Source organism: Cololabis saira, chromosome 23, assembly GCF_033807715.1.
Source record: "Cololabis saira isolate AMF1-May2022 chromosome 23, fColSai1.1, whole genome shotgun sequence".
Classification (NCBI taxonomy): Eukaryota; Metazoa; Chordata; class Actinopteri; order Beloniformes; family Belonidae; genus Cololabis; species Cololabis saira.
Genome location: NC_084609.1, coordinates 10,164,417 through 10,306,951, shown reverse-complemented (window position 1 = coordinate 10,306,951; position 142,535 = coordinate 10,164,417). Strand labels below are relative to the sequence as shown.

At 39.5% G+C, this 142,535-nt stretch overlaps 9 protein-coding genes and 1 long non-coding RNA gene across 11 annotated transcripts in view; 6 read left to right on the top strand and 4 right to left on the bottom strand.

The window, feature by feature from the left end:
- lhfpl3 (LHFPL tetraspan subfamily member 3) overlaps positions 1-23,928 on the bottom strand; it is a 51,693-nt gene extending 27,765 nt beyond the window's left edge. Inside the window, exons 1-2 of the mRNA XM_061715313.1 lie at positions 23,621-23,928; positions 22,491-22,991 (exon numbers count right to left, since the gene is read on the bottom strand). Coding sequence (XP_061571297.1) covers positions 22,491-22,932 — 442 coding nt within the window. The 5' untranslated portion in view covers positions 22,933-22,991; positions 23,621-23,928. The remainder of the gene's footprint in view (positions 1-22,490; positions 22,992-23,620) is intronic.
- Positions 23,929-28,475: 4,547 nt separating this feature from the next.
- On the top strand, positions 28,476-41,065 carry orc5 (origin recognition complex, subunit 5). The gene is made up of 14 exons (XM_061714385.1): positions 28,476-28,805; positions 32,146-32,238; positions 33,356-33,541; positions 33,817-33,891; positions 35,184-35,295; positions 35,537-35,667; positions 35,751-35,799; positions 37,072-37,162; positions 37,251-37,306; positions 37,421-37,533; positions 38,414-38,461; positions 38,568-38,678; positions 40,537-40,649; positions 40,784-41,065. The coding sequence occupies exons 1-14, from the start codon at positions 28,692-28,694 to the stop codon at positions 40,827-40,829; spliced, it is 1,338 nt and encodes a 445-aa protein (XP_061570369.1). The 5' UTR covers positions 28,476-28,691; the 3' UTR covers positions 40,830-41,065.
- A 490-nt stretch (positions 41,066-41,555) lies between these two features.
- On the bottom strand, positions 41,556-45,519 carry guca1aa (guanylate cyclase activator 1Aa). Its single transcript, XM_061714221.1, has 4 exons — positions 45,210-45,519; positions 43,602-43,751; positions 43,435-43,528; positions 41,556-42,506 (listed from the first exon to the last, which is right to left on the bottom strand). The coding sequence occupies exons 1-4, from the start codon at positions 45,405-45,407 to the stop codon at positions 42,379-42,381; spliced, it is 570 nt and encodes a 189-aa protein (XP_061570205.1). The 5' UTR covers positions 45,408-45,519; the 3' UTR covers positions 41,556-42,378.
- Positions 45,520-49,658: 4,139 nt separating this feature from the next.
- golgb1 (golgin B1) lies at positions 49,659-81,167 on the top strand. Its single transcript, XM_061714814.1, has 20 exons — positions 49,659-49,759; positions 52,718-52,796; positions 53,987-54,178; positions 54,273-54,386; positions 55,822-55,986; positions 56,089-56,211; positions 57,386-57,499; positions 58,906-59,605; positions 59,695-59,771; positions 60,883-60,940; positions 63,072-68,010; positions 69,415-69,826; positions 70,789-71,022; positions 72,238-73,062; positions 75,229-75,422; positions 75,532-75,691; positions 77,211-77,311; positions 78,781-78,852; positions 78,959-79,046; positions 79,130-81,167. Exons 2-20 carry the CDS (start codon positions 52,728-52,730, stop codon positions 79,265-79,267), a joined length of 8,775 nt encoding a protein of 2,924 aa, XP_061570798.1. The 5' UTR covers positions 49,659-49,759; positions 52,718-52,727; the 3' UTR covers positions 79,268-81,167.
- A 1,290-nt stretch (positions 81,168-82,457) lies between these two features.
- Positions 82,458-93,503, top strand: hcls1 (hematopoietic cell-specific Lyn substrate 1). Its single transcript, XM_061714815.1, has 16 exons — positions 82,458-82,592; positions 83,252-83,335; positions 83,413-83,486; positions 87,275-87,398; positions 87,500-87,610; positions 87,781-87,835; positions 90,196-90,306; positions 90,383-90,493; positions 90,572-90,682; positions 90,762-90,817; positions 92,024-92,093; positions 92,204-92,352; positions 92,442-92,657; positions 92,774-92,936; positions 93,017-93,085; positions 93,174-93,503. Exons 2-16 carry the CDS (start codon positions 83,252-83,254, stop codon positions 93,305-93,307), a joined length of 1,638 nt encoding a protein of 545 aa, XP_061570799.1. The 5' UTR covers positions 82,458-82,592; the 3' UTR covers positions 93,308-93,503.
- Positions 93,504-93,649: 146 nt separating this feature from the next.
- On the bottom strand, positions 93,650-95,455 carry llph (LLP homolog, long-term synaptic facilitation factor). Its single transcript, XM_061714823.1, has 3 exons — positions 95,378-95,455; positions 94,524-94,746; positions 93,650-94,360 (listed from the first exon to the last, which is right to left on the bottom strand). Exons 2-3 carry the CDS (start codon positions 94,732-94,734, stop codon positions 94,197-94,199), a joined length of 375 nt encoding a protein of 124 aa, XP_061570807.1. The 5' UTR covers positions 94,735-94,746; positions 95,378-95,455; the 3' UTR covers positions 93,650-94,196.
- A 114-nt stretch (positions 95,456-95,569) lies between these two features.
- LOC133424307 (peroxisome assembly protein 26-like) lies at positions 95,570-102,983 on the top strand. Its single transcript, XM_061714818.1, has 5 exons — positions 95,570-95,943; positions 98,977-99,117; positions 99,952-100,268; positions 100,360-100,500; positions 100,599-102,983. The coding sequence occupies exons 1-5, from the start codon at positions 95,738-95,740 to the stop codon at positions 100,694-100,696; spliced, it is 903 nt and encodes a 300-aa protein (XP_061570802.1). The 5' UTR covers positions 95,570-95,737; the 3' UTR covers positions 100,697-102,983.
- A 303-nt stretch (positions 102,984-103,286) lies between these two features.
- LOC133424313 (uncharacterized) lies at positions 103,287-104,817 on the bottom strand. Its single transcript, XR_009770861.1, has 4 exons — positions 104,603-104,817; positions 104,049-104,142; positions 103,871-103,958; positions 103,287-103,669 (listed from the first exon to the last, which is right to left on the bottom strand). It is a non-coding gene; the product is annotated as an uncharacterized LOC133424313 (long non-coding RNA).
- Positions 104,818-105,573: 756 nt separating this feature from the next.
- On the top strand, positions 105,574-111,602 carry LOC133424305 (ubl carboxyl-terminal hydrolase 18-like). Of its 2 annotated transcripts, none has more exons than XM_061714816.1 (10): positions 105,574-105,817; positions 107,182-107,278; positions 107,527-107,669; positions 107,739-107,818; positions 107,904-108,038; positions 108,158-108,253; positions 108,332-108,493; positions 108,574-108,705; positions 109,976-110,022; positions 111,044-111,602. In XM_061714816.1, exons 1-10 carry the CDS (start codon positions 105,754-105,756, stop codon positions 111,114-111,116), a joined length of 1,029 nt encoding a protein of 342 aa, XP_061570800.1. In that variant the 5' UTR covers positions 105,574-105,753; the 3' UTR covers positions 111,117-111,602. The 2 variants fall into 2 exon arrangements, with proteins under 2 accessions (XP_061570800.1, XP_061570801.1); XM_061714817.1 differs by having other exon boundaries at positions 107,157-107,278.
- A 29,595-nt stretch (positions 111,603-141,197) lies between these two features.
- LOC133424308 (G1/S-specific cyclin-D2-like) overlaps positions 141,198-142,535 on the top strand; it is a 16,293-nt gene continuing 14,955 nt past the window's right edge. Inside the window, exons 1-2 of the mRNA XM_061714819.1 lie at positions 141,198-141,573; positions 142,527-142,535. The exon at positions 142,527-142,535 is cut by the window's right edge and continues 207 nt beyond it. Coding sequence (XP_061570803.1) covers positions 141,379-141,573; positions 142,527-142,535 — 204 coding nt within the window. The 5' untranslated portion in view covers positions 141,198-141,378. The remainder of the gene's footprint in view (positions 141,574-142,526) is intronic.

The following is a 142,535-nucleotide window of genomic DNA, read 5'->3' as shown; positions in this document are numbered from 1 at the left end:
TCATGACTGCAGGTCTAAAAATCTGCAACAAATGAGATGCACTCGGTCTACTCCGTGGCCTTCATTCATCTCTAAAACTGCACTGATTTATTCATTTGAAAAAGTTGGTAATGTTTGCATAATTCATGTTGAAAATGAAATGTTAAATGCAGTGGCATCAACAGCTGCTAGCTGATTCTAATTGGCTGCAATGTCCCAGAACATCTCAGCTGCGAACCTGTGAGCTCAGATTGAAAGGCCCTGAGCATCAAGAAGCCACAAAGGTCGTGTGACTGTATATTTGGAATACTGTTGGTTCTGGGCCTTGTTCGCCGCGGTTAAACCTGTCACATTCAATCAAAGCAGAACAAGCCTCAAAGCTCAGTCTTGTTTTGGGGAATCTTTTTTCTAAAAGTTTTCCAGTCGTCTGGGGTTGTGATGAACAACAAGGTGGTGATTGTTTCAAGATTAAGTCTGTGAAAGTATGTAGGTCTCTAAGCTTGTAGATGAGCAGGGACAGCAGGACATGCCCGTTAAGCTGCCTCTGTGCTCCTCTCCTCCTCCTCCTCCTCCTCCATCTCCATTCCAGTTACACTAATTACATTACTCCTGGGGAGATGGGATAATCATATCTTAATGAGGCATAGAGAATTCAGAGCTGAGCTTTACAAGAGTCTCCAGCGGAGTTGATGAACCTTTGCTGATTTCCAGAACATTTTGGATTTGCTTATATTGCGTTCTGGAAACGTATCTGTTATACAATAAAACTACGACGGAGTATTAGGGCCAAACTAAGACAAAAAAAAAGGGAAATTTCGAGAATAAAGTCATAACGTTGCGAGAATAAAGTCGTAACATTACGAGAATAACGTCGTAATTTATGAGAATAAAGTCGTAATATTACGGGAATAAAGTCGTAACATTACGAGAATAACGTCGTAATTTATGAGAATAAAGTCGTAATATTACGAGAATAAAGTCGTAATATTACAAGAATAAAGTCGTAACATTACGAGAATAACGTCGTAATTTATGAGAATAAAGTCGTAATATTACGAGAATAAAGTCGTAACATTACGAGAATAAAGTCATAATTTATGAGAATAAAGTCGTAATATTACGAGAATAAAGTCGTAATATTACGAGAATAAAGTCATAATTTATGAGAATAAAGTCGTAATATTACAAGAATAAAGTGTTAATTTATGAGAACTCTAACAGGAAGAGTGTGTTAAAATCTTGAATATTGAGCATCTTGTGAAGTTATATTTATATATTTATAATATATTTAATATTGCGACTTTATTCTCGTAATATGACGACTTTATTCTCGTAATATTACGACTTTATTCTCAAAATATTACGACTTTATTCTTGTAATTTTTACGACTTTATTCTCATATTATTATGACTTTATTTTCGTAATTTCCTTTTTTTGTTTTTTTTCTTAGTTTGACCCTAATACTCCGTCGTATAAAACACAGTCATTTCTGGAGCGTTAAAAAGAGCCAAACGTTCGCATCATAATTCTGTCTGATATTTACTGGAAGTGGACATGCAGACGGAGCTGCAGTCAGATATTGGGAGTTATGTCCATATCGGTATGATATTTTGGCAGCTGCGACAGAGGCCTGAGGAAACTCGGCCTTCCCGCATCCATTCTTCAAACTGGTTTGACTGGAAAAGGATTTTTCAATTACTTAACAAGAAGAACTGAGCTGCGACATTCGGTTCAGTCTGACTTTGATTGACTGAGTGGACTTACTCCCGAGCTGCCAAGATGATGTGATGGATGGATTTAAGGCAAACACAAATTACCGTGTGTGGACGAGGCGGAGTATGATTAAAATTCTCAAATGTGGTTTGCTTTGTAAATATGGATAAATATGAATCATTCTCTCTGCATTCCAGAGATGGAAAGCAATTACCATGATAGCCTTTAAAATGCTCAACACACCGACATTCTCAAATCTGACAAAGTGGATTTTTAAAAGCGATTCTGAAGGAGAGGAAAAGAAGAATGGCCGAGCCTTTGCCTTTGCTCCGGGTGAGTTCCTGCTCCTTCAGATCATCACTTTTGCCTCTGGGAGATTTGCTATGATCCCTCTTGCAGCGGGCAGAAGGCAGGATGTTTAGTGACGCATCCTTGCACATAGAGTTGGAGGATACAGATTGAAAATATATTTTTTAAACAACACTGTTGTCTGCTACTCACACTTGGCTGGTCAGAAAGACACACACCTGCCCTTCGACTAGGGATGGGCGGTATGGACTAAAACATTTATCACGATAATTCCTGGCATTTATCCCGATAAGATAAAAATGATGATAAAAAAATACCAATTCAACTCCACCTTTTTAACTATAAATCTATCTCGCTCTCAGATCCGCCATGTTTGTTACACAAAAACGTCATCAATGGGAATTTATCTTTCTTTCTTTCTTTCTTTCTTTCTTTCTTTCTTTTCTTTCTTTCTTTCTTTCTTTCTTTCTTCTCTTTCTTTCTTTCTTTCTTTCTTTCTTTCTTTCTTTCTTTCTTTCTTTCTTTCTTTCTTTTTTTCAGGCTCATTTCCTTCTTCCTTCTTCCTTCCTTCCTTCCTTCCTTCCTTCCTTCTTCCTTCCTTCCTTCCTTCCTTCCTTCCTTCCTTCCGTCCTTCCTTCCTTCCTTCCTTCTTTTTTCCCTTCTTTCCTTCTTTCCTCTGCTCTCTCCTTCCTTCCTTCCTCTTTTCTCCCTTCCTTCCTTCTTTCCTTGTTTTCTCCCCTTTCCCTTCCTTCCTTCCTTCCCTCCTTCCTTCCCTCCTTCCTTTCCCTCCTTCCCTCCTTCCTCCTTCCTTCCTTCCTTCCTTCCTTCCTTCCTTCCTTCCTCCTTCCTTCCTTCCTTCCTTCCTTCCTTCCTTCCTTCCTCCACATACGTTCTGCGTCGATTTAACGCAGAACCATAAATCCGACTTTACACAAAAACGTCATCAGCGGGAATTTATTGTTTTTTATTGTGAGATGACAAATTCTTATCGTGGGGAATTTTTTTTGACGGTATATCGTGAACGGTAAAATATCGCCCATTCCTACCTTTGACCTTCTCACACACACGCGCACACACGCACGCACATATACCATTTTCTTTCGGCACTCCTCTTCACTTCATTCCATTCATCACCGTTATTTGCCTCCAAATCCTCCTCTGTTAACTCCCCTGCTGCAGGGAACCAGCACCTGATTAGGACTGTTATGAAGCCCTGTAACTTCAATTTATCCACATTCTGCAGGATTCTGGAGATGGCTCGTTATTGTGCCATCATCTCGGCCAGCAGCTTTTCCTGTCTGGTAATGGGTCATGATCCCGTCATAATTCCAACAATTTAAAGGACGAAGCAGCTCTGGGAAATGCCCGCGGACTTCCAAAACCTCACTATTTCCTTCTCTATAATTAACAAATCATTAATGATTTCAAAAATAAAGAAAATAATTGACGGCTCTTCAAGGATTGTGCTGTTCTATGCAAACAAAAATAATTAAAAATAAATAAAAAGTGTGTAATTAGAGGTTTTTCAGTGTAGCAGCAATTGTGGAGCATGCTTGTGACACGTATGCACAGCGTGGGCATAAATCCGCTTACTAGTTCAATAGTTTTATTTATAGTAAGAAAATACACAGATCATAAATAAAAGTGGGAATTAAAAAACAAAAAAACAAAAACCTAATAGCTGCCTGAGAATCTTTACTATTATTATTAGGATTTATTGTGGTATTTTTTAAGGGATTCTTTAGATTTTTTCCACAACTGAACTGAACAATTTAATAGCTTTCTGGAGTAGGAAACTACATAATGCCATCATTTTCAGAATTTGTTCAAACCTTAGAGTCACTTATGTGAAATGTGCCACAGAAATTTCACAGTGAATTACTAAAACTGTATTTTCTGTCAAAAAAGTTACTTTTTCCTTCAGGTTGCAGCCAACATTTTAACCAGCAAACTTTAGATATGAGCTGGATAATGACAAACTTTCTGAAAGTAGACTTGGATTAATGGTATTGATAGCTGAACTTGAGCTGCAAAATGTAACAAAGACGTTTCTCGTGCCCTCAGTTTTCTGTTCTTAGTGTTTAAGGGAATAAAGATAAATACCTACACCAAATAACAGATAAATAAGTGGTTTGTGGTAGCTTCAAATTAAATTTTTGTCAAGCCCTTGGTGGGTGATTTACGGAAGAGTATTAGGGCCAGGCAGGAGAAAAAAATAAAAATAATATTGGAGAGGAGGAAGATTTTTTTTCATTATGCACTTCGAGAAAAAAGTCGAAATGTCGAGAAAAAAAGTCGAAATGTCGAGATTAATGTTATGTTGAAGTACAATTTCGAGAAAAAAGTCAAAATGTCCAGAAAAAGTCGAAATGTCCAAAAAATAAGTCAAAATTTCGTGAATAAAGTTGAAATGTTGAGAAAAAAAGGCGAAATTTTGACTTTTTTCTCGAAATTGTATTTCAACATTATTCTTGACATTTCGACTTTTTTCTCGACATTTTGACTTTTTTTCTCGAAACTGTATTTCAACATTAATCTCTACATTTCGACTTTTTTCTCGACATTTCGACTTTTTTCTCGAAGTGCACATAAAATAAAATCTTCCCCTCTCAAATATTTTTTCTCCTGCTGGCCCTAATACTCTACCATAGTGATTGCATCGTTTTTGCAATGCTATTAACTATTTGCTACAAAGCCATTTTCTTCGTGACTAAACTACAATAGATCAGCTGTCTCAAGTCTGTCGCATCCATCTGGGAGGGATTTTACAAAGTTTTAAAGTTGTTATAGCTCTCTTTCGTTAGATTAATGTATTTCTTTTTCCTGGGAAGTGGGGCATGTTATACCTAAAATAATAAATCCCCAATTTAAACATCTTTAGTGATCACAACCAGTATACAACACAATCTAATTTACCTGCTTAAATCAAAGTGGGCCTCAGCTATTGTATTATGTTCTGTTTTTATTTTCCAAAGTGGATAAACAGCCGGATCATTGCTCTCCATTTCTCGAGCAACTTTGTGAAGTATAATTACAGTCTCAGAGCCTTTTGGAGACAGAGGTGTTGGCTGTCATTGTCATCTGGCTGGCATCCCTGGCGGTGTCTCCTTCTCCTCCCGTCTCACATCATCTTCATCCCTCTGCTCATTCCATGCCCTAACTACTCTGCAATCTAAACTGTCAGTCACAGTTAGGGCTTAGACACCTCCCGATTCCCCGATCAGACACACCACAGTGGCTTCACCTCAGACGGGCTGCACTCACTCCTGCAGCTCCGTCTGTCCATCACACCTCCGCTAATTGTTAAAGGCAAACTCATCATCACCTCAGGACCACAACTTTATTCATCAACATGCTGAAGAAAATGGCTCAAAATAGTGCGACCTTCACCGTGCTGGTGCCATTCATATTATAGCCTCTTTTTTCATTCTACCATGTTGTCTGCGATTGTCTTGACCTGCTGTAAAGATGTGCAGCGGTGTTTTTTAGCAACAGTGATGATGGTTTGTGAGAAATTAGTGGACTAAAAAATGTATCACGATCATTTTTGGCATTTATCACGGTAACAATAAAAATTACCTTAAAAAAATACCAATTCAACTCCACCTTTGTAACTATAAATCTATCACCACATTTCAGGCTCATTTCTTTCTTTCTTTCTTTCTTTCTTTCTTTCTTTCTTTCTTTCTTTCTTTCTTTCTTTCTTTCTTTCTTTCTTTCTTTCTTTCTTTCTTTCTTTCTTTCTTTCTTTCTTTCTTTCTTTCTTTCTTTCTTTCTTTCTTTCTTTCTTTCTTTCTTTCTGGCTCATATTTTTCTTTCTTTCTTTCTGGCTCATATTTTTCTTTCTTTCTTTCTTTCTGGCTCATATTTTTCTTTCTTTCTTTCTTTCTTTCTTTCTTTCTTTCTTTCTTTCTTTCTTTCTTTCTTTCTTTCTTTCTGGCTCATATTTTTCTTTCTTTCTTTCTTTCTGGCTCATATTTTTTCTTTCTTTCTTTCTTTCTTTCTTTCTTTCTTTCTTTCTTTCTGGCTCATATTTTTCTTTCTTTCTTTCTTTCTTTCTGGCTCATATTTTTCTTTCTTTCTTTCTGGCTCATTTCCTTCCTTCCTTCCTTCCTTCCTTCTTTCCTTCCTTCCTTCCTTCCTTCCTTCCTTCCTTCCTTCCTTCCTTCCTTCCTTCCTTCCTTCCTTCCTTCCTTCCTTCCTTCCTTCCTTCCTTCCTTCCTTCCTTCCTTCCTCTGCGTCGATTTAACACAGAACCATAAATCAGCTTCACACAAAAACGTCATCAACAGGAATTTATCGTTTTTACCGCGAGATGACAAATTCTTACCGTGGGGAATTTTTTTGACGGTATATCGTGAACGTTAAAATATCGCCCATTCCTACAGTAAAGCACACAAAAGTACTGCAATAACAAACAAGAAGTCAACTAATAATAGCGGTTCATGCTTTTATCAAGTTTAACTCCAAACAAACTAAGAGCCTTTAAAATCCTTACCACAGAAGTCACAATACTCCTGCATGTCGTCACCATTTCTGGCTGCTGCAGGAAATGAACATTTAGCTGCAAGTGCAGCTTTTTAGACATAATTTTTAATATCACCTTTTCATTTGACCACACTCCCATAAAACTGCTCCTCTGTGACGACTCAACATCGTCTCATCTGCTACATTGTGCTCACATTTATTCACAGGGTGACAGCGTATTGAGTGGAGCGCTGATTATCAGTGGGGGAGATGCAGTGTTTTTTTGATGAATTTATTTTAGGTTATGCAGATTTCATTTCATGAAGCGCTAAAGTCTTGTCATAAGTGCCATTTAATGAGTTCATTTCTTATCCTTGTCCTCTTTACAACTCATCCATTGAAGGATGAATGATTAACTGTATAGACCAAAATGAATACCCGGGTATATTTTTAGGCTGAATGTCGATAAACAATGTAAACCAGTATTCTGCATGACAATTGGGATGAATGGTGAGTTTTTCACACCCCCAACCCCTGATTTGTAGGCTTTAACACTTCAAATTTCCCATTTCTGCTCACAAAAGATGTCCAAATAAATGTAAACAACGGCAGCAATAAGCCTTTGTGTCAAACTTCTTAATTTAAGGGACTTTTTTAAACCAAACTCCATGAGTAGAACGACAGCTCCTCTGAACATTTTCAACCCTGAAGATCCTCTAACTCATGTGTACAAAGAGTTTCTGTGCTTAGCAGAGAAGGAAAGAGTCAAAAATCCAGGAAAATAATATTTTTTGTGTGGTTCTTTATGACTGTGTCTGTTTTACCAAAGGCTGGGATGTTTTCCCAAACTTTTTAATGCCAAACATCAAAGTGATTTGGACTTGTGCAACGTTCCTTTCACAAGTGTTTCATTAAAAGTGGTGAGAGATTTGTTCCCCCGTAGTTATTTTTGTGTCCATTAGCACAAAAAGCTGGGAAAAAAAAACTATTTGTGCAGACACGACTATATTTAATAGTTGTGACTATCTCACATTTGGGTGTGAGACGGCATTAGCAGTTTTCACAGACCTAGAAAAGAAGTGTCGACGTCTTGGCTGACTATAAAAAGCCCTCCGAGTGTCTGTAACCACGGGCTGAACACATTTCTCTGACGGCCCATCTGAATGTGCACAAAGTTGCATTAAAACACCAACGTGGTGCGTCTCCAAACATTCAGTTTGTTTTGTTAACTGCTGCTGCAGAATTTGACATAAAATACCTCTCAGCTGTGAATAATACATGTCGTGTTTTGTGCACTTTGTTTTTAGTGAGAACATTTTTCTTCTGCACATCGAATCAGCGAGGGGGAAAACAGTCTCTGCAGCTTCTGTGGTAACATTTCGGGTGAGTAGATGACCCTTTAGTGTGCTACATGACACATTAGTGTTTACACTGTTAGAAGATGCCCCGTGTATTTCAACCCCCCTCCACCTTTGCTATGAGTAATTGGATCAAGAAATTTATAAAAGTGGGCTAAGGCTTTAAGAGCTAAGCTACACTTTGGCTAAACTCACTCGCTGAATTGATTTTGAAGGATATAAAGTATGAAATGGTGGTAAACCTGCAGAACACTGTAGCACTGCAAAAGCCTCCCGTCTCAGCGTTCGCCTTCTGCCCCCCAGGACTCTACTTGCTGCTTTCGGTGTCGAAACGGGGAGGACATTGCCTTCTTTGCTCATGCAACCAAATTCAAACACTTTATAGCTTAGGCCAGAGGTGCTCACAATGTGGCGGAGCCAAGGAAAACTCGCCTACACTCGCTGGCCTTCACTGACGCCGTCCTTGAGGCTTATTTGTTTAGAAATGATGAACAATTTTCATTTTTTACATTCTCTGGGTCTGGTGGCCTTGATTGAAAGAGATGTGATGTGGGCAGAGAGCGAGGGGGGAAAGACCGGCCTCCAAGGGCTGCACTCTGGGGGTCACATCAGACTGTTTTTAAAATGTTTTTGCAGCGTTTTTTGTTTCGATATTTTCATTATCACATGTTTGTTTAAAGTTGCAGAAGAAAAGCGCTATGCAATAAATCTGCTTAACCTCCATGATAATATTATATTTGACTTATCCTGAACTTTCCTGAATGGCGGTCGTGATTAGTGCTCTCCTGTTTCTTGAACTGTGACTCATTTGTAAATCACCTGCACTCCCGCTGTGTGAAGCCTCTTTAACCCTTGTGCTGTCTTCGGGTCAAGGGAGGGTGAAGGGGGAAAAGATGGAAGGAAGGAAAGAAGGAAGTAAGGAAGAAAGGAGAAAAGAAGGAAAGAAGGAAGGAAGTAGGAAAGGGAGTAAGGAAGGGAGAAAAGATGGAAGGGAGCAAAGAAGGAAGTAAGGAAGAAAGTAGGAAAGGGAGTAAGGAAGGGAGAAAAGATGGAAGGGAGGAAAGAAGGGAGAAAAGATGGAAGGGAGCAAAGAAGGGAGAAAAGATGGAAGGAAGGGAGAAAGGACAAAAGAAGGAAAAAAGGAAGGAAGTAGGAAAGGGAGTAAGGATGGGAGAAAAGATGGAAGGAAGGAAAGAAGGAAGTAAGGAAGAAAGGAGAAAAGAAGGAAAGAAGGAAGGAAGTAGGAAAGGGAGTAAGGAAGGGAGAAAAGATGTAAGGGAGAAAAGATGGAAGGAAGGAAAGAAGGAAGTAAGGAAGAAAGGAGAAAAGAAGGAAAGAAGGAAGGAAGTAGGAAAGGGAGTAAGGAAGGGAGAAAAGATGTAAGGGAGAAAAGATGGAAGGAAGGGAGAAAGGACAAAAGAAGGAAAAAAGGAAGGAAGTAGGAAAGGGAGTAAGGATGGGAGAAAAGATGGAAGGGAGGAAAGAAGGAAGTAAGGAAGGAAAGAGAAAGGAAGGAAAGAAGTAGGAAAGGCAGCAAGGAAGGGAGAAAAGATGGAAGGGAGGAAAGGAAGGGAGGGAGGAAAGAAGGGGGAAAGGAAGGAAAGGGAGAAAAGGAAAGAAGGGAGGGAGGAAGGAATGGAGAAAAGGAAAGAAAGAAGGGAGGGAAGAAGGAAGGAATGGAGAAAATAAGGAAGGAAGGAAAAGCAAAGAAGGTAATAAAGGAACGAATGACGGAAGGGAGGTAGGAAGAAAAAGGAGTAAAGGAGGGTAAAAAAGGAGGAAAAGAGGAAGGGAAGAAGGAAGGAGAGAGCATGGCAGGAGGAAAGAAGGATAGAAGAATTGGGTCATTTTGACCCAAAGACATCACAAGGGTTAACCTTGTCTCAGTTCTTTAAAACGCTTTACACTATTTCTCATTCACTCATTCACGCTTCTTCTTTTATAAAAGCACTCTGGATAAAGGATGTTGTTGGTGTCAGATAACTGTCAAAGAGACTATACTATAAATGCAGCAGCGTCACCACCAACAAATACAGGCTTCATTTGTGCTGCTGTCCCTTTAAGATCCTCATCAGCTGAAGGGGGTGATCCACTTTCTTAATCCAGGAGCTCAGATTTAGTTTGGAGTTGAGATCCTCCGTGACTGCAATTTTTAGCTGACTGGGCTGGCTTTTAATTTGACTGGTTCACTTGTTGCCTTTTTATTAATGCTGCATTAGTGTCTTTTTGGACTCCGTAAAAACTCTCTGAGCTTAAGGGGGAGCGATATTTCTCGTCTGGGTGGCAGCTGCAGGGCAGGCGGGCCAGGGGAAGCAGCGGAGCAGGCGATGAGTGGGCAGAAGGGAGGGTTTCATCTCCACAATCAGGTGAACGTCTTAGTCAGTGGTGGCCATTTCACTGTTTGCGTCTCGTGTGGGGTCATGTTACATCACCGTAAATCCTCTCTGTCTTCCTGTAACTCATTAGACCCGTGAGAGGATAAAGATTGTCCTGATGTCATTAGCCCTCAGCTGTAATCTTGAACTCTCAACTGCAATGCAAATGCACGAAGCTTACATCATTACTTTTATTTTTTTTAATTGTTTTATCAAAGATTATTTGTTATATTTATTTATGCATCCATTCATTCCTTTATTTGTTGGGGGTAAAGTGGTTTCCTGTCCCCAAAATGTTGATCAATAATATGAAAACATGACCAGCTGGGAAGCTAGTCATACATGTGGAAGTTGTGCCCTTGGCCGAGTATATCGTTGGATATTTTAATAATTGCAGGGCGGGCAAAGTTTTTTTTTCCCGCTTAATAAAAAGGTTAATGTAACTTTTGACCAGGGTACAAAGCAAATTTTTGAATTGTGTTTTACAAAAATATACGATCAGCAGGATAAAGAACCAGCCATCTCCATCGTATCTACAGGACTGTCTCAGAAAATTAGAATATTGTGATAAAGTTCTTTATTTTCTGTAATGCAATTAAAAAAACAAAAATGTCATACATTCTGGATTCATTACAAATCAACTGAAATATTGCAAGCCTTTTATTATTTTAATATTGCTGATTATGGTTTACAGTTTAAGATTAAGATTCCCAGAATATTCAAATTTTTTGAGATAGGATATTTGAGTTTTCTTAAACTGTAAACCATGATCAGCAATATTAAAATAATAAAAGGCTTGCAATATTTCAGTTGATTTGTAATGAATCCAGAATGTATGACATTTTTGTTTTTGTAATTGCATTACAGAAAATCACAATATTCAAATTTTCTGAGACAGTCCTGTACAGCTGCGACGTTCAAAATAACAACCACATAGTCCACGTGCAATAATAAAAAATTATCCGTGCAGGACGAAAGTGTTGAACCTGCTCCATATAGGAGCAACAGTTCATGAACATTTCTTTATTTCTATTTTGGTACATTTCATCTTTTTGATTTGTTTTTTTTCAGATTGCACCAAAGGCCAAAAAAGATGCAGCACTTTATTGTATCTTCACACACACTTGATCTGCTCAGGAAAGGTTTGCTCTCTCACCAGTAAACTACACGTACACCTGCTTAGGAATGACATGATATTACGTTTTTAAAGTGAAACAAATTGAAGGATTCGGCTGTTCTGAGTTCCAGTAGAACGTCGCTACACGACGACATGTTGATTTGCTTTTCATCAAACGTGTTTCTCTGCATTATGGCTCGACATCTCTCCTTTAGTCTTCATTCAGTCTCCATCCAAAGAACATTGTTCCAGAAATCTGGTGGTTTATGTGGAGGCAGCTACATAAACATAAAGCTATGTCTCCTGGAAGCCTTTCCCAACTGTTCTTGTACTGTTTAACATGCTTACTGGAGCATGTGCAGCTTGAGATGTTCCCTCTCCCTCCCTCTCTCTTAAACATGCTGGGAAGGCCACTCCTGGGAAGAACTGTCTAAATGTTTTACATTTATGAATAATCTTTTTTACTATTGAAGAATAGACTCCGGGTTGTTTCGACAGCTTTCACCTCTCTTCATTCCTGATGTCTTTCCTCCATGGTATTATGTTAACACATCCCTCATACCTTCCAGAGTTTATACTTTTATAGATCTGTTTGCACTCAATTCTTTTTTATAAAATCTCATAATTGTCCAGTCCATTGTTTTATTTGTTTTGTGAACATAAACATAAATCCACTAGTTTGAATAGTCTCAGTTACATATAACGTGATAATGATGCTGTTTGATAACTTGATAATGTTTTGAATTCATAATGATGTGAATTTATATAGTTATTCTCATGATTATAAAGCTTTTTGCTTAATTTCAAGTTGTTTCATGAACACAAAATGAGGTGTTGCTTGCAGAAGCTGTCCTAAGTTTTGCTTATGATTTGAAGAAAAATCAATAACTAATTTGAGCGGCCTATGCCAGGGACGGGAGCACAAAAGCTTCAAAAAGATGTGGTATTTAGTCATTTATCCATTTGATTACCATGGCTCCCTTTTGGCTTTTGTATGCACACAAAATACAATAACAACATTTCTGTTTCATCCTTTCCCTCTTTTCTTTTTGCTCTACTCGGGATGAGTCTTATTACCCATTCTTCTCCTCTGCTGATAACAGTCTCTGCACATCTGTCCCCCTCTTTTCCCTGACACAATGAGACGGCGACGAGCAGCACGACCAAGCCCCTCTTGACATCTCTCTGAATCGGTTTCATTTGAATACCACACAGGAGCATGGGCGTGATAGCAGCAGTTATCCAGGCAGTGCTTCAGACTGCATTAGCACGCATCTAACATACACACGATACACACACCGCTTCTTCCTGTCACTCACAGAGAAACACTAACACATGACTGGTAGGGATGGGCGGTATGGACTAAAAAATGTATCACGATAATTTCAGGCATTTATCCCGATAACGATAAAAATGACGATAAAAAAAATACCAATTCAACCCCACCTCCACTAAATGCTACTAAACTACACCAATTAAATGAGTCCACCTGTACTGCAAAACTGGAATGACTCAGATCCGACTTTCTCTCTTTCTGGCTCATTTCTTTCTCTCTTTCTGGCTCATTTTTCCTTCCTTCCTTCCTTCCTTCCTTCCTTCCTTCCTTCCTTCCTTCCTTCCTTCCTTCCTTCCTTCCTTCCTTCCTTCCTTCCTTCCTTCCTTCCTTCCTTCCTTCCTTCCTTCCTTCCTTCCTTCCTTCCTTCCTTCCTTCCTTACTTCCTTCCTTTCTTTCTGGCTCATTTCTTCCTTCCTTCCTTCCTTCCTTTCTTCCTTTCTTCCTTTCTTCCTTTCTTTCTGGCTCATTTTTCCTTCCTTCCTTCCTTCCTTCCTTCCTTCCTTCCTTCCTTCCTTCCTTCCTTCCTTCCTTCCTTCCTTCCTTCCTTCCTTCCTTACTTCCTTCCTTTCTTTCTGGCTCATTTCTTCCTTCCTTCCTTTCTTCCTTTCTTCCTTTCTTTCTGGCTCATTTTTCCTTTCTTCCTTTCTTTCTGGCTCATTTTTCCTTCCTTCCTTCCTTCCTTCCTTCCTTCCTTCCTTCCTTCCTTCCTTCCTTCCTTCCTTCCTTCCTTCCTTCCTTCCTTCCTTCCTTCCTTCCTTCCCGTTGTGCATCGATTTAACGCAGAACCATAAATCAGCTTTACACAAAAACATCATCAACAGGAATGTATGGTTTTTACCGTGAGATGACAAATTCTTGCCGTGGGGAATTTTTTTGACGGTATATCGTGAACGGTAAAATATCACCCATTCCTAATGACTGGATAGTTCATGCCATCAAAACAGACACTAGAAAACAAAAGAAGGCAGCTGTTCAACCAAAAACATTTTTCCTTGTATTCATGTTCTCTGTGGGATCCAGATGGCCATCAGGGCTCGGGAGGCGGCCCAGGTTCCTCAGCCCCGTGTCAGCGCTGTCTGCCTGCTGATCCACTCTGAGCATGCCCACATCATCCTATTTTCAGTATTGATGGCCTTTTTATGACGAGAAGGATTTAGATATTGGAACTAATGGGTTTATTTATTACAAAGAAATGAATTTTCACTCCTTTGTATATGATTTTGTCCCTGTGGCGTGTTGAACATCCACACATCTCTAGAGGGCCGATCCCCCCAAAAAACACTCCTTTATTTTTGATGATGATCGTAGAACAAACTCAGCTGTGAGATTCTCGTAATTCTTGTGCCCTGTTAGGTTTGTTGGCAAGCGTGCATCATTAGATGAGTTTTTGAAACAGAAATGTGGCAGCTTGCAAAATAAATGAGGCTCCATCCCTTGTGGACGGATGCACGGCGAACACAGAGCTAAATGTTTTTAAGTAGCGGGGAATGGCTGTAAGAGCCGCAGTGGCCGCGCACTTGTCACAAATGTTGAGGAAGTTCAGCGGCTGCTCCAGTTACTTTGAAATAACATTTTACTCTTCTTTAAACACTTCAGCTTCTCGGCTACGCAGGAAATGTCTGCACAAAGTTAAAAGCACGACACACACCACCAGCCAGCAGCTACAAAAAGCCTCTGATGATCTTGCGTTAAAACCATGGACAGTATTTACCCAGAGCCTGTTTGTATCACTTATTTCAGTCTTAGCTGCTGCTTTGAGGTTTCTGACTATGTGAAGCTGAAATGAACGAATTACAAAACTTTAAAGATCGCAATCAGAGCGGTTTGCTGCTAACTTTCACTCTTTTTTTTAAATTCTTGATTTAATATCCATCTCTAACATGTCAAGTTAATGTTAATACAGTCATTAGTTTTAACAAATCAAAACAACAGTTCCTTAAGGCCTCTTCCAGAAGAAATAAAGCAGCTTATTTATTCCACTGAGCTTCTTATGTTATGATCTGACAATAACTACTCTGGATTTTCTCTAATTTGCCAAGAGAAATGGCAAACTCGTCTGCTATTTGCATAATCTCAGCAAGCTTAAATGTTACATGATATAAATAAATTACATACTGCGCCTTTTGGAGTGAATAAAACATGTGCCTACAATTTTAATAAGCAAAACTCTTAATTGTTAGTAAACCAGAGAACAACTAACAGAACAGTGTGCCATCGGTTACCCCGGTGATTAGAAGGGGTTTATTATCTTTATATTATATTCCTCTGAACTTTAATTTAGTGCAGTCTCATACATTTTGTTATTATCTATCAAGGATTTAAAGATTGGATGCTAATCTCTGCTTGGTATATAAATATAGGATGTCAAAATATGATTTATCAGCTGCTGGAGAGCCAGCGGTCGACCTTATTAATGGGCTTTTACTGGTCAATTGACAACAGAGAGTGATAAACAGACGGTTCAGAGTAAAAAAAAAAAAAGACAGGAGGGAGATGTTAGAAAAATTACCCTTCGTCTGACCAGGATGTTGAGATGTTTGGAATAAACCAGCAAACCAGACTCCCATGTCACAGATGCAAAGACTGTATCATCACAGAGATGTTCTTGATATGTAGAGCTGTTTCTAAAATACCATCCTCACCAGAAACCAATCAAACATAATCAAACATTCTGGACGACCCATAATTGTAGAAAGATCTCTGAGCGGCATGCACGGCCTCCCCAGAGCATCACAAATGATTTCTAACAGGGAGGATTTTCTCACAATCACGATGGGATTTCAGTCTGCTGGCACAGAAAAAAGTAGCTCGGTATTGCCTATTTTAGTTGCCTGGAGATCTTTAAAGGGCTTCTTTGAGCAAATGACACACTGGAGGTAAAGTGATGGGAGAAAGAAACAGCTTAAAGGCAGACTGGGGGGATTTTCAGAAGCTTACAAATCACCAAATCACAAGAGCTGCAAGAGGGAGCTAAAACGGGACAGTTGAGTCATACGGTTAAACAATGAGTTTAAATTAGTGATCCAAGTGATGCTCCAGATTCAGGTGATATTTAGCTCCAAGGTATGTAGTTAAGTAGATTAAGCCAACATTTACTCATCTCATGAAAGCCCCTAGTAAAATCAGTAAAAAAAGAGCCCTTCATGGAGCTAATAATACAATATTGTACTTGAAGTTTTGGGAAACATATGTCAATTGATCCGTAAAATATTAATGCACAATCATTTTGCTATTCTTAAATGCCAAACCAAGATTTACTGCATGGTTTGATGGCTTTTTGGAAATGCAAAACTGTATTCTAACATTTTTTAGACCACACAATAACTCAGCTGTAAAAACTGATCATTAGTTGGAGCCCTCCACATGCTTTTTTCATTTAAAATCTGAGAACCTTTTCCATTGACGTGGTGGGAAAACTGAAGGGAGCCAACATGTGAGTCAGAGGAATGAAAAGCAGCTTTGATCTGTGACTAAAATACTGCAGTGATACAAACTGCTGCTCATTAGGACTGGCTTGTGTTCATCATTGTGCTTTCTCCCTGAGACAATCCAGCTCCGCTGCATCATCTTTTACACATTCAGGACACTTTTGTGAAACCCGCAGCAGGGCAGGAGCTGGTCAGTGGCGCCGCTAACCTTTTTCTAATCATACATCCATTTCCTTTACCCCTGCTGTTAAAGTTCAGGGTTACAGGGGGCAGATCCTGACTGTTATCAGCCGAGAGGCAAAATACGCCACAGACAAATCACTGGCCCATCACTGTAGTTGAATTATTCTGCAGTCCAGTGGTCAGCGGAGTTACAGGGGCATACCTGTATCCTAAAGGTGTGCTTTTGTACACAAACACAGACCAGCATTCTCTCTACTAATGTGATTTATCAGTGCTGACATTACATTTCCATCTGAGTGCAACCTGTGTTTTGCTGCAGGCGTCTATGAAGATGCTCATTATGATGCCGTGGGATTATTCACGCATACAAGTTTCTCTCCGCCAGAGATTGTGCTGGAAATCTTTTTTTCTGTGGGAAAGTGCATTTGAAACAAGATTGAATGCGTTGTTTTGTGGATTAAATTAAAGTTTCTGCATTTACATAGTTGTTAGTTGGTATCTATTAATAATGATTTTTATTTCCGCATCTGCTTGGCATTTTTAAGATTTCCATTAACCTTCCACCAAATGGGCCGCATCTCTGCAATGTTTCTTCTTATTTTATCAACTACTTAGTCTGCCTCCACAATACAAGCCATCAGGAGAAATCGTCACATGTCCAAGGACACTTGGACGGGGGAAATCCAGGAATCGCACATCAATCTTCCACCTGGCAGATGACGTCTATAACTCCTCTGCAACAGCCAAAGAAATGTGTACTTTATGCTAATGATCTTTCCTGAGTGTGATCTCATTCAAATGCACACGTTTGCATGTGACAATCACAAGTCTTGCAGATTTGAAGTACAAAATGATCAAAAGACGATGAAAGAGAACATGCCGATTACGCACATCAAAGTATTTACAGTTCTTTGGGGGGGCCTGTCGTCCTACGTGAAGAAGTTGGATCCAGAGGAAACTGTGTGATTTTGTGTAAATTAGAGTTTCATTAAACTTGGGCTCCAAGTTTGAAAATCAAAGGAGAAATATCTGTGTGGAGTTAAAGAGAAGTACGTTTAACCAGCCTGTCCAGCCGCCCTACATGCTGGAGGCTCCCACGACCTGAACCAACCGTCACAAGTCCAGTTCAGAGACTCTCAGCTATGAAGTTATAGCTTATAAAACTAAATATCACTCCATATTACCGAGGATAAAAACCAGAGCCTGCCATTTATAGTATACCTTAACAGTGTGCAGCATTTTTTTACTTTGACACATTTTTCTGTTTTACTCAGCAGCTGTGCAGAGGTGATAGTACTGGGTATGCAGCATTGGGAAGTAATTAGTGACATAAAACACAAAATGTTCTACAAAATAAATGTCACAGACATAACTGTAACACGGTAACTATGGTAACAGTCGTGGACAGAAAAATATAAAACCAACTTAGAGTTTTCCCATTGATCAAAATGTTGATGATTTCAGTTGTAAAAAAAGAAATACTTGGACTTGTGTACTTGGTAGTTGATACCTGGGAAGTTTGACTCGGAAAGCACTTTGGAGGACAAGAGGACGCAGTTTGGTCTTTCTGATAATGGAAAAGCATAGTAACTGATGACATCACAGCTCAGCGAGTGGTCCCTCGTACCTTCAAAAATGTCAGGCCCCGTTTACACGGAGCAAAAACGGAGGTGTTTTCATGCGTTTTGGCCGTTCGTTTACACGAAAACGGAGCTCAAAGTCTCCAAAAACGATAATTTCTGAAAACTCCGGCCAAAGTGGAGATTTTCAAAAACTCTGTTTTCACGTTTGCGTCTAAACAGAGGAAAAAGGAGGAAAACGAAGATTTAGGCTTCAGAACGTCACATTATGCAACAGAAACGTCACCAGCGTCATGAGTGCGACCTGTGTTTACAAGCCACCATCAATATTTTCTTGTATTTTACCTGTTTTATATTCTAAAGTCACACTTAAAAGTAACTCCACTTCTCTGTCACTCCAAACGAAAGACTCTCGTTCCGTCTTGGAAGTAAAGTCTGAATTATGGTCCCGCGTTAAATCGACGCAGAGCCTACGGCGTAGGGTACGCGGCGATGCGCGCCGTACGGTGCGCGTCGCCGCGTACCCTACGCCGTAGGCTCTGCGTTGGAGTAACGCGGAACCATAAATCCGCCTTAACTGGAAGTTACACGTGTCATTTGTTGATGTTTTTTCCAAGATTCTGATTGGCTGGCATGACGTTAACAGCATATTTATGCGGATCAGTGTAAACGAAGAGATTTTGAAAACGATCTTGTGTAAACGATGGAATTTTTCAAAACGTAGAGGGGGAAATATCCATTTTTGTAAATACCCGGCTATGTGTAAACGGGGCCTAAGTCACAAGAACTACGTTGCATGAAAACAATTTAAAAGTACTTTCTGTCACAACAACAGTAGCATGTTGAAGTAGAGTTCTCCTCCACTATTAGTGCTGCTCATTGATTGGAAATGCATTCTGGGATACCTTACTGTCTCAAGTTTACACGAGTTTCCAGGGATTTTGACTATAAAGCTGAAAATTAGTAGCAGCAGTTTGACAGGAGACGAATGTCCACAGAAAGACCGTGTGAATATTTTCTACGGTGGCCGACAAGGGCCAAACGCACTGCAACGGCCTAATGCGTTTCAGTTAAGGAAAACGTCTTCAAATACAGAAACGATTCAAATTCACAAACTCAAAACGAGGTACAAAAAGAGGAACGTGGTGCAATTGAAAAAATGTGCTGCAAAAAACAAAGACAAATGCAGCTTCATCAAATGTGCTGCAAATAGAGAAATGATGCAAAGCACAAAACGATATAAAACAAGAAACCATTTTCAAAAGAAAAACGCTTCATAACCGGTTTCCAAACCTGCAGGGGGCGCTCTCAGTGTAACAGCTCAATGGACAGACACACGGGATGAGAGAGAGACCGTAATTTTCAGTAAGAAACTGATGTTCTGTCGTGAATAAAGCATCGGTTCTGTTTGTTTATCATTTTGCTGTGCAGGAATAGCATCCTAACAGCCAAACAATGCAGCAAGTGATAAACTTGTAGAGTTTATTGTCAGTGGTTGACATTTCCCCCAGTTTGTGTTTCTGTTTTGCCCCGCCTGTCTTCCATCTGCCCTGATTGTTCACACCTGTATCTCGTTACCCCCTTGTGTATATCTTTTCTTGTCTTTCCCTTGCTCCTGGTGGTTCCGTACTGTTTCCTTCCTCCATGTGTCCTGCCAAGTTTTCGTTTTTTTCTCTAGTGTTTTTTGTTAATCCTGCTCTGCAGCGTTTTTGGTTCTTGCCTTTTTTTAAATAAACCCTGTTTTTGCTAAACTCCTGCTTCTCGCTCTCCTGCATCTGGGTCCTCATCCAACCACTCCGTGACATTTATCAAAGTTGGACATTGATTTGGGAGGGGGTCAATGGAGATTGACTCAAGTTTGGACCCAGCCCCAAGTGGTCAGTCGAGGAACTGCAATGAAACCCATTATAGCCCATTGGACGTGAGTCATCGAGAGAGTCTTAAAAGTACAGGGAGATGTCCCTCCTTTGATAACATGTGGTATTTGGCATTTGGATTTATTTATCAATTACGTCTCTTAAGTGAATTTGCAGCTCCTCTCTAATGCGTATTATCGTCTATATAAACCCAAGCCTGTGGTGCCCGTGACCGCCTGATTACAGCTCCCCTCATGACTACAACTCTGCACAACAAAGGCTTTCAGAAGTTAATATTCAGAGATCTACAGCCCAGGGATGAAAAGTTTTATCAATGAACTGCAACTTACATAACTCTTTACATTTTACCATTCAGCTAATTATCACATTACAGTTCAAAAGACACTTTCACAGAGCAACAGCTTTGCATGTGCCTGTGTGTGTTTGCTCTTTTATTTGTATTAATTTGCTGTGGAAATGTTTGAAAATGATTTATTGCTATTTCAAATATTCTTGGGAGACTTATCTTGTGTAAAATGTTTGCAAATGAAAAAGAATTGAGGAGTTAAATTGTGAAAAAGCAGATCACTTACCTTCTGAGTGAGAGTATAGTGAAATATTAGAATTGACTCTCCTTTTTTTGGCTTATATGTAAAATCAAATAGAGGGAAGCCGAGAGGATATCAGCTTTTGGTGTTAAACTGTCTTTGTTTAAACCAATGTGAGCTGATACTGATCCGCTCTTATAGGATTTTCACATTTTATGAAATGAAAATCCCTGAGTAGCCCCTCTGATTCGAGGGATTTAGTGGCATTCTGATGGCGAGACGTTCACAATCAAAGTTAAAATGTCTACTATTTAATATTAATCCCCCCTCTCTTTCTGAAGGCTGTTGACACAGTGGGAATAAGTCTTGTAAGGATATCAGCTGCTGCAGAAATGCTTTGCAACAGCATTTCACAGGACATTACATTGAGCTCAGTGTGCCATGAATAGTCGCAGAAATGTCAAAAAACATTTACTGCAATTAATGTTCTGATTGGAGAAATTAAAAGATTAGCTTTCACAATGAAAAAGAAGTAAATAAAAGCAGAGTTAAGATATTATTCCTGTAAAACTCCACTAAACTTGCACACCTCTTCTGGAACTGTACAAAAATTAAGATACACTGGCAAAATGTAAATTTAGTAGTAAAAAATATTCTGGGATATGAAATCCCAAATACTTGCCCAGTGATGTATCTTGGGAATATTGGAAAGGTTGTAACGAGAGAAGATCTGACTAAAGTGTTACTCGCAGCAAGTAAAAAAGCAGTCACAAGAAACTGGCTCAATGTAAATGTCTCGAAACAGGAACAGTGGTTGGAAATTGTCCAGGAAATTTGTGTTATGGAAAAATTGACATATCTTTTAAGGATCAAAGAGAATGTATTTGAAAAGAACTGGGAAAAATTGAATACTTACATGAGACGTGACACCAAGTGAACAAATGCCGAATGGAACAGTGGACTGAATAGAGGATCATCTCCAGACAGTTTGTTAATGTTATTATTGCTATTCTAATCTGTAACTTGTTAGTGTTTTGTTTATTTACTATTTATTTTAAAAGGAGACTGAAGCAGGCTGTGGTTCAGAAGGAAGTTATGATCGGTTCTAGGTATACATTGTGATTATGTTGCAAATTATATTATAAATTTAATAGTAATATGGAGTGCAACTGCTGATTTGAAAGAGCTGCAACTATAAGCTATTGTTGAAAAGCTGCTGGATGTTTGGATGGTTCCTATGTAAAACCTTGTGGTTTTGTTGTTGCAACTATTTTTGTTCATAAGTGGATACAGATCTGGTGATAGTAGCAAATATTGTTACTTAAGATGTTGATGTTTTTGGTTGGTGATTTAATCTTTTTTGTTTTTGTTTTAACTTATTTTAGGAATTCTGGTGAATGTTTTCACCCTTTTTGGTTTGTGATTATCGTAATCTTTTGTATGTCTTTGTGTGGACCCCAGGAAGAATAGCCTTCACGTGGTGAAGACTAATGGGGATCCTTCAGAGCGCTGGAGAGCTCCTTCAGCGACAGGCTCCTTCACCCTAGGTGTGTGAAGGAACGCTACAGAAGGTCCTTCCTCCCTGCAGCTGTGAGACTACACAACCAGCACTGCTCACAGTAGACCACATACAACCTGACAATAAATGTACATAAGGGAAATAATGTGCAATACCTTTCACTCACTGCAACGTGCAATTATGTAAATATCCATCTGTAAATATCCGTCTGTTATCTTTTTTATATAGTATTTCTTATTATTTATCGTTCTTCTTCTTCTTCTTCTTCTTATTATTATTATTGTATACCAGTTTACTGTTTATAGTGTTTATAGTGTGTTATTATTATTACTGTGTTATTACTTTTCTATTGATGCCTCTTGTTTTTGCACTATCCCCTTTGCTGCTGTAAACTGCAAATTTCCCCTCTGTGGGACTATTAAAGGTTTATCTTATCTTATCAAATAAAAAAATGTACATGTGAAAACATAATAAAAATTTAAGTTATAAAAAAAAACTCCAATTAACTTTAGTTTTGGGAGTTTATGAGATGAAAATGTGCAGATTTTTAGAGTGCATATCCTGTTGCAACAGGAAAACAACCATGGTTGTTTTTTTTTTTACACCAAATGTCATATATGTCCATAATCTAATGGTTTCAGATCCAATGAATCCTACAGCACTCATTTAAAGTGAAGTCCCCCAGCCCTGCATGGATGAACTTCCACCTGTAGTCTCCTACCTGCAGCCAGCTGCATCCAGCCGCAGATCTTGTACACGGTGCCGGTGCTGCAGAAGAAGAAGAGCGCGAAGCATCCGATGCAGGTGAGGACCAGCAGCATGGACATGCCGATGAAGAAGGACGCAGCCTTGAAGGCTCCGGAGGGGATGCTGCTGAACTCGGTGAAGCTGCCCTTGCAGGTCAGGTCCCGGGACAGCCCGTTGCCGATGCAGTAGTGGAAGAGCCCGAAGTAGCCCGCCTGCGGGCTGTCCACGCCGTCCCCGATCCAATAGGGCTGGATGAAGCACACCACGTTGACGATGGCGAAGAGGATGGTGAAGATCGCCCACAGCACGCCGATGGCGCGGGAGTTGCGCACGTAGTTGGTCTGGTAGATCTTGGCCGCCTCGGAGGCTGGCAGCATGGTGGTGGTGGTCGTGGTGGTGGGGGCCCCGGGGACCATATCCTCCGGTCAGGGCCGTCAATTGGGTATGGCAAGGTATGGCAGCCGCCACACTTTGGCTTCAGGGGGAAATGTAAATGTTTGTTTTTTTAAATACATTTATGGAATTACTCTGTGTCCATTTGTATTGATTATTCTATTACATAATACTTATAGAATAACTACAAATGCAAATCAGAACAACATGATCGATTTCTCTAGTTATTATACACTTCAAAAACTCAAAATATTAACAAGAATATTTGTCTTAGGTTTCTAGTTAAAATGTCTAATTTTTAGTAAAAAAAAAAAATCTCATTACATTTAAGACAAGACTCAAAAAACAACCATTTTCACCTGTTTCAAGTAGATTTTCACTTAAAATAAGTGGAAAAATCTGCCAGTGGAACAAGATTTTTTTGCTTGTAATGAGAAGATAAATCTTGTCCCACTGGCAGATTTTTCTACTTATTTCAAGTGAAAATGGTCAAATAAGTTATTTTTCTGGTGATGAATCTTGTTTTAAGTGTAATCATATTTTTTGACTAAAAATGAGACATTTTAACTAGAAAGAAGACAAATATTCCTGGTAAGATCTTGAGTTTTTGCAGTGAGCGAGACTGCATTTGAAAAAATTCCAATTTTCTTAACCACACAGATAAACTACTGTACATAGCAGACTTCTGTGATGAATATTTGCTGGCCATACCTTAGCTTCGACTGAATTGACGCCACTGCCTCCGGTGCTGGTTCCAAAGGGATGCGTTTTCCTGCCTCTCAAGTCACAGTTGTGGACGCAGCATCACTTACACGCTCGCATCCGCCGCGGCGAGGTCGCTTTCATTCATCAGAATAAAGGAGCGTCTGCAGATCCTCTTATTATGCTGGACATTTTTTTATTCCCCGTTTGCATTCACATTCAGCCATCTGAAATGTCTCAGCATCGATCTGCCCCCAGCTCTGGGGAGGAGGTGTGTGAGAGAGAGATCCTGCTGCTGAAATGCCCCGACCGTCGCCGACAGAGCCGCATCCGCAGCTCAGATCCGATTGAATTAAGCCTGGTTTATGGTTCTGCGTTAGATCGACGGCGTAGGTGTACGGCGACGACGCTCAGCGTACGGTGCGCAGCTCTGCGTTGGTGTAACGCGGGACCATAAATCAGCCTTTAGAAGTGGAGGGAGCCGCGGATATTACAGGGCCAGCCCACATCCCTTAATCCCATCCTGACGTATCATTCCAGCAGCACCGCGCCAAATCCCCAGCACACGCATGGATTTGAAATAAAGCAAATGCCCAGGGGTGCAGATCCGATGTCAGGATTGGGGGGGACACCAACGTGATTTTAATTTTTAATTTTTTGCCAATATGTACGACGGAGTATTAGGGCCAAACTAAGACAAAAAAAAATGGAAATTACGAGAATAAAGTCATGATAATATGAGAATAAAGTCGTAAAATTACGAGAATAAAGTCGTAATATTTTGAGAATAAAGTCGTAATATTTTGAGGATAAAGTCGTAATATTTTGAGGATAAAGTCGTAATATTTAGAGAATAAAATCGTAATATTTAGAGAATAAAGTCGTAATATTTTGAGAATAAAGTCGTAATATTAAATATATTATAAATATATAAATATAACTTCACAAGATGCTCAATATTCCTCATTTTTAACACAGGGAGAAGACCTTCCTGTTAGAGTTCTCATAAATTATATTCTCATAATATTACGACTTTATTCTCGCATCATTACGACTTTATTCTCGTATTCTCGTAATATTACGACTTCATTCTCATAATATTATGACTTTATTCTCATTATATTATGACTTTATTCTCGTAATTTCCTAATTTTTTTTGTCTTAGTTTGGCCCTAATACTCTCTAATACCATGCCATAAATTGGTAAAGGCTCGCCAAAAAATACTGCACAGGGAATCATTTATTGTGCTTACCTTTCTTGTTTATTTGTCAAAGCCAACAGTGTGTGTCACTGCTTACTTAACTGTTATATTCGTAAATCATAATTTTAAGGGTTTTGGGCATGTAGTGTCTACTCATCTCAAATTCTTCTCCCCATCTTCCTTTTATCCTATGGGACTACTTTATGCACGATCAATTGATACATGGATGAAATATGGAGCCCTAAACAAGTTGTTTAAACTAACTGATCATGTTTTAACACAGTTATGGTGGTAAACAGTTCTAAAAAAAAAAAGGACCCATTGCTTTCATTCTGTACACCTCAAAACGCACCGTGGATGTATTATTGTTTTAGAAATATATTTTTAATAAATATTCTACATATTCAACCTTTAAGTCTGAAAATAAATTTTTTCAATTTTGAATAATTTAGGGTATTTTTATTGGGGGGGACAATTCATGTTTTTCAGAAATTGGGGGGGACATGTCCCCCCCGTCCCCCCTGGGATCTGCACCCATGCAAATGCCTCTTAATTTAATTGTGTGTTTGTTTGTTTGTTTGTTTATTTCGGTCATTTCCAAAATAAGAATTCAAATACAAAAGAAATCAGAATCATGTTTATTTGGCCAAGTCAGGTCAGACAAGACAGGGAATTTAACGCGGTTATTTTTTGCTCACTGTACAGTAAAGAGGCAAATGACAGATCTTATTAACATATATACAGTTTTTTTTTTTAAGTGAAAGGTGCAGCAGTATGAGGTAGACATGGTTATTGAAAGGTGCATTGTTGCAGCTTATTGTGGTTATTATTATTATTGAACAGTGATTGATTACTCTGAGACTCTATGAGTTATGAGAGTTCATCAGACCAACAGCTTGGCGGAAGATACTGTCTCTGAGTCTGGAGGTTTTGGCGTAATGCTTCTGTTGTCATGCAGCAGTTGCAACAATTTTTGAGTGATGCTTGTTTGAACTTTTGCTTTTTACAGTTTTTTTTTAAATATTTTTCAGTGGCTCGCCAGAGGAATGAGGGGAATTATGTAGAAAGGATGTTAAAATTTGCACTTTAATGGCACTGAAATGCTCCAGTTTAGTCATGGTATGAAATTGTTACCATGTGCGAGTAATCAGAATCAGAATCAGGTTTATTGGCCAAGTCAGGTCAAACAAGACAGGGAATTTGACATGGTTATTTTCGCTCACTATACAGTAAATTGACCAATGACAGCTCTTATATACTGTACAATTTTAAAAAGAAGTGAAAGGTGCAGCAGTATGAAGTAGACATGGTTATTGAAAGGTGCATTGTTACAGCATATGATTGTGGTTATTATTATTATTATTATTATTATTATTATTGCAAAGTGATTGATTACTCTGAGACTATAAGTGATGAGAGTTCATCAGAGCAACAGCTTGGGGGAAGAAACTGTCTCTGTGTCTGGAGGTTTTGGTGTACAGTGCTCTGTAGCTATATATATATAATTTACACAAAACTACATTTTGGGAAGTATTGTTTAAAATGAGGCAGCATAAATGTGACAAAAAATATATAGTGTATAAATGTGATGCTTTTGTTACAATTAATCTGACTTATATGTGAATTTCTCTAAGTTAACTTCACCTTGACAATGTGCCACAGAGGATAAAGCAGGTATGGATGTATGGATGGATCAGAATCGGAATCAGAATCAGGCTTATTGGCCAAGTGGTCAAACAAGACAGGGAATTTGACTTGGTTATTTTCGCAGACTGTACAGTAAATAGACAAATGTGGGATTTTCTCACCGCCAACAAATAAACATGAAGTTAGTGCTAATATTGCATCAGACCAAAATATATAAACAAAATAAGACCGAAAAGGTGTAGGCTGAAGCTTAGTTTATTACCCTTTTAGAATCAATTTCTGTCAGCTCCTACATTTACCGATACAAAGCAGTAAATCAATTAAAAGAAAAAAATTCATATACTTTTTGTATATTGAACACATTCAATATACTGCTTAGACCTATTATCTATTTAAGTTCTGACACTTACATAAACACTCATACAATATGATCCTACTTAATGAGCATCTTGTTCTTCAATATTTGTTTGAATATTTGGTTTGTACTGCACTCTTTAATTTCCATTTCCAAAACATTCCACAGATTAACCCCATAAACTCAAACACATCTATGTTTGACATCCGTTCTGTTCGTTGTTTTTGTGAACATACAGCTTCCTCTCAGTTCATATAACCTTTGTCTTTGCTGAAACAGCTTCTGGATACAGTGTGGCAACAGATTATTATAAGCCTTGTACATCAACAGTGATATGTTGAAATCAACTAGTTCATTAAATTAGAGCACCTGACAATTAATAAATAATGTATTTGTTGGTTCACTATAATCAGCTCTGTTGATAACTAATTGTCAGGAGATCTCCGATTTCTCTTTGGGCTCTGTGAGGAAATGAACCTCGACTGTCACATCTGTAGGGCTATAAAGTGTGTTGTTTAGAGTTGTAGGATACAACACATTGTAAAGATGCGGGATCCTTGTTTCACCAGTGAGCCCCCTCAACAACTTTGTTTTTTTTTTTTTTGTGCTCAAACAGCACAACAAAGAGTCTGAGATGTTTTTGAGGTTTCTAAACTCACCAAGTATCAATCTGATTGGAACAGATGGAAAACAATCCCAACCTCAGACTCCAACCTGGAGCTTGCAGGACCTAAAAGGATGTTCTTTGTCCAGAACCTGCTTAAGATAATGAATATGTCATCAAAAGATAATTACATTTTGTAGACTCGATTATTATGGGGAAAAATTAAGACACACTTGTATTTGATACATAGTTTAATTGGTTTTAGGGAAGTTATTTACAGCCACTTCAGGCTATCTCAAAGTTTTTATGGTATATTTTTTTATCTTTACTATTAATTATTACAAGCTCAAGTTTTTTGTTCTCAGACTATCTGAGTTTATATGCCTGGTGTGTTTTTATGTGATCTCCTTTGCTGCAAAACCACCTCTGGGCACACTAATAATAAATAAAGTTGAAATTTAAGCTGAAGTAAAGTAAATAAAAGGCATCTCATAAGAAGCAGAACAGCATTATGAGCACTATGAGAAAATAACAGTGGTATAATCACACTGGTTTTGAAAGTAATTATTAAGATAATCGTTTATGCCTGGGATTGCGTTTTGCATCTAAAATAACCCAGCAGGCACCATACTCGATGTGTGCTAAAGTTTAATTGTATGAGATTTGGAAATGCTCATAAACATAGCATTTATCAACCACAAGATACGTTTTGATTTACATCTAGTAGGAAATGGGGCACATTTATAACCCTAATACAAAATATAAAACGTGATTTATATATTATTATTATTATTATTATTATTATTATTATTATTATTATTATTATTATTATTATTATTATTATTATTATTATTATTATTATTATTATTATTATATATTATATATTGTATATATACATATTATATATTATATATATATATATTACCGGTACTCATATTTCACGTCTCCCGCAGTCTTTTGGTGTTCTGGCTAACTAAACTACATTTCCCAGAAAGCCCCGCTCAACTGTGATTGGCTGGCACAGAACGAGAGTTTATGACGTAGCCGACGGGGCGCGGGAAACTCCAGTCCAGTCTTGTCGGCTCCTCGCGTTTCTAACGTTCTCCTTTTTCGCCGCATTTAAACTATTTTACTCATATTTTCAACCATGGATTTCTCCACAACAGAACGCCGTCTTCAAAGTGGATAGTTATTTGCGATTATCGGTAGTTTAGCTCGCTTTTTATCTCAATAGTCAGTGTTTCCAGCGTGTTTGGGATTGAGAAGATCAGCATGGCAGGGACGTTACAGCACCCGGGATACTCGGAGGGGAGTCTGCGGAGAGCCTGCGAGCAGCTGCCCTGCAGGGAGCTGCAGGCCGGGTCACTGCTGGCGCTCATGGGGCAGGTAGGAACACGTGGGTCATTTAACAATAATAATAACAGAGGTGTCAAAAGTATTCACATTCATTACTCTGGTAGAAGTATAGATACTAGAGTTTAAAAATACTCCTGTAGAAGTTGAAGTATCAACTCAAGTTTTTTACTCAAGTAAAAGTATAAAAGTACTGGTTTCAAAACTACTTAAAGTATAAAAGTAAAAGTAATGTAAGGGGGAAAAAGCCATTGAAAATGAATGCATCTTAGTATAATGCAAATATATTAAAGAAGCATATATGTGTACTATTGAGCATTAACATGTGTTTCAGAGAGCAGGAGATATGATGACTAGTTGCCTATAAGTATTGTAATGGTGCAAAAAGTCAAGGCATGTTATCATTTATCCTAACCTTTATTGGAATGTACATCTAAGTTTAGTTGCAGGAATCTGAGGGAACGGATGTAAGAACAAAACTGGACAAGAACATCTGAAACAACCACAACCAAATTCACTCTATCCGGATGGAGCAATTTAACTGGATAGTTTTTGTTTAAAGGCCGAAATGAAATAGAGTAACGAGGCTGTTTTTAAAATGTAAGGAGTAAAAAGTACAGATAATTGTGTGAAAATGTAAGGAGTAAAAGTAAAAAGTTGTCTGAAAAAGAATTACTCCAGTGAAGTATAGATAACCAAAATTTCTACTTAAGTAAGGTAACGAAGTATTTGTACTTCCTTACTTGACACCTCTGATAATAATCAGTACTCGAGTTATAAACAAAAATCAGGGGGGATGGTGGATTTTATCATATGGGGACAGATAATTTGTGCTGATTACAAATAATATAATATATTACAAATAATAGCAGTGACCAAAACACCTGCAGAAATACTGCAGGAATGACATAGCAGCAGTTAAATGCAGCCTTCTGTAAGCTTTAAATATCCACTGGGCTTACATCAAATACATCAAACACAACAATAAAAAACAGTTTTCTGAACTTATCAATATGACTCTGTCCTTCACAGGATAAGTAACATGGATCACTGCAAACACTCAAAATCTTAACAAGAATATTTGTCTTATTTCTAGTTAAAATGTCTCATTTTAGTAAAAATAAATCTCATTACACTTAAAACAAGACTCATCACTGGAAAAAACAACAATTTTCACCTGTTTCAAGTAGATTTTCACTTGAAATAAGTAGAAAAATCTGCCAGTGGAACAAGATTTTTTTGCTTGTAATAAGAAGATAAATCTTGTCCCACTGGCAGATTTTCCTACTTATTTCAAGTGAAAATGTACTTGAAACAGGTGAAAATTGTCAAATAAGTTATTTTTCTGGTGTTATTTTTCTGGTGATGACTCTAAATGTTGAAATAGCAGTAAAACCACATTGATTGATGAAATGACATAAGGGATGGAAAGGGGGGATGGCAGTTTTACAGGGGGGATGATTTGGACCGTTTTTATTTCAGGGGGGATGCCATCCCCCCTCATCCCCCCTCAACTCCAGTACTGATAATAATAATAATCTATTTTATTTATAGAGCGCTTTTCTCAAATCGCTTAAAGACGCTTAAAGAGTTTAGTTGTTAGTTTAAGGTCTTAGTTTGGTTTCCAGAAGACTGTGAACACTTTCCAACACCCACCTCACATATATGCAACAATCTTTAAAAGGACCCAGGTTAATAGTAATAGTCCATGGGCCAGACCAGATATCGGCACCACTCAAGGTGACCAAACTTACTTATGATTTTTGAAAAGATCCATGTCTGTAGATGATATTTTGGTATGATAACCTTCCTGAGTGGCAGCTGTATCATAGTTATCAGCTCATGAAGTTCAGAAAATTACATTTTAGATGCTGGTGCATATCCTGGTTTAGACTCATGTACAGGAAATCTGTCAATGTTTCACAATATTGTCTTTGGTATCATTTTAAAGGGGACCTTTGAAGCATTCATTCATTCATTCAAAGCTAAGATGTGAATCTTTCTGACCAACATAGAGGTCACTGCAGCTCTTTAAACTATAAACAACACACATTTTTACACAAATCTTTTATCCCTGTGTCAACTAGGAACAACAGAGACACAAAATACAAAAACTGGAATACTCACAGGACCATAAGGATTCAGGAAATGTATAATATACTCCTACTATATCATTGTTGCAGGTCACTGTGAGCCTTAAACTAGAAGAGCATCATTAGGCTCATATGAAACTATAACAGCCACTAGGCTAACGTCACAAACTGGTCTTTATCATGCAAATACACGACATAAAGGACACCACAATGAGATAAGGAACCAGTTTAGTTTTATAAACAACATTATAAACATAACAATATTGTAGACAAAATTAACATCGTTATTAATGGGTTATTAATATGTCAAGATCAGATTATAGTTGGGCTACCAAGTTCTGTGTGTACTTAAGATAGTGTCAAGAAGGTTAACCAAGTACAGAATCATCACATAATGTCACTCAATCTATGATACAGCTGCCACTCAGGAAGGGTTATCATACCGAAATATCATATACAGACAGATATTTTCAAAAATCATAAGTAAGTTTTGTCACCTTGAGTGGTACTGACAAGTGAAATTTTGGGCTCTGGCCCCTGGACTATATGTGATGAAAGTTGCTTTCCAGTTGAATAGCCTGCCTATAAATTTATCAAATTCAAAGTAATATTAAAATTAAGATTAAATTGGTAAATTTAAAAAAGTTTTGTTACTGGATAGACAATCCTTTCACAGATGCCTAGAAACCAGTGAAGTCAACCTGGAAGCACAAATAATTGCATTTTCATGGCTGAGCATCATGGATTTGCTCCCCAAGCAAGTTCTTATAATGTAGTGAAAATTCAATCTTACTCTCTGGTGTGAAATTGATGGCATTATTTTCCTGTTTCAGTAGAAATGACTGATATTCTTTTGCATGTAACTGTTCAACTCTTCACTGGGTGGGGTCAGTCAGTGTACAATAACTGTGCAATATTACACAACACTTTTTCTATTCATATAATTCTTTTTATGGCACTGCACTTTTTATTTTTATATTTGTTTTTACCTTTTATTTCTATTTTTATCTTTATTTTTACATGTTTTTATCTTATCTTTATATGGGTGTTTGATTTGTAAATGACAGTGCTGTGTGTGTGAGATGGAGATGTCAGTTTCCCCGAGGGAACCTCCCAAAGGGATTAATAAAGTAATCTGAATATCTCAAGATGATCACTTATTGCTTAAACGTACTGAATTAAAATAAGATTTAAGCCATCGATGTTCATGTTGAGGTATATCCACTGGGAACTTCTCTGGTGGTCCTGTTGACACAAATATATGTGTTTTGTTTCTGCAGCCGGAGCAGTGCTGCTACCCGTCAATCTTCATATACGGTCACCGCGCCTCGGGGAAGAGCCATGTGATAAATGTATTAATGAAGGAGCTGGAGGTGAGACGTTACCTGTGCAGTACATTTGAAGTGTTTTTTAGTTGTGGTGTTGTTTTCTTTGCAGGTTATAAGGTCCAGGATTTATCAACAAAAAATATTTCATTCATTTCCTTTATTTCTCAGCAGACAGTATGACAGTAGATCGTTCACAGGACTTAAAGCTGTGTGTGTGCAGGTGATTCATGTCATTAAACTTAACTGACTGATTTTTTTTTTCAAGCTTATATAAACCTTATATAAAGTATAAAGAAATACTGCTATTTAATTCACACAGTTTCGTTTTTTTTAATTATTATTCCGTAACTGAAAGTGACTAAGTCCTTGAAAATATTTGTTTTTATCAAACGTACAAAATCCTGGCAACACACAAAGCTTTGATTGCATTGTTTCTTAACTTATATTCAATATAATAATTCCTTTCCATATAAGTTTCAGTTTAAAAAAAAGTGTGTACTGTAAAGCGTGTACTTGTACTGTACTGAGACTTCAACTGCAGAAATGTGAGAAGTACTGGGGAAAATGGATTATGTATGCACACTAATGCAATTGTTTTGCCTTTACTTTGTAACACCCATGATGCCCTCGTGGTAAAAAAAAAAAAAAAAGTTTGTACCCAGTTGATTAATGATAGTTTTCCAGGAAATGATTATAAAAGGTAGCATAAAGTACACTTTAAGTGATCTCTAAAAGTAGCATCCATCAAAACAAAGCTCTTTTTTCAACACACAAATTGTACCCTTGTGAGGATTTTCCCCTTTTGTTGTTGTTTCTGTACGTTTGTTGTCTTATTTGATGTGCTGAAACTCTCTTGTTCAGTTTCTCACAATGTGTTCAATATAATTATCAATCATGAGCTAAAACTCCCAGAATAAACATTTAGTAAATACTTAGCTTGCTAATCTAATTAATTGAATATTGTATTAGAATATATATCTTTAACTGTTAATCAGTTTTGACAAGTTGTTTAAATAGTTTTTATAATGTAAATGAACTGGTTTTGTAAATAATCCGACTTCAAACTTGCACAATCGTCTTTGTTTCATTTAACACGGATACACAATGTGACAAACTTAGATTTCCCATCAGCCTGACAGTCTCTTCTCGTTTCTCCCTGCAGCTGCCTCACACCACAGTCAGCTGCGTGGAAAGTGTGTCCGTTGCCTTGCTGTTTGAACAAGTCCTGCTGTCGTTCTTCGGCTGCAACGCCGTCTCGCAGCTGCCCCGCGCCCCGTCCTTGTCCGACTTCGTGCGCCTTTACCGACAGCAGGCGTCCCAGTCTCCCGCTAGCCAGACCCGATACATCGTGAGTGCAGTGAACTTTACGCTCAATCAGAAAGTCACTCGTGACTCGGCGCAATCAAGGATCATAATCCATGACACATCGAGTCACTTCATCTTTGTACTTGTCAATACATTCACTACATTTGCAAATATATACTTGGCAAAGTTCCACATGTTTGCAGAGTAAATTTGATTTAATACTTTGGCTGAAATTGTTTGTTTGCATAAAAAAAACCTGTCTCACGGCTTTGACTTTACTGAGCATGAAATATTAATATTAATATTACTATTTTTCAGGTAATGGAAAAAGCCGAGCTTCTGAGAGAAACCGATGCCCATCTCCTCCCCGCTCTGCTTCGTCTTCAGGAACTGGTGAGGCAGTGCAGCGGCTTTTTGTGTTATCTATCAAGCAAAGCACTTTATCGTCGTTACACTGTGCGTAGATGAAGGGGATGGATGGATGACCTTGAGCTGAGTGCGCGGAGCTCTTTCATAATGCTGTGAGGAAGAAAGGATGGCACCCACTCGCTGAATTTCAATGAAAGGCTCAAGTGATAGTTTGTCTTTTATTCTGGTGGAAAAACTAGCTGCTTTGTGGTGTGAGCTTTAAGAGAAATCTGTCTCCTCACCGTCGTGTCGCTGCAGTCCTGCTACATGGACTTTTTATCAGATAATTAGGATGTAGATGTAGATTTATACATGTCTGTTAAGGATGACAGAATATTGTAGAGTTGTCATGTCTCAAATGAATATTATTTTAGTGAAGGCTGCGCAGATAATCAGGTAATATTGATGCACCTCACAGTTCCCAGTGATACTTTACATGTTGGGGTTTAAATACGACAATTTTGATGATGGCTTCTCATTGCTGTTCTAAAAATCGGAAATACCTTTCAGTATTTATGTCTGGTTTCCAGATGTTCAGACTGCTGTTTCCAGAGGCAGTAGTGCACATCCTTACTGTCAGAGATGTAAACTGATGGAGTGGGGAGGAGAGTTGGTAACACTCCTGCTTTAGTCTGGAGGACGCGCTGTCCATGGTCTCCGAAGAAGAGTTTAAATTTTTTTTCCTTTTGTTGCTTCTGTCACTTTTGAGACATGTTGCTACCCTTTTTAAATTTAAAATCTGCAAAAAAAAAAAAAAAGTTTTAATCCAATGGTAGAAAGTGTTGCTTTCAACACTTTTTATATTTTTATATGTATTTATGAGACATGAAAAGTGTTGCTTTTGCGTTTTATAAATTTTCAATTTTCAAATTTAAACCTAAAAATGTTTTTAATTACAGTGTGTTGTTGCCGTTTACTCTTCTACAAGCTGACGTTTTAAATTATTCTGCCAGATTCACTATTTTTAAGTCAAAGACAAATAATATTTGATTCTTGTTTATCCAATGTCCATTAAATGGCTGTTTTTTTGTAATATTAAAAATTCAAACAACTTTTTATTTTAAAAGTTGAAACTTAGGTTAGACATAAAAATGCTACTTTCTTTTCCTGTCGGTTGATTTAGTCCCGGAAAATGCACAAGACTTCACGTTTTATATGAATATGTCAAACCTGGAGGAGGAGAGACGGCTGCAGCCAGTGAAAGTAGAGTTGGCATCTTTGTTCAAGCAGACCATTAAGATTTCACACGTTTGTCACCGCGCACATGTACTCTTCAGGTCGAGGACAACGTCACCGTCATCCTGCTGAGTGAAATCGTTTGGGACCAATTCCGACCAAACACCGGCTGTTTTGAGCCACTTCTGCTCCATTTCCCCGACTACAGCAAAGGTATTTTCATTCTGGCGCTGAATAACGATGATGCACACGAGGCGGATGTGAGAGGTGTGAAATGTGAGATTTGTACCTGTAATTTAGTTCTCACACCTCAGGCAGGAGTATTTTATTATAAACCATCGCTGCATAAATTCATCACTTGGGTGTGAGAATACTTGGCTGGTTTGTTGAGGCAACACTTTTAAAATGTCAGTTTCTCTGTTAACACGAGGTCAGATTTATTTTTTGTTTGCAGGTGAGCTGCAGCAGATTTTATGTCAGGACAGACATCCTTCATATTCAGCTGAGTTTTACTCCTCCTACATCAACATCCTGCTGGGAGTCTTTTACTCGGTCTGTCGAGATCTCAGGGAGCTGCGACATCTGGTCAGAAACGCACAACTCACAATTCAGCACAGAGTTCACACGCTTTCATTTGTCATTAATTTCTTTCTCTTTCGCCCAACTAGGCTGCCCTCAACTTTTCAAAGTTTTGTGAGCCTTTGGCAGCAGGGAAAGGTAAAGCCTGGAGAGATGTTTACATTCATCTTTAATACAAATAAAACATACTTTACCTAGTCTTGAACTGAACATGACTTGAGTTAAACTTCACTTTAGAAAGCTTCTGTGATCCCCCTCATTGCAAAACATAAATGACCAATTCTAACTCTAATAATTATTTCTGGCATTATCATGATATATTGTTTCATATTATTATATTAAGTTATGAAATCTCTTGGGATGTTAAACTATAGTATTATATGGTATTGCATAATAGTATGGTGATATAATTTGGTTATATGTTATAATATTTTATACAAATTATGTTATATTAGGATATTACTATATTTATTATGCTATATTTATATGATATCATGCTACACCACTCTATATGATAATTATTTATTTGTTCACTCTCGAATCAATATTCTCAATTTGTGTACCTATTTTCATCACCTTATTTACACTCAAACACGGCACGCACACACACACACACACACACACACACACACACACACACACACACACACACACATACTGATGCTGTCTTTTGTCATCGTTTGCACTGTATGTTAATAAATTAAAAAAAAAAAAAAAAAAGAAAGCTGCCTTGATTTTGACGGTTTGGAAAAGCCAAAAACTCGACTGTATCTGTAGATTTCTGGCTATAGTTTCGTTGCATTAGATTCGAAATGTGCACTCGGAGTGGGAATTGAAAGAGGCTATTCTAATTTCCTCAATCACTTCCATCTAATTAGCTTTTTTATGAGGATGTGAGTGTAGGTGTTTAAAAGAGAGGCCCCTTTTAATAAGAATACATCTGTTATCTGGAGCTCTCACCGATTTTGGCTGGTTAGTCTTTGTTTTTTCTGGCTAAAAAGTTAGTCACATTTGGAGGACAAGGGGAGAGGAAGTGAGAAAAATACCTTTACAAAGAGATGATGCTGGACGAGGTCACAGACTGATACGGTTTCATTTACAACCACTTTTGAAAAACCTTTTAGGGACTAAAGCAGTTCCCGCTAGTGGAGTGATTTTTTTTTTTAAAGACAGTGTATAAAAAAAACACTTATTCAAAAAGTTATCCAGTGCAGCGTGACATCCACTTCACATTACGTCTGACTTACGTCTGATATTCAAGAAGAGCAACGTTTCCACCCTGTAAATACATAAAATGTTTGGAGTGCTGCATCAGATAGTTTGAATATTCTTTCAACTGATTATTTTTTGTGTGACTTTTGATGATATAAATTAGAACTCAACAGGTGTTTTTCTTGTTTTTCTGCTCAGCGAAGGAGACGGACACCCACAAGCTGTGGAAAAACATTGAGCCTCATTTGAAGAAAGCCATGCAGACAGTTTACCTCCGCGAGGTGTCCAGGTCGGAGCTCCTCACGTTCCTTCCTCACGGCTGCTGACTTTATAAAGGGAGGCTGAACTTGTGCGTGTTGTTTTTGTCTTCTGTTCAGTCTTCGGTGGGAGCAGATGCAGCAAACGGAGGACAACGAGACGGGGGCCTTGAGAGGTGCCAACGCACAAAACACTCAACCCACAACATTCGTGCTGAGTTACATTTATTCCACACCAGAAAACAGTAGTTGAGTTTGCTGACTTCTTGTATTTATTTCTTCCTTCAAAGGTTTATCAGCTCACACGCACGTTGAACTGCCCTTCTACTCCAAGTTCCTGCTGATTGCTGCGTATCTGGCTTCCTACAACCCTGCACGCACAGATAAACGCTTCTTTGTAAAGGTAGAACAACAAATATCATATGGTTATTAGGGCTGGGGATCGATTCAAATGTCAAGAATCGATTTGATTCGGATTCTTAAGATTCAGAATCGATTATCAAGATTTGATTAGATCCGATTCGATTTCCGATATTGATTTGGGTTAGTGTTATTAAAACTGTTTTTTGAGCTGTTGCATGATTTATATGACTGTAGTTATGCAACATATTACTACTAGTATTATATTGAGATTAAACAGCAAGTATCGGCAGCTAATGATGCTGTAAGGACCAATCAGCTCCCAGAATGCTGATAGAACTGCTTTCAGAAACATGTGGGTCAGAATTACCAAACAGATCCAGGGAGGAAACAGAGACGGATGAAATCGGTTTTATTTTTTCCCACATTCCGTTTTTATTTGTTCCATTTTCGGTCTATTTTGGTTTTTAATTTTTGAGCATTTGGTTTTTATAATTTTTTGCAAATGTAACCCAAGAAAGTATATAAAGTAATGAAATATAGACAATTTATGCAATTATAACCTAACACTTTAATGTTTTCATACCTTTAAACATATTTAAAGGCAAAAACATGGCACCAGTTATTCGTGTCCAACAAAACATTCCTTTTTTGGGGATAAACAAAAAAATAACCAAAAGTTGTAATGTAATGATGAAAAAAACAAAAACATAAATAAATAAAAAAATTGATCTTTAGACATATTAATCGATTTTTAGGAATTAATATGAGAATCGATTTAGAATTGGGAAATCGATTTTTTCAACACAGGCCTAATTGTTATATCTTTGTAGGGTTGGTATTATTTTTGTTTCTCATTTCAGTGAAAGACGATGACCTGGATACATTTGTTAAATCTTGATTTTCCTCATTGTGCCCAACAGCACCACGGTAAAATTAAGAAAACAAACTTCTTGAAGAAAAATGAAAAGGTGACTTCCCTTTCTCAACCTTGCTTAAAATCTTTGTTTTTTACTCACAACTTTCAGATTTAATCAAACAAATGTATCCTGTAATCCGTCTTTTTTTTCCATTTAGACAAGTAACCACCTGCTGGGACCAAAGCCGTTCCCTCTGGACCGCCTGCTGGCCGTCTTCTACAGCGTGGTGGACAGCAGAGTCGCTCCCACCGCCAGCATCTTCTCCCAGGTCAGGCTCCACGCCACAGACACGTTTAACCATTTCTAGTTTTTTTTTTTTTAAACTTTATTTAAAAGAATTATCACAGAATAGTATACAGGAACAGTATACAAATAGAATACAGAACATGTGCCAGGGGTGATGTTCGTTATTCAAGAAGATTATACATATTACACAAGTCTACGGTTTTAATAGCCTTTTCATTTGTTGATTTAGTGATTAGTTTTAAGTAAAGTTCCATTTCTTTCTGGTAAACATAAAAGCAAGGGGTTTTCTTTGAAAATGTACTCTTATGAATATGAAATTTGGCAAGAAATTAACCGTTTCTAGTTATGCTTCATTTTCCTGAGCGGACAGTGCAGTTGAAGTTCCTCCAGTGCGACTCGCACCCTCTTGACAAGATAAACGTGAAAATAGCTTCTGCTGGCAAAAATGTGCAGATGATGGTCGAATGTCCAAATATTCTCTCTGTCAGGCTGTTTCTGTAAATGATTATTATTATTTATCAAGTTCATTGGATTTAGCACTTCTTCCCCTAACTAGGTCTTTATCTAATGGTTTTCATAACCCTTCATATAACCCTTGATATGGTTGATGAGTCCAACTGAGAAAAGTAAAAATAAACGTGTACTTAAACTATCCAAGATAGACGGACGGAGGATGGATTCTTCATTAATCCCGTTTTGTCAGCAGAAGCACAACACACGAGTAACTATTAGGTAAATGCTGAAAATGGTGAAAGTTATGCACAATGGCAAATTAAAGTAGGATACATAAATGGTTGAAAAAGAGAAGAGTACGTTGGAAAAGCTGGGGGAGTAAAAAAATACCAGGTCTTGTTTTTTTTTATTTAAATTTTGTGTGAAGAATATATGCCCAAGTTTCAGCACCCTGAATAATCCTTACTTAAGTATGTAGAACAACTTTATTAATAATAAATAACCCGTGCATTGGTAAGTTATTAATGTGTTTAACAACCAAACTGAAACGTGTTGGATATTAAAGATGTTGTAAATATTACAAGTGCTGCTCGGGGCTTTTTCTGCTGCATGCACCTTGGAAGTGGGTCAGGCCAGAAAACCTTTCCTCTGCTGTTAGTCGGTATTTATTGTTACGTCCTTCAACGAATTACCAAAACGTTTGTGGTGGTGGGAGATTTTTATGTTTTTTGCAAATACGCAGATTCTTCTATAAATTCATTCTGGCTCTTGACGTGGCTCATTGTGGATTTTGAGACACTCAACTTTTTGGAGACGCCATCATCTTTTCATTCTCAGCTTCTTCTTTTTTTTTTTTTTTTTAATTGCTTTCAGGATTTTCCCACTTCGTGTAAAATGTTAGCAACGCAGAGCATCACTGAACCAACCCCCCCCTCAGCTTCACCAGCTGTTATAATCTGTTTTTAAAATTCACCAGGCTTGTGTAGATGTTTGCATGCAGAGGTCTCATGTTGCCCGTGACTGATTTCTTCTCTTACTGCAAGTTCTACTCTTGCCTAAAGCCTCTGGATGTCACAGAAAATCTAAAATTATTTCACACTTTTACCCCCTAAGTGCTACTTATGCAAATAAAAGAGGTCATTCGGTAAGACGGTCAGCAGATTTCACCTGATAGGTTTCCATATTTCTTGGTGTAAAAGGTTTATAATTTCATGTCTATCTAATGTGATAAACAGTGTCCCGGTTGAAAGTTTTATGCCCATCTGGTCTGGAGTTTTGGGATCTGAGGCCAAACGCAGATCTATTTAGGGCTCTGAGCATGAAATGGTTTTAGGAAACTAGACTCGACCCATATCTCGGCCACTGGCTTTCATGGTTTGGGGTCTCCGCATCAAAGCTGTAGAGTCATTTCCTCTGTCGTCTTTTAGATCTCCTCCCTGGTGACCCTGCAGCTGCTGGCTCAGGTCAGTCACAACGACCAGCTCGATGCCCCCAAGTACAAATGTGCCGTTTCTCTGGATTTCATTTGTGCAATATCCAGGTGAGTGTGTGTGTGTGTGTGTGTGTGTACTTTTATATTTATCACACATGACTGACCGTGACTGAATTATTCAAGGGAACTGACCTTTTACAGTATTTCACAGAGAACATGCTCGGTGTGCTTTATTTTTACAGAACGGTGAACTTTGATATCATGAAGTATCTGTACGACTTCCTGTGAGAGATGACTGCGAGAGATGACATGCAGTGACAGTAAGATAAAGATGGATCTCTGTCTGCAAGAATGTACTAAAGGACAAGCATTTGACTGAAAAAGGAGTCAAAATTACTGCTTTGATCAAAGAAATTAATCGGTTTATGTTGCTGCCCCCTTGTGTCTGATCAATGAACTTGTTGCTGCGCTTGTTAAGTTTTAATCATGTTAAATATTAGCACTTGTACAAAATAAATACTATGTTGGCAAAATTTACTTTGTCTTGCTTCAGTTTTGCTAAAAGTTTATTATATTTAGTATATTATATTTATTAAAAATTTATCATATCAAGTAACAAAAGAGGATGGATGGCAAAGCAGCAGAGGGCCACATGCAAAACGGAAATTATGTAAATGAAGATGAGTCGGTAGTAGCCTGGTTGCATTTCTTTGTGACGGAGTGATCCTGGCACGGTGCGGGTGAATCACTGTCCTTGCTCAGAGGCAGGATTTTGTTTCCCTGTCAGGTATTTACCGCATCCTTACCACATACGTAAATTAACTAGATTGTTTCTATTCAGATGGTTTCTGAAGATAACTTTATCCCTTATCTTATAACCTAAATGTTTATTTTTTCTGTATTTTTCTCACTGGCTGTTCTATTTTTCTCGCTGGCATCAAAGATATAAATAATGAAACACACACAGGAGGATGTTGGATCCAGTAAATATAAATGATGCAGTCCATTCTTCAGTGTTTTAAACATCGTTTTTATTGTTTATTTTCAAATCAAACACATTCTGCACTCTTCCAACAGAAGGCACCAGAGGAGCACAGCGAAAAAACAAAACAAAAGTGGACTAGAACTAAAACTGCATTCATGCCGATTCAGGAGCAAATCATTTGGCTGAAAAAGCTGCGTGCACAAAAAAATGCTGCAAAACAACAAGCCTGTATTTTGCGTTATGCTTCTTCTGAAATCATTTCAAGATATAAAAGAAGAGTTGAAACATTTTTTGAAACAATCGTCTTTTTTTTTTTTTTCTCCTCCACTAAATATCTCCAGAGGCTTTCACCTTTTCCTGTTTTACAGCCTGATTTAATCAGATTAGCATGGATATTAAACACAGTGCAGTCACGGCTCACCTCACAGGCAAGAGGGAAAAGAAAACAAAAGTAGTTTGAGTAATTTAATGGCGAGAGACGCCGACCCAGAAAATCAAACGGGTCCGAAAGAGCAGTTGAGTTCCTGTAATCGGCGCTCTGCTCCACCGTCTCCCCGCCGTGTCCCTCGGGGCGTCTGAAGGATCATCCCTCACACCGGCGGGGCCTTGGCAGAGCTCATCATCTCTCAACAAGGACGATGACCGGCCCGCAAGGGTCGCCTGAGTCATCCCATTTAAAGTGCGTACGTGTCACTCCTTTAGAGATTAAACATAGGACAAGTCGGTATTTGCAGCACCCTGGCATCACGTTGAAGTGGATTCAATCTTAATGGAAATCTCACTTCCTAAAAGACCTTTCAACCAGAGGATGCGTACTGAAACACTGAATGAGCTGGATGGAAAGACGGATCCTTAAACGCTGTGCCGTCTGTTGTGGATCATGGCCACGATGTGGCGAAGGTCCAGACTTTTCATCATCACCTCCATGAAGTCGTCATCGCTGCGAGCGCCGGCCACAAACTCCTCCAGGGAGAGCTCGCCTGTTCAGAGAGGAGACGAAGATGGAACAAGCATGAGTGAAAAACTATTATGAATGGATAATAGTGAATATTTCATAAAAAGAGGTGCAGATGGTTCGTGTCTACAAGACTGAGAGATTGGATTATCAGTCATTTGTTGAAAAAAGTTGGATAAATTGCAGACCAGACAATATTGCAGTAATTCATATATGGAAATAGGAAACTATACAGGACTGTCTCAGAAAATTAGAATATTGTTATTTTCTGTAATGCAATTACAAAAACAAAAACGTCATTCATTCTGGATTCATTACAAATCAACTGAAATATTGCAAGCCTTTTATTATTTTAATATTGCTGATCATGGCTTACAGCTTAAGAAAACTCAAATATCCTATCTCAAAAAATTTGAATATTCTGGGAATCTTAATCTTAAACTGTAAACCATAATCAGTAATATTAAAATAATAAAAGGCTTGCAATATTTCAGTTGATTTGTAATGAATCCAGAATGTATGACATTTTAGTTTTTTTAATTGCATTACAGAAAATAAAGAACTTTATCACAATATTCTTATTTTCTGAGACAGTCCTGTAATACAGAGTCAAGTGAGCAGAGGGATGGATCAAGGGACAAACCTTTTTCAGTATGCCAAGCATTTTCATTGATCTTTTGCAAACTTGATTAATATGATTATTCCAATTTAGACCTTCATCCAAAACAACACCCAGAAATGTTTTCTAAATATTATAGCTTCTTCTTTTGCATAAGGTTTATTTTTGTTGCAGAAGATCATAAAGTTAGATTTCTTTAGATTTAGAGTTAGATTATTGATCTGGAACCAATTAGAAACGGTTGATAATTCATGATTTACACATGTGTTGAGAGATTCAAAGTCATTATGGACAGCTAGAAGACTGGTGTCATCAGCAAATAACCAAAACTCACCATCTCCATTGACATCAATCCTGTCGAAGACGCCATTTGTGAATTCCTCCGCCGTCGTTTCCTGGTTTTCACTGCCGTTGATGGCTCGGATAGCCTGGGGGAGGAGAGTGAGATCAGAATCCTGCTCTGGAAAACGCCGTGTTAGTGGCTGTGTTGAGGGCCGTTACCTTGATGATGTTCAGGAGTTCGTGGCGGTCTATGCAGCCGTTTCCATCCACATCATAGAGTTTGAAATACCAGCGCAGCTTGTGCTCCATCTTCCCCCGCATGACCAGACTCAGAGCGGCCACGTACTCCATGAAGTCTATGTACCCGTCCTGCAGAAACCACATCAAGATCCACATCAAAACTGTTCAAATTTGTCAGCTGCCTGCATATTATTTAACTATTTTCAGCCTTTACAAAGTTACGACAAGTATACAAATACTTTCACAGCGGTTCACTGATCCAGGACAAAGGATTATCTCCAGCAACTGTCTGTGTCTCAACAATCTCAGCATCAAAGCATCGTCTCACAGATAATCTCACTGTTCAAATAAAGCGTCGAGATTACCGTGACCTTTTTTTTTTGGAGAGGGAGACTAAATATAACTTCTGTGAAGGAAATCCTACAATCTTTCCATTTCAGTAAAACGCATCAGAGGGTCAAAGTGGGAAAAGTGAGGTTGTTGAACAGCAAAGTTTGAGGACACAAATTTTATTTGAGCAAGTTTTCTTGCTACTCTTGTGCAGCATTGAATATTTGAAAGCCGCGGATCAGACACTTAAACAGCCATTAACGGATTAATGGAGCGTCAATAGAGATTATTTCACACAACCTGGATTATCAATCATTTTCTAGGAAAAACATCCCAGATCTGACTGATCGGGGAACCCTCAGTCCTTCAAATATTACAGTAGCTTCAGCTTTAAACTTAACTGACACCTTCTTGTGTTTTGACGGATTATATTACTGCTATTACGGCGTCCTAAATGATTTATTCAACATAAACTGTGTAAATAATCCTTATTTGTTGCCCACGGTAACGCTAATCTTCATCTTTCAGATTCAAAGATAAATCACTCAGAAATTCTAATATAACAAATTTGGAAAAAGGTCAAATGCCAATAACATGGCAATAAAAAGATGATTTAGAAACAGCCTTTTAAAACCAATTTTTAATAAGGTAATGGACGGAAATGCAAAAGGTCTGTAAGAATTTTTATAGTTTTTCTGTTTCAAATATTTGCAGCTTCAGTATATTTTAACAGTATATTGTAACTCAAAGACTTTTATATCTTTTATTAAGCATTTTATCAAAAGTTCAAATTTTATTTATTTTTTTAATTTTTTAATTTTATATACACATTCTATTTATTTTTAAACGCTTGTAAAAACAAAAAAACTTGTCAATAATAATAATAATTAAAAACAAATGTTTTAATGAATTTGCCATACTTTTGTTCAATTAAATTCAAAATACTTAATCCCTGGAGGGAAATTAATTAATTAATAAAGAAATAAGAGAAAAGTACGAGGTAAGTCTCTGAAATGTTTGTGATACTTTAGTTTTTGAGACAACTTGAAGAGTTTTCTGTCAAAACGCAGCAACAAGTGAGAATTGATTTTAAATGCAATGTTTTATTATAAATCTTTTATTACGCCCTAAACGAGCACTGAGAGCTGGATTGTTATTTGTGTTTATCCTTATTGAGCAGAATATATAATGTCCATCATACAGATGTTTTTCCGGTGCCTTTGGTTCTCCAGAGTTGAATCATCTGTCTGATCTTACCTTGTTCATGTCAAAGGTTCGAAACATCTGCTCGATGTAAGCGTTGGCCTCCGGGTCCAGACTCCTCAGCCCAAAGAACTGCTTGAACTCGTGCAGGGTGAGCTGCCCGGAGGGACACTCCGTCATGAACTTCTTGTACCAGAGGTGCATCTCCACGGCCTGCAGGTCGTCCACGGTGCTTCCTGTCGAGTTTCCCATGTCTTTGCCGGGTGCAGCCTTCTACGCAAACTTCCCAATTGGTCTACTGTGAAGCGGAGTTTCTCCCTGTTCACAGTCACGCAATGCTGGGATCGTTAGGGTGAGAGTGGCAGCTCTCCTGGGCCTTTATAGTGTGCTGTTTCACCGCCCCCCCCCTCCACGTTCTCCTTGGGTCTTATCACAGGCTGTAATCCAGACATGTACATTGCAGATGATCAGCTTAATCGCCCCGTTAAAAGGGCAGGTAAACATTAAAGCATTTACCCTGAGATGTGCTGACAAGCACAATGCAGCGTTCATCCTCACGTGCAGACAGGACACCAGACATGGAAAATACCTGATCACGATGCCTCATGTTCTACACAAGAGTTTGAGTGATGGAGTTTAAATAAAGGCCAAAACACACCACTTTCATTCTGCTCCAATGCACACGCTCCTCTTATACCTCCATGAAAACCGAAGCTGCACACTTATGTCATTACATCACCCCCCAAAAAAGGCATTAAACTAAATCAACACAGTACATCTCTTAGAAAATACTCCCTAAAAACATTGAAGCATGTCATGTGCAAACTAAAGTAGTTTGGCAAAGTGAAAACGCACGTCTCTGCATCTAGTTGTTAAATTTAGACTGGTTTGATAGTGACTGTGCACTCTCATTTATCTTGCATTCCTGCTTAATAACATATTACCAACTTATTTATTTATTTTTGTATAATGTAGTTTTATAGTTTGTTCAATTAATGTGTTTTGGTTTAATTTACCCCCCTCCTCACATATATATTAATGGTTAAAACCAAGTTTGGTTTAAAAAAAAACCTAAAGCATATATTTATTTTATTTTGTTTAAAGGTTTAGTTATCAGGGACAATGCACATTAATAATACATTTAAACACATGTAAAATATGCCAGAATTAGCCAAAAAGGCTATTTTGCATCTGCTATCCCTGGACTAGTGTAAAATAGTCAACCTAAAAGAAATATTATTAAGATATAATCAATAAAACATTTCCGAATAAGAAGGCTACATCAGAATAAAGATTAAAAGGTAAGAGACTAAGCTAAAATACATACACACACAGGTTAACATAAGCTCAACAACAGACAATTGCTACAAACGAAAACAGAAACAACATGAAGCAGCAACAGTAACATCAGCATTAATAACACAAGACACAAGACACAGTAACACACTAACAGGCCAAAAACAAACAAGACAAAAGCACTAAACACAGAATAAAAAGCCATGCACAAAAAGCAACATTATAACTAGACAAACTAATAGGCAACATGACAGGTGACATCAGACAAACACCGACAGGCGGGGCAGCAAGCCAGGAAAATTACGCACTAAAATTCAATGTTGACAGCCTTGACCACTAATTAACCATTTTTTTAGATACAATTTAAAAGAAGCATAAGCATTTTAATTTTCAAACAAAGGTTTTTAATTTAATTTCTGAAGTTAAAGTGAAACTTATGTTTTCCATCTTTGTTGAAAACTACTGTCGGTTCAAAACTGTTCACCAGCTGGAGGATGATTACTGTCGTCTTGAGAAATTAATTGATCTGGTAAAGCTTTTTCATATTACTCATACTAAGTCAGTTTAAGAAAAAAAAGGTATTTAAACTTTATTATTTGACGGACAATGAACTAAATCTGCTATTTATTCAAATATACCACAAGCTCAGGAACATTGAGCTTCTCTTTCAAATAACTGAAAGTAAAAAAAGAAAATGAAGATCAGTTTGATTGTTTGCAGCTTGTGTTTAATTCTGTTGGTAAACAGGATTAATAAAGATTAGTAAGGAAGTTCATTGGGATACCACAGAGTACTTCAGAATTGGTGCCAGAACGGCCAAAACACCTCAAGAAGCCACTTTATCTCAGAAAATAACATGAACTATATTTTTAAATGCCTTTGAGTAACTGTATCAAAATAAATGTCATACATGAAAAAAACAAAGATGTATACTCCATTCAGCAGTTATATTGATCAGTGTAACATGCTCTTACTACTTGCAAATGTCATTAAAAAAAACACAGAACCGATGCCCTGCATCATAAATGATTAATATAAACATATTAATACAGAAATTAAAACTTTCAAATATTTTTTTTTTAAAAGCAACATCACCATTCTTGTAGTGGTTCAACCTGTATATCAGTTTCCTTCTGGGATACATTCAGAAGTTTTGTTTGTTTCTGGCCATAAACTGGCATCTTTGTTTCAGACAAAACCAAGAAAACAAGGACTATATACCTTCTAGTGAAACTCCTCTGCTGTAGTGCATTAATGCAGTTTGCTTTACCCTGTTACACATTTCAACTAACAGTCATAACAGTAGCTATGATCAAGAATTGGCAACAACACAGTTTGAAGAAGCTTTGATAAACATGGATACACATAAAAAAAAACATACATGTAGAAATGTAATAGAATTGTTAACGAATAGCTACATTTTAAGAGCTAAAAAAAGTTTTTTGATGTTTTTTTCTTTTTAAATCACTTCAGTAAGGCCTTGTTTTCTTAACCCAGTTCCCTTCTTTCTTAGTAGCATCTTGCCAAGACGTGATGTCATTTTGAGTCCATGCTGGAGCTGGGGCAGATCTCCTTGGTGCCTTTGGTCATGCACTGCCATCATTGAGACACCCTCTTTTTTTTACGATTCCAGATGTAAAAGAGTCAAACTGTGTTTGTTTATGGGTCAATGGCTCATTAAAAAGGTGTATTTATGCAGATACTCTTTTCGCATGACAGTTTGAAGAGGCTTTGATAAACATGGATACAGGTAAAAACAACCATACATGTAGAAATGTAATAGGATGTTAACAAATAGCTACACTTTAAGAGCTAAAGAAAAGTTTTTTGATGTTTTCTTTTTTAAATCACTTCAGTAAGGCGTTATTTTCTTAACCCAGTTCCCTTTTTTCTTAGTAGCATCTTGCCAATACACCAAGACGTGATGTCATTTTGGGTCCGTGTTGGAGCTGGGGCAGATCTCGTTGGTGCCGGCAGCAACAGTCCTCCTCTTGCCCCGGTGCAGATGCCTGTAGACGAAGCCAAACGCAGATGCCGTGTAGCGTGCAAAGAGACCGGTCCATCTCACAGCATCCACTATCCACTGCACAAAGCGCCCTACGAACACCACAAACACCGTGGTGTAGTGGGCCAGCAGGAGCAGACTCCTCCCCAGCTGCTTACCGTGGTTGATGATCAGCTGGACTCTTTGGTCATGCACTGCCATCATTGAATTCCAGATGTGGATGTAGATGGATGCCTTGAAAAAGGTCTATGACCGAAACGTTGAGAAAAAGGTGTGCGAGAGTTTCCTTTTTATATTTGGCTGCACGATTCCAGATGTGGATGTAGATGGATGCCTTGAAAAAGGTCTATGACCGAAACGTTGGCCTAATAAACGATTGTACGGTGAGAAGAAGGTGTGCGGGAGTTTCCTTTTTATATTTGGCTGCAGGATTCCAGATGTGGATGTAGATGGATGCCTTGAAAAAAAGTCTATGAACGAAACGTTGAGAAGAAGGTGTGCGGGAGTTTCCTTTTTATATTTGGCTGCACGATTCCAGATGTGGATGTAGATGGATGCCTTGAAAAGGGTCTATGAACGAAACGTTGAGAAGAAGATGTGCGTGAGTTTCCTTTTTATATTTGGCTGCACGATTCCAGATGTGGATGTAGATGGATGCCTTGAAAAATAAAAATAAACGATTGTACGGTGAGAAAAAGGTGTGCGGGAGTTTTCTTTTTATATTTGGCTGCACGATTCCAGATGTAAAAGAGTCAAAACTGCTTACTGTGGTTGATGATCAGCTGGACTCTTTGGTCATGCACTGCCATCCTTGAATTCCAGATGTGGATGTAGATGGATGCCTTGAAAAAGGTCTATGAACGAAACGTTGAGAAAAAGGTGTGCGGGAGTTTCCTTTTTATATTTGGCTGCACGATTCCAGATGTGGATGTGGATGTAGATGGATGCCTTGAAAAAGGTCTATGACCGAAACCTTGGCCTAATAATTGAATGCACGGTGAGAAAAAGGTGTGCAGGAGTTTTCTTTTTATATTTGGCTGCACGATTCCAGATGTAAAAGAGTCAAACGGTGTTGGTTTCTGGGTCAATGGCTCATGAAAAAAGTGTCTTTATGCAGATACTCCCTTAAACAGAGGATGCTCCTTTAAATTGGCAGACGGTCCCTTTAAGACGCTCCCGGCCAGCCAATCAGAGCGCAGGAAGTTTTGTTTCCGGGAATGTTTGGTGATGTGGCTAAGCTCTGAAATCTACCCCAGGAAACGGAGAAAAACCCCATCTGTTTACCTGAGCAGGCCTCGCACAGGTGAGTCAAAAGTCCTTTCTGATTCCAAATACGCCACAGATTGTGGTGCATGAAGAAGGGTTTTAGGATGCCGTCCTGGTTTTAGCCCCCGGGGCTAAATTCATCCTAATCGGGGGGTTTTCCTGCAGCATCAGCCACGCCGTCCCCTCCGCTTCAGCCGCGCTGCTGGGGGGAATCAGCCTCCCAGGGCTGGCCCGGAACTTTGTAGTCCATGTCTGTTTTTTTGCATTAGCCTACTATAATCTTTTAGTGTTCACTAAAAGAGTGACGCAGCCGCAGTGGAGGGCTCGGCGGGTTCGGCAGAGCTCGGTCCCGTCCGGCTCCGCCCGGAGGACTGTGACGTCAGCAGGTTGTTCAGTAATGAAACTTCCAGGAACATGAACAAAAAAACTTCTAGATAAATGAAGATTTCAACCAAAATCTATTTTTAGATTTTGAATCTTAGTGTTTGAATCTATTTTTAGATTTTTCTTGAAATGAATGAATGAATTAAGTTTATTCAGTCATGACAACACAAAAACAACACCAAAAAACATTGTGCACAGCATTGACATTTCACACAAAACCAATAATCATGTGTTGAACAATGACTGAAAAGGCATAGGCAGAAGCAAACTGCTTATAAAAGCCTATCCTATATTACCAACTTTCTTTTTTTGGCTACCAACCTCCAGAAAAACAAAGAAACCACAAAAGGAAAAGAAACAACCCCAAGACAGTATATAAAGTAATGAAATATAGACAATTTATGCAATTATAACTGAAAACTTTAATGTTTTCATACTGTTACACATATTTAAAGGCAAAAACATGGCACGAGTTATTCTCGTGTCCAACAAAACCTTCCTTTTTTGGGCATAAACAAAAAAAATACCAAAAGTTGTAATGTAATGATGAAAAAAATGTTTTTAAAAAATCGATCTTTAGACATATGAATCGATTTTTAGGAATTAATATGAGAATCAATTTAGAATCGGAAAATCGATTCATTTTTTTTCAACACAGGCCTAGTCATGGCTATTGAAAGGTGCATTGTTACAGCATATGATTGTTGTAGATGCTCTGTGTCTGGAGGTTTTGCCGTACAGTGCTCTGTAGCGCCGTCCAGATGTGTGGATATATATATATATATATATATATATATATATATATATATATATATATATATATAACTATATATATATATATAGTTATATAGTTTTTTGTTTATATTCTTGAACGTTTCATTACTCTACAAATCTACATACATCACAAATCTGAATCACAAATGCATTAAATGTGTTATTACATGAGCATATAAGATGCTGATTAACTGAAAAAAGAAGAAAAAACCTACATCTCCAAAGTTTTTGTCTATTTAAATATAATCCAAAGATATCCTTGACATTAATAAAAAATATTGGTACATTTACAGGTTGTGTGTATACGTCAAAAAAGGTCACTTAAAAAGTGTCTGTACCAAAAATGTTATTACAGATGACTAAGCAAATAAACAAAGTCACCACCTCGATTTAACTAAACAAATAGGAAAGACTGCAATAGGAAAAGTATCACGAAGATGAATATGTTTCTTTTTTACAAGTTATTTAAAAAGGACATATTGTGAAGAAATAAAAACAAGGACAAGAAAAAACTTTGTATATGTGCTATAACATTGTGTTTGAATTACAACATTTCTCATTCAACATTCTAGGAACCATAAAGACTGGACTCTGGAGAAAATGTAAAATTGTTATGTGGGCTGAGGAGTCCAGTTTTGTTTCCACATTGATTAAGAATAGGTAGCAGATCAAGCAATGCACCTTTCATGCCCAGGGTGTTCTGTTCACGTCTGTGTGATGACACTGGGTTGCTTTAGTTGGTTAACATTAACCACCTGAGATCTGATCGGCACCCCTGAAATCAACCTGTTGGTCACTCATCTGTCTGAGATCAGCGATTAGACATTAGGTAGATTCAGTCCCAAGTCCATATGATGCCAGTCATTTTGTCAAATAGGAATGTCAATAAAGTTCACAGAAGAAGAAGCAGGTTTTAATGGCACTGTGACAAAAGTAATGGAGACATGACTAACATTACACGAAAAATCGATTCATGGCAGATGATGTTTAATGCTGATTTTGGGCAACTTGGTTGTCATTAATGTGTTGAACATTTACTCACTGCTGTCACAATATTGAGGGAATGACTGAGGAAGAGACCAAACAAAAGTAAACCTTGACCAACTTAACTTTAACCGCTTATCTGGGCGTTTGAATCGCTTAAAATTGTAGAAGGTTCTGTTTTAACCAACTTAAAAAAATATCCTGGTATTCTCTGTATAAACAGGTTGTACAATTGTTGTAGAATTTGGGGTGTAACTTGTTTTTGTTGATACAGAAATTACAATAAGCAAAAAAACAAATTCTCAAAGCAGTTGTTTGGTTTTTGTAGCTGCTGCAGAGCATTTATCAGTGTTTACACTGAGAGTTTCAAACATTTCTGTTCTGTTTCGATTAAAAAAAATAAAAAAATTAGATTAAAAAGGTTTTGTTAACCTTGAAAATCGTAAGCGTTTTTCATCCTCCATGGATGAACTGCAGCAGGAAAACAGTCTCTTTGTGGAGATTTTGTTGTATCTGCTCCTGTTTCCAAGCCAAGAAATTAACTTCAGTCTCCAATCAATAAAAGCTGCACAGTTCCTCTTTTATATATTATATTTGTAATATATAAAAGAGGAACCGTCTTCTTTCTGTCCACGTGTGCTTTAATAAATAAATAAAATAAAATATATTTAAATAAAATGTATTTGCTTTGTGTTAAGCTTGTTTTGAAAGTTCCACAGAACATGTGCTACTTTGAATTAATAACCAAACATGCAAAACTTGGTGGTTTAACATGTTAAAACACAGGTACAGCAGACATTTATAATGCCAGTCCACAAAAAAGCCTCACGTTTTCTTGTATGTCCCCTCACAGTGTCGTCTATATGTTCAGCCGTCTGGCCACAGTCCTCCAGGAGATCTCTGGAGAGGAGGGCCCAGATGGAGACCAACAGGTGAGGAAATAATCCACTCTAATAAATAACATGGACCTTTTATCAAATGAGATCCCTGCATCTTCATACCAAAAATGATATAAAAAACACAAGAAATGGCACGGTGACATGTCTTATCTGAACAGATGAGCCACTCAAAGCAAAACAAAAGCAGCAGAAGCTGACTGCTATGCTGACTTTTACTCATTTGTAGGCATTATCATTGCACAAATTTAGTTCCTGACAGTATTCTCAGTCTTTTTATAATCTCCTCCATGCCTAAGGACATACTGTATGCCTTCACTGTATTTATTTATTTACTTATTATTTCTAAATATGTACCATATTTTCTGGACTATAAGCCGCACCTGCGTATAAGCCGCATCCGCTCTATTTAAAAAAAAAAAAAGATATGCAAGCCGCAGATATTTATGTTGTTAGATTAGATATTTACTACATGTACAGAAGGATTTTGAACTGTAAATGATGTACATGTTTGTACCTAAATTAGGGCTGGGCGATTTTGGACAAAAATAAAATCCCGATTTTTTTTTTTCTCTGAAAACCCGATTTTCGATTTTGATTTCGATTTTTTTGGTAAAACTACAAAAGACAATGGAATAAATTGTTTATTCTAAAACAAATATTTTATCTTTATTTTTAAAGAAAAATAGCAAACAAATTTCCGTATTGGGAATGGAGTTCAATTGAAAGATACTGTAAATCCTCCTTGAGTTTAGTAAAGTGACAACATTTACAATTTTCTTGACCAAACAAAGATGACTAGACGAGCTCTGTCTGTAATGCAGCCAGCTGCAAAAAAGGAAAATCGATTTCCTTTTTTTTTAACATCGTCTTGATTAATAAATCCGATTTAGATTTAAAATCGATTAATCGCACAGGCCTAACCTAAATAGATCCTTTCCTAACAGTGATTAAAGCGGGACAGAACCAAGAGAAAATAACCGGTATTTATTTATCTGTTTGAAATCTACCTACTTCTATCTGCTAAAGAAGAAGTAGCATATTCTTCTTTGTATTTATTTTGTCTTAGTTTTGATTCTAATTCCGGTTAGAGCACCCCGAGAGGTGGAAGAAAAATCCACAGAATAGCCGCACCTTTGTATAAGCCGCATGGATCAAAACCTATGAAAAAAGTAGCGACTTATAGTCCAGAAAATACGGTAATTGTACAAGTGTTTGTTGCGCAGGGTGTGCTGGTGCCACAGGCCCCTGCTGGGGAGGCTCAGCCTCCCGTGGACTCTGACGTTCCGGAGGATGCCATGGAGAGGCTGGCCCACCTGGAGCAGCTGGTGGTCCAGCTGAAGGAGCTCGTCCGGGACAAGGACACGCAGCTCAAGCAGAAGGACGGCGAGCTGACCGGCAAAGATGCACAACTACGGGTAAATAACCTTACCTGTTGATGTCAACAATCCATTTCTTTCCTAACATCCGTGCACATACGATCCTGAGGGTTTTTTTTTTTACTTTCCACAGAGTGAGAGGGAAGAAGCGGATGCCCGCTTCACCAAACTCAAACTCCAGGCCAAAGCCAAGATGGCCTCACTCAACAAGCAGATAACTGAACTGAAAGGACAAGGAGAACCCACAGTGGGTTTCATTTTTTTTGCTCTTACTGTAATCTACTTTAAAGGGGACCTATTATGGCATCTAATCCCTATTTTAAACAGGCCTTGAATGTCTTAAAAACAAGCTTTTGATTGTTTTTGCTAAATAAATTAGAAATTCAGCCTCTAAACCAGGGGTGCCAAATGTGCGGCCCGAGAGAGATTTTCATGCGGCCCGCGAGAAGTTTCCAACGCAAAAAAACGAAATGTTAATTTACTAAAAAGGAAGGCATAAATAATTGCCATGAATCGCAGCATATCCGATTATATATTTCTTCTACAAATCCATCGTTATTCCACAAAGAGAGCAGTTTTCGACATTTTTTTAGTTTTCTAGAATGCATTTGCCGATTTTATCTCTTTGTAGACGGTCGTTTATTTTTATTAACTGACTACTATTATATATTTTCGCAGGAAAAATATCACTGCTAAAAAAGATGATGGAAGATATTACACTGGCGTAAATATCCGCGCCAATTTTTAAAAATAAATACACTTAATTGTACTGGAAAAATCTCTAAATCACAAAGAAACACTCTCGGATGTAATAAGAAAGATTTTGCTTTTAATTAAATTTCCTATAAAAAAGCGAAATATAAAAAAAACATACTTGTTTCTGTTTATCTTTGTAAAATGATATTAAAAGTAACTTACATAATTTGAAAAAAAACGAGAAATTTCAAGAAAAGATGCTGAAGAAATATATTTTGCATAATTAGAGTGTAAACAAAGTGCATACTTCCTTTAAAATTAACTAAACTGATATTGGATTAGATAACAATAGTAAAAAAAAAAAGAATTAGAAAAAAACATTTTCGCACCATTTTTGTTATTTTGAGCGTGCGGCCCGCGAGAAAAAAATTGGTCAAATCCAGCCCGCCAAGCAAAATGAGTTTGACACCCCTGCTCTAAACCATGTCTTTATCATCCCAATCTCTAACCTCCTTTTTTATGCGGGATTCTGAGTGGGCGGAGCTATGATAATGAGGCTCTGTGCTGATTGGCTGCCTGAATGACGTGATAAACTGCTACGAAAAAATGGCGGAAGCTCCGGCCGGCGGAGTTAGTTGTGGGCGTGTTTTCACGCATTGGAGGCCAACCTATGTACGGTAAATCGCATTTTGGTTACGTAACGACACGAGCAGAATCTGAACGGCTCGTAGATCCACATCACGCTGGACGGCTCATCTGGGCGGCTGTACAGACACTGCAGAATCTGGTTGCTTTCCTCCTTCTCTGAGTTGGCAGGCTGAGGGGAGACCACTTTATATATGTTAAAGCAAGAAAAAAACGTGTTTTTCATAATAGCTCCCCTTTAAATGTAGAGTTTGGTTTGATCATGTTTAATTGACTGTTAATGACGAGGCTCTGACGGTTCACTTTCCTCTGGTCTGAACTTCTGTTTCCGCGCGCCGCAGAGTCCTGACAGCTCCTTTACAGGAGCTGGTGCTGCAGTCGAGGAGGAGCTCCAGGACCTGAGGAGCAAGCTGGGCGAGGAAGAGGCTCGCAGCAGGGAGCTGCAGGACCGACTCCAGGCCACCGAACAGCTGCTTCAAGGGAAGGAGTCTGCCCAGGCCGAGCAGGTGAGGATGCTGCGTCTGGAATTACTCCGTCTTCCTCTGCTAACATGTAAGGACTTCAGCATTTGTCAGGAATTCTGAGTTTATTTATTTGTGTGTGTGTAGCTGCGGGTACTGCAGGCTGTCGTGTGTGAGAAGGACGTGCGTTTCCAGGAACAGATCCAGAAGCATGAGGAGGAGCTGCTGAGGGTCACGGCACAATCCCAGAATGATGGGGAGCTTCAGCAGGTATAAAATCCAGCATTTATCATTGATGATTAACTCGTATATTACTTTGCCTTTTTATAGTTGCCTATAACCCCTGGTCCTCATCATTATTGACTGATTTATTACCTCCATTAAGCCTTCTGTGTCTAAATGTCATTTGTTTCACATCCCAGGTGTTGTTTTTTGTTGCTGGTTATTGAAAAGGTCCCTTTAGCTTCCTCTGACATGATTCATTATCTCCTTTTTGAAATTACATTTCATAGCTGGTGCCAGACTGAATATGCTCGAGGTACACTCCAATCTGCTGTAATTTCTTGTTTTTTAATGATTTATTGAATTAAAACATCTGAAAACTTTGTGCTGCAGCTAAAAGTGCTCGACTTCCTTGTTTTAATAATGTTAAAAACTCATAAAATACCCTCTGAGCTCAGAATGGTACAATCATGATATTGGCTCCGTCCAAACACCAGCTGTATCCAAATTATCAATTGTCCAATTTACTAAAAGGCCAAATGGACATTTTTTAAAGGCTGGAACTTTTGAAATGGTTTACATTTTACTGGTGTTTCAGCTCAATTTGCTCTGCATCTCCACTTACATTTTCAGATCAATCAAAATGTCATACATCAGGTGAATTTAGCAGAGGTCAAAGCTGTATTTTGCTGTATAGTTTCTTTTCAAGCATTTGGTCGTTTTTCTCCCAGAAATCCTCCTTTGCTCCGTGTTGCCTTCGCCTGTCCACATTGATCACACCGATCCTGCGCAACAACGTCCTACTGTTTGCTTTAACTTAAAATGCCGGTGTTGTCAAACAAGAGGAGAGACATTAGCGTGGTAGAGAATACCACTGTGTCTCAGTGACGCACATCAGTCTGTCTTTGGACTCTTTAGTTCGTTGTTACTTTACAAACATGGAGCTGCTGTGCAAAGAAGGCACCTGCTTTAAATGCTATAAACTGTTGGACTGTTTTTAGGTCTTAACTACTTCTTTAGCACCTGTCCACTTTATTTCACATGGCCTGTAGTCATGATGGGCATCTTTTCTTCAGACCTTAATATGTACAAATACAAAAGGGATCACACATGAATAACGACTAACGGCTTTTATTTTGAAAATGACCTCGTCTTATGAGATTAGTAGAGGTTTAGTAAGATTTATTAAATGACAGATATCTGTAACTTTCTTCTCCCGTAGGCCCTGCAGGCGGCCACGCAGCATTGTGAGCAGCTTGACGCGGCGTTGAAGTCTCGCAGCCAAGAGCTGGAGTTGCTGCAGCAGGAAGTGAGCAGCGCTGACCAGCAGAAACAGGTACGGATCCTGTTGGACCGGATACCTGTGTTGGTTTGGGATTGTTCTATGTATTGCGAGACACACCCTTTTGTTTAGATGGTACGTCACACCTAGTGTGCTTTTGAATGAATACGTTGCACCCACAGACTTGGTATTTCTCTCTGTGTGCAGTGGCGTCAATTCAGTCAAAGCTAAGGTATGGCAAGGTTACGAGTCACAGAAGTCTGCTATGTAGCTTATCTGTGTTGTCAAGAATATTTTAACTTTTTGAAATGCAGTCTCGCTCAAATCCTGCTAACTATGAACACTACACTTTAACAACGTGTTGATCAATTCAGTCAATGCGCCTTTACGCATTACGCATCCGTTTTCGGCACCATGGACAGCAAGTGGCAGAGTTAGAGAGCAGAAATAACGCAATTTAACTCATTCTGTCACTTCATTCACCATGTCAGTGCAACAATATCACGTGGACATCCCAGTTTAACTCAAAACAGTTAAAGTCCAAATGCAAAAAGGAGAGGGAGGGCGCAGAAAAGAGAAAGAGAAAGTAAAAAAAGTTAAATATTTTCCTTAAACAGATTTATATGAGGGTAGAGTGATTTGATATCTTACCTTAAGATGAACTTGCATAATTAATCAGTGACTAACAGGCTTGTTAATAGCCTGACTCCCACTTTCGCTATTTGGTCCTTCTCACTCCGCTGCCGGGGCAACATTGGACCATCACTTGCCTTCTTTTTTTGTTATTTAGTAACGATGCAAAGCGCGCTAAAATAGAATAGAAGACTTTATTGATCTCCCAGAGGAGAAATTCAGTCGTGCAGCAGCCAAAACACACACACGCTTTATACAAAAAATGTAAAATAGAAATAACCAATAAATAGTTAAATAATAAGAAAGAACAATATAAAAAGTAGAAAAAGAGTATGTACAAGAGAGGGAAAAAAAATAGTAAACACCAAAAAAAACGGATAATATTTACAAAATATTTACAAATATTTTCAAAAATACGTGAGGTATTTAGTGGTTATTGCACTTACAAAGAGACAGGTTTATTGCACACGGGTGGCTACAGTGGCTTATTATACAGACTGACGGCTGTGGGGATGAAGGACCTGCGGTAGCGTTCCTTCTTGCAAAAAAAAAACGAGATTGATAGCGACCACTGTCGTCAGGGACGCTGGGACATCACATTTCAAGATATGAGGGGGGGATACAAGTGTTGGGAAAGATAACACCTAGTGAAATCGATCATGTTGTTCTGATTATTAAATAATAGAATAATCAATACAAATAGACACAGATTAATTCCATAAATGTATTTAAAAAACAACCATTTACATTTTCCTCTGAAGCCAAGGTGTGGCGGCTGCCATACCTTGCCATACCCAATTGACGCCCCTGTCTGTGTGTGTGCTCAGATCTTGACGGCTCAGTTCCGGCTGATGGACCAGGAGCTGGCCGAGGCCGTCCGGCTGAGGGAGGCCGACAGGCAGCAGTGGGCCGAGCAGGCCGGCCGGGCAGACGCGCAGCTCTCAGCCCTGAGAGCCAGTCTGGAAGCCCTGGAAAGTGAGAGGACGGGTCTGGCGAGCCAGGAAAACGAGCTGGTCTCCCTGAGAGAGGCGAAGCACGTCACCGAGGAGGCTCTGGAGAACGGGAAGAGGGAGGTCACCAGACTGGAGGCAGAACTGTCTCTGATGAAAGAGGCCGAACTTGCAGCCGTCCAACAGCGCGACGATGCTGCAGAGAGAGACAAGGAGGAGATCGCACGGCTTGAAAGCGAGCTCGCGTTGATGAGAGGAGCGGCGTCTGCGGCGGACTGTGCCAGGCAGGATGCCCTGGAGAAAGAGAAGTCTGACGTTGATCAACTCCAGGGGGAGCTGGAAGCCCTCAAGGAGGAGCGAGAAGGCATGGAGAAGAAGACTGAAATGCTAGTTGAAATCTGGAGGCATCTCTGCCCTCTTGCTGGGGTGTCGGAGGAGATCCCCGTCCCAGCCGACCTGTCCCAGCTCCTGGACACCGTGCGGTCCGTGGAGGCCCAGCTAACCAAGCTGAGAGACGAATGCAGTGAAAGAAATGAACAATGTGCCCATCTAACTCAGACCACGGAAACCCTTCAGGGTAGGAGCTCTCATCCTGGATGCTTTGTGTTACATTTAAACTCCTGGTTTTGTGTGGAAGTACTGAGCGGTGTGAACTTCTGATTTCAGAACAACTTTACAGAAAAACTGAAGAGCAGGAAGAGGCCGCTGCCAAGATCCAGCAGCTGGAGCATCAAGTTGAAACGGTCAGTATCGAGCCTGTGTTTCTACATAAGCACCTATTTTTATTAAAATAGCCTGCAGGATTATGTCTGCAATGTTAAAACTTCAAAGTTTCTCAGTATCTCATACTTGGTTTTTTTCTGTTTATATGATCAAAAAGGCATTAAAGCTGCAGAAGCAGTGCAATTATACAGGACTGTCTCAGAAAATTAGAATATTGTGATAAAGTCCTTTATTTTCTGTAATGCAAAAATGTCATACATTCTGGATTCATTACAAATCAACTGAAATATTGCAAGCCTTTTATTATTTTAATATTGCTGATCATGGCTTACAGTTTAAGAAAACTCAAATATCCTATCTCAAAAAATTAGAATATTCTGGGAATCTTAATCTTAAACTGTAAACCATAATCAGCAATATTAAAATAATAAAAGGCTTGCAATATTTCAGTTGATTTGTAATGAATCCAGAATGTGTAACATTTTTGTTTTTTTAATTGCATTACAGAAAATAAAGAACTTTATCACAATATTCAAATTTTCTGAGACAGTCCTTTATGAAGTTAAAGCACTTCTGCATTTTTTTAATTGTCTGGACATTTTTAATTTTTCCAACTTCCAAGACCAAGTTTGCAAAGACATTTGTTTGAGGACAAAGTACAGACAGGTTTTATCCTCTGCAAATGGTACGGGGTCATAACTTCAGTCTGGACAGGAGATCTGTCTGCCTCGGAGAGGACGTCTGTCTGTCTGTCTGCTCCGTGTGCTTGAACTCGGCGCGTGAAATGTCTAATCCCTCGTACGCTGAGCCGACCTTCACCTGGCTCTGCAGACGTAAACAATGCTCTAATCTGGCAGCGCAGTTCAGACATTCACCAACAATAACACAGATTTTATCTTTGTTTTTTACTTTGGTCTGTTTGTTTTTCTGATTTCATTTAATTAGAAGAATAATTTGCATTATCTAAATTTATATTTGTGGAACACAATTGCTGTTTTAATTAAAATTGTGTATTATGACATTTTAATCCATATCTAGAAATATTTTTTCATTATATGTCAAAACACTGTATCCCAGGCTTTCAATTATGCTAATTGTTGCACCTTTACCTTTTATTTTTTTGTTTACTAGATGTCAGACAGAAATGCGGTGCCAGAACCTCCACTGGATTCATCTGAAACTGAAAAAGGTATGATCCAACTTCTGAATAAAGAATACTTTGAATACTTTTTACCTTCAAACAAATCTACCTTCGGGTATCAATAAAGTTACCTTACCTTAAATCTGTTCACCATGTGGAGAAGTTGGTCAAATTAGTTAAAAAAGCTTAAACTCTCTTGATAAAATAAAATGATTGGTAGAATTCTAAACACAAATCAATATATTCACGTAACAATATAATAACTCGAGTTATAATAAGACTTGATATTGAATATTCAAGCTCACGCAGTACTTAAGTTCTGAAATTTGACCTAAATCTTCTCAGTCATTCTGGGTTTTATTTGTTTTAGGGTTTTGTTTTTGTTTGGATGAATTTAACGAAATCATAGATCAACGTTATAAACATACATTTTATTCCCGCTCAATGATAGTTATCAAAGATCACGCGTTTTCTAGTGCACAGTTATTGTAGATGAGGTATTAGGATCATAAAAACAGCCCATTCTGTCTTCAGGATTGACTGACTTAAGTTAAATATTGATTTTATTTTTTTAAATGAGTGTAAACTTTGAACTCTCCGGTGTTTTAGCAGCACGCAGCTTCTGCTCATGTTTGTTCTTAGTCGATATTTGCACTTGATTCAGACCTGAAAAAATAATCAATCAAATTGAATTTCCTCTGAACCCATGAGTATTATTATTTTTTTTTCATGTTTCTTTATTGGGTAGTCCATGTAATGCATATTACACAATAAACATTTTTTTAAAGGGTTCGACAGAATACCCCGTTTTATATTTTACCACACACACAAACAAAAAAAAGTAAAATAAATAAGGACACAAAACTTAACATAACAAACGCCCCAAAACACACACACTGCAAAATACGTAATTGTAAACAGGTCCCAAAGTAAGTACCAATTACCAATCAAACTCTGACTGAAGACAATAATAATAGGAAAAATAAAGTAATAAAATAAAATACAGGACACACAAAACAACAACAACAATAAAAAATAAGATAAATAAATACAAATTTAAAATAAACGGACCATAAGAGGAACCCTAAAAAAAATAGACATGGTTATCAATATCTTGGTAATATTGGAGGGACTTCCACAAGTATATTGTTGATTCTGTCTTTTCTGATTTTCATCTTTATTTTAAGAATGTTATTTTTGGTTTTCATAATTTTAATCACAAAGATAGGGACGCTTTCTTTTTTATTAATCTGTTTTTATTTTTAGCTAAATTTCACATACACAAGTCCAAATTCATCCACAGAAAGCCTGAACTCTTTGTACTAAAAAAAGAACTTGATCAATATATAAGGACAATTTACAATTTAATGTTACCCTTGTTCTTAATTTTTCATTGTATTTAAAGATTTAAATAAAGAATAAAAAAAGAAAAAAGAAAAACAACACATCAATATCATACTTCCCTATAATTAAATTAAATCAGATTAAATTAATCTTCCAAGGATGCCAAAGAATTAACAAAAGAAAGAATACCCATGAATAGGGCTGTTCGATTAATCGATTTTAAATCGTAATCGCGATTATGTAATTAGAACGATGTTAAAATGTGAAAATCGTAAAATCGATTTTTCACTTTTTTTTTTTTTTACCTTGTCTGCACACATATTAATGATTGATACCATATTAATGATTGATGGAATAGCAAATGTAATGACTGACATTACACACCTCTACCTCCTTCATGGGTTGCATTATTATTTAGCATACAAAGACCCAGTTTAGTTTAATTAGAAAATGTCTTGTTTTATTTAATTGGAAATATAACTTACTGTATGTTTGCAAGTGCTGATTTGCTGATTTTTTTTTCAGAGATAAAACTTTATATTTTATTATATTTTTTAAAACTTTTTTTCAACTTATTTTACAGAGTTTTGCACTTTATTCATTCATTTTTGGTTTAATAAGAGCAAAGTTTGCACTTAAAGCCCAATGGGGCAAATGTTCAATAAAAAAACAGCATATTTGAAATCATTTCTTTGCCTTTTGTCAATTCACAAAATAATCGTAATCGAAAATCGGATTTTGAGAGAAAAAAATCGATATTTTATTTTTGGGCAAAATCGAACAGCCCTACCCATGAGTATTATTGATCACTGTTCAACTTTGTCTTTGTCGACAGCCACAGCGCACATACTGGCACTGGAGCAGCAGCTCTGCGACAAAGACAGTGAGCTGGTCGCCTTACGAGAATCCCTCACACGGGTCTCGCAGCACGGCTCCGGCGAGGCTCCGTCGGGTCAAAACCAGGATCCGGATGACGGAGCGGATCCCGGTGACGGTTCTGCAGCCCTCCCTGACTTCACGGACAGTCCACAGGAGGAAGAGACCACGCTGGTCGCCGAGGACACCTCAGTCCTCTCCCTCTCCGCCGGTAACGACAGCAGCCCGGAGCTGATCGGACACCAGTCCGAATCCCCAGAGGGATCCAAAGGCACGTCCTCGGATGAAATGGTGGCCAGCAGCGATTCAGAAGTGGCCCACAGCAGCTGGACCCTGCTGGAAGCCGTGAATCAAGACGGAGGTCAGGAGTGGCCCTCCGTCTCGCAGGAGTTTGCCCAGTCGTGGGTGGCGACGAGCATGGAGCAGGACGTTTCCACCGTGCAGACTGAATCCTCATCGGAGATCGTTACAGACACGGTTCAGCAGAGTTCCTCCTGCACGGATGCAGACGTCTCCTCGAGGATCTTCGCTCAGGCCTTAGCTGAGGAGCTCCAGAAGAGGTACGGGGAACTTCTGGCTGAGCTGGAGAAGCTCAGAGAGGCGGCTGCAGAGGCGCAACAGAGAGTAACGAGTCTGGAGGAGGAAACGCAGGCCCTAACCGCGGCCAGAGAGGAGGCACAAGCTCAAGCAAGTGACTTCTCAAAGGAGCTGGAGTCAGTCAGAGAGGAGCTGGACCAGCGCTCCCAGCAAAACAGCACTGAGGGGGAAAAGCACGGCGTGGAAATGCAGCTCTTAGAAGAACAGATCAGCGTTTTGGACGGTCAGAATAAAGGGAAGGAGGAGAAGCTGCAGGCGTTGCAGGCGGATCTGGAAACGGCCCGGCGGGCTCTGTCGGAGCAGCAGGATCAGACCAGGATGCTGAGCGCTCAGCTGGAGGACAGGGAGCTCCTCTCTTCCGAGCTGGAGAGGAGGCTTCAAGATATGGAAAACAGCATGCTGGAACACTCCCAGACGTCAGACCTGAACAACGAATCTCTGTTAAAGAAAGACTCCGAGATCAACGAGTTGCAGCTTCGCATCAGCCAAAAAGAGAAGGAAGTGACGGAGCTTAACGACAGCATGTCCGCCAGACTCCTCCGAGCAGAGGAAGAGAGGGTCCAGACGGATGAGGAAGTGGTCAGACTGAAGGAGCAGGTGGAAGAGCTTCAGAGAGGCCGGGAGGAGAAACCCCAAGCATCGTTTGAAGAGTCAGCCGAGGCGGCAAAGGACGACGAGGTCGCCGGTTTACGGAAGGAGAAAGGAGCTCTGGAAGGCCAGCTGACCAACATGAAGAAGAAGCTGCAGGCGGCGCTCGTGCAGCGCAAAGAGCTCCTGAAGAAGGTGAACGAGTTGGAGAAAGAAGCCAAGAGAGTAAAGGAGAAAGATGAAACCGTCCCAAATGTGCAAAAAGTCCAAGAAAATGAGATTCGGGAAATGGAGAGCAAAGTTTTGGAGCTTGAAGAAGCTTTAAGGTCCAAACAGGAGGCGGTTGAGACTCTGGAGCAGAAGGTTAGTGAACAGGACCGAGCTCTGGCCGAGACGCTCGCTCTGAACGCACAGCTCAGCGAAGAGGCCGGAAACTCCCAGCAGGTTTCTCCTGAAACCACCGGGCTACAATCCCAAGTGGCTTCTCTGGAAGCGGAGCGCGACGCTCTGCAGAAGAAGGTCCAGGAGGCCCAGGAGTCTCGCAAGGAAACCATACGTAAAGCCAAAGAAAAAGACCGGCATCATCGGGAGCAAGTGAAGCAGCAGAAAGAGGAGTACAACGAGCTCGCCGGGCGTTTGGAGCTGCAGACGGGCGAACGAGACGTTCTTCTCACCAAACTGAGAGAACTAGAAGATAAATGCAACACTGGAGGAGATGATCCGCCCGCTAATGCATCTAGAAATCTAGAAAAACCTGCCCAAAAGGACTGGGTCCAGGAGGAGTGGGTGGATTTCGCTGGATCTGAGACTGGTGCAGATCAGCCCTGCACCGATCCACCTGAGGTCCAACCTGCACACGCCCAAGAGTCTCTGACGGCTCTGAGAGACGAGATCCAGACCGTGCAGGCGGCAAACACCGAGCTGGAGCAGCAACTGCAGGAAACGCACGCCAATCTGTCGCTAAAGGAGTCTGAAATACTGGAACTGGGCAAAGAGCTGCAAGCACTGAGGGAAAAGGAGAAACAGATCGATGAACTGTCCAAAGAAATGGACGATCTGAGGGAAAAGTATGAACAAGCCCAGTCTTATGCAGAAACCCTGAAAGCAGAGGTGGAAGCTGCAGCCAAAGCGTCAGACGAGTCTTCGGTTGCGTCTCTTCAGGCGGAGGTGGAGGACTTTAAGCAGTTTCTTGACAACAAGAACCAGGAGATAATGGAGCTCAGTAACCAGCTCGGCGAGCAGAGCACGCTCATACACGCCATGCAGGTCGCCGTGTCCCAGAAGGATCAGCTCGTCGCTTCTCTGCAGGAGGAACTCAAGGCCGAGCAGGAAAAAACGCAGAAGTTAGAGGCCGAGCCGCCGCAGAAGCAGGAAGAAGACAGCGAGACGAAGATCCAGCAGCTTCAGCGAAAGCTTCACGCCGCCCTGGTCTCCCGCAAGGAAGCCCTCAAAGAAAACAAGACTCAGAAGGAGCAGCTGGCGTCGGCCGAGAAGGTCGCGGCCGAGCTGCGGCGGAGAATCGACTCGGCGGAAAACGAGTCGGAGAAACTCCGAACGGAAAGAGCCCGACTCATCGACGAGGTGGATCGGACGTTGCTGGAGAACCAGAGTCTGGGGTCGTCGTGCGAGAGCCTCAAGCTGGCCATGGAGGGCCTGCTCACCGAGAAGGACGCCGGCAAGAGAGAGGCGGATCTGGCGAAGGAGGAGGCCGCCAGGATGTGCAGAGAGTGGGAGGACAAGGTGCAAGGGATGAAGGAGGAGTACGAGACTCTGCTGAAGTCCTACGAGAACGTGAGCGACGAGGCGGAGCGGGTGAGGAAAGTGCTGGAGGCCGCCAGGCAGGAGCGGCAGGAGCTGGCGGCCAGGGTGAGAACCCACGAGGCCGCGAAGCAAGAAGCCGAGCGGCAGGCGGAGGAAGCGCAGAAGGAGGTGGACTTAGTGAAGGATAAAATGAGAAAGTTTGCCAAAACAAAGCAGGTGAAGATATTGGAGTTGGAGGAGGAGAACGAGAGACTGAGGGAGCTGCAGGAGAGACCTGCGAGAAGAAGAGAGGACAAGGCCGTGACGGCTGAACTGGAGGAGCTGCAGGACGAGCTGGTGGGTTTGAAAGGGGAGCTGGACGCTACGGCGGCGGAGAGAGACTCTCTCGGACTTCAGGTTGAAGATTTGAAGAACCAGCTGGTGCAAATAAAAGAAAAGGAGCATGAAATGTCCTTAAATGCACCGAGCTCTGCAGGAGTTGTGGAGGAGGTCATTGCTGCCCAGCAGGCGGATGCAACCGCGACCTCTGCAGAGCCTGTTGAGAGGGAAGATGAAGGAGACCAGATAGTTGCAGTGTCTGCAGCAGAAACACATGCACAGCCTGATGAAGAAAAGGAAAAACCAGAAATGACTGCCGGTGCTCAAGCTTTACTGGAAGAAAAGGCGAGAGAGATGGAGGAAGCCGTCTCTGCAGAGAGGCAGCTGTGGCAGGAACGGGAGGCCGAACTCAAAGCTCAGCTGGCCTCTCTGCAAGGTGATCTCCAGGGGAGTAAGGAGGAGGACGACAGCGTTTCAGCCTCTTTAGAGAAGAGCATACAAGAGGGAAAGGAGAGAGAGAAGAGTCTGATTGAAGAGGCCTCCAATAGAGAAGCTCAGTTTAAAGAACTGTTGAGAAACCTTGAATCTGAGAAGGACAACCTGGAGGAGCGTCTGATGAACCAGCTGGCCCAGCTCAACGGCAGCATCGCCGGCTACCAGCAGGAGCTGGCCGACAACCGGGAGCGGCTGGCGGGCCTGCAGCGGGAGCTGGAGCGGCTGGAGAGGGAGCGGGCCGAGCTGGAGGCCGGGGCTCGCAGCGAGAGCGACCGAGCGGCCCGGCTGGAGGAGGACATGAGGCAAGCCCAGCGGGAGCGGGCCGAGGCCGAGGCGGAGTCGGGGAAGCAGCGTGAGCTGGAGCAGCAGCTGAGGTCGGCCCAGCGGGTCCGGGAGGGCAGCCAGAGCCGGGCCCGGCAGCTGGAGGAGCTGCTGAGGGAGAAGCAGCTGGAGGTGCGGCAGCTGCAGAAGGACTGCATCCAGTACCAGGAGAGGATCAGCGAGCTGGGCCGGGACGCCAAGGCCCTGCAGCTGGGCCGCACCGAGCTCAGCGGAAAACTGGAGCAGGCTGAGCTCAAGAGCTCTTCAACCCTGGAGGATCTGAGGAGGCTGGAAGCTGAGACGGCCACGTGTAAGGCCCAACTAGCCGAGGCGCAGAAACAGGCGAGCGAGGCCTCGGCCGCCAAACTGGCGGTCGAACGGAGCATCCAAGAGAGGGAGACGGCGTTGAAAACGGAGGCGGAGAAGACGCTGGACTCCGTGAGGTTCCGGCTGGGAGCCGAGCTCAAGGAGGCGGAGCTGAGGCTGGAGGACGCCTACGCGGAGAAGGAGAAGGAGGAGGAAGCTACTCAGCTGGCCAGAGAGGCGGCTGACGGCGCGGAGAGGCGAGCGCAGGAGATGCAGGCTCGTCTGGACGAGTCCCTGGCCCGCCTGGCCGCCTTCTCGCGCTGCATGTCCTCCCTGCAGGACGACAGGGACAGAGTCCTGGACGAGGCCCGGCAGTGGGAGACCCGCTTCAACGCCGCTCTGCAGAGCAAGGAGGCCGAAGTTCGTGAGGCTGAAACACGGGCGAAAGAACTGGCGGATCAGCTCCAGAAAGAGACGGCGCTACGAGAGGAGCTCGAGCTGTCTGTGAACAGGTAAAAATATTTTCTCTGTTTCATTGACTACCGTATTGGCCTGAATATAAGACGGGGTTTTTTGCATTGAAATAAGACTGAAAAAGTGGGGGTCGTCTTACATTCGGGGTCTAGACCAGGGGTGTCAAATGTGCGGCCCGAGAGAGGTTTTCATGCAAAAAAACGAAATGTTAATTTACTAAAAAGGCAGGCATAAATAATTGCCATGAATCGCAGCATATCCGATAATATATTTCTTCTACAAATCCATCGTTATTCCACAAAGAGAGCAGTTTTCGTCATTTTTTTAGTTTTCTAGAATGTATTTGCCGATTTTATTTCTTTGTAGACGGTCGTTTATTTTTATTAACTGGACTACTATTATATATTTTCGCAGGAAAAATATCACTGCTAAAAAAGAAGATTGAAGATATTTATTCGGAGAATTTCAGTTTTGAATACGAGGATAATGACAAAGTAAAACAGTTAAAAAAGAAGTGCTGACTTTTTCAGCACACTGGCGTAAATATCCGCGCCAATTTTTAAAAATAAATACACTTAATTGTACTGGAAAAATCTCTAAATCACAAAGAAACACTCTCGGATGTAATAAGAAAGATTTTGCTTTTAATTAAATTTCCTATAAGAAAGCGAAATATAAAAAAAACATACTTGTTTCTGTTTATTTGTAAAATGACATTAAAAGTATCTTACATAATTTGAAAAAAAACGAGAAATTTCAAGAAAAGATCCTGAAGAAATATATTTTACATAATTAGATCATTAAAATTAACTAAACTGATATTGGATTAGATAAAAATAGGGAAAAAAAAAGAAAAAACATTTTTTTGCACTGTTTTTGTTATTTTGAGCGTGCGGCCCGCGAGAAAAAAATTGGTCAAATCCGGCCCGCCAAGCAAAATGAGTTTGACACCCCTGGTCTAGACGTTATACCCATTCACAACGCTAGATGGCGCCAGATATCTTTAAAGCGAATGCTGAACTTAACTCCCCAGGCCAAAGCGAACCCCTGTCACGAAGAAGAAAAATAGAAAATAGTATAAGAAAGAAAAGAGAAGAAAATAAGAGAAGAGATAACAGAAAGTGGAGAAACGTAGTGACGATCTGGAGAAAAGTGGGTGGAAGTTCGGCAGGTAAACCGGCAGCTGAGGAGAAGTTATGGTGCAAACTTCAAGATAATGATTTCAATGAGGCAAAATAACATGCTTTTTCTCTCGAATATATTGTTATAATCATTTGTTTCAGATGTACTGTAATTATTTTCTGTATAAAAATTGAATTTCTTCAAATTTGAGTCTTGAAAAAGAGGGGGTCGTCTTATAATCGGGGTCGTCTTATATTCAGGACAATACGGTAATTCAAAACTTTTTATTTTGTCAGAGACTAATAACTTGTTGCTTTCAGATTAGAAAAAGGAGACAAAGATTGGCAGCTGAGTTTGGAAGAAGAGGAAAAGAAGGTTGCAGAGCTGCAAGCGGCGCTAGCGGAAGAGAGGGTGAAACTTGAACAAACTACAGCTGAATTACAATCCGGACAAACTGAAGCTCGGGAGCTGAAGAACGAGGCGGAGGCTCTGAGTCAGAGGACTCGGGCTCTTGAGGAGGCCGTGGCTCGACTTCAGGGGGAGGTGGACCAGGCCAGGACCGAGCTGACCGACAGGGAGGCAGAAGAGAGGCGGCTGTGTCTGAATGTGGAGCATCTGGAGACAGACCTGCGCTCGTCCAAGGCCCTGACGGAGAGCTTGCAGAATGAGGTGCACGAGAAGGAAAGCAGGGAAGTGGAAATGCTGGGGGAGAAGGAACAAGCTGTCGCTCAGGTATGCAGACGGTGTTACTTATCCAGAAATCATCTGACCAAAATTGAAAAAATAATCGTGTCTGACATCTTTTTTTTTTTTTTTTTTATAAATATCTTTGTATTTCACAATAATTTTCACATTCACGATTCGCATACATTCCTACCCTCTCCATAATTGCCCTGGGGAAAAAAAAAAAAAATCATACATTAAGGGAGAACAAAATTAAATAAATATATATATATATATATATATATATATATATATATATATATATATATATATATAAAAATAAAATAAATTCGAAAATAGAGATACTCATTGGTCCCCTTTTGGAAAAATTCTCCAATTTTTAAAATAATGGAGACCAAAATTCTTGAAAGATATGACCACGGTTGTATTTTTCCAAAGTTAATTTTTCCAATGGTAAAAAAACTGAAATTTGATCCAAAAAAAACTTGAAAGTTGGAGGGGAATCATCTTTCCAAAGTAAAAGTATGCATTTCTTAGCGAAGTATGTGATCATAATTAATATCCTGCTTTTTTTCCGGTCTAACTGAAGATACAGTGTATCATTTAATAAATACAAATTGGAGCTTAACTCAAAATTCATTTCTAAAACTGATTGTGTGAAGGAATGAATTGATTTCCAGAAACTTATTAAAAGATCACATTCCCAAAACATATGCACAAATGTTCCATCGGTTCTTTTGCATCTTGGAGGACATTTTGAAGGGATATACTTTGAAATGTTGTGCATTTTAATTGGAGTTGAATACAGTTTGTGAATAAATTTAAAATTAGCCTCTTTAATTGTATTACTAGTAAATGGAAAATGTATTTTTTCACATATATTTAACCAAGTATTTTCTTCAAAGACCATCCCCAACTCCTTCTCCCATATCTTCACTAAAGTTTGGAGAGATGACAAACCTCCTTGTGATAAAATATTAGTCTGACATCTTTTTAAAATGTTTTTCAAGGCTGCAGAGGAGGCCAGGAAGGAGGCCGACATGAGGGCACAGGGAGCAGAGGAGGAGCTGGAGCAGAAAAGAGGGGAAGTGCGCAACCTGGAGGAAAAGCTGCGCAAGGCAGAAGAAGAGAGCAACGGCAGGAAAACCAGGCTGGACTCTTTCATGAAGGCCATGGGCTCCTTGCAAGACGACAGAGATCGAGTCCTCAACACGTACAAGCAGCTGGAGGAGAAACACCTGCAGGTGAGGCAGAACCTGAACTACTGTGAACCTGATAAACAAACACATCTCATGAAGACAGTTGCATTCAGTTTCTGTGGTTGTGAGCATTGGATAATTTTAAGAGCGTGTTTTAGTTTCCAGCAGTAAAGTTGCTTTCTTCAACGAAAATTATGACTAAATATCGTCGTCAACTAACTTTTATCACCTGAGGAAAACCAGACGCAACGAAAATGCTGGTCATGTGACGATAACGATAATTAAATATATAATGCAATATCCTAGAGGAATAAAAACGAGACTAAAATGTAGATTACAAAATAAAAACTCAGATCCAGAAGATGCAGCTGCAGAGTTAGAGCCTGATGCCGTTAACGCAGAGCTCTAGGTTCACGTACATTATAAACAAAGTTACGTAGAGAAACGCGGGGATCTTCTCTGGGGCTGGAGAAGAAGAAGAACCATCTTTGGATACACTTTCCTACATAGACGTGGAAAAGAAAACCCAATGTGTCATCGAAAAAGATGAGGAGAAAAAATAAATAAATATGTTGTAAACTCAAATGAGAGTCTTCTGTATCTGGAATGAATGTATTCTTGAGTCTATAAGGTAACAATAATATAATAATAAGATAACCTTGTTTGAATTGTAAAATGGGTTTGGCTAAATACAATCTTTGACTAAAACTAGACTAAAAGGATAAAACTTTTAGTCGACTGAAACTTGACGTGACTAAAAGGAGAATGAACATGACTAAAACTAATAAAAACTAAAATGATAGCTTGACCCAAAGACTAGACTACAACTAGAATGGAAACAACACTAGCAGCTAGGGCTGTGCGATTATTCGATTTTAAATCTAAATCGGATTTATTAATCAAGACGATGTTGAAAAAAGGAAAATCGGAAAATCGATTTTCCTTTTTTGCAGCTGGCTGCATGCGTCTAGTCATCTTTGTTTGGTCAAGAAAATAGTAAATGTTGTCACTTTACTAAACTCAAGGAGGATTTACAGTATCTTTCAATTGCACTTCATTCCCAATAGGGAAATTTGTTTGCTATTTTTCTTTAAAAATAAATATAAAATATTTGAAACAATTTATTCCATTGTTTTTTGTAGTTTTACCAAAAAAATCGAAAATCGAAAATCGGGTTTTCAGAAAAAAAAATGTGGGATTTTATTTTTGTCCAAAATCGCCCAGCCCTACTAGCAGCATGACGTGTATGTTGTTCTCCAGGTGATGATGGAGAAGGACGGTTTGATCCAGGAGGCGGCGGGAGAGAACAACGGCCTGAAGGAGGAGCTGCGCTCTCTGCTGGTCCAGAGAGACGACCTGTTTGCTGAACGGGCCCAGCTGTCCGCTCAGCTCCACGGCTATCGGGATGAGCTCAACCAAGTGTTGAGCATGAAGGACTCGCAACACAAACAGCTGCTGGCAGAACAGAGGGCGCGCATTGCTTCTTTAGAAAGGGAGCGCGATGAGCTGCAGAGTCGGCTAAAGGGCCTCGGCAGGGCCGCGGAGACGGAGGGAGAAGCTGCCGTGCAAAAAGTGGAGAGCGAGACTCTCAGTCAGGCGTCGAAGGTGATCGATGCTCCCGGTGCAGAGGTGGAGAAGCTGAGGGAGCAGCTGCAGGCAGCCAAAGCACAAGCCGAGAGCTTGGAGGCAACTCTGCTCAGGGAGCAGCAAGAACGCCAGAGCAAGAGCAAAGAGCTGGCCGAGCTCCAGTGGGAGGGGGGCGTGATGCGCACGGAGTCTGAGAACGCTCAGGAGAGGGTGGCGGAGCTGGCCCGAGACCTGCTGGCCGTGGAGCAGAGGCTGCTGGAGGAGACGGAGACCACCAAGCAGCTGAGGGCCGAGAACCAGTCGTTCGCTAAAGCCATGGCCTCCCTGCAGGACAGCAGGGACCAGGCAGCAAACGAGGCCCGAGAGATGAGTCTGAAACTGGAGGAGATGGGCAGGGCCGGCGGCCAGACGGCTCCCAGCAGCCCGGCAGGCTCCACCGGGGAGGTGTGGGGCCTGAAGAACGCTCTGCAAGCCCTGCAGAACGACAGGGAGAGACTGGTGAGGGAACTCTTCCACACACATCATCATCATTCCTACTGAGATCAGCTATGTGTCTTGATCAGAAGTGTCAAAATTATTCACATTCATTACTCAGGTAGAAGTATAGATACTAGAGTTTAAAAATACTCATGTAGAAGTTGAGTAAAAGTATAAAAGTACTGGTTTCAAAACTACTTAAAGTATAAAAGTAGAAGTAATGTAAGGGGGAAAAAGCCATGAAGGACAAAAGCCATTGAAAATGAATGCATCTTAGTATAATGCAAATATATTAACCCTCTGATGCACAACATGGGTCAAAAGTGACCCGACAGAGATTTTATGTTCTTTATCTTTGTAATAGATTAGTTTTATCTTTTGGTCTTCCAGGTATTCCTCAATTAACTTGTTTTTTATCAGTTAACATCCTTATTTTATTATTTGTTGTCTTACTTTTTGAATAAAAACGTTTTTTGTATCACTACACTTCTAATGCACAACATGGGTCAAAAATGACCCACATTCATTTTCTGTGTTATTTCATGTATGGCTGAGTGTTGCTTTGCTCTGCCTTTGAAATACATGTATTTTATCATCCACTATCCCATGTATACAGTAAATAACAGGTTTCTATTCAGCACTAGTCATTATTTGTATGTTTCTTTTCTTACTTTGTGAACATTCACAACTTTTGTATTCCTACATCAACTTTGCACACATGCACATGCACCTGCATGTGCACCTGGTAGGAACCTTTGACCATGTTTGAAATTAGGAATATAATGACTGCGGACATCTGCTAATCATCACTAATAAGTTGCTTTACCTAAGAAAATATTTGATGACTTGATGACACAGAAAGATAACTGAATTGAGTTTATATACATTACTGAAAGTATTGTGCTTTTGATTTACTTTATCCAGAGTACTGCTTGCAGATTTACAACTGAAATGGTTCTGAGAATGTTGGATGAAGAACCAGATGAGGATGCTATTGGAAGTGATTTTGAGTCTGAATTTTGTGGCCTTGCGGGAGCTGTTTCTAGATCTGCAACAAAATCCAATGTAAAAGCCCACTATGGGGCTCAGGAGATATGAAGATATCTTATCCCTTCATACATTTTGATGACAAGAGGACCAGGGCATTGCGTCACGGAACAGACCACTATCAGTTCTATTTTATTTTACTTTGGTCAACGCATCATTTCATTTTTAGTATAGTATTTTTAGTATATTATTGTCAGATGTGTTTGTGTGTTCCAAAGTGAGAAACATGTTTCAAAAGTTACACAAACGTTACTTTTATGAATGTTTGGTCCAAATCACAACTAAAATAGTTATTTGAAGAAAAATATTGTTATTATATGCCTTCATTTATCTTTAAATCATACTTGGATAAACTGGTAATTTTTGATCCATCTGTGTAAACTTGATATAGTAATACAAAAATGAAGTATATTCAAAAAATAAGGCTGGAAACATATAAATAATGAAGCATGGTACTCAAAAACAAGATATCTAAAGAATATGTGGATTATTGGATACTAAAATACATTGATCTAAAAAGATACAGGAAAGAAAAACTCAGCCTGCATGAGATAACATGGGATATGAATGCGGGTCATTTTTGACCCATGTTGTGCATTAAAAGGGGTGTCCTTATGTTGTGCATCAGAGGGTTAAAGAACCATATATGTGTACTATTGAGCATTAACATGTGTTTCAGAGAGCAGGAGATATGATGACTAGTTGCCTATAAGTATTGTAATGGTGCAAAAAGTCAAACTTCAGAGGCATGTTATCATTTATCCTAACCTTTATTGGAATGTACATCTAAGTTTAGTTGCAGGAATCTGAGGGAACGGATGTAAGAACAAAACTGGACAAGAACATCTGAAACAACCACAACCAAATTCACTCTATCCGGATGGAGCAATTTAACTGGATAGTTTTTTTTAAAGGCCGAAATGAAATAGAGTAACTAGGCTGTTTTTAAAATGTAAGGAGTAAAAAGTACAGATAATTGTGTGAAAATGTAAGGAGTAAAAGTAAAAAGTCGTCTGAAAAATAATTACTCCAGTGAAGTATAGATAACCAAAATTTCTAAGTAAGGTAACGAAGTATTTGTACTTCGTTACTTGACACCTCTGGTCTTGATTTGATTCCTCTCATCGTCTTCCTGTGCAGCTGGACCAACTGAAGACGCAGGCGGAGGAGGTGAAGAAGCAGAAGTCGGAGCTGGCTCGACTGGGAGCAGGGGAGCTGATTAAAGTCAGTCAGGAGCTGTTTGAGGAGAAGAATAAGATTGAAGAAATGCTGGCCGTCATGACGCAGCTAGAGACCGTGGTGGAAATGGGCAAGCAGGAAATAGAGACTCTCAGGTGGCTCCACACTGCACCTTAATTCACTTTGTTAAAGTTGGTTTTGAAATCCGGCACGACTGACCTTTTTAATCTTTTGTATGCGACTTTGTTTTTTTTTTCTCGGCAGGCTGGAGCGCATGGATTGGATGGCTCAAGCAGAGCAGCTCAAGCAACAGACGCTCGCCACGCTGTCGGAGAGGGACCAGCAGCTGCGGCAGCTCGGCGCCATGCTGGAGGAAGCTCACGCGCGGAAACCCAAACTCCAGCAGGAACACTACCAGAGAGAGGTCAGAAACAAAACAAACTAAACACTGTAAATACTTCCCAGCTTTCAGTGGAGGACACAGACGTTGGCTTTAGTGCAGGTTTACTGGACAAATTTAAAATCATAAACCGCACAGATGATGCTGTTCAGTTGCTCAGGTGACATCCTGTAACCGTAGAAAACAGCATAAATGGGTAGTTTAAGGTTAATAAAAGCAATCTGCGTGAGGAAAGCCCCACAAATGTGCATGGAGTCAGACAGGAGTCTCTAATTTACCAAACACATAGGTTTATCTCATTTCACTTGTAGCAACAAATGAGCTTCGTTAGCCCTAACCTGGTTACCTCATCAGGTGAAATTCATAAGATTTGATCTTTTGCTCAGATCAAAACAGGCTGATTCTTGTTTCCCCGCTGCATTTATCCAAACCGGGGGTTGGCAACCCGCGGCTCTTTAGCCCCGCCCTATTGTCTTCTGGAGCTTTTTCAAAATGTTTGATCTTTTTTTCCTTTTTTTTTTCTTTTTTCCTTTTTTCTTCTTTTTTCTCCTTTCTCTCTTTTTCCCTTTTTTTCTCTTTTTTTCTTCTTCTTTTTCAAAATGTTTGATTTTTTTTTTCTTTTTTCCTTTTTTCTTCTTTTTTCTCCTTTCTCTCTTTTTCCATTTTTTTCTCTTTTTCTTCTTTTTTTCCTTTTTTTCTTTTTTTTTTCTCCTTTTTTTTCCTCTTTTCCCTTTTTTTCCTCTTTTTTATTTTTTCCCTTTTTTTCTTCTTTTCTTTCTTTCTCGAAATTTTGACTTTTTTTCTCAACATTTCGATTTTTTTCATGACATTTGGACTTTTTTCTCGAGATTGTATTTCAACATTAATCTCGACATTTCGACTTTTTTCTCAACATTTCGACTTTTTTCTCGAAGTGCATAATGAAAAAAAAATCTTCCCCCAGTTATAACTAATATAGATACATGCAGCATGTGTTGCCTTCATTCTAAGGCTTATACAAGACTTTTCAATTTTTTGCGGCTCCAGACATATTAGTTTTTTGTGTTTTTGGTCCAATATGGCTCTTTCAACATTTTGGGTTGCCGACCCCTGATCCAAGCGGTGTGATTACGGTGACCACAACATCGTTGGTGGGAGCGATTGTTTTCTGCTGCACCAGTTAGACCTGACGTGGCATTAGTGTGTGATTACAGGATAATCCCGACTGGGTTTTAAAAATACATGGCGTGAACGTGGCTTTGAGTTGACTGTACAAATCATTGTGTGAATTTTAACACAATAGCAAGAGCTTTTTTGAGATTCCCACTTCCAAGTCCGAACAAGTGCAGTTGTGGGCAGAGATAGAGATGGAGACGTTGGATAATGTTACTCTAAACTGGGTCTGTGACGTAAAAGAGTTCTGCAGGTGTTTGATGATTGACATGTTTTCAGACTTGGGTGACCCCAAACAAACTATCAGTGTTCAGGTTTTTGAATGAGTAGTCACTTCAGGTGCTCAAATAAAAGTTTAATATCTTAATATCATCCCACGATTCCCCCACAGGCCACTGAGGAGAGGGACAGCGCTCCCGGAGCCCCTCAGGAGCGGAGCAGCATCCAAGACCGGCACGCCCACGTCACTGAGCTCAAGGACCTTCAGCAGAGGTGACGTATGGACTAAACTTAACTTTAACCCTTGGGCTGTCTTCGGAAGGAAGGAAGGAAGGAAGGAAGGAAGGAAGGAAGGAAGGAAGGAAGGAAGGAAGGAAGGAAGGAAGGAAGGAAGGAAGGAAGGAAGGAAGGAAGGAAGGAAGGAAGGAAGGAAGGAAGGAAGGAAGGAAGGAAGGAAGGAAGGAAGGAAGGAAGGAAGGAAGGAAGGAAGGAAGGAAGGAAGGAAGGAAGGAAGGAAGGAAGGAAGGAAGGAAGGAAGGAAGGAAGGAAGGAAGGAAGGAAGGAAGGAAGGAAGGAAGGAAGGAAGGAAGGAAGGGAGAAAACAAGGAAGGAAGGGAGAAAACAAGGAAGGAAGGAAGGAAGGAAGGGAGGGAGGGAGAAAACAAGGAAGGAAGGAAGGGAGAAAGGGAGGGAGGGAGGGAGGAAGGAAGGAAGGAAGGGAGAAAACAAGGAAGGGAGGGAGGGAGGGAGGAAGGAAGGAAGGAAGGAAGGAAGGAAGGGAGAAAACAAGGAAGGAAGGAAGGAAGGGAGGGAGGGAGGAAGGAAGGAAGGAAGGGAGAAAACAAGGAAGGGAGGGAGGGAGGGAGGAAGGAAGGAAGGAAGGAAGGAAGGAAGGGAGAAAACAAGGAAGGAAGGAAGGAAGGGAGGGAGGGAGGAAGGAAGGAAGGAAGGGAGAAAACAAGGAAAGAAGGAAGGAAGGGAGAAAACAAGGAAAGAAGGAAGGAAGGGAGAAAAGAAGGAAGGAAGGGAGAAAACAAGGAAAGAAGGAAGGAAGGGAGAAAACAAGGAAAGAAGGAAGGAAGGAGAGAGCAGGAAGGAAGGAAGGAAGGAAGGAAGGAAGGAAAGAAGGAAGGAAGGGAGAAAACAAGGAAGGAAGGGAGAAAAGAGGAAGGGAAGAAGGAAGGAGAGAGCAGGAGGAAGGAAGGAATGGATGGAGAGGGGAACGAAGGAAGGGAGAAAACAAGGAAAGAAGGAAGGAAGGGAGAAAAAAGGAAGGAGAGGGAAGGAAGGAAGGAAGGAAGGAAGGAAGGAAGGAAGGAAGGAAGGAAGGAAGGAAGGAAGGAAGGAAGGAAGGAAGGAAGGAAGCGAAAAAACAAGGAAGGAAGGGAGAAAAGAGGAAGGGAAGAAGGAAGGGAGGGAGGGAGGGAGGGAGGGAGGAAGGAAGGAAGGAAGGAAGGAAGGAAGGAAGGAAGGAAGGAAGGAAGGAAGGAAGGAAGGAAGGAAGGAAGGAAGGAAGGAAGGAAGCGAAAAAACAAGGAAGGAAGGGAGAAAAGAGGAAGGGAAGAAGGAAGGAGAGAGCAGGAGGAAGGGAGGAATGGATGGGAGGGAGGGAGGAAGGAAGGAAGGAAGGAACGAAGGAACGAAGGAAGGAACGGGGTCATTTTGACCCGAAGACAGTACAAGGGTTAAAAAAGGTAAAGTGACAAGACTTGACCTCCAATAACAGACTTTCTGTAAATCAGGCTGGAGGAGGAGACGCAGCAGCGGATCGCCGTCGAGGAGCAGCTGGTGGCGACACAAGATCGACTTCAACGGTAAGAAGCGTGACAGCAAATGCTGTACGAGATCTCCTAGTGTAATAAAACCCCTTTTTCAGCAGCAATAAACTCGTCCAAATCTGTTTTTATTCTTCGTTTTTAGTCACAGTCAAGCTACATGGCATCCACAAGAAGGGGATCAGTCAGAGACGGCGGTTTTTATCGAGCCGTCGGACGCATCCTTAACTCGAGTAAGTCTGTAAAGATGTGGAGGTCAGAGTGAAGACTTAAGAGCTGAGTTTTTTTCGTAACCTCCTGTTTGTTCCGTTCACAGACTCGTAGAGGGGGTCCGGGTGTGATGCGGATGCTGCGAGTGGCTTTCTGCTCTCGCCAGCGTACTCCTCTGCTGCTCAGCCTCTATCTCCTCACCGTGCACGTCCTGCTGCTCCTGTGCCTGGGAGGATTCCTCTGAAACCAGCTCCTTTTCACTAATCGGAGAGAGGCAGGCTACAAAAACAGAAAGAAAAAAAAAAAAAAAAAAAAACACATGCCTAACTTCAGTAATATTTATATTGTTACATGTAATAAATTAAGGAAGGGTACAAACGATATTCCGCTTGCAAATGTTGCACTTTACCGGACCTGATCTTTCAGCCAAAGGATATAGATTTATAGGGAGGTGTTGTTTAAAATCTTTGGCCTTGGGAGACTTTGGACATGACGTGGTTTCAAAACACAACAAGAAAGGATGTAAAGGGACAATGTTTTAATATTAATTTTATTTTAACAAATGCCATAGGTTGAGGGTACAATTTTCTTTCATAATCAGGTGTGTGCCTTTAGGTTTGGACACATTTTGGAAAATACTTTCTGTTAGACTATCTTGTCACGTATGCATTAATTTCATTTCTTAAACGTCCAAAAAAAGTGTTTTTTTGTTTAGTTTTTTTTAAACACCCAAAATAGCCACTGATATGTCACTTGATATTGTCGTGTTTTAGAACTCAAAGGGTGAAATAGTTTCCTATTTTTTATTTTTTTTGTTTCGTTTATGTCCTCTCTTCCTTTTTGGGGGGATTTTTTTCCCTTTTTTGTGACATAAAATTCGATATAACATGTGGATTAATGGTTATTTAGCCCCCGCTGAGATGAACAGAAATGGACAGTGTGTTAAGGTGAAGCCACGACATTAACGGTTAATCAGGGTAAGCCTTTATCCTGAAATAATCTCTCTCTCTTTTTTTTTTCTCTTCAGTAAACCTTGATTTCCAGGTTTTGTTGTCATAGTTTGCTCCTCGTATTCTCTTATGCACAAACCGGAGCACAGTGCAATTTCTCGTCTCACATTCCTGTACATTTTTGAAAAATTCCTGTTTTCTCTTGAAAAAACTCCCCATCATATTAATATTTATACATGTGAACGTGATAAGTATGTGAGTTGGATTATGGGTTTTCCCTCTAACATATCCAGTGAATTCAGTGTCCGTTCTTCCTTTAGCACATATCTAGTTTAAAGTTTGCATTGAGGTGTTTCTGGTCAGGAGAAGTTGCCTTCAGGTGTCATGTTTCAGCGTGGGTGCATTCCAGTAAGTCAACACTGCTGTTTTCTTTCTTTCCTCAGCCGTCCCATGAAATTAGATGTAGCATCATTTAAAGAAACAAATGGCCTTCCATCCTTGTGTGTTAACATGTGACCTTTGTTTCATCACTGTTTGTTTGTAAAACGGCTTTTCTGAATTCACGTTTTTTCACCCCTTGTTCATCCCTACATCGTCAGTTACTGCTTTAAAGGGCTGAACAGAAATTTATCATGTAATTTAAGTTTTGGTTTGGACCAGAAACCGGACGTGGCAACGATTTATATAAATCTTTAATAGTACAAGAGAAAGAAGAGGAAAATGTAACATCTTTGATTTAAATTAAAAGTTTGGTTGTTGGTTTTTAGTTCAGACAATAAAGGCTATCCCTATATTGTAAAATAATAATCAAATATAATTGTCTTCTCGTTAGAGTGTCTGTTGACTTAAACCCTCTGTCAACTTTCCTGAAAGCTAAAAAAAATGAAAATGGAGCTCTGATGGAAACCAGCCAAGACAAGTGATACAATACTGTGATATTTTGAACTGCACATGTTTAAATACTGGTTAATGGGACACTAAAATCCTTTTTCTTTATGGTAAAGTCAAGTATATAAACACGTGCTTACTGCTGACACAACTGAATCAAACTGTATTCAAAGCTTTTATTAAAGGATGTTTTTAAGTGGATGTGAAACGTGGGTGAATCTGTCCAAAGGCTTGTGGGTTCTTTGATTAAAACTGTTTTATTTTTAATAATGTAACACTGATAAGTTATTAAACAATAAAGGTTAAACATGTCATTTGCATTTGTAAATGTAGTTTGTAGACATTTAGCATTTTTGGTTTGATAAATAGATTATTGCTAGTAGTTTAATATAAGATTAACTAAAATTAAAACTTGAGAAAAAAATCTTAAGTGATTTTACAGTAGTCAAAATTTGAAGTAGGAGTTTTAAACTCTGTTCTTGTTTTAGGACAACTTTGATTAAATGTTTTATCCACTTCAAATGTTGACCACTATATCCAGTACTCGAGATGAGGGGGGATGGCATCCCCCCTGAAATAAAAACGGTCCAAATCATCCCCCCTCTCCATCCCTTATGTCATTTCATCAATGAATGTGGTTTTACTGCTATTTCAACATTTAAAGTCATCACCAGAAAAATAACTTATTTGACAATTTTCACCTGTTTCAAGTACATTTTCACTTGAAATAAGTAGGAAAATCTGCCAGTGGGACAAGATTTATCTTCTCATTACAAGCAAAAAAATCTTGTTCCACTGGCAGATTTTTCTACTTATTTCAAGTGAAAATCTACTTGAAACAGGTGAAAATTGTATTTTTCCAGTGATGAGTCGTGTTTTAAGTGTAATGAGATTTTTTTTTACTAAAATGAGACATTTTAACTAGAAATAAGAAAAATATTCTTAAGATTTAGAGTTTTTGCAGTGATCCATTTTACTTATCCTGTGAAGGACAGAGTCATATTGATAAGTTCAGAAAACTGTTTTTTATTGTTGTGTTTTGATGTATTAGATGTAGTGGATATTTAAAGCTTACAGAAGGCTGCATTTAACTGCTGCTATGTCATTCTTGCAGTATTTCTGCAGCTGTTTTGGTCAGTTATATTATTTGTAATATATTATATTATTTGTAATCAGCTGTCCCCATATGATAAAATCCACCATCCCCCCTGATTTTTTTTTTTTACAACTTGAGTACTGACTATATCCACACATGCACTATTATTATTTTGTGTTGTAATCCATTTGCAACTGATTAAATCAACCATCTACTTTAAGTTCTCTTCGTTGACACTATAAAATGATACGAGCATGTAAATACAATGCGCCACTCATAAGTTAAATCATCTTTAAGTGGTGTGAAACAATTGCAAAACATCACGTGCCTCAAACTCATCAACTTCTGAATTTCCGAGGGCACGTAAACGCACCTTGGGTTTAATTTGAAATGTTTTGGGGTTTTTTTTAAATAAAATGTATGTACATTTTTTCTTTCTTATACACTTCTTGTTTATATGCAATAGTAGTGCGTCATAACTATCTGGAATTGATTATTGAATTATTTTTAAGAAGCGCGTTCACGAGGATCCGCGTTCACTCTTCTCATCACCCGCGACCCGAGAGAAGCGTCAAAACGACTTTATTATAATAATATCCACCTGCACACGGAAAAACCCCGCAGTAATTAAAAAGGTACTGTGTTGGACTTTTCTTCTAACTCGCCGTTCTGCATTTGTTTGTGCTGTATTGTTATTATAATAATTATTATTATATCTGCTGTTTAAGGAAGTTGATCCAGTCTGAGCAGAACTGTGCAGTTGACGATCTAAATGCTATTCAATCTCTATTTCTGTTGGCAAAAGATTAATAAGTGACAAAACAGTGCAGTAAAGCAAGAAGTTTTATGGTATAAACGTGTATTTTGTGTCCAAACTTCAAATTGTGTCTTGTACTATAATCATAAACACACCTCTACTTCTGAAAAGAGCAGTGTCATCAAATATATAGGTAAAATAAGAATACTTTGTTACAATCAACAAAGAAATAACCTCATCTGAAGTTAATTATCTGTTGTTAGACTGTTGTTTTAAGTTTTATGAGGTTAGGCCCTCCAGTGTGTTGAGTTTTAGGGAAATAGAGTTTCAAGTTGATGTTAACTTCCTTTTTGAGACTTCAGCAAATAGTGGTCTGTGTATTTTGTTTCATTTTAATCATCAAACCAGTGACCACAAGTAACATTTAGGCCCTGACCCAGCAGGTTTGATCGTGTCCGGTTACACTAACACAAAGATGTGAAGTGCTCAGCACATCTGGGCTCTTTGGTCTGGTTTTATTGTGTTCCATCTCCCCAGATGTGGAAGTCAGTAGTGGGCCACAATGTGAACATGAAGGTGGCTGCGGAGGGGGACGACTGGGAGACCGACCCTGACTTTGAGGTGATTTATTCTTCTTCCCGGGTCGTGCATCGCTGGGGGTCTTGGTTCAGACCTGACTGGGCTTTTGTGTGTTTCAGAATGACGTCTCGGAGCAGGAGCAGAGGTGGGGGGCCAAGACCATCGAGGGCTCCGGTCGCAAAGAGCACATCAGGTGACGAGGAGTTTGTTTCGGGGTGGAAAAAGTGCACAAAAGATGAGGACGAATGCAGGTTATGTTGTGCTGCGTTGCAACAGGAAGAGGAAGTAAGATCAGAGCAGTCTGCCAGGCACCAAGTCTGTCCTAATATGGGTAATATATGATGATGACATGGACGGTGAGATTTAAAACCCCGCTGACGGGCTGCACTTGTATATGTACGAGTTCAGAAGAGAAACTGAGTATCTAAGAATCTAGTTTACTTATTGGACCCAGTCCTCATCATCAAACCACCCAGCGCCAGTTCACAACAAAAGTCATCTCAAGGCAGTTTACAGAGAAGAGAAATGAATTAAAATCCACGCCTACTGGATACAGGCCTGTTAAAATCAAACTATATTCCATTTTAAAGCCACTATGAGGGGGAAAAAATGAAATGTATTCCCAAAGACACTTCCAGCAGAACCAGGCTGAGTAAGAGCAGTCATCCAGCTCGACCAGCGAGAGGGTTACAGCTCAGCAGTCACATCAGCAAACACAAAGACATCCCTCCACTGAAGATTGCTGTAAGACGAAGAACAAAAAAGGCCAAATGTAAATGTATATGAAGAATGAAGAAAGCAGAGGGCGTCTCGGACTAGAGCAACATAAATAACGGCTGGTTTAAAGTCACCTGAGTCAGCCTCTTACTATAATCTTAATTAAAAAGGAGAGTTTCAGGCCTAATCTTCAAGGTAGATAAATCACAAACCGGTTCCACGCAAGAGGAGCCTGAAAACAAAACAAAAAAACTAAGCCTCTGCTTCCTGCTCTACTTTTAAGAAACTCTAGAAACCACAAGTTAGCCTGCAGTCTGAGGGCAAAACGCTCTCTTGTGTATCAGTTTTGCCCTTTTAGGGCCTTTATGCGAAGAATTAAAAATGATGTCCTCAACTTCTCAGACAGCCACTGAAACTTGTTTTATTTGTCAACTAAAGAGCAAGGGCCTCATTTATAAAGCTCGCTTGCGCACAAAACAGGGCTTGAAAGATGCGCGAGCCACCTTCTACGCAAAGGTTGGGATTTAAAAAGAAAAAACTAACCGAAAAATGTGTGTATCTCTACGCCAACCCTGACCCTAGCGCACAAACATTTTGAAGATATGGGGAACTGGCGACGCAGGCGGTGAGGTGGTGAAATGAAGCCAGATTCATGTCATACTCTTAATGTCATCACATATCAGACTTATAGATCCATGTACACCCAAGCCGGTGTTCTGCCGCGTTGTCCTACCTCGGCAGAAAATACTACCGTACCATCCCCGTTTCTTTTATCTCAGTTTCTTTTTTTTCAAAGGCTTTTTCATGCAAATAGACGATTTAACAGCAGGAAGTCAGAAAGTGCTTCACATAGATCTATGTGTGCGACACTTTGGCGGAGGAAAAAAAAAACGTCAAATCACGCTTCCACATAGATAAATGTTGATGTCTATGTGGAAGCGTGATCTGACGGGGTATTTTCATCTGTCAAATCATCCTACCTGCATTTATCTATGTGGAAGCGTGATCTGACGAGGTACAAATCATCCTACCGGCACGGCGTGCCAAAAACTGATTGCCTGCCAGAATCTGATTTCTCCCCTAAAAATGGGTCTTTTCACCTGCCAAAAATTGATTGAAGGCCAAATACAGTTAATGAAAGGTTGTTTCTACCTAAATATGATTTGATCTCATTCTTGAGCTTCATAATCTGAAAATCTGACGTTTCAGCGCTATCGCTAAACGGGCTGCTGTGCGCGTTCCCGCAGCCAGAAATCAGATTCTGGCAGGCAACTCACTCGCTTTATTTTTGTTAGTGATGCCATTACTGTGACCACCAAATAATGTGGTTTTCCTGGCCTCCACCTCATTCACAACATCTCGATCTCAGTCTCCGTGAAATTTTGTGGCACCGGCACGGTTACCTGGCTCGACACGTCTCATTCATCCTGACGCGCAGCAGAAACAGGCTGCAGGAAGCCGCTGCGCATGCTCAGCAGGCTCTTTTATATGCAAATACAGTCATCATGTAGTTTGCATTGCCATTTATGGTATGAAGTGGGCGTGTAGAGGGCGGGATATGAGGCGAATTCACCTGCGCAACCTTCCAGCTCGACTGTGATTTATAAAGCGAACATTGCGTGCAGATGTGCGTGCACGCGGTTTTATAAATCCGGATTTTTATTTGCGCCCGCCATTTTCGGCTTTTGGGTTTACGTGCACTTTTAGTAGGAATCCTACACACTCTTTTATAAATGAGGCCCCAAGTAGGGATGGGCGGTATGGACTAAAAAATGTATCACGATAATTTCTGGCATTTATCCCGATAACGATAAAATTGACGATAAAGAAAAAACCAATTCAACCTTTGTAACTATAAATCTATCACCACATTCAGTCTTTGGAGCCCCTAAAACACTGCTCTAAAAGAATACTAAATGCTACTAAACTACACCAATTAAATTGAATTAATAAAAACTAATTAAATGAGTTACACCTGCAAAACTGGAATAACTCAAGCTCCTCGCTCTCAGATCCGCCTTCCGCATTTCTTTCTTTCTTTCTTTCTTTCTTTCTTTCTTTCTTTCTTTCTTTCTTTCTTTCTTTCTTTCTTTCTTTCTTTCTTTCTTTCTTTCTTTCTTTCTTTCTTTCTTTCTTTCTTTCTTTCTTTCTTTCTTTCTTTCTTTCTTTCTTTCTTTCAGGCTCATATCTTTCTTTCTCTTTCTTTCAGGCTCATTTCTTTCTTTCTTTCAGGCTCATATCTTTCTTTCTTTCTTTCAGACTCATTTCTTTCTTTCTTTCTTTCAGGCTCATTTCTTTCTTTCTGGCTCATATCCTTCCTTCCTTTCTTCCTTCCTTCCTTCCTTCCTTCCTTCCTTCCTTCCTTCCTTCCTTCCTTCCTTCCTTCCTTCCTTCCTTCCTTCACGTACACGTACACGTACGTTGTCGTTTCGTTTTCGTTATCGTTTTTACCACGAGATGACAAATTCTTATCGTGGGGAATTTTTTTGACGGTATATCGTGAATGGTAAAATATCACCCATCCCTAGCCCCAAGTCAATAACTGATGTTCCTCACAGTACGATGCTTGAGCCCGGACATTTAGTTTCCTGCTCCAGTAGGATGCCAGGGCCCACTACCCCAGCCTTAAGACCTGACCGTGGCTCTGGGGGTCTCTGCTATAGACCAGCAGTCAGGATAGTAGAACTTGGATGGCCTGCAGGTTGATACTTGTGTGACCCTCCAAGGATGCTCCTGACCCATAGTTAGTGGTGGTTCTGGGATGCTGGATGATGCTGCAGAAAGCTTAGTGCGTTCCACAGCATCTCCAGACTATTTCAGTGCTGCCACATGTGCTCAGACTGAACCTGTGCTCATCTTTGGGGCAGACAGTCACTGGTGATCTCTAGTGAATCAGCCTTCATGGTACTGGAGGACTTTGTGCCTTCATATTCTGCTCATGAAGTCTGCGTCTGACATTTCTGACACGATTGAGCAGATATCGGTTCAGCTCTTGTTGCTTTATCCTCAAAACCCTTTTGGGTCGTGCAGGAAGAGACTTCAACTAACAGTTTCAAGGGAACTGAACATTCACCAAAAATATAAACGGTTTGGACCTTTGTCCTTGTTCTGTCTCAGCAGAAGGTTTAATGGAGTTAACGTGCAGTTTTTCTGTATTTTGACTGAGAAACAGATAAATGACCAACATTGGAATACAGGACCAAACTGAGACCATCTTCGTTTGCATCAAACTGATCTCAGCGTCTGTGTGTTGTTTCTCTGCAGTGTTGCAGAGCTAAGAAACAAGGTCGCTGCAGAGCACGAGCAGGTGAAGCAGAAGGATCAGACCCCCAAAGCCTCATATGGCTACGGAGGCAAGTTCGGGGTGGAGAAGGACCGGATGGACAAGGTTTGCTGATTCCTACTCTTGATGAGCCCATCTACATCGGTTCTGTGTTTCATTCTCTCCTTTACGTTTGGCGCTGATTGTAAATCTTGTAAATCCTCCAGGCGGCTCTGGGTCACGATTACGTGGCACAGGTCGAGCAGCACTCCTCCCAGAAAGACATGGCAAAGGGATTCGGTGGGAAATTCGGTGTTCAAAAAGATCGTGTTGACAAGGTGAGAAATACAAACGCAATCTTTACCTCCAGTTCAGTTAACAAGAGATTTGATGGCTGAAATAAGATCATGAGTTAAATAATTTAGATATGACTGAAGAGCAACCATAAATATGTCTCGTTTGTCATTTATCTTGAAGATTAAATGCCATGTCTGTGTTATCTGTACAGTCTGCCATGGGCTTTGAATACAAGGGAGACGTCCAGCAGCACAGCTCCCAGAAAGGTTGGTCCGCTGTTCATCTACTTAAGTAGTAGTAGTAGTGTTTATTTTCGAATATGATAAGTAGTAGGGCTGGGGATCGATTCAAATGTCAAGAATCGATTCGATTCCGATTCTGAAGATTCAGAATCGATTATCAAGATTTGATTCGATCCGATTCGATTCCGATATTGATTTGTGTTAGTGTTATTAAAACAGTTTTTTGAGCTGTTGCATGAATTATATGACTGTAGTTATGCAAAATATTACTACTAGTATTATATTGAGATTAAACAGCAAGTATTGCAGCTAATGATGCTGTAAGGACCAATCAGCTCCCAGAATGCTGATAGAACTGCTTTCAGAAACTTCATGTGGGTCAGAATTACCAAACAGATCCAGGGAGGAAACAGAGACGGATGAAATCAGTTTTATTTTTTCCCACATTCCGTTTTTATTTGTTCCATTTTCGGTTTATTTTGGTTTTTAATTTTTGAGAATTTGGTTTTTAGCATTTTTTGCAAATGTAACCCCAAGACAGTATATGAAGTAATGAAATATAGACAATTTATGCAATTATAACCTAACATTTTAATGTTTTCATACCTTTAAACATATTTAAAGGCAAAAACATGGCACCAGTTATTCTCGTGTCCAACAAAACATAACTTTTTTGGGGATAAACAAAAAAATAACCAAAAGTTGTAATGTAATGATGAAAAGAAAATACATAAATAAATAAAAGAAAATAAAAAAATAAACCAGGCCTAATAAGTAGATATATGAATATCTACTTAACACTGTAACCTGAAGTTTACAGTTTGGAAAAAGACTACCTTTGTTTTCCCCCATTTTTGACTGAGAGGTTATCTGGTTGTAGATGGATTTTAAGGCACAACTTCAAACACAAGAGCCTTGTTGTATAACACCAGGGGTTAAAACTAAAAAAAACTAAAGAAATGAGTCATGGCATCAGAAAAGGTGGACCTTTACAAGTCTGGCTCATGTTCAGGTATAGGGCTGTTCGATTTTGCCCAAAAATAAAAACTCTATTTTTTTCTCTCAAAATCCGATTTTCGATTACGATTATTTTGTGAATTGACAAAAGGCAAAGAAATGATTTCAAATATGCTGTTTTTTTATTGAACATTTGCCCCATTGGGCTTTAAGTGTAAACTTTGCTCTTATTAAACCAAAAATGAATGAATAAAGTGCAAAACTCTGTAAAATAAGTTGTTGCAAACATACAGTAAGTTATATTTCCAATTAAATAAAACAAGACATTTTCTAATTAAACTAAACTGGGTCTTTGCATGCTAAATAATAATGCAACCCATGAAGGAGGTAGAGGTGTGTAATGTCAGTCATTACATTTGCTATTCACATTTGCAAGTTTTTTGCAAGGAACACGAGCCGGTCTACCGCATTGAGGGATGCCCGGTGGCATGTTACAACGCCCCCTCCTACACTAAAGAGCCTCTCCGATGGGGCACTTGTCGCAGGTATTGAGAGGTATTTCCATCAATCATTAATATGTGTGCAGACAAGGTAAAAAAAAAAAAAAAAAAAGGGAAAAATCGATTTTACGATTTTCACGTTTTAACATCGTTCTAATTACATAATCGCGATTACGATTTAAAATCGATTAATCGAACAGCCCTATTCAGGTACAATTTCCAGAGACTTGAAGGTCCTATGTTGACCTGTTCAAAAAACAAAAAGAAAGAAAAGAAGCCTAAACATCACAGTAGCTGAGATGAAGATGCTTCAGTGCACATTTAGTCCCAGAACAAACAGTGAAAGACCTCTTAAAGATATTGGCACCAGGAAGATGTTGCCATCGAGCTGAAAGCCAGTTTAGCGAGGAGACTTGGATGTTCATCTACGGAGGTCTGTCCCGTGGTCTGCTGTGACTGAACCGTTTAGGGGGGAAGGAGGAAGCTTGCAGGCCGTAGAACAGCTTTCCAGCTGTGAAGCATGGCGGTGGAAGCATCATGATGTTGGGTTGCTTTCCTGCTGGAGGGACTGGTGCGCTTCAAAAGATAGATCGCTTCATTGAGGATTACGTGGAGCAACATTTTAAAGGGTCTCATGGGTCTTCCAAATGAATAATCGTCCTAAAAAGGTGTCCAGTAAGTTTCTGAGCGGCTTAACGATGACGAAGTGAAGATATTTGAGAGACGGCTGCAAAGATGTGCCGTCAGTTCTGCCCAAAATGTTTCAGTCAAAGTTAACAGCTTAAATGCAATTCTACCAAAGAAAAAAAAGGGAACCTCTTATTGTTCTGATATTTTCAAAATAAAAGTGAGTCATCTCTTTGTAGAAGTTTCTTCCTCACAGACTGTCTCACTCGAGATTTTCCTCACGATTCACTGTTTTTGTAGATTACTCGAAGGGGTTTGGAGGAAAGTATGGCGTTGAGAAGGAAAAGGTGGACAAAGCAGCGCTGGGTTACGACTACAAAGGCGCGACGGAGAAGCATCAGTCGCAGAAAGGTGAGTTCACGCTGTAGAAATCTGCAGTTTCACTCACATGCTTTACTCTGAATCTTTTTTTTTTTTACTTGACTAGACTATGCCAAGGGATTTGGAGGGAAGTACGGAGTGGAGAAGGAGAAGGTGGACAAAGCTGCCGTTGGTTACGACTACAAAGGAGAAACAGAGAAGCACCAGTCACAGAAAGGCGAGCCAAACTGGAAGCTTTAATCAGTTCTGACTGCTGACTGTTTTTTTTTTTTAATATATTATTTTTTCTTTTCAGATTACTCAAAAGGATTTGGGGGGAAGTTTGGAGTTGAGAAGGAAAAGGTGGATAAAGCAGCTCTAGGTTATGAGTACAAAGCTGAGACGGAGAAGCATCAGTCGCAGAAAGGTGAGTGACAGTCGGCGGATGTTTGTGAAACCTGAGCCTTCGGAGGAGCTTCAGGCTGACGAAACGTTCCTCTGTTCAGATTATTCAGCAGGTTTCGGGGGTCGTTATGGAGTACAGAAGGACCGCATGGATAAGGTAACCATCAAAGATCATTGATTATGTAATCTGCTCAGAAATACTGCCATATTTATAATGCAAGACATAGAATAATGGAAGTGAGAAGTAGATGAAGCTGCTGTTTGTGATGTGGATCAGTTTTCCTTCAATCCAGGATCCACTGTTTTAGATATTTCCCTGGATTGAGATGATGGGATCTCAACATCAGCGTATTACTATTATTATAATTATAATAATAATAGTATTGTTATTGCTAATGATCCAACGTGTAAAACATGCAGGACAGGTGATCCTGAGAAACAAAACTATTTTAGTCTGAATTGACTGAAGACTAAATTGCAAAAATGAATATTTTATAAATAACTAAAAAGCATAAAGACAAAATTAAAAGTTTGGACAGCTATTAACTTAAGAACACCTCCAGCATCTTTTAAGTCTTTCAGCTCATTTTTTATTGCATATTCTTGTTCCCTGATTCTTGGTTTAAATCCTTGTGATTCTTCATGTTTAGGTTAAAAACCTTTTTTTTTTCTGCTATATAACTGAGCCATTTAGGTTTTTTTTTCTCTACCAGACATGTTCTGACTTCAACAAAAAAACAAATCACGAACAGTCGACCTGAACCTAAATATTAGAGAGATGCCCTTCAGGAAATCCTGGGCTTTTATCTCCACGTTTGCGTTTTGTGGTCAGGGAGGTTCGGATTCAGCCCAATGTTTGTTTCAAAACATTATTAGGTTTTGCAAACCTGAAATACTGAATTTGTGAAGATGCAGGAAAGATCGAAGTGAAACCTCAACTTCACCTCGAACCTTAATGACCTGTTTTTAATTAGTTTTCTATCACAAACTACTGGATTGGGACTTCGGAGTTCTAAGAGATTGTTTACACTGAGAGTTGAGAGAAAACATCATTTATGAATTAAGGTTTGAATTTTCACCTGGTTTGTAAACGTGAATAACCTGTCAGACTTAATGAGATAGAACTCTTTACATGACACATTGGACAGTTTTCTGAGAGGATGACCAAACTTTGCTTAATTAGCAGCCAGAGATGAGCAATCAATTCTAAAATTGTAAATTTTGATTCATTTTCTGTTTCATCAATCTAATCTCAGGAATGTTACTGAACCAAAATCATTATGGGGGAAAAAAAGATTTTGAAAATTTTAACTTAAATAAATGATGCTGTAAATGCATGTCTTTCTCCACATTTAACCTCTAGAGTGCTGTCGGCTTCTCAGACATGGACTCCCCGACCTCGGCGTATGAAAAGACACAACCTCTAGAGGCCTGTAAGATCCCACAACGCAATCACTCATTCTTGTCATTTTTTACCAGAAATACAACTGCAGTTGCTGCTTCTGTGCTGCGTTCATGTTAAGTTTTTGTCTGGTTCCTGCAGCCAGTGCGGGCGCGGGGAAACTGAAGGCTCGTTTCGAGAGCATGGCCAAGGCCTCGGACGAGGAGAACAGGAAGAAGGTGGAGGAGGAGCGAGCGAGAAGACAAGCCAGAGAGAGCAGAGAGAGGGAGGAGGCCAAACGCAGACAGCAGGTTCGGCCGGGACGCATTTGAACGACTTAGTCGGTGAGTTGTTCTCGGTGCACAAGCAAGTGACGAGGCGTTGTCGTTGTCTGCTTTAGGAGCAAGACACCAGAGAGGAAGAGTCTCACCCACTGCCTGCTGAGCCTGAGGATCCAGTGTACGAAATGCCGCCACCAGATGGTGCAGAGTCCGACATGCCGCCACCAGATGAGGATCCAGAGTCCGACATGCCGCCACCAGATGAGGATGCAGAGTACGACATGCCACAAGAAACTCAACACATGCCAGAGATACAAGAAATACCCGAGCTGGAGGTGAGTCCCACACATCCCATTATGCAGGTGATTTGAGTCGAGTATGGATACAAGAGGGGTATGAGGGGAAATCTTAGATGTGCAATCATGTAAGCTGCGGTTTTCCCATTTTTCAGGGTGAACCAGAGTACGAGGAGCCCCCAGTTTTGCCCCCGCGCTCAGAAGATCCCCCCGAACCAGAAATCCCTCCTCTGCCTCACAGGTCAGCAGCCGTGGATGAAGATCAGGGAGAATACGAAGAACTTCTTGAACGACCTCCTCCTCCTCCTGCGCCGACAGGTCTGCTTTTGAGGAAAAACCTTCAGATAAACCATAAGCCTGTTGCTTTAAAAACGTATTAATCTCTGGTTTGTTTGCAGCGGTGGAGGACGTCTATGAAGAGGTGGCTGAAGGCCAGAGGGCAGTTGCAATTTATGACTACGAGGGAGGTACGTCACACTCTCTAAGACTATGTAATCATTAGGTTACAACTCTGTTTAAATGTTTCACTCTTGTGCATCTTATGTTTTCACACAGAGGCAGATGATGAGATCTCTTTCAACCCGGATGATGTCATCACCAACATAGAGATGATTGACGAGGGCTGGTGGAAGGGACAATGTCACGGAAAAGTCGGGCTGTTCCCGGCCACTTATGTCCAGCTCATTTAGACACAAACTGTTTTGTTCTTTTACATTTGCTTCACAAAGTCGATTTTCTTAAGATTGTTTAATACAAATGCTTTTTTTAATTCTGTATTTATATACAAAATCATTTCATGCTGTATTTCACTGAGATCTGAAGATGCAAAGGCCAAAGAACTTCACTGCAATGAACTTACAGTTACAGGCAATAAAACCACTTTTAACAAAAGTTGTTGGATATTTTTTATCCAATCTGAATCATTTCTAATTGGAAATTAGAAATGATTCAGAGAAAACTGTTGATTTGATACAGTTTAGTTGCTCAAGCTTGTGCAAACATCTACCACAGTGAGACAAATCGACAAATTCATGATACCTTAAAAAAAAAAACAAGTCGAGGGCCGAAAAACAACCTCCTATCTGAACATTTCACTTTTTTGGGAAAACACAAAAACAGTACCTGGTTGGTATCATTAACACATAATATAGTAATATAGTCCCAAAACAGTGAAATGTTTAGGGGTATCCTTAAAAAATAGCATTCTACAAGAAAAGAACACAGTTTTTTGTGTTTTCCCAAAAAAGTGAAATTTTCAGATAGGAGGTTATGTTCTTCGGCCCTCGAAGTGGAAAAGACTGGAACCCCACGTCTTCTGTGGAACTGTTAATTCAGGCACCTCCTACACATCTTACACAAGAGACTTGTTCCAAAATAGAAATGAAGCTCTCACTCCATGAGAACAAACTCTATTCTCTGATGAAGGTCTGTCCAGTTTACAATTTCCAGCTCTGTGGTAACGGCCACGAGTCTCACAATCCTCAGAGGAAAGTTCAACAACAGAGAGTTGATGCTTTGATGCAGTGATTCTGCATCCAGTCTTCAAAATAAAGTATGGGTGTTTAGTTTTCCTCTCTTTTACCAAGCAACTCCCTTCTTCTTCTTGCCTTTCCCACTTTTCTTTGCCATTCGTTTGCCTTTCATTTTCTTGGCCTGCCGTTGGCTCATCCAAACAGGATACTGTCCATGTTCGTTCAGCAGAGTTGTCTTGTTGCGCTTTTCTTCCATGTCCATCTTCCCCTCTGAAACAGAAGTGCAGTAGTGAGCACCTAGAGAAGGCGTGTTAGACGCTAAAAAGACAATCAAGTCGCTGGCAGGGGTACTAAGTGACCATGAAATTGTAATTCCTTGTGATTGATTAAAAAGAAAAAGCAATTGAAAGGCATTTATCAATCTGTCACTCACCTTCACCCTCTGCCGTTTCAGAATCTGTCTGCTTGGTAATCTTTTCCGCTGGCACCACTGTGGCGATATCCTGCAAGTCGGTCATGTCTGCTTCTCCTTTCTTGTCCAGACTCAGGGCCTGTTTGAGGCGAGCCAGCTCCTTGGGAGCATTTTTCTTCCTCTTCTCTGCCCGCATCTTGCGCTTCCATTTGCTGCGGAGACTTTTAGCCATTTTATGGATAATCTGGAGGAAAAAAAAAACATTGCCAACTTTACTAAATAAAATAATAAAAGCATCTCAGATATTTATTTTTGCTCCATTTTTTCATATTTTCTTCGGCATCATTATTTAACATGTTAATACAGCTTAGTTTCCTGGATGCCTCATCTCTAACGCTTTAACATCCAATTTTGATTAAAAGTCAGTGACAGGGTTTAAGAAAGTTTAAAAACACTTTATTCTCATATGCAACAGCAAGAAATGTGTTTCAATGTTTCTGATCACAGTTCCAGAGTTACTATTCAACAAAATTCCGATTTAATTGACTATTTAACAAACCCCGGATAATAGTTTAGAAAGATGTTTACGCATTGACCATAAAGTTAACACATACTATCAGTCATTTCTTTAACGATTTATATATATATATATACACACACACACACACACACACACACACACACACATACATACATACATAGCCATCAATGTAAGTACTGTGTCTAGCTAGTCGCTAACTGTGTAGCTATCCGAAAGAGGTTAAAACAGCATTTTTACATCGTTTCAGACACATTCTACGGTTCTTTTACTAGCTATGATTAGCAATGACAGTTGTGATTATTATTTCAAAATATAAAAGTAAATGGACACTTACATTTAGTTTATTTTACCTGCTGAAATGTTCAGCGTTGCAACAGAAAAACACGGTGCGCCGAACACGTGTTTGCAAGGGAGGAAAGTGATGACGCGTCTAAAAAAGAGCTGGGACGTGATTGGCTGCTTGAGCTGATCTGAGTATCGCAGCGTCTGATTGGTCAGTGAGCTCAATCCAGGAAGTTTCCCTAAATGTAAACAAACAAAATGTCGCCGAGAGTGCAGTAAGTTTCACATGTAGAGCCCTTTTTCAAGTTTTGCTCATCGACCGCTAACCTTCTAATTATTTTTTTTAAAGGAATTAGAGTCGTAAATTGTTTTGAGGTTTCTCTTGTGTCTATCTGGGACTTGTGTGGGAGTCATGAGCAGCTGCTCCACCGGCCAGACTCCTGCTCGCAGCTTCGCAGCAATGTCCAGCCCTCCTCCGTCCTCCTCTTTATCACTCTCGACCAACATGCTGGACTCTGCTGCAGAGCAGATGATGGTCCACAGGAACTTCCACGCAGCTTTTGACACATGCCAGAAAGGTCTGGAGAGCCTGGCGAGTGCGGAGCCGGAGGACTACAGGTGAATCAAATGCACATGGAGTCACTTCATGCAGCCCAACCTGTATGACTGGTGTCACAGCATGAATGAATGAATGAATGAATGAATGAATGAATGAATGAATGAATGAATGAATGAATGAATGAATGAATGAATGAATGAATGAATGAATGAATGAATGAATGAATGAATGAATGAATGAATGAATGAATGAATGAATGAATGAATGAATGAATGTTTATTTCGAACATGTATATAAAATGAAAGTAAAAATAATAATAAAAAGATAAACATTTACATCTTCATACATATGTTCGAAAAAAAGGAGTAGGAAGAAGTGTTCACTTTTTCCTAGTTCCTACCCCTTTATAACATTATGGATTTACATTATTGCTATTATTATATCTACACAATATCCATATAAATGTAATCTATATAAATACTCCGTAAACATGCCTATTATTACATAATTATCCATATAAGTATATAGACAATATAAATATTACATAAATATTATATCAATATCTAGAAAATACAACTATTATATACATCCAGAGGTGGGTAGATGAGCCAAAAATTGTACTCAAGTAAAAGTATTATTACTTCAGAATAATATGACTCAAGTAGAAGTAGAAAGTAGTCATCCAAATAATTACTTGAGTAAAAGTAAAAAAGTACTTGGTGAAAAAACTACTCAAGTACTGAGTAACTGTTGAGTAACTTCTGATTATTTTTTTTAACACAACCATTCAAACAGAAAAAAGTACAAAATAATCATATTCAGGCAAATTAAACCAATAAAATAATACAATAAATTAAAATTAATAAAAAATAAAAAATAGCTTAAATTAAAATAAGCTTAAAGTAAATTCAAGTACTTTAATAAATAATAAAATAACAGAATAAAAAAATAAATTAAGCACAAGTAGCACAAAATTTCAAGCCTTTGTACTTTTCTTTTTTAACCAGGCAGAACTAGAACAACATGAACTCATAGAAACTCTGTGTGTGTTTGAGTCTGTGTAAATGTGACAAAACATGCAAAAACAAACATTTTTCCCAAAGAATCACCCAGTGATGTCATGAGATTGACGCGTACATGGATAAAAGGGATAAAAGAAAAGTAACAGCTCAACGTAGCCTAATGTAGCGGAGTAAGAGTAACAGTTTCTTCTTCACAAATCTACTCAAGTAAAAGTAAAAAGTGTAGTGATTCAAAACTACTCCTAAAAGTACAAAATTTCCCAAAACATACTCAAGTAAATGTAACGGAGTTATATAACTCGTTACTACCCACCTCAGCTTGTGTCACAGCATGTTTGAATGAATGTAAGCTTTATGAATGAATTTACGCTTTATTCCGAACATGAGAAAACATAAAAACAACACACAAGTCAAAATAGTCAAAACAACAAAAAAATAAAATAAAACAATGTTACCATGTCCGAAAAGGAGTAGAAAGAAGCATGTGCTTATTTAATCCTACCAGAGGTGTCAAAAGTATTCACATTCATTACTCAGGTAGAAGTATAGATACTAGAGTTTAAAAATACTCCTGTAGAAGTTGAAGTATCAACTCAAGTTTTTGACTCAAGTAAAAGTATAAAAGTACTGGTTTCAAAACTACTTAAAGTATAAAAGTAAAAGTAATGTAAGGGGGAAAAAGCTTTTAACGGCAAAAGCCATTGAAAATGAATGAATGTTAGTATAATGCAAATATATTAAAGAACCATATATGTGTACTATTGAGCATTAACATGCATTTCAGAGAGCAGGAGATATGATGACTAGTTGCCTATAAGTATTGTAATGGTGCAAAAAGTCAAACTTCAGAGGCATGTTATCATTTATCCTAACCTTTATTGGAATGTACATCCAAGTTTAGTTGCAGGAATCTGAGGGAAAGGATGTAAGAACAAAACTGGACAAGAACATGTGAAACAACCACAACCAAATTCACTCTATCCGGATGGAGCAATTTAACTGGATAGTTTTTTTTAAAGGCCGAAATGAAATAGAGTAACGAGGCTGTTTTTAAAATGTAAGGAGTAAAAAATACAGATAATTGCATGAAAATGTAAGGAGTAAAAGTGAAAAGTCGTCTGAAAAATAATTACTCCAGTGAAGTATAGATAACCAATATTTCTACTTAAGTAAGGTAACAAAGTATTTGTACTTCGTTACTTGACACCTCTGCCTAGTTCCTACCCCTTTTTGCGATTTTTGCATGAGAAAAACATTAAAACAACACACAAGTCAAAATAGTCAAAACAACAAAAAAATAAAATAAAACAATGTTACCATGTCCGAAAAGTAGTTGAAAGAAGCATGTGCTTATTTAATCCTATCCCTTCTCCCTTCTCAGTAATTACAATCCTTAATCAATTTCAATATTTATGTATTGTATGTATATACAATTATGTAATATATGTTATATTTTTATTGGGTATGTAGCATATATATATTTATAGGGATATTTATGTAGTTTATATAGTGTATATTTATATAGATGTATATAATAGTTGTATTTTCTAGATATTGATATAATATTTATGTAATATTTATATTGTCTATATACTTATATGGATAATGATGTAATAATAGGCATGTTTACGGAGTATTTATATAGATTATATTTATATGGATATTGTGTAGATATAATAATAGCAATAATGTAAATCCATAATGTTATAAAGGGGTAGGAACTAGGAAAAAGTGTACGGTACACTTCTTCCTACTCCTTTTTTTCAAACATATGTTAATATGAAGATGTAAATGTTTATCTTTTTATTATTATTTTTACTTTCATTTTATATACATGTTCGAAATAAAAATTAATTCATTCAAAAATATCCTGTCTTAACACCTGGTGATTGTCAAAGTCCTTCATCCTCCCTGTGAAAACCATCTTTTTGTACCGCTGTTTGAACTGGCTCATGCTTGGACATTGCTTGAGCTCCGCACCAAAACTGTTCCACAACTTCACTCCACATATGGAAATAGTAAATGTTTTAAATTGTTCTCCCCCATGTTTCTGTGGTTTTGTCACTGTAGATGTGGAGAATTAAAGGCTGGTTTCTGCATCTTGGGGATTCAGGCTCTCGCTGAGATGAACCAGTGGAGCGGTGTCCTCTGCTGGGTCCTGCAGCAGTATGAACATCAGGAGGAGATCCCAGCGAAAATCATGCAGATGTGGTGAGGAAGGCTCACACATTCAGGCTATTTATTTGATTTTCATCATTTATTTTTAAGTTGTAGTAGGTTGATAGAGAAAACAATCCAAAAAGTTGGCATGCTACAGGGGATATTTTATTTTATATATATATTATAAAGTAGAGACCTACCCCAGCCTTTGAAATTCCTTGATTTTTATCAATTTATATCCATGATAATTAATGAGGCTTCATACACGATTGTGAATAGCAGGAAACTTAAGAGGATGTTAACTTATTTCATATACTACACCGGTCATGAAATCACTACACTGGCTTCCAGTGAGTCAAAGGATAGAGTTTAAAATCTTACTGCTGGTCTACAAAGACCTGAATGGTCTTGGACCAAAATACATGCTGGATCTGTTAGTTCCTATGAAGCTCCCAGACCCCTGAGGTTCATCTGGATCTGGTTTGTTGTGATTCCCAAAAACAAGAACCAAGCAAGGTGAGGCAGCGTTCAGTTATTCTGCTCCTCACCGGTGGAACAAACTTCCTGTAGACCTGAGGTCTGCTCCAACTGTCAGCTCCTTCAAATCAGGGCTAAAAACATTACTGTTTACTGAAGCATACTCTTAAATTAAACTTACCTGCTGTACTCTACTGCCCTTACTTTTTAATAATTTGTGCTTTTTATTATTTTCCTCTTATCATTTTATTTAATTGTATTTGTTATTTACTGTTTAATTGTGTCTTGTCGCTTTTAATGTTGATGTAAAGCACTTTGAATTACCTTGTGTTGAATTGTGCTATACAAATAAATTTGCCTTGCCTTGCCTATACCATGTGGACTGATTTTCTCCTGTGTTTTTGGCAGCATACTTCTGTACTCCAAGGTTGGTGAGCCCGCTGTGATGCACGATGCAGCCAGAATTTGGTTGCACAGTCCACTAAAATCCAGAGTAGCTGGTTTCCGGACAGTCGCAGAGTTATATCTGCTGCACATACTTGTGCCACTTGGACATTTAGAGGAGGCTCAGGAGTTTATTGAAGGTGAGGTTGGCGACGCTGCATTCCAGGACCAGAGACAAACAGCGCTGGATATTGTGCATGAAAAAGCACAGCAGAATCAAGAGCCATCTTCAAATCCCAATTCAGAGTCTGGAAATGCTGCACATCCTGTGTCAATTCAAGGTCTGATATTTCTGCTCAACCTTCCTCACTCAAGTTATACTCGGTCACATAAGTAAAAACTACAGATGAGTTTTCTAATTGTGTTCTGCAGGTGGGGTCATCCATAAACTTGCATCCATGGTCACGTTTCTGTACAGAAAACTACTGTTGTCTGGCTCTGGCTCATTCTCCCTCCGGAGGTTCTTCCTGGCAGCTGTTCTCGTCTACATGCTTTTAGTCCGAATGGATCCAGGTTGGATGAATGTTCCTGTTCATAGAGATATCACCAGTCTTTTAAAAACGTATTAAAATGGAATTAAATGCTTTTCCCACTTTTTTTTTTATCTGCAGCTCTTCCTTCTTCATTCATGTGGATTTCCAAACTTCTCCAGCTGCTCAAGCAGATGTGGAGAGCCATGTTTGCACCGTATTATCAGGCTCTTAATTAAAACGAAGGACTGTGAGAATCACAATGGGTTGTTTCAATTCCCTCTTACTTCACGGTTTTGTAGGGGTATGTGTAGTTTCCTGAGACTCCCAACATCAATCACATTAACAATTTTACTTTGGTCACATTTCATTTTATTTCTTTTCTGGGAGAAAACACAGCTAATGTAGAAATGATCCACAGACTATCAGCAACAGATTTTTTTACCTGTTTTTTTGTTTACATCGCTAAATTTACAAATAATGTATCTCTTCTTCAAGTTGTTTATGAATCTCTAACTAATCATTTAGCCATAACTCCAGCACAAGACTCAGGCCATCAGGATTGCAGCTTTATTTCATCATGGAGTGGTTTGTATAACCACATGAGAAGTTAAAGTATGAGTAAAGTAAAGTACTTAATTTCATTATTATTAATTATCTTATGTTTCTGTTTTGTTTTTGTCTGTTGTACATTCAGTTAGTCTGTAACTTTGTGTTTTGCTGCTGACTACTTAAAACAGGTCTCTCTTGTGAATGAGAGCCTGGGTCTCAATATGATTTTACCTGTATAAATAAAGGTTAAGAAATAAAAAAAAAAATTAACTGAAAAACAGTAACAGTCCACAGTCTGCTAAAGGGGGTAAAAAATACATGCAATATATTTATGAACATTTTTCTCACTGATTTATTAAAGAAAAAAGCAGGGGCAGTTGGAGATTCTAACGCTGATTAACAAGTCTTTTTTTTTTCTTTTTTTCACATTCTTTCTCAGATATGCTCTCCTATTATCTATAAATACGTAAACAAGTGGAGTTTTGTGTATGTATTTATGTATATGTTTAATAGATCTAAAAAATACTCAGGTCATAACATGTAAAAGTATACATTTTGAGTCATTTTTTTCAAAAACTGTTACAAAGATTATAATTTCAATATGATAAAAGGAACAGTCTATTCCATACTGTTTACTTCAACTGAATAGTTCCTGCAGACATAACTAATTTTCTAAGGTGGACAAAGAAATAGAGATCTATCATCTAGAAACTAAACCAGTGCCAAAGTTAAAGTACTTCTCTCAAAATAATTATTTTGTGAGCTTTTGTACTAGTTGTCTCTGCATGTCCGGGTGACAGACTAACAACTCAGCAACATGAGAACACTGGCTTGTGATTGGGAAATGGGGACAACGTAAGGTTCAGGATCTGAGATAAAAAGATAATCCATTCTAAAGATACATTATGTTATTTCTGTATTTTATTGGTGTGGGAATGTCAGATACTTAGCAGCCTTACTCACAGGTGGATATCATCATCTGCAGCATTGTACTGGATTATCTTTGCAGTGATGCACTGTCACACATTCTTCTCAGAAATCACATATTTCTAAGGAATTAGATTTTAATGGACTTCGAAAAATGAACCTATCTGCTGTCACCCATTGTGTTGACAAACCCACCAGAAAATGTCTCTAATTAAGAAAAAAAGTAAATGTTTTCAGAAGAAATGTAGGAAGTAGCAATGAAATACCATCTGACCACATTACATAAAATGCTGCTCTCAAAACTCCAGCCTTCCAGCAAGTTAGAATTCTATATTTGCTCAAAACAGAAGTTATGTTAATTTCTTAACAGTAATATAGAGATAAATGTTTCAACAACTTTAGGTGTAAAAAATAGATGAAAAGTAATACTTTTACAATAAACTACTTTAAACTTTTGTCTTTCACCCAGTCACCCAAACATAATCTATAGCCTACCCACCAGAAACCGAGAATCAGAATCAGAAAGAAGTTTTTTGCCAAGTTTTTTTTAACACACACAAGGAATTTGTTGTGGTGATTTGGTGCAATACAAAAGAACAAGTCATATTAACTGAGATATAAAATATAAAGTGAAAAGAAAAAATGTACAACATGTTTTATGTTATGTTTATGGTTTTAAAGTGCCAAAGTAATGAGTCTGTACGGAGGTGACCCAGGATGTGCGTTAATGAGGAAATTACAACAAAGTATGTATTCCTATTCAGGGTAGCAGGGATCTGCTGGAGCCAACTCCAAGGGCCAATCCCAATTCTCCTTCACTCGCCCTTCTTTTCTCCACTCGCACTTCTTTTCTTCCCTAAGCCCTAAAAAAGAAGGGGGAGATTTTAGGGCACTTGAAATCTAGGGCACTTGGCCCAGGTGCCTGTCCCAATTCTCCCCCTACCCCTCGTTTCCATCCCTACCCTGATCAGGAAGCTGAGAGCCAAAAGCTGTTTTAATTTCAGCTGTAGCTCTGTTAATATGGCACTTATATTCCATATAAAAAAATGTGCACAGAAATATTTAAAAAAAAAAAAGTTTGCAGTGTATGTGCTGCCACTGCTGATGAGGTGTCCTGTCCACCATTTTCTCTAAAAGGTTCAGGAACCTGTCCATGTGTTCTTCATATAGTTTTGTACTTGTGTGGTTTTACTCACTTGGAAATTTTTAAATTGTCTAATAAAACTTGTTACACAACAGTTTTCTCTTCTGGGGTTTCTCAAAGTAAGGTAATGTCTCAAATTATAAACTGTACAACGAGATCAATAGTAAAATAAGGATAGTGAGAGAATCTGCAGTAAAAAAGGCTTTATTTGCTATATTCAAATACAATTTTTAAAAAGAAAAAAGTAAACATTGCACGCAGAACAAAGAAAGGTGCTGTTCCATATAAAAAAATTTGCACAGAAATATGTACAAAAAAAAAATTTGCACTGTATGTGCTGCTACTGCTGATGGTCTGTCTGGTCCACCATTTTCTCTAAAAGGTTCAGGAACCTGTCCATGTGTTCTTCATTCTTTTGACATCTTCTGTCTTCTTTGGCGGCCTCAGCTTGAAGGAAGTCCTGCATAGAGAGTTTCTTTTTTTGGGGGGATCGGGGGGAAAGTGGACCTGATGCCTGAAGCTTCCAGCTTCCTCTTCCAGCTGGTGAGGCAGAGCTTGAGGCCGATGTGCTGGCGTCTTCCAAAGTGTTCTGAGATAAAAAAGATGGATACACATGTTGATTACACACATGACTGGACTATCATACACACCCACAACATCATACCAGGTTCATTATCACTGTATAAATAAAAATTACCTCTGTGCTATTAATAAATACTTTACATGGATTTTTTTTTGTTAAGCATCATCTCTTCAGCAGATAATATAACTTACCATAACCATTGCTTACCTTATATATTTTTTCAAGATTTTCCCATTTTTTGCCAATTTGTGCTGTGGTCACCTTTCCCTCCAGTTCCAGCTCTTTGATGAGTTTCCTGTAACAGAAAACAGTGATGAATAGTAGTTATACCATGGTTAAGGACCCCATCACAGATATTCTGCAAGCAGATAGCTAGATCACTCACTCCCACAGCGGTTTAGCAGCATATTTCTTCTTAGTAAAATTCTCCTCGTTGGTAGTCCTAAAGCTTATTAGGTGTCGGACCTGATCCGGAGTCCCTGGAATGAAATGTGATTACTGCAATGCACAAACGTCCTCGAAAAAAAAACAAACAAACAACAAAAAAAAACGTTTGAACTATAACAGGCAGCAAGCAACGTTATTATTACTTCGTAACCCCCCCCCCCAAATAACGTTGCTGCCTTATAGTAATGTGAAATATACAACAAATTTGTAGAAAATATGAGAGTTAACGAGTAGTTAACAGGACACGGCAATGTTATCTACCCGACTCGTCATCAACAGCCACATATGCATTATCTTACGTTAACTCAGAATCAGAATCAGCTTTATTGGCCAGGTTATAACATTGTCCAACAAGTAATTTGACTCCGGTAATTTCACTCTTTGGTATTAAAAATAAACAATAAACAATGTGGTATTTCTATGTACTGTTCAAACTGTTAAAACATACAAAAGCACTGTGATTTTTTTAATTCCATGGGACATTATACTTACATTTGTGGGTTCAATATCCTCCTGCTCTTTGCGGGTCGCCATTTGACTCAAAAAAAATGAAAAAATGCTTGCTTGCTCAAAATCGAGACGAGTCTGCAAAGCATGTTTTCCTCGGTCGGCGAGCTTTAAATAGACGCAGCCTACGGCGTAGCTTACGTAACCTACGGCGTCGCTTACGTAGGTTACGTAACCATATTCCGGCGCGATCTTAGCGAACAACGGACAAAAAAGGGATGATGTACATTCACTGAGTGAATATTATGAAAGTAAAATATCGGTTTGCGCCGAGAAATGTAATCAAAATGCATTTTTATGCAGAAACTAACTCAAAATATTGATTTTATTCCCAAAAAAACAGGAAATGTCCTCCATGTTTTTTTTTTTGATTCAGTCCGCAAATGACGACGAAAAGCATTCTGGGAGATTTTCATACCCCCTCGCTCGCCAAGTCAGCATCTGAAATCCCTCGATTTGAAGGGGCTATTCTCAGCCCCTAGCCCTCGTTATGCCCCCTCCCCCTAGGTGAAAAGAGGAATTGGGACACCACTACCTTCACGGGAACGCGCAAAAGTTAGGGTTAGGGAAGAAAAGGAGGGCGAGGGGGAGTATTGGGACGCACCCCAACTCTCTTTTGGCTCAGGTCTTCACAAGGGTTTTGTTTTGTATTTTTGTATTTTTTTTATTTACGTTCCTGAAAGGGCTGAATCCAAATGCGACACAATCTGATTGCGCATGTGCAGACGCGAGGGGCTTGGCAACGGTCTCCATGGTAACAGTCGCTCTCAGCCTCCCCTACAAAAAAACCCAGGTATCGTGGTAAAATACCTGGAATGTGTACTCAGGTAAGTATTTACGTAAATCCTACGAGTAACATTAATCTCCATAAGGTCAAAATGAGCTTGAAATGAAGTTTTGTTTGTGACTTTAGACTTTAAGTTTCAGTTCCACAGAAGGATCCATGAAAATGAAACTTAAGCTGACGCTCTGGTGACGCTGTTAAACAGAAACTCAGTTTACAGGATCAGCTGAGGGAAACAGCCCTTTTGTAGATTATAAATCGAAACTGGTGGTTTGGTAAAGTGGAGGATGAGCCTGTGGATCTGCTGGTAAATAAATGAAGCGACTTTGATGCTTTGAAGAAATCGTCTGTAATGGCTGCTCTGGGTTATAAACTGTTAGAACTGTTGTCTCGGAGAGACTATCAACTTTTTCAACGTAAGTTCAACGTTTATCCGTGATCTGTGTTTTTTATATGTCTGTATATATTCAGCTTTTTGAAGTTCAGCCTCTGGTTTATATTTAACACTAACATTTCAGTGGTTCTAAGGTAAATTTAAAAATAATATAAACGTCTATATTGTAAAATATTTGATTATAATCAGAGGTGTCAAAAGTATTCACATTCATTACTCAGGTAGAAGTATAGATACTAGAGTTTAAAAATACTCCTGTAGAAGTTGAAGTATCAACTCAAGTTTTTTTCTCAAGTAAAAGTATAAAAGTACTGGTTTCAAAACTACTTAAAGTATAAAAGTAAAAGTAATGTAAGGGGGAAAAAAGCCATTAACGGCAAAAGCCATTGAAAATGAATGTATCTTAGTATAATGCAAATATATTAAAGAACCATATATGTGACTATTGAGCATTAACATGTGTTTCAGAGAGCAGGAGATATGATGACTAGTTGCCTATAAGTATTGTAATGGTGCAAAAAGTCAAACTTCAGAGGCATGTTATCATTTATCCTAACCTTTATTGGAATGTACATCCAAGTTTAGTTGCAGGAATCTGAGGGAACGGATGTAAGAACAAAACTGGATAAGAACATCTGAAACAACCACAACCAAATTCACTCTATCCGGATGGAGCAATTTAACTGGATAGTGTTTTTTTTTAAGGCTGAAATGAAATAGAGTAACAAGGCTGTTTTTAAAATGTAAGGAGTAAAAAGTACAGATAATTACGTGAAAATGTAAGGAGTAAAAGTAAAAAGCCGTCTGAAAAAGAATTATTCCAGTGAAGTATAGATAACCATAATTTCTACTTAAGTAAGGTAACGAAGTATTTGTACTTCGTTACTTGACACATCTGATTATAATATATGACATATCTTTTTGTGTACTCGCATATGACACCAGTACAAAAAAACTCATATTTTGTTTGATATTGGGGCTGCAATACAGGGCATTTTTCTGGTCACACGGGTTTATTACTGTATAAGGAGGTGATGAGGAAAAACCAAACAAATTTTACAAGACTATTTTTTTTTTCAAATCAATGAAGTGTCAGTCCAATTCCTGTACTTAAATCCACAAAAAAACTAGATTACTTTGTTTAACTGGGGCATTTATCAATTAGTGCAGCTTTTACAGTAAAAAGGTGACATTTAGATCTGTACCAACAATATGTTCTAACCTAGTCATTTTACTCCTCTTTAACTCCTGATATTAAGATTAACAATTCTTTTTCTCCTCAAATCAATAAATATAATTATTCAGGCATTGTTGTGTATGAAATAATAATTTATTTTTTGCTTGTTTTAATATAACTGCAGTGAACCTTATTTATCTTATCTTTAGAAATGAGAGGCCTCAGCAATTACTATCTGTCCTGCTGTGTGAACACTTTACTGCAGACCCTCTCCGCTACCTGGGAACTAACTGACCTGCTAGAAAGGTGAGCAAATAAACTCTTTATAATCTCTGTAAAGTATCAACAGTTGAACAAAAACAAAACTGTCATGCTTTTGATCAAACTTTGGGTGATGTTTTTAGTTTCCACAAGGACAAACACCCTCAGATGGGGTTTTTGTCCTTAAAAAACCATGTAAAACATTTAAAAAACCCAGTGTTGTCCATCTAGAAATCAGTGTGTTTATCAGGTGCTAGAAAGAAAGACAACTGAGGCTTTGTGAATCTCAAAAGGTGGGACGCAGCTGGCGAGAGGGCAGATGATTGCAATGTTCCCCTGCAGCTGAGGAGAGTTCTCGTCACCATGCGTGGAGACCTCCCTCAGCCGGCTCCACATCGAGACTTCCTCCACTGTCTGGACAGAAACCGCATTCGACGTAAGAGACCCAGCTTCACACAGCAAATGTGTCAAACTCATCACAGCTTCTAAGAATATTCTTTTGTAGTTAATGTGCAGCATGATGCTGATGAAGTGTTCCTCTCCATTCTGAACTTCGTACAGCAGCAGATGGGAAACAAAAATCTGGTCAGTCTCATATCAAAAACGCTCTGTGCTTTTGATATTTAAGTGTGGCATCTGTTCAGGGTTTGGACTTTGCTTCCTTTACCAGGCTCTTGAAATTCACAATCTGTACAAGATTTCAGTGGAGACTCACCTGCGGTGTTTGGAGTGTAGCTCCATCCAAACCCGGAAAAGCCACATGCTGAGCCTGCCTCTACATATAAGGGAAGATGACAACACTCTGGTAGGTTTTTCTTTAGATGTGTGGTCTTTTAAACACATATTAACATTTAGAAAATTTCAACAAGACATGTAAAAACTCCAGAGCTGGAGAGTTTCTGTTCTAACTCTACACTCTTTCAGGAAGACTGTGTGAAATCCTTCTTTGAAGATCAGGATCTGAGGGGAATAAATAATTGTTTTTGCAAAGGATGTGGAAAAAAGATGCCATCCAGACAGGTGAGGCTTGATATCAATGCTACCCAAAAATATTTGCCAATTTTGTTGTCGACTAAATCACTTATTTTGTTTTTACAGGGCATCAAACTCTGTGCCCTACCTGACATCTTGTGCATACACCTGAAACGATTTAGGAATTCACGTGGTTTCATCCGAAAACTCAATAGCAGAGTCACTTTCCCAGAAAACTTTGACCCTTCTGAGATTTTGAAGGAAGCGTTCTCTACAGACTTTGCACAGGTATAGGTTCCTACTTATATCTCCTAACTAGTGTCTGGGGGGGGTGTGTATTTTGTCTAAGAGTTTATGTGTTCTTCCAGAGTGGCTGCACGTACACCTTGTATGCAGTAGTAGTGCACTGCGGGAGTGCTGAATCTGGACATTACACTGCCTATGTACGTGACAGGGCCGACAAGTGCTGGTACTACGCAGATGACAGCCATGTCCAAAAGGTACTACGGACCAGAAAAAATCTGTCTCACTTGAATTCTTGAAAAAATCTTAAAAAGAAGGGAAAAAAAATCAACATATAGTATATAAATAATATTTTGGTCTTATCTGGGCCCTAGCTCTTTTATGATGGACTGAGTTGAAGTGATAAACTATCATGTGTGACAAATCAAACTGGAGGACTGTGGTAACAGAGTCCAGGTGCTAATCGGAGCTGACTGTGGTCCAAACCTGTAGCTCATTGAAAACATGCGGCATATTAAGGTGAAAAAAATATGATAATGGAGACTTTGAACTGTTAAGCCACTGAAATCCTATTAGAAAAATATATGTAACTTTCTAAACTACAGCAAATGACCTTCTGAGATTCTAAACACTGACCTAGTGCTGTTAACAGAAGAGAACACAGTGGTAAAAGTTCCCTTGTCCCAGATTTTGTGAAACATTTTCTTTCGCATTTAATTCAAAATTATTTTATATTCAGAAAACATAAACATCCATCCATTTATTTCTGCGTATCCGGGTGCTTTGGGGACACCTTCCAGTTGGACTTGCCCCCTCCTGGGTGCGTGTCTGGTGGAAAAGCATGACTTTACTCCACATTCCTCCCAAATTACTTAATTTCTCACTCAATCTGAAGGAGAGTCAATCAACCCTGTAAAGGAAACTCATTTTAGCCACTTATATCTTGCATGCTCAAGAACTGTGGGTAGGTCACTATCCAAAGCTCTTGAACATGGGTGAGGGTCTTAACATAGATCGACCAGTACACAGAGAGCTTTGCCTCTTGGTTCATCTTCCTCTTCACCACATCAGACAAAGTCTGCATTATTCCAGATGCTACACCGACCCACCTGCTGATTCATCATTCCATTCTTCCACCACTTGTGAACAAAACCCCTAGATACTTGAACTTTTCTGTGTGAGGAAGCACCTCACTCCCAAACTAAGAACCCTGGTCTCAGATTTGGAGTTGCTGCTTCACACTCGGCTGCAAACTACTTCAATGAAAGCTGAAGATCTTTACCTGATGATCAACAGGACTTCATATCATATTCATATTCAAAAACATGGAAACCTGAGACCACAAAAGTAAAGACCCTCCACCAATTGGCTGCGCCTACAAATTCTGACATTTGAAATGTCACGTTTTTAGTATTTCCATTGAAATAGTTTTCATATTGATTCATTGTTTTCATTTTACATCATATAAAAACCTTCTTAAAATAAGGTTTTGAAGCCAGTATCTGATTTTTTCTTTGAAACCTCCAGGCGTCCTGGGGACAAGTGCAGACAATATTTGGAGGACCTAATAGCAGGTAATTAGATTATCAGTTTTTATGTCTGTTTTCAAATTATGAGACTTTTATATAATCCTCTTAAAAGAAAATTTTGAGGAAACTGTTTTGCTTTGATATGAAGTGGTTAATAATAATTTTATATCTTTGAATTACATACGAAAAGCACATGTAGCTAACTAGCTGCCAGCAGTTAAAGAAAGATTTAAGTTAGTAGGTGAGCCTCAAAACTGGGAAAAAAGTAACTTGAGTTTTAGTAGAAGAAGAAAGGAAAGATGCAGCTAGTAGCACATCAATGTCACAGATGCATATTTTTAATCTTTTTACATTTTTTGTTTGGGTATTTGCCTGTTTTTCCAGCTTTTATGCTAAGCTAAGCTAATTATTCATGTTTCCATCTAACTATGTTTGGTTTTGTTTTTTGAAAATGTGAACGTCTTCCTTTAATTCAGAGAAAGAGCTTTGGAAAAAGACGTTACGAAATGTAATACATTCTGGGCCTAATACAAAGAACTCTTCAGACTTTTATTTCCTCTCAAATTGTCAACTCAAATTCTTCGTGTTCAGCCTCAACTATTAAATCCTCTGTCAGAAGCATTCGGAGTGGAACAATTCTCAGCGAGATGTAACAAAAAACATGTGACTCCCATTTTATAATGTTTAGGCCAGCTTCCAGTTGCTTTTAGAGTTAAATTTGAGATCTTATTAATAACATTTAAAGCCCTAAAAGCTTGACTCCCGCTGACATCATGGAGCTTTTATCCTGCTATTTGCAGAAACAGCTTTAGATCTTTAGACAAAGCCTTATTGTCTGTTCCTCGGTCAAGATTAAAGTCTAAAGGTGACTTTGTCTTTGCCATGAGCGCTCTTAAACTTTTGAACTTTTAAACAAAGGAAATCCGCCTCGTCTGTCATGGTGTCGTGTCTTTGAACAACATACCGTCCATTAATGTTTAATTTTTCATATTTCTGTTTAGACCGCTTGATTTTGTGTAACTCAGACACTCTGAGTAGCACAACTTTATTTTCTGTTATTTTACAGGGGTACAGCATACATGTTGATGTACAGAAGACATTTGACACAAGAGGGGCAGCAAGCTGAATTATCTGGCTGAGTGGATGGATCCGAATGAAACAGAAGAGGTGGAAAAATGAATTAGAGAATTCTATGGGGACAATTTACTGCAAGTGTTTAATCTTATTATATATGGTAAAGGTTTATTAATTTAATATACATATACATTTTAACTTCTTCACGGCACAGCAATTTGTGTCCTGGACCAGAAGGTGGCATTCAAGACTCAAAGCATGAAAGGTTTTCCCCCCAACAGACCACACACATGCTGAGTATACTCATACTGGAGGTGGGTCTGAAGAGAATGCTTAGCTTACACATTAGGGGGAAATACCTGCAATAGGACTCATTTTCCTGACAATGTTGCACATACATCACGTAGGAAGAAGGATTTTTTTTGTATGTGTGTGTGTGTGTGGGGGGGAGCAATCACTTAAAATGTCAGCTTTGATCTTATCTTTTTTTCATTTTCTTTAAACCTGTAGGCCTTGAATTTGCAACAATTAATAAAACAAAAAGAAGTGATCCAGAATGATACATCTCAATGCATTTTTGCTGATGCATGAACAACTGCAGGTTTTTTTCAGGCTCTGTCATCTGTGTGTTTTTTGCGGCAATAAAGGGAACCATATTACAACTTAGAGCTGTGAAATGTTGCAGATGCTGCCTCAACGCGTAAATGCTCGCCTCAGCCCGTCGGCAAAGCCACTAAAGTTCCCACTCACCCAGCCAAGAGTCGGGGTACTGTGTGAAATGGTTCCTATGTGCTGCGGAGCTCTGACAGAATGGAACATGTCTGCACAGGGCCAGAGGCTGCGGGTCTCATGCTTCGTCATCTCTGAGCTTTATAGCACAGGCTCAGCCTTTTCAGTTTTGGGAGGCATCTTCTTTTTCTCACATTCAAAGCACAAAACACTAATAGAGGTGTATCTGGATATTGTTAGCCTTTTTGAGTAATGTTTGTGACTTGAAATCAAGACTCTTTCTCCGATTGAGTGGACGCTGACAATCAGAGTACTCCCAATACCTCTGACATGTATTTATTGTAACACTGAGTAATTGTGTTTATTAGACATATCATACACCGTTTCTGGAAAAAAAAAACCTTTTATTTTTATAACCCTTTATTTCAAGCACTTTTTATTAATGCATGAATGTGCAGCATGAAAGGTCATTGGTTGATGAGGAGAGATACTTAAAACCGATGCTTAACGAAAAGGTAAATGTGTAAATGGGATCTTTTGGCCAACAAGTTCATCACATCACCTTGAAATACAATGTTGATCGTAAACTACAGTTTACAATTAAATTCAGTCCCACGTGACCCAATGCAAAAATTGAAATACTGCCCATAGTGTAACATGACTATTAATATTGACATCATTTAAACAATTTTAAGCATATAATTCTTGGAAAAGCCTCATTTTGTTGAGAGCTTTCACGTTCACTATTAGAAAGTAGAACTATTTCATACGCTGTCTGGTAACAACAAGAGGCATCCTTTCACTTCTTGAGAACTTGCTGCATATTTCAGCTCTCATTATGCCTTAGTCGCTGTAATAAAGAGAAGAGGTAGAAAGTACTTCTGCACTGCAAATGTGACTTTTCTCCACTTTTCTGTTACTCTGCTGATTTAAAACTTTCATTTGGTTAGTTAGTTTAAATAAAATATCCTGGCTTTTCCATTTCCAAAGAGCTCATTCTTCATTTTGTAGTATTTTGGTAGATTATGCTTTTTCTGTGATGATGCAGGAAGTACCGGTATGTCTTGGATGAACACCTGTCCGACAGCGCCCTGACACTTGGTAACAATGAAACTATGAAACACTGACAGCACACCCTGAGGCCCCACGTCTGAAGGCTAGCTCAGCATCCAAATATTTATTTTTAAGCACTTGTCACAAATGAATGAGTTCTTTGCCTTTATAGTGTGATTTATAGTTTATAGTTCATGTTGTATTGTTTTGGCATGCTGTTGTCTCCAGAACTGATAGTTATTGACGCAATGGGCCACAACTGACGAGTGTGGTATGAGCGCCGTCTCCTTGGGCACAGCAGTAGACATGACACCCGTCTGGTTTTGCAGTGTGTTAACACAATATGTTGGGGGCTGTTAATGCTTTCTAGTAAATGTTGACGTGTGCTTGCCACTTACTGGGTGAACACAGCATTGTGACATGTGGAATTTGGCTGTTTAAGAGCAGTCTTAAACTTCCCTTTTTTGTGACTGGAGGATTTCACAAGCCTCTTTCAACATGTGACAGACAGAAAGCTTACAAAGTCCTTGTATGTATGAATGTATGAATGTATGTATGCATGTATCTATGTATTTATGTATGTGTTTATGCGTATATATACTTTGGATATACTTTATACTTTACTTTACATTAAATACAATTTCTACAATTTCCCAGCTTTGGATAAATATAGTGTAAAAGTATATCTATCTATATATACACCTTTTAAACCATACCAATAGCAGTCTTGGTATAATATTTTGAACCAGCCCTGTATTTCAAAGCTGTGACCTTTTGATTCTCATCTATTTAAAGTGCATTGCAATAACTTGGACACATTCCTGAATCTTCTGCTTGCAGCATCATCAGGGCAAAATTTCCTCCTGTCCAACATTTTGGTTTACGACCAGGCACCTGCAAAACTAATGGCATTCCTATTGCTAATCAGTGTTGCTAGGTGCACAGTTATAAACGTTGTTTTGTTTTGTACAATAATTTGATCTGTTGCATGATGATTTATTAATAACATCAGTTCGTTTACAGTGTGCTGAGGTGAAGTGGAAAACTGCCGTGGCGCGACGGATCACATGGCACAATAAACATTGTGCAGTAAATGTGGTGCAGAATATGCCGCCATATAGACACATCTTTTCCAGGCAAGATGTTCCTTATTTCAACAAGACAATGCCAAACCACAATCTGGAGATGCTACTATGGCATGGCACTGTAGTAAAAAAGTGCAGGAGGTATACTGAGCTGCGTGCAGTCGGGACCCATTACCCCATGAAAGCATTTTGAGCATTTTTGACACAGACACAGAAAAATACCACAAAAAGTTGCTGAGAATCTGGAATCTTATATCAAGCAAGAAAAGCAAAAGATTTCCCTTTTATAATGCAATTTGGGAAAAAGGCAGGGGTAAAATCAAGATAAGTGTTTAAAGCTACACACACACATTTATATATATATATATATATATATATAAATATATATATATATATATATATATATACTGTATATATATATATATGTATACATATATATATGTATACGTATATAGTTTTTTGAAATGTAATTTAATGTTGGACGAATTATCAACGTTGATTATCAAAATAGTTACTTTACAGTCAGTAGTTCAATCTTTTAGTTCAACAAGGCAAGCTCGCCAACTTGCCTTCACTTGTAACTATGTGGCCGGAGTTCAGTAACAGTGTAAGATGAGTTTGTTTTCTGTATTTTATTTAAAATCTAAAATAGAGATTCTACATTTGCTATAACAATATTTTTGGTATGGGTCATAACCTAAAAATGCTTCCAGCTTCGCAAGACTTTCAACCAACTATTGTCTCGTGGCCTTGCAGCAGTGTTTGAGCTGTCTCTTTCATTCACAATTTTCTTGTTTCATCTTTATATTTTTATAGCCTTAAAAAGGAAGTATTTCCACACTGTCTCTTTTCAGTTCTCTTTTACTGCACGCATCAGATGAATGGTGGCTGGTGTTGCAGAAATACCTTTGAAATGAATGTTTCAGCCGTAACGTCAAAAGCGAGACCCTTTAACAAGCCCCATCCTGACTGCTCCCATCCTAAATAACAATCTGAGAGCAAATCTCAGGATGCTTCAGGGGTGGCAGACCAAGTCATACAGCAATTTTTTAGGTTACATAATGAGGTTTCAAATATTTTTTTTTTCCTTTCAACAAGCAGGCCTGGTGACCATGGTGAAGTCTGCTTTTGTAAATAGCAAACAAGAACTGAAGAAAAATGTCTGCTGCATGACTTAGATTTTTCCTCTCATATTAAAAAAAATTGGTAAATCAGATAAGGCAGATAGAGGACACAAGTGAAAAAAGTAATCTTCATAAAAAGAAAATTCTGACACACGAAATGTTCTGAAGGTCAGCGATGGTATTATTTAACATTTCAAACATACATTGATCCAATTACGCTGCAGGGATTTCTGCTGTATGATCAGTTGTGTCGAGGAAGGAGTCTTATCTTTCCCCCGTGAGTTCATAAAATGTCCTCTCAGGAGGGAGAAGGGGAGTCTGGTCAGTCTTTTTTCTTTCTTCCCATGTTCAGTTGTCCTCCCAGAGATTCTTGGCAGTCTGAGCATAATAAACAGAACATCTGCAGAGTTTTTTAGGAACCAGTCGGAGTGGTTCAGACTTGGTTTGGAGCAGAACTGATGTTGGGGTTGATTCACTTTCATCTGACTCAAAATGGCAAGAGACACTGATGTTTAGCAGCTAATGATACGTGATACATATTCAGCCTCAGTTATTCCTCAGGTTATTTATATTTACTGCAGAGTGGGCATCCAGAAGTGAGGAACTGGTGGTGGACGGCAGATGTTGGTCCTCCCAGTAGGTGACTTTGTAACTGCAGTCATAACATGTACGTATGTGACTTGATGCCCCTCCCTTGTCTTCACAAGTCTGTCATTACCCTTCAGCCTGCACCTTATCTCCTCTCCTTATCATTAGACCCGGGATCCAGGGATGATCAGCCATCGTCTCTGAAGTCGGCCGCTCAGGTTGCACTTGAAGTGGCTTCACTGTTGGGTCCAGGTGCATGTGAGCGTCTCTACTCAAACTAAACTCCTGCCGTCTCTGCAGATATTTTCATTCACAATTTGGACGAATGAATAATAATATCAATAAAAATGAAAGATGGATGATAAAAAAAAAACACATGATGTTAAGTAGTATCTTAATAAATTATGGTCTTCACTTCCCTCAAATTAAAATCCTGCTGCGTCTGTCTCTCACTGGACAGGAATGAATGGAATTGCACCTCGAGGCTAATGCCTTACCGTTTCTGCTCTCAGCTAGTGATAAGCTCACAGCAGCTTGTTAACTGCAGCACATTTCAGCCTGTGAATGCATGCCAATCAGCTGCTGCAACGCTGCTTGGGTTGATCATTTATACAGCGGTAGACAGGGAGAAGTCCAAGTGAAACAGTGTCATTTTTTTTTTTTTTTTTTTCCCCTTCTCCTCAGTGCACCTTGCCGTGCTTAGTTGACCCCGGCTCTGCTTGTCCGGCAGCTCTTTTATAAGGGCTGGGCACCTCAAGAAGTGAGCTATCCATTGTCAAACCTCCTTTGACCTGCTCTCTCCTTCAGCCTCTCCTATTTCCGCACAAAGACCCTCTAATGCCAGGTAGCTGGTGCTGGCATTCCTGTTGCATTCCACCATGGGGAAGTTGCTGGGATCGGGATGAAAAATGCCTGAAACAAAGACCTACTCTCATTCAAAGGGTTTAGGGTTCTGTGGGAAAGTCCAGGCTGGACAGAGGTTGGATGGCAGAGGAATGCAAAGCGGGGCATAGCTCACACAGTCTCTATGACACAGACCTAAAGACACATTGACAAGCCAGAGGTCTTCTTACATAGAGGAGTCAGCAGTCATGAAAGAGGGCGATGGGGCTCAGGATAACTTCACAACACCCTTCTTTTCTCATGTTTGCACATGGCATTTGAGTCATTATTTAGCAGACATTATGTGTACAGCCTGGATTGAATGTGTGGGTGGAAAGTTTGGTCCAAACCTGCACAGTTTTGATATTACTGGCCTGTACTCATAGCAACAGGAAAGGGAGAGTGACATGCAATAAAGCAGTGGTTGCCAACCTTTATGACTCGTGGACCTGTAAAGTAAAAGTTTGTTTATTCGCTTCTGGTTGAAACAATAGAAACCGCCCTCATGGCAACCTTTAAATATCAAACTACATTTTATGAATTTCGGAAATTTAAATTCCATCATTTGCAAACATCTGTGTATTCAGTCAATGACAAAACATGACTGTGTGATGTTTGCTACGCTGCTTTGTTTTTTTTTTTAAATAAAAGCAATAGCAATCATCTTACAAACAACAAGAACATTTGAATTGTTGCAAGTACATTGTTAGAAATATACATGGATTTCTCTTAAATTCATTAAAGTGCTTGGAGTCTGGAAACGACTGAGTTGATGACATCACATGCAGTGTCGGCGGGTAACAGGGAAGTGTGCAAAATGGATGGAATCTCACAGTGAACAGTTTGATATCCAAGGTGCAGATTTGCACCTTCTGAGCTGCTTTTTCAGGATTACACGATATGTTTTGAACGAGCACTGAAGGCTTTCCTGTTTTACACTTGTTGTACTCAGTCTCTGTCTGCACATATAATCTAAAGACCAGGCAAAGAGGCGTTGCACTCTGGAATATAATCTTTCAGCCATTTTTTGGTGATAATGTCCTTTGCACTTCCCATATTCCAACTTTGTCCTTGTCGGCCTTCCAAGATCATCCATTTTATTTACCAGTGAACTGACATTCCCAATTATCAAGGAACAAAATAACTAACACTTCCTCCTCCTTATCTTATTTATTTAATTTTTGTTGTTGTTCCTCTTTATCCTCTGAACTTCTCTGGATTTTGGTCTTTTACTGGAAGGTAAATCATATGTAATTCTGTAAAATGTAGTGTAATCTTCCCCGATTTGTGATCTTGACTTTGCGTATGTACTGTCTGATTTTTATCATTAGAATTTGCAAGTTAGGGACAGCCTTTAGCCCGCCGAAACACCACACCAAACATCGAAAGACCACTCCTAATATGTCATGTCTTTTTTTGTTTTAAAGCTTTTAGGGATTAATTTAGCAATTCTTATTACATTTTTTGTGAAAATCCACCAGTTTTTATGTAAAAAGATGTAAAAAATGACAATTACGTTTAAAAACATTTTTTTCAACATCGGCATACTTTTTCATGTTGTCATTGAGATTTACTTTCTCATTAATCATTAATCAGAATTTTTTACGCCAACTGTTTTCCCCACATTTGTAAAAGTTTTAAGTCCTACTGCACCTCCACAGAGCGAAGTGACGTTACTCCGCCTCTCCTTTGAGCCATATCTAAACTGCAGCTTGTAAAGGTCTGGAGAGGAATTTACTGTCAAGGCATTTCCACTCACCCACAATATATATGCTTGATAATACATCTTCAGCTATGGGAAAAGGGGGATGAGCGTAATTTATGACACTTGTGACACTTTTAAATGATGGTTGAGGCATCTGGAGGCTGCTTTCATACTTCCGCGGGCTTTAATGATGAAGTACCAAAGGTTCATATCTTGCTTGAAGCTTGGCTACGAGGATGACAGTGATGGTTTGTTCATTCAACAGTTTGGTCCGGGTTGAAATATCCCAACAACGTTTTGGTAGGACTCCATTATGTACAGATATGACTTGGATCATAGTACTGCTACTGAAAAAACCCAGCTGCCCCAACATGTGATTTCTTTTTAAAGCGTAAAGTTTAATAGCTGATTAACTCACTCAACTAATATGGTGAACCTGGTAACCTCCAGTGCTGCTCAAAATTATGCATTATTACTATCATCAGATTAGCTCAAAGCAATGTCTTTGAAGCTATATTACAACGTAGAGGCTGCACCGTTTGAAAGCTACATTTGAAGGCCAATTGTAACACAGTGGTGCAACGTGGGCTGTCCCAGATCAAAGAGTCCTTCAAGGGCAGTCTTAAAAATACACTTTCTTTTCTCAGGCGTAGAAGGCTGAGGGGGATCTTCATGTCAGAGTTTTACAGGAATCGCTGCACAATTTGCAGATGGTTGGTGGTAGTGGCGGATCTGCACCAGTCTTCTCACAGCCTGAGATAAATCAAATTCCAGGACCAGTGGGGTGATTTTTTACTCTGTGTAAGAAATATGTTAATACTTATGATAAACTATATGATTAAAAACACAATCAGAGTTTCTGGGTTCAACTTACAGATGGAGGAGAAACTGTGTCTCCATTTGCCTTAAACTTGCACAAACTGTTCTTCAAATGGAAAAACTCAAAAACGTGATTTTTTTTTTTTTTTGCATTTACGTGAAGTGTTTTTTCTGGTAATTCTAACAATGAATATTTAAAAAAAAACCAGAGGAGCCACAGCCTTAAATAACTAATCAGAAGTTGCGTGAGTCATCATTAAATCTCCAGCTCCTCTGTGGTAGATTCACATATAAGAGGCTTGCTTAAGTCACAGCAGATGTCTCCATCTTTTTAAGCACAAATAATGATGGCCAGAGGGAGTGGAGAAAAAGAAAGTAACCTGTAAAAATCAGAGTTCTTTTCTTTGAAGAATGTATCAGAGCAAGAGAAACAAAAGCTTTGAAACGTAACGTGACTTAAAGGAAACGAGGTCATGTTGTAGTTCATCAACATTTTGAAATATTGCTGAAGTTCTGTCCCAAAGCTGCAATAATGACATGGCAAGTGTTGCTAGGTGACGAGACTGGTGTGATATGACGACAAAAACAAGAAGTTCTTCGAAAGCAAGACCATTTCATCCCCAATGCTTGGTCCTATGGCCCTTATTGATGCAGCATCCACGTCACAGGTCTGCCTGTCAGTCTCCTCCGTCATTCTTTCCGCCCTCGTGAACGAGACTCAAACTCCTCCACTTGAGGCAGGATCTGATCCCCGACCCAAAGAGGGCTCTCCGCCCTTTTCTGGCTGAGGACCACAGCCTCGGATTTGGAGGTGCTGATTCTCATCCCAGCCGCTTCTCATTCGGCTGCAAACCGCTCCAGCGGGAGTTGCAGGTCCTGGCCTGATAACGTCAACAGAACCACATCATCTGCAGCGAGTAGAGACCCGACCAAACCGGCCCTCTCCATTAGAAACTCTGTCCAAGTGCAACCCTCACTGGAAACGGGGTCCGACTCACTGCCAGCAACGTGGACCGAGCTCTGGCACCGGACGCTTGGTGGATGTATAGCAACCAGGCAGCCAGTCAGGGGATTCTGGCATCTCTTACTCCCGGAGTAACCTCCCCAGGAATCCCTGAGGGACACTGGGAATGCCTTCTTCAGGTCCACAAAGCACATGCAGACCGGTTGGACAGTCTCCCATGACCCCTCCAGGACCCTTCTGGAGTGGAGCTGGTCCACTGTTCCACGGCCAGGACCAAAACCCCGCCGCACAGATTCCTGAGATACATATTTATAGCCATTTCATGGCTTTGAATGAAAAAAGAGACGAGAATGAGGAGTTTTTTATTCATCAATTAGTGGTTAGTGCAATAAGATCCATTGGAGATAAGCAATTTAACAAATTAAGCTCTTTATGCTGATTAAATATATACAGGACTGTCTCAGAAAATTAGAATATTGTGATAAAGTTCTTTATTTTCTGTAATGCAATTAAAAAAACAAAAATGTCATACATTCTGGATTCATTACAAATAAACTGAAATATTGCAAGCCTTTTATTATTTTAATATTGCTGATTATGGTTTACAGTTTAAGATTAATATTCCCAGAATATTCAAATTTTTTGAGATAGGATATTTGAGTTTTCTTAAGCTGTAAGCCATGATCAGCAATATTAAAATAATAAAAGGCTTGCAATATTTCAGTTGATTTGTAATGAATCCAGAATGTACGGCATTTTAGTCACAATATTCAAATTTTCTGAGACAGTCCTGTACGCTTCTTCAGGGTTAATTTTTGCTCCAACGTCTTTTTTCTGGCTCAGATAAAGGAAAAATGCCAGACTGTTGTACATATTTGAGGAATAAAATGTCAGGGATCTTCTGACGTATGACAATCTCAAAGTTTAAGACAAAACTTTTAAATCCTCTTTCAGTCTTTGGAGCATGAAGTCACACAAGCTCAAAGGGAGAGACTCGAGTTTGAGCCCCAGAGCTATTGTGGAAATGTCAGTTGTCGTCCCTTTTGTTTTATTTTTCCAAGATTGGGTTAAGTCACACTTCAAATGCACCCTAAAACGTCTCATCCACATTTTTTATCGTGCACATTGAAGAGTTGCAGAGCGTCTTTACAGTGTGACACCGATGAAGTGCTAATGTGTTCGTACGATTGGAATCAGACGAAGCTCTATCAAACTAATCAGCCAAAAATATGCTGTTAAGCAGGAAGACTTCCCTTTAACATGAATAACAGGTATTAATCTCTCAGCCTACACATTTTGGAGATGCCTTTAAGCGTTATTTACCTGTAAACATGACTTATCTCATCCCAGGTGACACCTTTAGAGTTGTTTATAAACTTGAAAGTTTAGTTTGACTTGATCCCTTTTCACACAGAGCTGAAATCACAACCTAAACAATCAAGCCGCCTCTTGTTTATACTCCGCGCTGCGGCCTGCCGTCGGCTCGGGCTATACATCATCCTCTGAGTCTATATGTAGTGTGTGGTTGTGGGGCGTTGGAGACGGAGTGTGTGGGGAAATGAGAGGAGATCTTTTGCAGCCCACAGGCCCCTTCACATTCTCTGATGTGGCTTCAAGGCTTCCCAGGAAATGCAAGGCCTTCTGGGAGAGCACGCATGTAATCTCCAGAGTTTTTCAAGCACGTGTGAATAAATACATGTGCCTGCATCTTTGTGCAACTGAACGTTCTCCATTATTTCTAAACTCTTTCCTTTGATGCGTGAGGGATGCAGTCGGCTGACTGGATTTTCAAGGCATGGGGGGGGGGGGGGGGGGGGAGGGGGTTGCAGCAAACAAAAGGACCAACGGTATCACACAGGTGATTTTTCTTGAGGGCAGATGGATCCGTATGAAAAACTCTGCTCTCGTCTGCTTTTACAAGTGGACCAGACCTTTAAACACAAACACATTCGTCATCAGCGTTACTTAAACAAGTTCGCGTTGTAAACAGAGAGCTACTCTCTGTATCGTTATATGCATGACTAGAACTAGCTGTTAGTGAGTTTAGATTAAAAGAAATGTTGAGATTATTTAAGGTTTTAACTCTCTCCTGTTTTTTGTTAAGTGAATGAGGCTGCCGAGGGGCCCAGCCCCTCTCATCTGCAGTCTGTTATGGCGTAGCAGGAGAATGACATCATAGTGGTCTCGGAGCGGCGGCTGGTAATTGGCTCGCTCTCTTCCTCCAGCGGCATGGGCCAAACAGAACACACAAGTGGAGCCAGGCAATGCAAGTCAGATGCACTGGGTTTTTCCAGAGTGGCTGATGGGGCCTAAGCGCAGACCGAGAGCCAAGAGGCCTCGGAGAGGGGTGTGTGCGCCGATTCAACTGTAAATGTCAGAAATGAATGAAGGGCCTCAACTCCAAAATGAAATCTGATATAACGGGCCACAGGCCAGCCTGTTTGATCTGCTGCACAATCCACTCTTCAAGTTGTCTGGATGACTGCGACTATTCTGCCGCTATATGACACTGCAAAAGCGTTTTCATGTGGAAGTTTCTGTGGGAGCCAAACTCCAACGAGCTCTCAGCCCACACAATGTTCCATTACAGTGAAAGTGAACGGCTACACCTCTGGGCTGCAGGGGACTCGCAAGCCAGTGACTGTTTGCAATACTCCGTTCAGTGCACGAATTTCTCAGCACTGAGGAAATTGTACCGTAAATGCAGATGCAGTACTCATGAACGATTAGCTGAAATTCCCGGCGAAGGTGAACAATGGCCGGAGGGTAAAACATCTGGAAAGAAGGTGAAAACCGTGCAGGTTCAAATGCATGTCTTGTAAATGAAAATCACCATGACAATAATGAAAACAAACTATTAGTATTTGATGTGGCGACATAAGTATAGAGTAATTGGGTACTGTGTATCTGCGAACGAGACCCGCTCCTACCCTGTGGCCAGTCTCACACACGGCACATGGGCCGGGCAGAGTTTCGGATACTCCTGCTTTAATGAAGCGCACTCGTTATCTTTTATAGAGGCAGCTCAGTCATGCCACCATGTTTCCTGCTATGTGGTGGTTGCGCTTGATCTTTTGATTACATAGTCAGAACATTTTTGTTGTTTACTGCCAGTGTGGGAAAACATGTGTTCCTGCTTTGTCAAAACAGGGTGCAGTGCTCGGCGTGTTGGCACGTGCCCGTCCGCCTGTCTGTTGCTCATTGTTGTTTACCCACATTGGTGACAGAGGGTGTCGGCCGTGAAAGGTCACACATTGTCAAACACTGAGCTTGTAGGTGGTGAGAAACATCAGTTTCTGTCAGGGAACGAGATGCAACTCAGCATCTGTGGGCAGAAACGACTGACTGAGCGAAAAAGCGTCAGACCGGTCGCTATGCTCTCACTGGCAGTGAAGTCTTTGAATGCTTTCGTTCTCGGTGCTCTGTCAGGTCTTGTACTGAGATGTGAGGTTGTGCACGGCGGTAATTCAGCGTAGGTGTTTTTATCATGATGAAAGGACATTTTTGCGTCGGTTTAATAGGCTTCTGCAGAAGATCTCATGGCTCCAGGAGTGAGAAGCCAGCCATTTAAAACAAATCTATTCCAATAATAATGTATTAATCCCCTCGGTAGAAGGGGATGTCCAGCAGCCGTGTGTATTGCAGAGAACCTGAAGAATATATACGTATATAAATATAGTCAGATAAAAATCACATTACCGTTCCCGCTGTTCGGTCTCTCTCTACATCCCGCATCCAGAAAAACCTGCAGGACTGTCACATTCTCTTATTTCCTGCAAAAATGGACCCAGTTTTAGGAGAAAAGGTTGGAGAAGCTGCACAACACAATGAAGATAAAAGAAAAGAAGTTCAATTTTTAGTTACTTTTTCAAGTAAACGCACATATTTCCGTAACTTCATCCATTGAGCTGTTACGCCGAGAGCGCCCCCTGCAGGTTTGGAGCACTTCCGGTTGTAGTGACCGGTTATGAAGCGTTTTTCTTTTGAAGAGGGTTTCTTGTTTTATATCGTTTTGTTTTTTGCATCGTTTCTCTATTTGCAGCGCGTTTGTTTTTTGCAGCACGTTTTTTCATTTGAACCACGTTTCCTCTTTTTGTACCTCATTTTGAGTATGTGAATTTGAATCGTTTCTGTATTTGAAGACGTTTTCCTTAACTGAGACGCATTAGGCCGTTGCAGTGCGTTTGGCCCTTGTCGACCACCGTAGAAGAAACCTCTGGTGAACCATGCGGTTGATAAATCCCTGTGTTTCAGGGAGGATGTGTAGCGTTGTCCATTATGTTTTGCATCTTCTCCAACAGTCAGCTTCAGATGTTTTATCTGATCACAGAAGACCCCTCTCATCCCCTCCACCACTTATTTCAACTACTGCCGTCAGGCAGAAGGTATAAAATTCCAGTGGCCAGGAAAAACATTTACAAAAAATAATTCATTCCATCTGCCACAATCATTCTGAACAATATTAAATAGATCGTTGCACTTTTAACAGGCACTAGTCATGTCTGTTCTAACTTATTTACTGTTTTTTTTAATGTATTTTTAACGTATTTAATCGTTTTCTATTGTAATGTGTCTTCATGGGAATGTGTGAATGTGGTTGTGAGCCCTGTCAAAGAGGAATTTCTGTCAACATGTCTGTCTTTATCTGTCTGTCTGTCTGACTGCAAATGAATGTGCACTTTCCACCACACACTCGTAGACGATATGCAGCATCTCGTTGCAAACGCTGAAGAAGACGAGCTTCCTCAGGAAACACAGCCTGCGTGGTCGTCTTGCAGACAGTCTCAGAGTTTCATCACCAGTCACGTTCCTTGTCCATCTGTAGTCCTTGACCACCTCCACCTCTTCTCCAAGGAACGGAAATAGTTCTTGGCTTACTCTTGTTTTTTCCTAAAATCCACCGTCATCCACCGTCGTCTTGTTCGCATCACGTTCCCACAGCACGCCGAGCAATCCGCCAGCCCTTTGTACTCATCTTCCTGTCCACCACTGATTCACCACACAACTGCAGAGTCATCTGAGCATTTCTGCAGATGACGGGACTCTTGAGCTGCGCTGTAAGTCTGAGATGTAAAAATGTGATGAGAAACAGTGAGAGAACAGTCCCCTGTGGTGCATGTGCTGCTCGGATATGCAAACCTCCAGTCTCACAAGCTGCTGTCAGACATCCACCTGCGTTTTCTGGGGTTTCTAACAGAGAAGTGCAGGCTGACTCGTGTCAGACTGCTGGTTGATCAGAGATCCTCCAGGTGAGGGTGGGATTGCTGCAGCAGGTACATCATGTTATCCCTAACTCCAAACTGCAGTGAAAGGTGCTTGTTTTCTTATTTATGTAGGCAAATAAAAATCCCACCGGGACTTTCATACTGTGTGATGTCGAGGAAACTGATGCATAGTTGTTGAGGTCAGATGGATGAGATTTTTCCAGGTACTGGGACAAGTACCTCCCACAGCACTGGAACCGTCTCCTGGCTCCGGCTGCCATCAAAGAGGCGCTGTACAATCTCACATACAGTAGCAGTTCCTCGCACACCTTCAGAACTCAACCATCTGGACTCACAGGCTTGTGCATGTGAAAACATACGAAGGAAAAGCCTACTCTTGTTTGAAGTCCCAGGGTAAGAAGTTAAAGTACCCTGAGGTTACATGATGAAATCTATTTTGAATATAACGCAGCAGCTTAAGCGTTTGGTATGCAGAGGTGTCAAGTAATGAAGTACAAATACTTCGTACTTAAATAGAAATTTTGGTTATCTATACTTCACTGGAATAATTCTTTTTCAGATGACTTTTTACTTTTACTCCTTACATTTTCACACAATTATCTGTACTTTTTACTCCTTACATTTTAAAAACAGCCTCGTTACTCTATTTCATTTCGGCCTTTAAATAAAAACTATCCAGTTAAATTGCTCCATCCGGATAGAGTGAATTTGGTTGTGGTTGTTTCAGATGTTCTTGTCCAGTTTTGTTCTTACATCCGTTCCCTCAGATTCCTGCAACTAAACTTGGATGTACATTCCAATAAAGGTTAGGATAAATGATAACATGCCTCTGAAGTTTGACTTTTTGCACCATTACAATACTTATAGGCAACTAGTCATCATATCTCCTGCTCTCTGAAACACATGTTACTGCTCAATAGTACACATATATGGTTCTTTAGTATATTTGCATTATACTAAGATACATTCATTTTCAATGGCTTTTGTCCTTAATGGCTTTTTTCCTCCTTACATTACTTTTACTTTTATAGTTTAAGTAGTTTTGAAACCAGTACTTTTATACTTTTACTTGAGTAAAAAACTTGAGTTGATACTTCAACTTCTACAGGAGTATTTTTAAACTCTAGTATCTATACTTCTACCTGAGTAATGAATGTGAATACTTTTGACACCCTTGTTGGTATGTGAAGGTAGCACTGTGTAATTGTGACCTTAATACCAAAAAGAAGTCACTCTACCTCTGTGGGTTTTGTAACCTGAGCTCTTCCTCTCTGATGTTGTGTCAGCCGGGCCAGCCATGTGTTCATGTTAGAGTCCTGCCGTGGTCCTGTGCTCACTCAGCTTCACTTCCGCACACTTCTAGCTTTCTGCATGTTTAGTGATCAGACCATTGAACAACTGCCCTTCACAAACCAGTAAGTGGCCGACCTCATGATGGTACGTCCACTGCCAAAGTTTAGTATCTGCAGAAAAACTAGTAAATGTGCGGGAACATTTTTTTTCAGAGGATTGTTTGATTGAAACTTGAAGCTGGTTGCGTTTGACTGAAGCAGCACAATGTCGTCATCGCACAGAAGGAAGTTTCCTTGTTTTAATCTCAGCAGGGGCCTTTATGTGTTTAGATATTCTGCATAACTAGTTAAACTACAGTCAACGGCTTTTACAATCATGCAAACGAGTTTCTGTTTTATGGTCTAATATATGTCGATAAGGAAGTCCGCTATGAAAGTGTACGGTAAAAACTTTACATCTAGTTTTGTTTGTGTGAAAACAGTTGCTATGATAATAATGACTGAGCTTTTTCACTTCCTGTCTGAGGTTATCTAGGGACAGAAAGGTCATTTTTTGTGGACAGGTGACTCCAAAAAGCCCTCAAATCCTACGCAGAGCTGCAAGAGAGAAGGTTTTTATTTTAATTCTTATGTTTCTTTTTTGTTGTCGTTAGTGCTGGTGGACATTTAGCAGCACATCCTCTCGGCCTCTCAGCTGGTGAGCTCGCGGTCGAGTGAGAAAAACCGTGCCGGAGGGAGGAAATGATTATAGCATAAGGGAATGCGTTATCATTTTCTCCTTCTTGTGTGTTTTCCTCTCAACCAGCTGAATGTCATATATTTGTGTTTCTTATCTTTTAGATGAGAAAAGGGCACATTTCACAACTTAAAATGTAAAAAAAAATAACTTGTGTCCTTTGCATATTTTAGATTCGAACACTTCCGCTTGTCACGCCAACAAGGCGATAAGTCCAGATTGGACATGTGCACTGAAATATCAAGTGACATGTAGGCTGTTGTGTGGCTGCAGAGTGGAGAGGACCATATTGTGTTTCCCATCCATCAAACACTACTCTCTGGAGGAAGCAGAACCAGCTGTTGCTGGCCATTGATACCTTTGTTGTTCCTCTCCGTTGAACCGCAATGGACTGCTGTTGGGGCCCTCAGCTGCCACAGCTTCACTGCCTTGGTAGCTCTCTTTCATGCTCTGCTTGTGTCCTTGTCTCGCAAGTAGGTCCTGTACTTGACCTGACAGGGAAGATTGTATGGAGATGTGGGAAGTATGTCCAGCATCATTTTATTTGCATAAGCAACAAACCGAAGTCAGAAGGCCCTACTACGCAATGCAAATGTACAAGAGCTCCCTTCACATCTGAGAGCTCGTATCAGTTTGACAGCCATGACTGCAAAGGGTGTAGGGAAGAGCCGCACCTTGAAAGCCTTGGCAGCTTTTCATGTCTAGCAAACAGCCACATGTGTCAGACTTCTCCTCCCACGCTGCACATTTCACACATTCCTCAAGAATGTTTGCTTTTTTACCAGGTCAAGAGAACGAGTCCAGTGCTGCGTTGTACGTGCACCTCATTGGCTTTTGCGCAGCCCCTTTTTTAAGATCCCTCTATAAGATGTTTTCATCTTGTGCAATATCTCCTTTGCCCAGTCATCAGTTTTTATGCTGTCCGATTGGAAGTCTGGCCTCTCCCTGTGAGTATTTATGTCTTCATGGGCTAACCATAAAGATTGCCGCCCTGTGCTTTCATTTCCTCACTGACAGTGGGAATCCTGACCAAGGACTTGAGCTCTGGCTGCAGCTCCAACCATAACATATGCCTCACTACTTCCTGTTATCAGGGATTACATAAGGTTCGGAAACAACGACATCCTCGGTTGTGAGGGAAGCAGCCCACGCCATCCGTTTGCGAATTAAATTAATGCAAGTTTTGCAACAACAATGAAAACAATGATAGAATTATATTAAAAAGTCATTCATCTATTTTAGGTAAGTATGCATGGTGTCCTTGCTTAAAATGCAAATAAACAGGTGAAATTCTAGTCTGACAACTATTATAATGAAACCAGCTCACCTAAGTAGCGTTGCAACCATGCTTTTTCTTCTATAACATGCCAAAAATATTAACTTCAGAATCAGAATCAGAATCAGAAAAGGGTTTATTGCCAAGTTTTCACACGAGGAATTTGTTATGGTGATTGGTGCAACACAATACAAATATAAAAACAAATATATAAGAGATAAAATAAAATGAAATGTATAAACAATAAAAAGTATAAACAGTAAAATAAAATGTGCTAATAAAAAAAAAGCCATTAGAAGGATGTAGACACAAGGACTGCACATTTTTTGGGCAAACCTATCTAACAGACAAGCAGTTGCATATACAGGTGCATATGGTACAGAAATATTTGTGTGTGGATGGCAGTTTGTAGGTCATTACAGTCAGATAGCCGGCAGGCCTGAGGTTGCAGAGTGTTACAACTTGAGCAGCGGCCTCCGGGGACAAGCCCTCGGTCCTGGGAAGCAGTGGCCCAGGATCAAGAAGAGCACTGCAACTTAAGGCCGCCGCTGCACTGGGAACCTCCTCGTTTCCCAGCGTGGTCTGTTGGCCGATACGTGAACAACCACTAGGATTAGCTCTGTTCCTCCCAGACTTTTGGTGGGAAGAGCTGAACGGTTTCTCTTCAGGAAAATGTTTTTTTTTCCTGGGCGGTAACTATTATTAACAAGCCTGATCAACTGCTAAAGGAGGCAGATCTTGTGGGAATCTTTAGTCTTATCAAATGTCTTGCTTCTTGGGGTGTGAATGATTTTTTTTTTCTAGTTATATCATGTTGTCTCACGATCGGTCTGATCCACCTCTTGTACCTGGGAGGTTGGAGGGGGGGATGCTCTTTGGTGACAGAGATGGTATCTGGTTCTGTAAGCTTGTTATTTGATTAAGGCTAATCTCTGGGTTTTGTTTTCAACAGGTTTTGTCAGGGTGTTAGACCTTATTGCTCTCTTTTTGTGTGTAAATTAACATGCAGCCTGTTCAACAGGATTCTGAAGTCTGACTTGAAAAGGGCTGCACCCACTGTGGTGGTTGAGGGGAAAGAAGAAAGAGAACCTTAAGAAACTGCCTTATGATAACAAATCGAGTTGGAACAATCTTCTAAATTTGACATTTCTGTGGAAGTGCAGAGACAAGGTTTTAAAATATTTATTTCACTGTATTTATTTCACTTTCATGAATGATGTACCTTAGCGTATCTCAACATAGCATAAAGGCTGGAAACAAGGGGAACCAGCTTGCCAAGCTCTGTCTGAAGAAATAAAATCTGTCTCCCAGGACCTCTGACAAAAACCTCTTTACTTACCAATGTACTTCTGTTTTTTTGTTTGTCTTTACAGGAAAATGATATAATTGGTATTCACTCCCTAATGACACTACAGTTTACACTGAAATTCGCACATTTTTTAAAAGTGTGTACACCTAATAATCGAGCCAATGTAATCTTTCCCCACAGGTAGCAGCGATGCAGTTACACGATTTGCAATGTTGTTATTTCTCTGCAGAACATGCCTCAAAAACCACTCCTAAGAAAGTGAGGACTTTGACTGTGGTGGACCACAGTTTGTTGAAAGCTTGACTCTTAAATGTCCTGCATCATCACAGCTGCCATCAGCTGTTTAGACTGGTGAAATGAATCGATTGTGTTTCTTTTCAGCTGTGAGATATATCACTGCTATTAGTTTCTAAGGCTCCACGAAAGAGGCTTTGATCTGTAAATGTTGCTTTTAAAAACTGTCTTGGAGCAGGACTCACATTTGGATCTCCAACAGCAGCACACTTGGAAAGAAATGTGCATGTCCACCATTGTGTCGTATCAGCATCGCTGTCAATCAAAGCTGTAGGCTCTATCATGCAACAGCCATGCTTCTTTTTCCATGTCGTCTCAGTCATGAAGAAAATATTACAATTGAACCACTATAATATTTTCACTGGCTATGTTGCAGTTATCAATTTCTATTGTGTTGAGTTGGGGAAGATTTTTTCTTCGAACAACAGGCTAGTTTTTTATGCTAAACTAAGGTAAGATAAATAACTGCTGCTTTATACTGCACACTACGGAAGAGTATTAGGGCCAGGCAGGAGAAAAAATAAAAATAATATTTCAGAGGAGGAAGATTTTTTTTTCATTATGCACTTCGAGAAAAAAGTCAAAATGTCAAGAAAAAAGTCGAAATGTCGATAAAAAAGTCGAAATGTTGAGAAAAAAGGTTGAAATGTCGATAAAAATGTTGAAATGTTGAGATTAAAGTTGAAGTACAATTTCGAGAAAAAAGGCGAAATGTCGAGAAAAAAGTCAAAATGTCGAGATTAAAGTTGAAGTCGAAATGTCGAGAAAAAAGTCGAAATGTCGAGAAAAAAGTCGAAATGTCGAGAAAAAAGTCGAAATGTTGAGAAAAAAGTCAAAATCGCGTGAATAAAGTTGAAATGTTGAGAAAAAGGGCAAAATTTCGACTTTATTCACAAAATTTCGACTTTTTTCTCGAAATTGTATTTCAACATTGTTCTCGACATTTCGACTTTTTTCTTGACATTTAGACTTTTTTCTCAAAGTGCACAATAAAAAAACACCTTCCCCTCTCAAATATTTTTTCTGCTGCATGGCCCTAATACTCTTCCGTAGCACACAGATACAAAAGTGTTCAATTTTCTTTTTGTTTTTCTCAAGTATCAAGGTCCTTAAGTTGTTTAATTTCTAAGAGGCATGCATTTAGTTTTCCCCAGGGGACATCGTGCAGTTTCTTTGTTGCATCTCAGCCTCAAACCCACTTGAGTCAAATATATGATTTCAATAATGTACAGATATTAACAAATTTGTTGGTTACCCATTTAGCTCATTAAAACCATGCTTAATTGTTATTGTATGCATGCATGTCTTTAGTAACTGATAGAGTAAACCATTAAAAGTATAAAAACTGAAAATGTTGTTAGTTTTACAAGGGTAGCCTGTTCAGAAATAGTTCTTCATATTACAAACTTGTTACTTGTTCAGAGTTAATTAGTATTACACGTGTTTTCTTCAGGGTTTCAAACCATTTAAAGGGACTATTTAAACTTTAACTTCAACTTGATGTCTTTTTGAGCACCACAAAGACAATAACAAGAACCAGAGTAACTAACGGACATAACTGTATCAGAACCTCAGACAGAAAATATAGTCATAATTAAGGTAAAAGGCAATAAGATCTCCAAGAAGCTTCGTTTTACTTTGATCACATTTACAAATATTATGAAAAAAACATACGGTTCATACATAGGACTCTGACCAACCTCCCATGATGTGGAGAAGAAACTAAACCCCATGTTGATGAAATGATAGTACCAATAGTAAGAAAAAAAAGAGCCAAAGAAAACATATAAAAACACTTCAGGTGATCTCCAGGGTGAACATAAGGCATTATCTGATTGTACCAACCACTGCTTTTTGAACAACAGTGGAATCAGTGGGAGAACACCAAGTAGTAAATGAAAACCAGAAATAAAAAATACACTCAAATTTGTTCAAATACATGTTGAGAAGTCATAAAGCTTCTTGGAGAATTCGCTTTGGACTGATGACACAAAACTGGAGCTTTCTGGCAGGTCACATCAGCTCAATGTTGGCAGATAAAAATCAAGCCTTCAGACAAAAGAGCACCATACTGACAGTGAAACAGGAAGGGGGCTTGGTCATGTTTCGGGGCTTCTTTGCTCCACAACAAACTTTACTTGAATGAACAATGAAGTCTGAAGACTATCAAGATTCCTGGAGAGACATGAACCATCCAGTCTTGGGAAGATCGTGGATCCTTCAACAGGATAACACACAGCCAAAAGCAGCCAAGAATGGCTTATTAAAAACACACTGGCCTATGTTTTTAAATGGCCCGCTATGAGGCCTGATCTTAAACCTCTTGAACAAGAAGACAGTTAACGTTGTTTGCCCAGAAAAATTGGGGCAAAATACTTCTTGGAACACAGAAGTGAAGCGACAGCTACAGATTGCTTTTGTTGGCAGTAATTTCCACATAAGATTGTGCAACAAAAATGGTACCGTAAATTTTGTCCATGCCGTTGTTATTTGTTTTAGCCTCTGACATATTCACTAGAATCAAAAATTCAATAGCAAAGTCTGTTTTGTGTTAAACACGGAATAAGTAATGGTGGATGACATTAACTTTGTTGATTTTTAAACAATTTGAGCTAGAATTGTGGAGCCTTTATTCTTCTCTTCTGGAAGGGAAGTGACTCCGTCCACATCTGTGGGTAAGAATGTGAAATCGCTTGGCATGATCAGAGACAGGAACGCCCTGGTGGATGCAGCCCTACGCTAATGATCTGCCGTCAGGCAGGTTGGCTCCTCTGCTCCACTGGACCTCCGTCGGACCTCCGCTGGACCCCCCACCCACTGCACGATCAAAGCCCTGCTGCCTGTCAGGGGACTGCAGGAGACCAATGCTGTCATCCACCCCTGACCAAAGCATCACTATGCTAACTCCTATCATGGCATTTCCTGCAGATAGGCCTGGTATGTCGATGTTTGTCTTGTTTCTTTTATTTTTGGTCTCTTTGGAATGCAATATTACACAATATGCAAGGAGAAATGTTGGATTTCACCATGACCAAAAGTGTTTATTTGTTGTATTTGTGGTGATGAGCTCCATGCAGGCGTGAGATGGACCGAACAGTTGTCCTCGTGGTTGAAATGAACTGGTCCTTTTGAAAAGATTCATGCTGTTCAAGCTTTGCATCATGCATTTCCCACACTTTTTTGCTTTTTCTTCTGTGCATAATTGGATAGACGTGTCTGCTCTGCTTGGTCACCCAAGATGGCAAAATGGTTTCAATTGTAAAACAAAATATTTGCCAGAGGAGTTACCTCATAGATCCACTATTTTCCACCCCCACTTAAACTGCTTATACTTGTTTGAATCAACGTCTTTGGTCTGGCTGCAGTTCGTGACCTGCATCTTTAACTGTTGGACTAATGAGTTTCATCTCTCATGGCGATAAGATGATTTCAGTTTGAATTCAGTGGCTGTTTGGGGGGAAAATACAAATCTTCAAAGCCCTCTTGCTGAATTTAATCAAGCAACAAGACCAGTGAGGTGCATTAAGACTAGAGCTGAGTCAGTCTTACAGAGGCCTCTTTATGCCACTGTCAAAGTTGAGAGGGCTCGCAGTTAGCATGCAACACACACAGGAAAACACCAGGCAGTCCCCAGACAGTCCAAACCACAGCAGTCCACCCCAGATCCCTCTCTGTTCCCTGTTATGAGGAGTGCATCGCCTCGCTAGAGCCGCTTTCAAGGGGCTTTCCTTCACATCGCGAGGCCCCACATTTCCTCCTCTTTCTCAGGGGGGAAATGTAAGTGTGTAGAGCTGGAAATGCTGCAGAGTCAAAGGGAAATGAATGGACGAAGAAGGCAATGTTATTTGTGGAGTCTGTGAGGCCCATAGGCTTAAAATAAACTTACACAAAATGACTTACTGGAAACTGCTCGGTCCTCCAGTTGTTGATTAATGCCTCATTTTTCTGTGGGCACAGAGAGTTTTTGAGAGGAAAACAGAGAAAGAAAGACTTAACTTTTGTTTGATCCAAGGTCATTGAGTGGCCAGCTGCAAGGCCCTCTATCAACCCTTGGGATCAGTCTTCCTATTGGACATCCTGTCTCCAATGAATTGTCACTCTTCTCATTTGAGATCACACAGAGGAAGCTGGCCACTGCCAGGACACACCCACGTGTCTTCACCAGCCAATGGGATTGATCCAGTTGTCCAGCATCCTTCGCACTCTGGGACCCACAGCTGCCACAGGAGCTCCTCTGCTGGAATTTTTTGTTTGTGTCCTTCCTTCCCTAATCTCTGACCACACACACTTGTTCACTTGTGACAGGCAGCCGCTGCCTCTTGGCCCCGGCCCAGCTCTCCCCTTGGTCTTCTGCACAGCCCTGAGACATCTGTGTGTTGTAAGGCGAACGAGCAGTGAAGCTGGAGGGAACTTCAGAGTCGACTGTTGGAACCCAAGCAGCAGGCCCCCTCAGCAGAGTTATATAACAGAAATCTAGCCGTATGCTCACATGAAGACCATAACTCTCTCTCTTTTTGCAGACACTCGCTGTGCTCTCGTAGTCTGAACACTAGACAATATTTTACATGCTTGCTCTGCTTTTTTACAGTCTGTTTCACAGGGAGACAGGGCAGGAGCAGATATCATCTTATCCAGATATCTAAGTTATTTATTTTAATACATCCCCTGTGACATGAAGAGGATGTGTCCTTACGCACTTATTATCAAACCTATGTTGCTTGTCGCTAGCGACTTACTCCAGGCTTCCTGTCTATGCAAAGTGTCCTTCAGCCACACATTTTAAGGCTCTTCGAGGATTTGCTTTGTTTTTTTTGTTCCTTTATAAAAGGTGCATGCATTAGCAAGTGTGTGAAAATTACAATCAGAATCTCTACATCTACAAAAGAAATTGATGTAGCTGATCCCAAAGTTTATTATGTATAAGCGGTAAAACATATTCGGTAAAAACAGCCAACCCAAAAACATAAATCATGGACATAATCAGTGTATTAATTACCGGGGGTCATAGAGGATTATGTAAATTTGTGCTCTGCAACAGAGGGAAGGAAATAACCTCCTAAGCAAACTTGATTCAGGTTAGAATTACCTTCTAGGATGCTGTCTTCATGAAGCAGAGACGGTGACGATTAATATTTGTCCAGGAAGTTCAGAAAAATTATTGGTGTTACTGAATATAACATTTAAATGCTTTACACGTATGTAATGTCTTTTAACCCCGTCTAGGTCTTAAAAACCCCTCTTGAAAACATTTCTTATACACACTGGCGTGTATATACTACTTCTTATTTTACGTGGAAATGCACAATATTCACTGCTTAGATCAAATTACCAATTTTCCAATTGAAAGATGACCAAGCTACCAATTGGGTCACTATTAGATTACCCATTCCAACATAATGCAGGCATATTACATGTTATTTTTTTATTCTTTGCCCTAAAAACACGTTCTGGCTTTTTAACACCAGATTGATGATAGAGGGTAGCTGAACACCAACATATTTCTCTCAGGAGCCAGAAAACAACTGATTGATGATATTTGCGCCGCTTGGTAAGCTCTTGATTTTGTTACCTGTAATGCTGTCAGATGTTTTCTCTGCTTTTGGCATTTGTTGTGTGTTTTAAAAATACGTTTTAAAATATCCGTACGTGTGCATGTGGGAATTAGCAACGTCTAGTGGCACAAATTAAAGATTGCAACCAAGTCAACGCTGCCACCATCCTCTTAATTGGAGCCCCTGGGGTTCACTGTAATAAAGGGATGCAGCATGGCTTTTGAATCAAGATCAAAATATTGAAAATAAACTGACCTTAATAACATCACGAAAACACGACTTTTCTTATTTTTTAACGAAAAACCTACACTTTTTTTTTTTTTTTTTTTTTACAAAAAACATGAATATGATGTTGCTATCTGGAACTTTTATATCTATATTATGTATACCCTTATCTACCTTTTTGCTACAAAAAAAGGTAGATAAGAGTCCCACCCCTCCTTTTTTGACTATTCTTTACATGATAGCTGAAAATATTGCAGTGTAATACTAAGATTCTTGTTTTGGCAACTTATAGACCTCCTTTTGTCTGACTTGCACCCTCTTCCTCTCCCCTCTTCTGTTTGCTATTTCTTCTGAGTTCATGTTGGAGAATGGGGTAATGTTCCCAGAGGCTCTGGGAGGAGTGAGCGATACAAGCTGCTGGACGTCAGACTTGTATACAGACGTAATGGAGGATGGGGGGAGAGTCAGTGGTGACTGAGGCCCAAACTGTTGAATAGAAACCCTGTTGTGCTCACGTCTCAGACCAGGCCCGGATGTTGCTATCTGTCTCTTCATTGTTTCCTCAAATGTTGGCATTTGAGTTTGAATGATGGCTTTCACTTTAGCCAAAACATTCCAAAGACGCAGTGGGGGAAACACCCTCCTCTTCTTGCACTGATTTAACGATGCTCCGTTTGTTTTATAATCTTGCTGCATAGTTAAGTGCAAATTAGCTGGTTGCACCATAGCGTCCAATCACATCTGAAGGATTGATGGTGGGAATAACTCAGGCATTAAGGAAGTAGGATTTACGCATGCAGAAAATATAATTATGAGAAACTGGTTAAAGAAAAACCACAGCAATTGTTGGGAGCAGCTTCAAATGGTTATTTCTCCAACATACTTCGCTGGAGTTCTCCTGGAGAGCACCTTCTTTCCGGCTTTAGCTACTCTGCAGAGTGGCAGTGATAAAACCTGCTTTGATGTGTGACACTCCTGATAGAGACATGCCCCATGCTGCTGATAGCACGACCAGAATAGACCTTCAAAGCGCAAGAACGTGTGAGTCAACATTAATGTTGCCTACTTTTCATGTTTAGGAGGGGGTCTTTGGCCTACTTGCAGGGTGGCGTAATCTTTCGGTGTGAGAGCATATAGTTTGCAACCATGTGACAAACAGAAGCAGCTTTATCTTAGCTCCTGGCCGAGCAACACCAGCTATCAGTCAGAACTGGGAGGAGTGTTCACCACTGTTCACACCACAACATTCCAGCCATAGCATCTTCTTCTCTACTGTCAGTAAACCCAAACACCCAGCTTGACTCAGAGCACATGGGCAACCTGTAATCAAGCTTGGCTCTGAGACTGGCATGTAAAAGTAAATCCTGTGTTTATATCTGAGAGAGAGATCCTCCTCATGGAGCCACTTACTTGATCTTTCACAGGAAATGCATAAGATGATTTTAAGCTTCAAACTAAACTCCAGGATTAAAGATCTTGACTATCACCCTCCACCTTTTCTCTCTTCCTTTGTCTCATTCTCTTGATCTGTGGCAGTCTGCCCATCTGCGGGCCCCTGTGCACTGGTGGGTTCAGTGGACTGGTATGCGGCAGGAATCTTTGGATCAAGGTGATTTCACGCTCCTCCACGTTTTCCCAGGGCTTTGGGCACTCTCTGTTACCTCTGTGCAGCCTGCAGTGTGTGATAGCGGCTGACATGTGTTATCATAATGTACATGCACAACAGAGTAAGGGTGCTTTATCTGTCTAACACCTCTGTTTCCCTCAAGTGTCAGTACTTTTACTGGCTGGAATGGTAGGCTACTTTGGCCTCTTCCAGAATGACCTCTTATGAGCCAAAACCTTTGACCCAGGGATTTGTCATCCTCTCCACACACAGATAACTGGATAACCCAACATGAAATCTCAATTTTAAGATGAATCCTTTCAAACATACACTCTTCCTTTGAAGCAGAACTAATCTTGCTAACCTTGACATTCCCTCAGAGACAGTTCCCACTCTCACTTCACAGTCTGCTCTCATAATAGCTCCACAGTGTTCTTTTTTTTTTCTCAATGAAACTCCATATCTCATTCAGCTATTTGGTGGCTGCTGTTGAAGGGGGAAGTGACTGAGTTCAGCTTCTCTTATTTAGCTAGACAACAGCGTGCTGTGACCGAAAATCACATTCAGAATCAGCAAATTTAGGTTCATGAAATATATTTTCTATGTCCGGGTGTCTGACAGTGATCTTGTTTGACTTGCAAACAGACAGACCAGAAAAACTGCCCACAAGTATCAAAACTAAAAGGAAGTTGAAGACGTCATAGCTTCCTCTGTTAATATAGTTCTATCATTTTGCAGGGACAAAATAACACTTTTAGATGTCTCTGCAGATTTGCATGGCTATCCTTATGCATGCCACATGCCAAAGTACTTCCTTTATGGAAAACATTTCTTTGGAAAGTAATCAAAATGTCGTCCACACCCATGTCAGTACCATCACACTGTGTCCTGTGAACTGACTCTTAGACTGACTGCACAGACTTAAAAAAAGCTGTATGATTAGACTATAAAGTTAGGATCAAAAAGCAAACACAAAAAAGCAACAGATAAACCTTCTAACAGATTTCATTTCAATGAGATGTTATCAAACATGTGAGGCTACGCTAAGTGGGGAGCAGCAGTTTTCTGCAGTTTAAAAGATTTTCATTTTGAATGAAGGTTGTATGAAGGTCTTTTATGTCTTAAGTGTATCTGCAGAAGATTGTGGATGCAGCAATCTTATTTTGTGGAATCCTGATAGGAGCTAGGCTAAAAGCTAACCGCTAATGGCTAAAAGCTACTAAGAAATGTAAAAAAAAAAGAGTTTGCAGCGTCTAAAATAACTCAGCTCATAGCAGTTCAAGTAAACACTATAATGTGGATCTCACTCATTATCATTATAGCATCACACAAATAAGCAGATATTTGTGACGAAGCAGTTTACATTTTGCAACTTGTTGCAACACTGATGTTTTGTGGTCAGCTAAGGAAAACGTAGTGACAAAGTAAATAATTATCTTCTGCAAAAGTGAGAGTGGGTAAATATGTATAATGAAATATGTAAAGCTTTAGCTGTTTTAGGTGGTCAAAATGAATTCATCTGTGGCAAGTAGAGGAGCTGTCAGCCTAGCACCCCTTCAGACTTCTTCCTTGATTCTCCACATCGTCTGCTGGAGATTAGATGCAAACTATTCAAAAGTACTTCACATTACCCGACTTAAAAACGTATAGCTTAGTACTAAAAGTACCGTTGAAACTGATGGGAAGTAAATCATTTAAATTGTTGAAACTGCACTTAGAAATTGAATGATCCTTTCAGTTGCTGTGGACCATTAATGTCAATGGGATATATCATGGGAGGACCATGAATTTCTTATATGGTATATTTATTTCCGTCCACAAGTAGGCCCAAGTTAATGAAATCATTCCGTCAGCACAGACGAGACAACACCTCAAACAAGTATGCTTGCCGTCCCCAGAATGATGCTGTAAGCTTGGTTACAGTTGTCAGTTTTGATAATGCATATTTCTCAAAGAAGAGCTTAAACTTTAAGAGAAAAAAAGTGCAGTTCCTTCCCTTTGTTAAGCCGTCAATTAACTACTGGAGTTAAAAAATAGATAAATAAATAGCAGGCAGTGTTAAGGAAAGCCTATAATCTAAAAGCAGAGAATGACTGTAAGCTTTTCTGAGTTTTTCTTTATTCTGATACAACATTGAGCTCTTTTTCACAGCTTGTTTATGTTAGCCTTTAAGAGGATGAATATTTAACAAAGTGCTCCTGTGCTCTTTTTCTTTTTTCTTTTTAAACACATTTCCCCGATATTCTACATAGTTGTCAAATATGTTGGGCTAGCTGGGTTGGATATTTATGGGCACATAGTGCAGGGTACTGATTTAAACCAGAAACTGCACATAATAATAAATGCTGCATTTGATGCAGTTAACCACAATATACGGTATTACTCAAATGACTAGAGAACTGGGAGTGTGTTTCCAGAACTTTACTAAACTGATTCAAAACAGAAACAAAAATGTCATCTGCGTAGGTAGTTTATTTTGTTGTTTTCTATAATCTGTGCCAGTGGTGCCATGTAGATGTCAAACAGAAGAGGTCCCAGGATCGAACCTTGGGGAACTCCACATGTGATTCTTGTCAGCTCAGATGTAAAGATACTTAATGACTACGTTTACATGCAGTCAAAATTCGGGTTATTGCTAATATTCCGGTTACTGAAACATTTGGAATATTCCGTTTACCTGCATGAGCAAACAGGGTTATCCCTGTATACATGGTAATTAATCATTTGGTATATCTCGATCAAAACAGCGACGCGCGGAGAACATCATGATGCAATTACCGTCATTTCCGCTTCTTCTTCCTGTATCCAAATTCAAAACAAATGGTGCTTCGCGCAACTTTTTGGTCACCGTCTTGTAAATCTTGCTATCCCGGTACTTTCTACCAAATGTTCATATCCTTCATTACATTTATAAAATGATTAGTCTCCTCCTCACTCCAAAAGTGTGGCGTGGTTTTCCGTTTCTCCGTGTTTATAAGTACGTCCTGGACTCAAAAGACCAAGATTCCTTGCGAAAAGAGCATGCGCAGAAAACAAATTCATGTTCCGTTTGATTGGGATATTCCGTTAGGCGTTTACATGACCTAATATTCGGGTTTTAAAAGGAGTAACCCAAGGGTCATATTCGGGTTTTTAAAAACCGGAATATGAGCAAATTCGGGTTATTCAAAGGGGTTATTGGCGTTTACATGGCCATGCAAAACCGGGTTATTTCTGGGTTTTAAAAGTGTTTTGACTGCATGTAAACGCAGTCAATGGGGGCATGAAGATGTCAAACAGAAGAGGTCCCAGGATGGAACCTTGGGGAACTCCACAAGTAATTCTTGTCTGCTCAGATGTAAAGATACCTATTAATGCAAAATACTTCCTATTTTGAACCAGAGAAGAAATATTTAGTTTCAAAACCAATATTCTATTCCTATTTTATGTTTCGATGAATTTGTTGTAGCTACCTCACCGCACAAAAAAGCTGCAGCACTAATTTATACTTTTATTTTGTTCAAATGTATTTTCATTCCTACGTTCAGCACTCAACTTCATAAATAACAAATTATGTAACAAATGCATTTATAAATAAACATTATTGGTTAATAGGTGAAGAATGCCAAAAAATGAGCCGGAAGTCAAATTAGGTCCTCTTTTAATTTGAAGGGCTGGTCGCGGCTCCCAGGCAGCCCGGAGGAAGAAGCAGATCGAGCAGCAGCAGGACTGGAGCAAACACTGTTGTCTCCGCCTCATGTTTCGTCCTGGGGACTTCTGCTCCTGTCCGCTCTCCAAGCTGTTGTGACAATATTTATTTTCTTATTTTAATTATTTAGTAACAAAACAATTGAAAATTGGGGGGAAAAGAAGGGGACCGAGTCATGGAGCTGTATTGCTTGGAATCGGACACATCCGTGAAAGCCCAGCCAGACCCAAACATCCTGAATGATGAGAGAGTCTTACAAAGTTTATTAACCATTGAGGACAGCTTTTTACCTCAATGTTCATATTTCCAACGGGTCCAGAAGGATATTTACCCTTATATGAGACGAATGGTTGCAGGTTGGATGCACGAGGTTTGTGGGGTCTTTCTGCATTGATGGGCTAACCTAAGCTTCAGCTAAAGCACGTTTTTTTTTTTTCGTCTTCTTAAAATTTTTTTTTTTTTTTGCATGTTTTCTTTTATCTGCACGCTAAATCTGTTTTATTGAAGAGTGCTTTAGTTCATGGTGAAGTGTCATTAATATTAACCTGTGTGATAATTGTATGAGAATGACTCATTTAAGGCGTGGGGGAGTCGGAAATTCCACCACGAAGAAAGTTGAGCTTCAAAGAAACAGCCGTGCTGCTTATTTACTTAACTTTATAGCTGCAGAGTTGGTACTTTTCCAAATGATTGAGCGCAGGCGACAGAGGATGGGTTTTTCTTAATTTACATGTTCGAAAACCTCACAATTGATCTGCACAATAATTTTAATTAATTTTTGAAAGTGACTCGAGCTCGTGGCTCATGCAGGCTGCGTGAATGCAAGACCTACTTTCATTTTTAAGGATAAAAGTCGCTTAAAGTTGGCAAACATTAACTTATTTCAAGTGTCGGGAATTGTTGCCATGAATCATGTGGACAATATGCATGCTTTATATAGTTTGTACAGGATTTATTTGCGATTTTTTTCTAATATTTTCCAATGTGGCGAACCCTAACGAGGAAGGGAGTTTGAAATACGATGGGGGTGAACGACTTCCTTTTCAAGTAATTTGTTTCTGTCTTGCATTACATTTTTAGTCTTTTTGTGCAGCAAAGGGACGTGAAAATGAATCATTTAAACTTTGCTAAGTCTATTACTCACAAGCACCGAAAACCCCCACCTCCACATGCAAATATATGAACTTTTGCTCAAAGCAGATCCTGAAAAGAAAGTAAAAGAAATCTAGATTAAGATATGTGTGTGTGTGTGTGGTTTTCTTTCTTTTTAAAAAAAATATGTATATATTTTTCCTTATGTATGCCTATCCTGTGTCTCTCCAGGTGTGTGAG

Excerpts from the sequence above, each read along its gene's own strand:
- orc5 (XM_061714385.1), top strand. The coding sequence starts at position 28,692 with ATGGCAGGGACGTTACAGCACCCGGGATACTCGGAGGGGAGTCTGCGG. Across the intron at positions 28,806-32,145 it reads TGCTGGCGCTCATGGGGCAG|CCGGAGCAGTGCTGCTACCC; the intron begins GTAGGAACACGT and ends TTGTTTCTGCAG. Across the intron at positions 37,534-38,413 it reads ATAAACGCTTCTTTGTAAAG|CACCACGGTAAAATTAAGAA; the intron begins GTAGAACAACAA and ends TGTGCCCAACAG.
- guca1aa (XM_061714221.1), bottom strand. The coding sequence starts at position 45,407 with ATGGGAAACTCGACAGGAAGCACCGTGGACGACCTGCAGGCCGTGGAG. Across the intron at positions 43,529-43,601 it reads AACTCCTGAACATCATCAAG|GCTATCCGAGCCATCAACGG; the intron begins GTAACGGCCCTC and ends CTCCTCCCCCAG. Across the intron at positions 42,507-43,434 it reads GATTGATGTCAATGGAGATG|GCGAGCTCTCCCTGGAGGAG; the intron begins GTGAGTTTTGGT and ends CTCTCTGAACAG.
- golgb1 (XM_061714814.1), top strand. The coding sequence starts at position 52,728 with ATGTTCAGCCGTCTGGCCACAGTCCTCCAGGAGATCTCTGGAGAGGAG. Across the intron at positions 54,387-55,821 it reads AAGGACAAGGAGAACCCACA|AGTCCTGACAGCTCCTTTAC; the intron begins GTGGGTTTCATT and ends CGCGCGCCGCAG. Across the intron at positions 59,772-60,882 it reads TGGAGCATCAAGTTGAAACG|ATGTCAGACAGAAATGCGGT; the intron begins GTCAGTATCGAG and ends TTTGTTTACTAG.
- hcls1 (XM_061714815.1), top strand. The coding sequence starts at position 83,252 with ATGTGGAAGTCAGTAGTGGGCCACAATGTGAACATGAAGGTGGCTGCG. Across the intron at positions 90,683-90,761 it reads GAAGCATCAGTCGCAGAAAG|ATTATTCAGCAGGTTTCGGG; the intron begins GTGAGTGACAGT and ends TCCTCTGTTCAG. Across the intron at positions 92,353-92,441 it reads AGGCCAAACGCAGACAGCAG|GAGCAAGACACCAGAGAGGA; the intron begins GTTCGGCCGGGA and ends TGTCTGCTTTAG.
- llph (XM_061714823.1), bottom strand. The coding sequence starts at position 94,734 with ATGGCTAAAAGTCTCCGCAGCAAATGGAAGCGCAAGATGCGGGCAGAG. Across the intron at positions 94,361-94,523 it reads TGAAACGGCAGAGGGTGAAG|AGGGGAAGATGGACATGGAA; the intron begins GTGAGTGACAGA and ends CTTCTGTTTCAG.
- LOC133424307 (XM_061714818.1), top strand. The coding sequence starts at position 95,738 with ATGAGCAGCTGCTCCACCGGCCAGACTCCTGCTCGCAGCTTCGCAGCA. Across the intron at positions 99,118-99,951 it reads GCGAAAATCATGCAGATGTG|CATACTTCTGTACTCCAAGG; the intron begins GTGAGGAAGGCT and ends TGTTTTTGGCAG. Across the intron at positions 100,269-100,359 it reads ACATCCTGTGTCAATTCAAG|GTGGGGTCATCCATAAACTT; the intron begins GTCTGATATTTC and ends TGTGTTCTGCAG.
- LOC133424305 (XM_061714816.1), top strand. The coding sequence starts at position 105,754 with ATGGCTGCTCTGGGTTATAAACTGTTAGAACTGTTGTCTCGGAGAGAC. Across the intron at positions 107,279-107,526 it reads CTAACTGACCTGCTAGAAAG|GTGGGACGCAGCTGGCGAGA; the intron begins GTGAGCAAATAA and ends GAATCTCAAAAG. Across the intron at positions 107,819-107,903 it reads AGATGGGAAACAAAAATCTG|GCTCTTGAAATTCACAATCT; the intron begins GTCAGTCTCATA and ends TTCCTTTACCAG.